This window comes from Cryptotermes secundus, unplaced genomic scaffold, assembly GCF_002891405.2.
Source record: "Cryptotermes secundus unplaced genomic scaffold, Csec_1.0 scaffold407, whole genome shotgun sequence".
NCBI classification, from domain to species: Eukaryota; Metazoa; Arthropoda; class Insecta; order Blattodea; family Kalotermitidae; genus Cryptotermes; species Cryptotermes secundus.
Window position 1 is genome coordinate 2,474,022 of NW_019741981.1, and position 128,677 is coordinate 2,602,698.

The 128,677-nt window shown below is 40.1% G+C and overlaps 5 protein-coding genes across 10 annotated transcripts in view; 4 read left to right on the forward strand and 1 right to left on the reverse strand.

Moving 5' to 3' along the window:
* Positions 1–4,787: 4,787 nt before the first annotated feature.
* Positions 4,788–16,769, reverse strand: LOC111872916 (formylglycine-generating enzyme). The gene is made up of 4 exons (XM_023867198.2): positions 15,934–16,769; positions 15,455–15,626; positions 6,949–7,132; positions 4,788–5,287 (listed from the first exon to the last, which is right to left on the reverse strand). The coding sequence occupies exons 1-4, from the start codon at positions 16,562–16,564 to the stop codon at positions 5,105–5,107; spliced, it is 1,170 nt and encodes a 389-aa protein (XP_023722966.1). The 5' UTR covers positions 16,565–16,769; the 3' UTR covers positions 4,788–5,104.
* A 197-nt stretch (positions 16,770–16,966) lies between these two features.
* On the forward strand, positions 16,967–29,791 carry LOC111872918 (U8 snoRNA-decapping enzyme-like). 2 transcript variants are annotated; one of them, XM_023867200.1, is made up of 4 exons: positions 16,967–17,046; positions 19,693–19,959; positions 27,177–27,421; positions 29,703–29,791. In XM_023867200.1, exons 1-3 carry the CDS (start codon positions 16,975–16,977, stop codon positions 27,393–27,395), a joined length of 558 nt encoding a protein of 185 aa, XP_023722968.1. In that variant the 5' UTR covers positions 16,967–16,974; the 3' UTR covers positions 27,396–27,421; positions 29,703–29,791. The 2 variants fall into 2 exon arrangements, with proteins under 2 accessions (XP_023722968.1, XP_023722967.1); XM_023867199.1 differs by having other exon boundaries at positions 16,975–17,279.
* Positions 29,792–29,915: 124 nt separating this feature from the next.
* On the forward strand, positions 29,916–33,356 carry LOC111872915 (RNA-binding protein 5). Its single transcript, XM_023867196.2, has one exon. It carries the CDS (start codon positions 29,939–29,941, stop codon positions 33,077–33,079), a length of 3,141 nt encoding a protein of 1,046 aa, XP_023722964.1. The 5' UTR covers positions 29,916–29,938; the 3' UTR covers positions 33,080–33,356.
* Positions 33,357–46,990: 13,634 nt separating this feature from the next.
* LOC111872942 (tetraspanin-11) lies at positions 46,991–119,175 on the forward strand. Of its 5 annotated transcripts, none has more exons than XM_023867248.2 (8): positions 46,991–47,112; positions 83,652–83,794; positions 102,958–103,059; positions 107,258–107,449; positions 110,007–110,177; positions 115,552–115,635; positions 116,427–116,555; positions 117,652–119,175. In XM_023867248.2, exons 3-8 carry the CDS (start codon positions 102,982–102,984, stop codon positions 117,697–117,699), a joined length of 702 nt encoding a protein of 233 aa, XP_023723016.1. In that variant the 5' UTR covers positions 46,991–47,112; positions 83,652–83,794; positions 102,958–102,981; the 3' UTR covers positions 117,700–119,175. The 5 variants fall into 5 exon arrangements, with proteins under 5 accessions (XP_023723016.1, XP_023723015.1, XP_023723014.1 ...); XM_023867246.2 differs by lacking the exon at positions 46,991–47,112 and adding an exon at positions 69,776–69,953; XM_023867247.2 differs by lacking the exon at positions 83,652–83,794.
* Positions 119,176–124,318: 5,143 nt separating this feature from the next.
* LOC117282979 (maternal protein exuperantia-like) overlaps positions 124,319–128,677 on the forward strand; it is a 21,021-nt gene continuing 16,662 nt past the window's right edge. Inside the window, exon 1 of the mRNA XM_033754891.1 lies at positions 124,319–124,511. Within this exon, the coding sequence (XP_033610782.1) occupies positions 124,491–124,511 (21 nt within the window). The 5' untranslated portion in view covers positions 124,319–124,490. The remainder of the gene's footprint in view (positions 124,512–128,677) is intronic.

A 128,677-nucleotide genomic window follows, 5' to 3' on the forward strand; every position in this document is an offset into this window, starting at 1 on the left:
AAGCAGATAAGGACTTAGACTACAGGCTTGCCTTGTCCATTGTGTTCGCCAGTTAACTAGAACTACGGTAGTCCTGCCAGTTAACTAGAACTATGGTAGTCCTGAACTTCCTTGAGCATCCCCCACCTCTTTTTGGGCACTCTTGCACGTCCAGAAGAAAATGTTTGTGGTATGAATTTTCTACCTCTGAACTGTAACTTTAATGTTGAAATGCAAGAGTTATTCACAATCTTCACACTCCAGATGTTGAGCAAATGGAACATATAATCTATCATACTTCATAAAACAGTTTCCAGTTGCTTGTACTACAGTATTGTAAATTACTCTTTTTCTTACTTTTCTTCCTCTCCAGTCATAAGGATATGTTGACATTAACATTCATTTCTGTCAAGTCTGAGCTCTATTGCAAGTATCTTCTGAAACATTAGTAGCAGTCTTAAAATCTTTCTTTGGATTATCTTCTGAAAGTGTCCACATTGGGAATTTACATTTTAGTATAGTATTTTAATTTCATGCTATTTTCTTTTGCATGGTTTTGTTATTCATTCATTCATCAGTAATCTGTCAGACGACAGGTCCACAATCTCTTCCAAAACAGTTCCTCCACTTAACGCGATCTTCTGTTTTTGGAACGAGACTATCCAGGAAAAGTGATAATGTGGTAGTTTTTCCATTTGCTTTCCACATCGCAGTACAGCAGCCGTTCAAACCACTCTGGTCACGCCTGTTGCTATACGAACTTGAACCATCTCGAGCATCATTTGTTCTGTGCTTCAAGTCGCTACTGATGACGCTGCTTCCGGCATCAGTTTGGTTTTGTTATAACTTACCAAAATTTTATATTGACCAATTCTGAAAAATTATGCACTAATGAATGAATTCTCACTGAATGCTTTGTGATGGTCATTCCCCCACATGACTACCAATGAAACATCTGGTTTATATCTTCTTGTAACATCAGCAAAGAGGTATAAAGTTTGAGTTGGTACTCCATTTTGAACACAAGTAAACTGAAGTTGACATGTGTTAAGAATACATATGTATGTTAGACATGAAAGTGTCCATTCCTCAGTAACTCCTGTGGACATTTTTAATCATTGAAAGATCAACTCTGAAATCCAAACATTCCCATGTCTACAAAACAACTTCTTGCATCCTCTTAATGAAAATAAAATTTATCTTACATGTTGGAGTATTTGCTTACACAAAAATGTGACATTTTGAACACACTACTACAGAAAGAAGGATTTGAATTGTCGTACACTGTTTCATATTGCTATATCCCTGTAGGGCACATTTTTTTTCCCCCTTGGCACTACAGCCCCAGTGGGCCTAGGCCTACCTCCATGAACTTCTCCGTTCACTTCGGTTTTCTAGATCTTACACATTCGGTAGGACTCCTTGGGCAGGTGATCAGCTCATCACAAGGCCTCTACCTGTACACAAACAGAAAAATGCACACACACAAACTAAACACCCATGCCCTGAGTGGGATTCGAACCTACAATCCCGGTTTCCAAGCGAGCGAAGACAGTACATGCCTTAGACCGCTCAGCTACCGTAACCAGCGCTGTAGGGCACATAGACTTAAGGAAATCTTGTGGGATGCTCTTTCATATACTGGATTTAGGAAGGATGTTACCTTATGATGAAAACTTAGATTGGATCACAGTTACAAAATTTATTTCACATCATACAGTACAAGACCTACACCATTTAATATAATACAATTGGAAGACTTACTTTTGATCTTAACTAGGAACTTCCAAGTTGTGTGCTCTCGATATGAATAAGTACCTAAATATTTCATTTAAGTACAAAATTATGTGTACTGGAAAATGAATTAAGTTCTAAATTAATGTTTAATAGTGCTTTGCAATATGAAATGTAATTATCCAAAATACAGATTTATTATTTGTAAAAATAATAAACTTCAGAAAACATTTTATCTGCTATAAAAATAATTAATTAATAATTATTCTAAAAGTACAAGAAAGTCACTAAGTACGACACCTTATGACTAAGGGAAGTCAGTCTGTTATATCTTGTCTGTGACTGCGAAGTGAGTTATTGCAGAGAAGAAAAAATACTTGCTTAAAACATTCTTATTGTTAGTTGGAAGAGTTGGTTCCTTTGCCACTACCAAAGGACGTGAAATCAAATGCTATATTTTGCTGGTTCATTTACCAGCAACAAAGTGCATTATGTCCTTATAAAAGAACCACTTACAGTATCATCACTCCAAAGCTTTATGATCATAAGGGAAGATCAATGACTGCTTCAAATGTGAACTTTAATTTTACTTTGTTAATACATTATCAACTAACATCACCTTCACATATGGTGAGCTGTTTTATTCAAACAGCCATACTATATACCTGTGACCTTTTGAAGTTTGTGGTTAGATTGTGCCAGTATTGTTTTGTCATCATTAGATGACAATCTTATGCTTTTCTGTGGTCTTTCTTTGACTAAAGAACACATTTTATTAATGTACACCAGCGGGGACCAGCTCCATGCTTCTAGATCAAACAATTGATGAAAGAGAAAGTGATCTAGAATTCAAAAGGAAACAAGACCCCATTTCAGTAATATCTCTAAATGGCTTTTGTCTTTGCATGAAATGGATGCAAGTTATAATACTTTACAAGCATACAGTATAACCAGCATCAGAAAAATGATTAAAAATAAAAACATGAATTTAGAAATTACATAACTAAGAATTTGTTCCTAAAATTTGAATAATTTTCATTAAAAGTTAATGGTGGAATAATAAGTAAGTTGTTAGTACTGTGACTTAGAAGTGTCATAGAGGTTTTACTTCCATGCTTGAACATTTTGGAGTTTTATAGCATTGTTTTTATAAAGAGTTACATTCTAACACATTGCCTAGCATGTCATTTACCATAACATTTTGACCTCCATAAGAATGACACTAGAACCAGATTCCTGGCAAGGCTAGAGGACAGTTTCATCTTTCAGCAGTCACTGACTTCAGTAAAAAAAGTTCCATTAGTTTAAAATGAACTAATTTGGAAGAAACTTGAGTAATGGCATGTGATGTGGTGCCAATGACTAATTTTGTTACTAACATCCATGCATTATGCAATCAGTCCACAAAAAGAGTCCAAAAATTAATTTACATATTTCATTTTCTGCAATCACAATTATCAGTCCAACAACACTTCTATGCCATGTGATGTTGTGCCAATGACTAATTTGGTTCAGGTTCATTCATCATCCATACTCTTCTAGATAACATCCATGCATTATGCCATCAGTCCACAAAAGAGTCCAAAAATTAATTTACATATTTCATTTTCTGCAATCACAATTATCAGTTCAACAACACTTTGATCTTTTGTAATAATATTTAAATGTAAAATTTAAGTTTCTCTGAAAACCATGGTTTCATCAGTATGAAATTCTGGCATTTGTATGACAATAAATGTTCATAGTATTAATACCAACAGGGACAAAACAATAATTGAAACCTGTCTGATATTCCAGAAGTATGTTATATGAGTCACATAGGTTAACACTAGAAACTGCAGCTCATGAGATTCAGCTTGTTTTGATGATTTTACATGTTCATTTTTCTAACTTATCTTTGACAAATATAATTATGATTAATTCTAATTTCAACAGAAGGAGAAGTTGAGTAAAGTACATTTTTTGCCAGATTTCTCTTTAAGATTGTTTCATGGTAGCAGTCTAAAGCTGCTGTCTGACAGAAACTAGGTAACAAGATATTTCTTTAATGTAAATGGCAGTTAACATTTGTGGAGCAAACTCTCCTTATCCATTGCTTTGGATTTACTGTGCCAAATTTAAAAGGTGTATAAATTTGTACATCATCAGGGCACTGATAACTTTGATATTAAAACTAATTTATGATGGTTTATCACATCTCCAATTGGAATGTTACAACTCAAGCCACTGACGTTTAGAGTGTCCCCTTGATGATGATGATGGTGACAGAGATGGTCACTGAAATGTCAGTAATTTTATAACCAACTGACATGACTGATAGCCCAAGAAGATTTTATCAACTTCAGCTTCAGATCTTCCATCAATATAGAAACTTCTTTAAAGATGTAACCTTTCTTTGCCCTAGCCTTCTGGCAGCAAATCCTAAGAATTGCTATGCTGAGAAATAAAGAAATAGGAAATTTTGTCCATTAATCTGAAAAGTACATTCTTTGGAAGCTAATTATTATGAAATAATATGTGGTTAGAATAGGAATTTAGAAAAAAACATCTTTAAGATGTTTTCAAAAATTAAGTTCAGTGTAACAGGTGTTTACCATATAAAAGTTTCATGCAATATTAGCATCTGCACCTCCATTACCACAAAGGCAGCACAATATTTTGACATGTATACCCATTGCTAGCCAACAACTTGGTGAACACATTCCCGCAGAAGCAAACGTGCGGTACAATAGGACATCCATTTTTAGGTAACGGACCAGTAAACATGACTCCTCAACATCAGAGGCTATGTTGTCCATGTGGGTCTCTGCCACTGACAAAGTCAGAAGGCGTGACCGAGTAGAAAGAGTAATCAAGAGTGGAGAGTTGAGTTCTGAGATGCCAGCCTGTGGGGATATGAGCTTGGGAGCAGAGGAATTGAATTGAGTCAAGTCTTTTGAATTGGCAGCTCCAGAATAATGGCAAGACAGGAATTAGGCTGTGAGAAGAAGAGTTCATGTGTGATTTGAAGTTACAGTGAGACTGTGATAAATCTGTTGCCAGGGTACAAGTGAAGGCTGAGAACCCTAGTGGATAACAGTGAACTGTAAAGTGTAGAATAGTGATAATGCTGTATTACCTGTAGTCTTGAGTTGTGAATGTATAAGGTGTAAATAAATGCAGTCATTCAAACTAAAACCCGTCTTATAAGTCATGCACCCCTACATGCGACAATATAAAATGAACTAAGACCAGAATGGGATAAGCTTATCTTTCTTCTAAGACTAATCTCACCTTGCCAACAATGGGTAGCTTCCAAGTAATAGCCATAGTGTACTTACAAAATCAGAGCCCTTAAATTTGTAAGGTATGCTCTGCAGTAGACTAGTTGAATCTCACATGTAATGTTAATTTATTGATGCTCCTTTAGGTATTCAGGGATGTTTGTACTAGCACAGCGAAAGCCAAGATTTCCAGCAGAACTATCTGGTGTGTTCTGACTACGAGCAGCACAACGGTATCGATAGCAGTAACTTTTGTGACACAAGTAGGAGCCACCCTTCTTCACACGGTCTTTTCCAGTTTCTGGTCCCAACTAAACAAAGAATGTATTTTTGTAGTTTATTTAACAATGCTGTCAGTAACTCGAGGAGGTCATGGCGTGTGCTTGGAGGGACTGGGGGGAGGGAAGAGTGGTTGGTATCCTGGATGAAATTTGAACTAGGCATCTCCCAAATACAAGTCTCAAGTGTTACCACTTATGCTAACTTGCTCGGTTTAATGAGGAATGTAATTACATAGATGTACTTCGTGTGGCATTCTAAATCTTCATTTAAAATGCAGGACACATGAAAGAAAGTACACTACACATTGTAAGAAAATTTCATTTTCATGAAATTGTGTGAGTATAACCTCTGCTTTACATGGTTTAGCATATAAACATTTATACATAATGCAAAATACAGATCTTATTATTAAGATCTATGATTCATATTCTGAACATTTTTTATTGCTGTTAATTCTTAACAATATGCAAGGAAAAATCATTTCTGTGTGAATACCTTTGCAGCAATAGATTTTTATTTGCAATCCAATATTAATGTTAATGTCTTTACCTTTCTGCTGTTGGAGAAAATACATATTTATAATATGGAAGGGGCACATGGCAGAATCATTAATAAGTTAGCATATGAAAATAAATAGTAACTGATGTTGCTACCTGAAGCAGGTTTTGTTGGAAATACACTGAAGAGTAATGAGAATCAATACATATATCCAAATTTTCATTTAGACACTATGTAGGTTTGTACTATCAAATCCCAGAAGTCTGTAATTTTCACCTGTGAAAATTACCAGTGTGAAACAGTTTTGGCTTTTGTTTACATCAAATCAACACTATATCTGAAACTACTTTTGAAAATGACATTAATTGTACATTTATGCTAGTTGTAAAAGATGGGCGTAGAGGGTAAAAATTTATGTGAAAGTACTGTGATTTCATTTTTTGCAGTGAGATATCAGATTTTGTTATAAAATATTTAATTCAACTCTACATTTTAAACAGATTTCTTTTCTGAAAAATGCTGTACTTTGTAAGTTGAAATTTGGTCATAACAGACTGTAAGATGCTTAACACTCAGAATTACTGGGTTTTTAGACTTCATCCATTGTCCAGTATTCTAAAAAACTAGAGAACACGTTTTGGAGACTGGATCTGTTTCTGTCCTCAGCTGAGTGGGGAGACACCTACTCTGTTGGGTATCTTAGAAAGAGCTAATCTCAATCACTGGACAACCTCCCACCTCACCAGAGGACAGAAACAGATCCTGTTTCTGAAACGTTGTGTTCTCTAGTTTTTTAGAATATTGTATGATGGGCAAAGTCCAAAAAACCTGGTACTTCTGAGTGTTATGCACCATTGTCAGAATCCTTTAGAATCTACTTGTGAGATATGTGCTGAAAATTATTTATGTATGGTATCTGATGGGGAAAAAACTATATGTAGCACTTAGTGACTGCTACACTTCACAAAAGTTCACACTGCCCTGCTTTTGGCATTACTTCAAATTTCCAGTGTCAAGGAATAGGCCAGTTCCAATTAAAACAATTTGGCACTAGTATTTGTAGTAAAAACTTCCATCTGATGGTTAGATTATGGGCGTGACATGCATGGCTAAGGAGTTACCAATGCAACAAAGGATCAGTGAAGGTACATGTAAATTTCACACAGCTAGAGATTAATATAATGTAACCTACAGGATCAACAGTTGGTGTGCGTGTGTGATTTATGTTCCACCAGTCTGCTGTCCATTCCCAGACATTGCCGACAATGTTGTGAAGATGAAACGCATTGGCAGGGAATTCTGTGACAGGGCACGTGCCTACGTAACCATCTTCCCCGGTGTTGGTACCAGGAAACTCCCCTTGCCAGATATTTGCCCTAAAAATTAAAGGAAGTACTGAAACAAGACTACTAATTTCTCGACAGGGTATGCTGACTGTCCTAACCACACACGACACAAAAATATTGAAATGGAAAACCAGTCCATTTCAATGCTGTGAAAACCTTCCAGTCATCCATTCATATTGACATTTATAGTGGTTCTAGGTATTCTTTCTGCTCATGCCACAGATGTCTTGTGGATGTGTCTGACTTCATGAAAGAGTTTTAATTAAAAAAAAACTTTCTCAGGTGTCAAACATCCAGACTTTATGGGTACAGATACTGTAAGTGCTAAGCACTGGAACTTAAATTTCATCTTTCGGCCAATGAAGTGTCAAGTATCTCAGCTCTGATGATCTGACATTTGTAACTAGAAAATGATGCATTGATCTCACTGGTTTCCATGTATTTAGGAAAAATTAATATCTTCTATCTTTATTGTTATTATATTTTTTTGTTTATTTGTCCTTTTGTTCAACAGACAACTGATATATCTACGGTATTCAAAATAAAATTTATGAAACGACTTATGGAAGGGTGGTCCATGAGATAGAATAAAACAATCATAAAGCTTTTTACTCCATTATACAGTTTACAATTAAAGAGGAGGAAAGAATATTTAAATGTACAAAAATACTGTAATAACAGTGTCTAATCAGCATATATCTGATGGCATAATTTATATTACATGCATCAGAAGCCAATATTTATCATTACCGTACACTTATTCTTTTATTGAATGATTAATCCTTTCAGTCTCCTGAAGACTGAAGAAAGCACACACATGATGTCATAACATTTAGAAGAAGATCTCTGCAATATGCAATAACTGCTTACAGCCACATTATTTTTCTTTAATATTTATGTCAAAGTCCTCTATTGTATAATACTGTAACGGGTTTGATCAACATGTTGCTAGGCAACAGCTCCATAAACACAGTCCACACCAAGAGGAGGCTGTGTTTTCTGTGTCTGCTGTAATGTCATGCAGTGGTGGGTGGTGGTCACGTGACATGTGTTTCCTGTGATGCATGTCAGTTCCTTTTCTTTCTTTTTTTATTGATAGTGGGGTGAGACTAAGTCCCTGTACTGCGGCCACTTCTGGCCTATTGTACCAGACCCAGATGATAGGTGAGGGTGATTGCGAAGCAATTGGTGGAATGAAGATTGGCAGGGGAAACCGAAGTACTCGGAGCAAACCTGCCCCAGCGCCACTCTGTCCACCACAAATCTCACTTAACCAGACCCTGAAGCGGCCTCTGTAGTCTAGTGGTAACGTTCCCACCTCATGACTCAAGGTACGCGGGTTCAAACCCAGCGGATGTCGTGGAATTTTAAGGGCGGAAAAATTCAGGGAACAAGTCCTCCAGGAGGGACTTTAAGCCATGGGTCCCATGTCGTAGCTTTACGGCACGTAAAAGAACCCCATGTCTCAAGGAGACCTCTGAGCCAAATTGAAGGACATTTCCCACCCAACAATAGTCTCTAACGCCTCTGGTAGATGGGGGAAGCATCTAGATACCGCTGAGCCAGAAGAGGCCGAACTCGCTGGCTGAGTCGGGACTGATGGCACGCACCANCGGCCATGTCGGTTCCTTGGCTATATAAGTGAAGGAATTTGTTCGGTTCAGGGACGAGTCTGTTCTCAGTAGTAGATAGCCACGGGAAGTTCATAGTTGAAGAACAGTACAAGGAGTCAGCCTATGAAGATTTTATTTATGTGTAATATTTGGGGGTGTGTAATTCAGTGAGACTGTTATAGTTCCTGTCTGCTAAATCCACGAAGACTAGTGCAGATAGACTGAAGAGATTAGTCTGGAGTGATTGTAAATTGTGTGAAGCAGCAACAGTGTAATAATAAATTATATTTATGGCCTGTAGGTTATTAATAAACCCAATTACCAATCCGAATCCCATCTTTAGTTACTGTGTGACATGTGACAATACATATGCTTCTATTCAGTATTTGGTCTCTTGTACTATACAAATATCTGCAGACTTCAATTTGACTCATATATAAAAAAAAGAGGTAAAGTTGTCTCTAAACTTAACTGTGCCATGAAGGCATATGGAGAAGTGGACATATAGATCCTAGTATTCTCGAACTCGGCACTAGTTGGAGGTGAGTGGTCAGCTTCACACCCTGGCTGCTTTACCCCCCGGAGAAAGAGCCCCTGGTACCCATTGGACAGGAGGCTTGGTGGGTTCTAGAATCGGTCTGTACAACAAGGAGAAGAGGAAAATTTTCCCCTACTCAACCATCCAGCCTATAGCCAGTCACCATACCGACTGTTCTATTGTGGCTCTTCAAGTTTATTCAGGAGATACCTATGTTCTTCTATATCTTGCCCAGCAACTGAGGCTCTAACCTGTGCTATTTCCTGTTGTGTATAAAGCACTGCATCACTTACTCCTTGATATTTTATCTCTATTTTGCAGTGTATTATTTCAGTCAACTTTAGATTTGTTCAAAAATGGCTAAGATATCTAGGGTGGTTTCTTAAAGAAGTACTGTCACTCAGTGTTTTATTTTTTTCCACTACCCCATATGCCTTCATGGTGTAGTACTTAATTGGTTAAGCACATGGACAACTTTACCTTTTACACGCTGACATATTATATTCAGGTAATGCTTGAATTTCATTTTAGTGGTTGCATAGACTGCAGATGGGGGCACGCGGTATGGCCCTGGGGTCGACTCAGCCTCCAACAGAAATGAATAGCAGGAATATTCTTGGGGGTAAATGGTGGCCAGTGTGTAGGGCTGACAACCTTGCCACCAACTATGAGCTGATTGTCTAGATAATGTCTGAACCTCAACATCTCAGAACCCTATGGGCCTCCACGATTTCTTACAGGGATACCTTTACTTTTTTTTACTATAGACTGCAGATGTTCGGCTGGTCTGATCTTTTACTCCAGTCCATGCAATACAGTGTCTCTTTTTACTCACTTGATAAGTTCAAGGTGAGCAGGGAGCTGCTTGCTGCGAGGTTCATACAAATTTTGCCGAAGAATCAGAATGCCTGACAGCCGATAACATTTGAAATGAAGTAGTTAAATTCACAGATCACAGGAGGTGTTGAAAATGCAATTAATTGTTTCATTTAAAAACAGGTACAACAATGATGGACAGTAGTTTGGTGGCTCGGGTTGGTTCTGATGTGGTGTGGTTGTATATAGATGGTATAAGTGTATGCATTGCTTTATATTGGATTGCTGGGGGGTGTCATCCTCAGTTGCTAGCTTCAGCAGGACAATGATCCTAAGATGACTGTTCTGTTCGTAGTCTTGTGTATCATTTTGTACATTTTAAGGGTTGTTGACTTGCAGTGTTTTAGATGGCTTAAACTGACTTGTCCAATTGTACTTGTGTAACAGTTTATGAATGTAACAGTAATTAATGTAATGTAATGTAATTAACAGTAAATGAATTATGAATTATCCTTCTTGCACTCATAGCACACTAAACGCCAACTTTCACTGGATGGCTTCAGCTACTGTGTTGCTGTTCTTGCACTAGAATTTGACACTCCAGTCTCTTGAGCTAGACGTTTCAGAATTTTCTAGGTGTGTCTTCAAGTCTGGCCCTTATGTCATCTAAGTTCTCCTCAGTACGCACCCAACGCTTATGCGTTTGTTTCTTGTCTATTAAGGGTCCCATTGTTCAAAGTTTATTCAACAAATTGTGAATTATTTGTCTGCTAGGAACTCATTCATCACGAAATTTACATCAAAATTTTCTCCGACACTTTCTAGCAGATCTGTATTTCATGTAGGTGTCATAAAAAAAAGTTACTCTACATTATTCCGTACCATGACGGAACACATCTACTTTTGTATTCGGGAGGTGCTTGGTTTGAATCCTACCCAGGACGCCGATTATCGTGACTAGAGGTTTTCGTGGTTTTCTCAGTCTCTCCGGGCAAAAGCCAAGATAGTACCTCCAAACAGGCCATGACTGCTTCCTTCCAAAGCCCTTCCAATTTGCTATCTACCATCTGACGCTATATAGTCTCGATGCTGACAGTGCCGTTAAATAACCCAGAAAATGTAGTACTAAGTGCTTGATAACTGCAGCTGGTGTGTTCATGCCAATTAAATGTTGCCCATATTTTCTGCGGTAATGCTTGTCTACATCACGCATGTCTCCTACGTTTACATTTCTAAATATTTTACATAGCTTGCTGATTCCGGTAAATATGCCATACAAATGCATGATAATTGCGAAGTTTGTATTTCCCACGGCTGTTGAACAGCAAGATCATTAGGATCTGAAGCCTTATAGTTTCATCGGTTGGCTTTCTACACAACCAATTTTGTAATAAATGGACAGCTGTGTACAGCATTACTTCCGTCAATTCATTCCGATTCAACAGTAGGCTTCGGAAGTACGTTCAAAATTTCACACGGTCAATTTCATGTTTACAATTGCGGTATTGCGAACATTCATGCCCCCCCTTTTTTTTTTGTACGTGTATGTGTAGTCACACTCTTTTGTACGGGTTGGAAAGCACTGCCCTACTTGCGACCACTTAGGATAGTCACGATTTTAACGATTCTGCGTATTTGTATCGATCACTATAATTGTGGACACGGTTTGTTTAGCGCCTAGCGCCTAGTGGTCTACGTAGCAAAGAAACATAACAGTTATGATGAGCTTGCATATACAGATTGTGTGAAAAAATTGCGTACTAAACCAGCCTCAACACACCTCAACTTTATTTCCTAACTAAGGGTACCGGAATGTTTTTGCACTTGTGTAAACATTATAAGAAAGTTAAGACCGGTTAAGACATACCACCTAACCTATATCTGCATCTTCGTGATTAAATAGCACCTTCCGTGACCACACTACGAATACTGTACACGAAAGTCTACCATGCAAGAAAGAAAAATGGAATGGAACATATTATATGCGAAGCAGGTAAACGTGTTATAACTGTAAGAAACATTCCCATCGTTTTTCGCCCAAGTAGCAAGCAGTTACATGATACATTGCCAACTCTTATTTGTGGGCATTATTGTATTGTAACTGTTAACACCTTTACACTTTGCCACTTGTGGGAAATAACCAGCAGGCCTAAAAGTATAATAACAGTATCTACTGATGGAAGTGAATACTATGTGTTGTCATTAATTTTTTCTTTGTTTTAATTAGATCATATGTCAATGAAAAAGTTCATGAGAGCTTATCTCTCATGGTGTTTTATTGCAGACTGCCTTTAAAATATTTTGTGTTAAACATGTCTGTCATTAGATGTACCTCTGCTGAAAGTAATCCTGTTAGCCTTTTCTTGTGATCATACATACAACCATAATATTATATTCCAGCATCTTGCTGCATTGGGGCATAATTTTTTGTAGTCTGTAATACAATATCAATTGAAACTTTAAATTACATTAAATAACATTTAAATCACTAAAATATTCATTAAATGTTTAAAATGTCATTAAAATGTATGTACATTTAGTGTTTATGCTATATGTTTCAGCCGCACAGGGGCTATCTTCAGGCAGCACATTCTTTTAAAGAGTCTACTGCACTGTGCACTTGATCAAATAGTACTCTTTAAGGCAGTGTTTCTCACTGCTGGGCCCTGGCGTCAATTATACTGGGCCATCGTATTATAGAAAAAAGAATTTAGAGGGCCATGGTCTGACAAAGATTGAGGACCACTGCTTTAAGGCACGTCATTGTTGTTACCATTAATTTTGATGTCACATGCTGCCTAGAAAGATGTTTACACGAGGACTACACCAAAACCAGTAAAAGGAACACAAAGCAGCACTAGATGCACACAACCAAGTGAACGGCACACCCAATGGGGCACAGAAACAGCCACAATACATAAGATATGAAGAAAAAACATCCTACAACATAAAAATTAATGTTAAGAACAATGTGCCTTAAGAGTACTATTTGACCAAGTGCACAGTGCAGTAGACTCCTTCAAAATGTGTTGCCAGTTGTCAGCTGAGTCATATAGCATAAACATTGAATGTACGTATTTTAATGACATTTTAAACATTTAATGAACATTTTAGTTAATTAAATGCGATTTAGTGTAATTAAAAATTGAAATTGATATTGTATTATAGATGGAAAACAAGACTACAAAAAATGATTACATATGTCCATATATTACATACTCGTACAATGGATCCAGAGTTTATCAGAAATGGCAACAGAATGTGGAATAAGTCATAAAAACACAAAACATATATGTACACAACAAATTATGCTTTCATGTAAGAAGTACAACTAAATGGTGCTGTCACAATGAGAGTAATTTACAGTACAAGGCTTGATGTTAAGATTTTTGACTCAAACGATAGAACTGTGTTTCATCGTCTGTTCAGAATGCCTCAGTCTGCATGCAGCATGCCACATTCCATGTGACACATTGATGATTTCAGCAACTTTGTAAATCATAGACATATGGCCCTCCCGGATGATCTATCATACATGGGCAATATATCATCATGAGTTACCATTTTCCCTCTGTTCCAGTTAATGCCCCGACTCAAAACATCTGTACACTGCAGCCCAACTTTGTCTTTGTCCCCCAAAGGATTCCATGCTCATGTTGTACGTTTGTGAGAATGTCTTGCCCAGTGACCTATAGAAATGTTGGTTTGCTCTTGAGACTGATATCTAGTGCACTGAATTCTGAAAATAAAATTCACTGAACCCAAACAGACTTTTACATTTCATATTGACTGAATGTGAATGTCAGAATCTCTCACTGCCTTCCTTACATATTGGCAAAAGCGGCCTCCGTAGTCTAGAGGTAACGTTCCCACCTCATGACTCGTAGTACGTGGGTTCAAATACCTGGCGGAGGTCATCGAATTTTTAAGGGCGGAAAAATTCAGGGAACAAGTCCTCCGGGAGGGACTTTAAGCCGTGGGTCCCGTGCCGTAGCTTTACGGCACGTAAAAGAACCTCATATCTCCAAAGGAGGTCACTGAGCCAAATTACGGACGTTTCCCGCCCAACAGCAGTCTCTAATACCTCCGGTAGATGGGGGAAGCATTATAGATACCTCTCAGCTAGTAGAGCCGGTCTCGCTGGCTGGGCAGGACTGATAGTAAGCACCAGTACCGGTAGGATATAGAGACTGGTAGAAATCATAGAGGGAAGCACAATGGACCAATACAGGTCTAAGTGCATGGGGAAACCCACCCTCTCCAATAACTAACTAACTAACTACATATTGGCACGTGCTCAGTCATAAAGACACACAAGTAATGCATTGCTTAGTGGCCATTTAAAAAGTTCATGAACTTCCTGACCATGATTTATATTCATCCTTTTCATAACTTTTTCTTAATTCTCAAATAAGGTACGGTAAAGTTGTCCCTGTTTTTAACTAATTAAACACTATGCCATGAAGGCACATGTGGTAGTGGATGTATAGACCCATGTTTTCTTGACCTCGGCACTAGCTGGAAGTGAGTGGTCAGCTTCATGACCCGGCCGCTTTACCCTCGGGGAAAGTGCCCCCAGTGCCCACTGGATAGGAGGTTGGGTGGACCCCAGAGCCACTCTGGACAACGTGGAGAGAAGAAAATTTTTGACCCTACCAGGACTCAAAACTCTGACCCCTCGGTTGTCCAGCCCATAGCCTGTCGCTATACCAACTCCTTAAATAAGTATTTTATATGCCTAAATATCTGTTAATAATTCAATATAAGAAAGATGCAAGATATAAGACAGAATAATAAAATGTTCTACATCTGGTTTCTGAGTGATGCACTATGTAGAGGTATTTCTGATATTTTTGAGATCCTTGTTTCCATTATCAAGACAGTGACTACCCAGTAGCTGCTCTCAGTACTTATGTTACAGATCAACAAGTTGATAGGAGCTGCCACATTTTGATTCAAGTGATAGCTAACAGAAAGTATGACAAAAATTGACCTTAAAGAGTCAGTCATATCCAGGGAGAAGGACTGAATGAGTTGAATATCCAGAATGGATGGAAGCATGCATAGAAGATGTAGCCCAGGGGGAAGGAGTATTAGTTAAAATAGAAGGAAAGAAGAAAAGGGATGACAGGGTTGGGTTTATATTTTTCTTTCTCTTGAATGATTCTGGAAGGGGGCCAGTTAGATTAAAAGAGCTCATTTTAGGACCATGCAAAAAGAAGGGAAGAAAATCACTTTATGGATTTCTGAAACATTTGGCAATACAACCTACTTCTACACCATGTCATCACCCACAATTAAACTACGCATTAACCTTGAAGTGACAATGGAATTCTTGTTTAATAAAGACATGTAACATTAAATTTCTAGCTCTTGGTAACACACCAGTGTTTATCCTTTGGATTTAATTTGTTTCCCCAAGGGAACAGGCGTCCTTTGAGACCTCCTCGGCAAGCATACTCCCATTCAGCTTCAGTAGGTAACCGTTTACCTGCCCAGTGACAATATGCAACGGCATCATTCCATGAGACATGAACTACAGGATGATCCATGCGATCTGCAATCAGAGGAAACTGGTGTTAAAGCAGCTTAGAAAGTGTAAGTGAAGTTGGAATATGAAGGAAAGAAAAGGCTGTTACTTTTGTTTTACAATGTTACTGGCAAGTTCATCATGCATATAATTGAGTTTAGAAGCATTCTTATTTCATTTTTTGGATATTAAAATAGCTACATTGTCTAATTATACCAGGGGCTGAAACAACAGATCAACAATAGGTTGAGAGAGCATAAATCATACAGATCTTAATTAAAGAGGACACGAAGTTGGAGCCATATAACATGCATTGCTCATTGTCACTTCATACCTTTTATGTTCGAATCTGGTCCTTCAGGATGTTTCCAGTTACAACCTTTAACAGGTAACCACCAAGGTGCAGCAGCTACAGCCTGTGTTATTCCAGTCTTTGTCTCTTCACTGAGTAATAATTCAAAGACAAACGAATCTCCGAATGATTCTGCTTCTGTTCTATACCCGGTTGCATTTACAAATAATTCGAATTCTGCATTACTAACTTCATGAACATCCAGGTAGAAGTCAGAAAGTGACACTTTTCTGGATGGTCCTTCTCCATCTGCCACAAATACTGGTTCATCCGTGCCCATCATGAACGTACCACCTTTTATTAATACCATTTGATTTGTTCTTGGGTAAATAGTTTGTGCATTTGCAGCAGATGAATATTTTTCGCTATTAATTTTTAAAAATGTGTGTTCTTGAACATTTGCTGAATCCTGTGGTAATTGTTCATCTGTGTTTCTTTTAACAGCACCACAGCCGCAACCGCCTTGGTTGTTTGTAATTTGGTCATCCCAAGATACAGTCTCCCCCATTTCTTCAGCAGCATTATTATTTAACAACGCCAATATTAATATTACAACGAAGTACATTTTGCTTGTTTGCAAATGACCAAGCAAGAACTCAAGGACAAAAATCATGCGATATAAAACTAACTTGAGCGCTTCAGGACCTGTAAATATATACACACCGACAGATGCAACAGTAATTGTAACTGGACTGCGTGTCACTTGGTTCAAAATCCCCGGGCATTATTTGACTAAAACCACCTTAATTTCATTACGAAAAAATGCACCACCAGCAAAACACGTTGCGCATTCAGATCGTAAATTGTTCATGATCGTGCAGTGATGACAATAGTATGGTAGAACGGTAAGAAATAATTATATGCAAATATATGTGTGTGTTTATAAGGACGGCACATTTTCACACATGAATCTTCGTGCAACTGAAATAAGATTACTTTTTGTAACCCTCCTGGGTAATTATGTTAGTCTGCTACGAGGTATTTTCATGAGTTGATTGTCAGGCCTGTTGTGAAACATGGCGAATGAAAGATCGTCCTGTGTTGGCTGTTAATGATGTGACATGTTCAGATCGTTCAGATAATGACGCTTACACGGTAAGAAGGTATCACATTGTATGACTGACATGGCAGAAACCGGTGATGGATCGTGGGGACATTTGGCAGAAACAGAACATTTCGGTAGAGCTTGCACGAAATACGTATTAGTACCCAAGGCAGATTTGGGTCTTCCGAAGTATTGCGGAAGTACGCATGCTGGACACTGTTTGATATTTTCCAGGACGGAAGAAAAAATATTTGGGATATACCAGGCGAGAGCTCTGATTTTGGTAAGGACAGTCTTATCGCAGACATTTTTTCAGAATTCCCCGACGACCCCGACAACCGGTATGTGATCGCCTACCCACGCATATCTCGCAGGTCATGCATAACAGCATAGTCAATCCGGTCAATCCAGTAGTGCGTATATGATTGATGGTCCATTGACGATTTCCCATATGGACAAAAACACGTAGAGGCAGTAAAATAAACTACACCATATGTTACACTGGGTGATACACTTCATTAAGTCCCTTTGTTATTAATACATGTGTAATTGTTAAGATGCCATGTATCAAAATAATGCATAAATGGATAATTTTAGCTTCCTTGGATAAAGATAAACATTCTCTGCAACATTAGTTCTAGGACCAGCTAGAACACAGATACATGTTCAGTGAATTTGTTGATGTAATCTTATCAAAGTAACTCATTCTGAATGAAAATAGATGCTTCAGTTGCTTTAGCAAAAGGCCATTGTTAATAAAACACAAATGAAAGTCTTGATTGAATTTAGGCTGCATTGTAGTCAGATTTGTTTAATTTTTTTAATGTACTTGTCTGTTACTTTACTTTGAAACAAGGTGGGGGGATTTGGGGGGGTGGGGGTGCGTATATGCATTCTTCTTGCGCTGCTGTACAAGCATGCATGTGCCTATCCTACTTCATTGTACCATAGTCCCCATCTTCTTTTACTACTGTAGGAGCGCATGTCCGTTTTGTGCTCCATTTCTCAATATTTTCCCTTATTTGCAATTTGAAGTACATGGATATTATTAGCATGTCATTTATAATTTGTTCTGCCAAACACACCTGTTAAGTATACCAAGTATTTCTGCTTGATATAAAGCATCAATCGAATTTTATTCTTGTTTTATACTAGTATAACTTTTGTTTTATATAATTAATTTATTCCATTTTTATGCCAAGTATTTTAATATAATTAATAGTATTGTATCAAATTTTATTAATACTGCAGCTCAGTAGTTGTATGTCATATGTTGACCATGTATTTGCCTGATGATGGCTTCTAATAGCCGAAACATGTAGCAAAGCCAAAACTAGGCACTGACCTTGATGTAGTTGTGTTGTGACGGTTTTAATAAAGAAGTTTTATATTATAACACAACAGGATGCATGAAATGAAAATTATTTCTGCTTACTTTCATTTGGAAATGTATCAGTAATCTATTCCCCCTATATTATATGTTTAATAGTATACTTGCGCTCTCTGTTAATAAATATTGATATTTGACTTTAAATCACTGTAAGACTAGTTTGTTTATTATACGTATGTTGCCTACACACAATTCAGTTCAGTCTCATATTCAGACATGTCATTTGGGATATTAGGTGTCCTGATGGGGAATATTTTTATGGTTTTCTCCTGCCTTTCCTGAGGAGTTCTGGGCTAACAGCTTGAAATATACCTTTCCGATCTTCCAAACTTTCTGTTTATCCATACAGTATATCACAGTGCTACATATCATCAGAAGTTTATACAGCATCAATAAATGGCATTAGAAACCATTTTATTGATATTTGGCAGTTGTTTTTTCTTGGTTTATGTAATGATGCTTTATCAGTGGGGTAGGTTATTTAACTTGGAGTGACAAGACGATTGTGAACAATGGATTGGAAAGAATATTTATGAAACTAGTTGCGACCTGTGTTAAGGTTGAATTCAAACATTTGCCTGGGAGAATCCTCAGAGGTGGCTGGTTTCAGGGGTGATGCGAACCGAGGATTCTCAGATGTGGAGAAGTGCTAGTCAGTACATTGTAACATTAGTGTTTTGTAGTGAGTAATGTCACACAGTCTTAACACTATATCATGATATTGTAGAGGAGGAATAAAGCTCCACAGATTTGTAAACTCAGCATGCTCGTGCTACATAACTTGAGGGGAAAGAACCCTCATTGCCTATTGGATAGGGAGATTGTTACACACCAAAGCCAGTCTGGACATAGTGGCAGAAAAAGAAAAGAATCTCTCATCCACTGGAAATTGAATCCCAGTTGGCCATTGATTTTACTGACTGAACAGTCTTGGTCCTCAGGGGTATGCAGACACTTAGCAATCACAGTATCGTTTGTTCACTAATTGATAGTTAATGGGTTTTTAAAATGTACAAATTATAAATCACTCCGTCCAATGTGACCTGTAAGTTTTTTACTACGTAAAAACTTAGCACCCTTACATGTTTCGGTCTCTGTGGACCATCTTCAGAGGGCAAACATCACTACAAATAGGAAACCACTATCACATAATTTGTTTACACGCAAAGTATGTACACTTATATGTTACAACACACAGTACACAGAATAGAACGTTTCACAAACACAGCAGTTTCCTGGGAATGTAAGTTTTAAAAATGTATAAGATTCCTTGAAATGTATTTATTTATTTATTTATTTACTCTAGATGCAGTTGCGGTTTGATGGGTATATGGGTTTTCCTGGTGGAATTATAAATGATGGAGAAGACATTCTTTCTGGACTGAACAGAGAACTTTTTGAGGAGATGAATCTGGATGTCTTGAAACACCCAGTTAAAGAAGACCACTATGTCATAACCCATTGGTGTCCAAGCAAGAAACTGTTTTTGCATTTTTATGCCCTTGAAGTGTCCATTGATGAACTGAAGGTTATTGAAGCAGAAGCAATCAAAGCACATGACTTTGGAACTGAGGTAATTATCCAGTTTCATTTATGCTTTATAGTCCTTGTTCTGAAGCAGAATTTTTCCATCGTCACATTCTGTAACATTTTGAGGTTGATTTTCCACAGTTTTAACCGTTTAAGGATATGTGTCTAATTTGTCAGCACCTAAGTTATTTGTTTATTTCGTCTCTATAGATCATTGTTACATGATATAGGACAAGTCAGTTACTGTACATTGGCTGATTACAATAAGAGTAAAGTTACAATACTTACAATTGTTTACAATAGATTACAGTAGATCACAATAGTTAAAGAGTTCGTATAGTGTGAAGTGGAATCCATATTAGGTCCCCTCAGCATGTCGGCTTCCATATGTCCTATTGTGCCTGTACCAGTGTAATGCTTATGGAGAATTTGATGGAATGAGGATTGGCAGGGGAAACTGAAGTACTCAGGGAAAACCTGCCCCAGCGCCAATTTGTCCGTCACAAATCCCACTTGACTAGACTGCAGCGGTGGGAAGCCAGTGACTAACCGCTTAAGCTATGGCACGGCCTTTGAGATAATATTTGGTGAATTTGGTGATAGCACTGGTATAACGTTTCACTGTTGACTCTACACTGCAACATCTCATTACATCTATTCTCCCTTCCTGGTGTAGCTTCTTGGTATCTGCAATCTCTCAAAGAGTAGCCCATTCAGGTACATCTCTGACTGTGCTATATTGGTTGCTGGGAAAAAGAAAGGAAAACTGCGCAGTAGGGATTCCCAAAACCGATTATTCTTGAATTATGTGATTATAATTGATTAGTGTTTGTCTCACACGAGAGAAACTAATCCACTTTATAAAGACAATGATCAAGTAGGTAAGTTTTCAAAGCGTTTTTGATCTTATATAATACCAGTATTTCTTAAATATATCATGGCAGATGATTTAGCAGTCGGAGTCCTACATTGTTAGAGATGTTCTTTGCATAGACTTGTATTACATGGGATGATGTGCAAGTCGTCGTTTCTCCTTGTGTTGTATGAATATAATCCTGAGTTGGTTGTGAAATCATTCAAATTGGATTTTATATATATTAAGAGTTTCATATATGTACAAAGATGGTAGAGGTAATGTATGTAATGATTTGAAAATTTGTTTACAACTAGTCGTTTTTGGGACCTGGGTCATAGCTCTTATAGCTCTCTTCTGTAATTTAAAGAGAAATTTTGCATTTACCGAGTTGCCCCAGAATATCAGTCCATATGACAGCAAAGATTGGAAATGAGCATAATATAACGTGCGGACAGTCTCTAGTCCAGTCACTCTTCTAACTACCCTTAGGCCAAAACATACTTTACATAAGTTGTTCGCTAGCTTTTGCATATGCATAGTCCATCTTAGATGCTTATGAAGCCAGACTCCCAGAAATTTTGAGTAATCTATGTATTTGATAACAGTGTCATAAATCTTTATTGGAGGGCATTCAAGTTGTAGTTTTTGAGGATGATGAAAGGCTATTGGTATTGTTTTCTCTTTATTAATAGTTAATCGATTCCTCTCAGACCACTCTGTGAGTTTGTTTATTGTTTCATTCATATTCCTTTGAATTTCGTTAGCTCTATTTCCTGCCATAAAAATGCTAGTATCATCGGCAAAGAACGTAGGTTTCCCATGTTCTAGGCTGGCCTCCAGGTTGTTTATCAGGTCGTTTATGTATAACAGAAACAACACTGGTCCCAGAACGGAACCTTGTGGGACACCATAGCTGATGGGTCTCTTTCGATATAGGTAATTAATGTTTCGATTGGTTTTTTTGCATCTGTGTGTAATTTCTACATCATGTTCACTGTTTTTTAAGTATGTTTGGAACCACTTTAGTATAACCCCTCATATTCCCATTCTTTCCATCTTCCTTAGCAATATATCATGATCTACTAGGTCAAACGCTTTTGATAAATCCAAAAATATCCCTATACTTGTTTCTTTTTCATCTAGTGTTTGTAAAGCCTTTTTGTAAATTCTGTGATTGCTGTATGTATTTAATTTCGTTTGCAGAAGCCATGTTGTTTGTTGTTGATTATGCTGTACTTAATTATGAATGATAAAAGTCTATTGTGCATAATTTTTTCGATTATTTTAGAAAAAGCCGAAATTAATGACACTGGCCTGTAGTTCCCAACATCTGCAGTACAACCTTCTTATACAAGGGTTTCACTTTGCTATTTTTAGTTGGTCGGGGAAATAACCAGATGAAAATGACAGATTTATGCTGTATGTTAGAGCATTTACTAGTTGAGGATGACATTTTTTAATAATGAACTCTGGAATATCATCAATGCCCATTGATTTTTTGTTACCCAGTGTTTTAATTATGTCTGCCATCTCCCTTTCAGCGGTTGGAGTTAACATGCTGTTGCTGTTGTATTTTATTGTATTGTTACCTGTTAAGCAGCTGAATAACATTGTCACTTTGGGGGGGGGGTTCATGACAAATATAACAGATTCTAAATCAGATGATTGGATTTATTGGCACTTCTGTTACAAGTTCTCTTACTCAAACTCAATTATAACGCTATCACTATTCTACACACCATTGTACATGCACTAGGATTCTCTGCCTTCACCAGTTGTCTCCTGGCAGCGGATTTCAACACAAACTAGCATTTCAAATCACTGTGAAGTCTTCTTGCCATTTCTTGTTCAATCACCCTGGAACCTCAGAACTGAACCAAAACCCCTCAGCTGCAAGCAGACTCACGTTATATAGCTGCAGCATTTGCAACACAGAAAACACAGTTCTGCTGTTGTGTGGCACAGACAACAGAAAAAACAAATCACATGATAGCTACCCAGCTATTTCATTGGCATACTGACTGCTGCCTAGCAACGAGCTATAACACCCATCCACTGAGACACAGCTTCTATTGTTCGCTTTAAAACATCGATCACATCCATTAAAGTATATGGGCAGTCCATTTGCTTTCACCTGGGAGCCCTTTTGGCATGTTGCAAAACATGACATTTTACTCTGCAAGGTTTCATTGTTATCTATACTATATGTAAACAGTCTACAACATGTCAAAATACCCTTGTAAACAGTTGTTCTCATCACTGATAACAGTATTTGATACTGTCATGTGAAAATGGCTGTGCTGTGGGCTCTACTAGGAAATGGATGTATTTAGCACTAGTCCATCTTATTTGAAAATGTCTGTACAAGTACTTTTAGGGGTTTAGAGTCAGTTCTTGACTCCCTTGCTTTCTTTCTTGTGCTGTCTGCTATTATCTTTTTCTGAAATCTTCAGGTTTACTTGTCTAAGTCCCTTGTTGCACCAAGGTAGCAAGGTAACCAGGAGCAGGCACAGCCTATATCCAGAGCAGTGACTTGTGTAGTGTGCTTCTTTATGTAACTTCACAGTGGACTGCATAGGCAACACTGTTCTCAACAGTATGTCCATTGTTTTAGCATGGTTTATATTTCACTTTTCTAGAGAATGGATAATTCTGCAGTATTTCTTATTTCTGTGGCTCTAAGACTCCCAAAGTTTAGACAGTCTGTCACAGTACTCTGAACTGACCCAGCAGGAATGTTCTTTGTTTCTTATAGAGCCTTCTTAATAGTACGAGTGTTCTTCCAACCTGGCAATGCTTGTGAGCAAGTAAGGTATTTAAGGGGAAGTGAATTACTCTTCTGGATGGAATTATGTTTTAGTATTCAGTGGCAGAATGTTTCCAATGTGTAAGTCTCTTGTTCATGTTTGTGTGATGCAGTCTTTGAAAGGTGTGATATGTGTTTCTGATGAATATGAGATTATAATGTTTATTTGCAGATTACTTTCCACTTTATGCTTCTGTAGAGCCATGAACTGCAGTTGCTATTGTAGGGCCTTCAGTGCTTTTGTGCTTGATGGAGTGAAATCTGTTTGACCAGCAAAGCTGGTTTCAAGTACATTTACATATCACATTTTAGCCTCTAGTGCATGTAACAGTATTTTCCTGAAGATAACGCTTGTGCAGTTTTGTTTAGTGATATGGTCTCCACAGGTCAATGAGATTCAATCATCATTCAAAACGTTTTTGAGAATATTGCCATTTTGTGGTTTGGGGCCCATCTGATGCACACTAGATTTTGGAGATGAAATGTTAAGATTCAGCATGCACCAACCTAGGATGGATGAACTCTAGGATACGGAATAAAAATGAAATCTGTCTGTCTGTTCTGGCCCTGGCAGGGCATATATCCATGTACATACAAACAAATGGCATACAAAAGCCAGTTTTTTGTAGGAAGTGTGAACTGACACAGCACCTGATTTTGGAGTATGAAACAGCTGCAGGCTTATGAACCTTTTGTTGTTGCTGTATAGGGCCCTACACACGCTCAAGCAGCCTGTCTGGTTGGCCTGAGCAATCCAAGCCTGTGCAGGTAAACTGTAATGTCTGTATATGCTACAGTTAAACTATTCAGGCCACAAGAGATTGCTTAGATTGCTTGCTTGACCGGATTGTCTTCTGTTGTTGACAGAAATCGGCCTGCGCAAGCGTCCCTACACTGAGCATGTGTAGGCTCATTCACTTCATTCTTTCAGTCCAAGCATGTTCCATTTGGTGTCAACATGGAGAGCATCAAGAAAAGTGATTAGTTTTTAGAAGATTTTATCAAAATGTACAATGAAAATCCATGTTTATGGAAAGTAAAATTGAAGGAGTATAGTGATAAGAATAAAAAATATTGGCTTATGAGAAATTAGCGGAGAAGTTAAGAGAAAAGGAAAAGGAGCCTGTAGTTAACAAGGAAAGCACAGTAAAAATATCAACTTAACTAAGTTCATTTAGAAAAGAAGAGAAAATTTTAAAGCTTCTCTACACTCAGGAACAGAAAATGAAGTATATAAGCTCCATTTATGGTACTGCGATTTGTATCTTTTTTTTTTTAACACCAATAAAAGGTTTGATTGTTTGTAGCAGCATGAAATACATTTCCTCAGGCATACAAAAATAATTAAGTCAATCTTGTTTCTAAAATTTTAATTCAGTAGGTAGATTAATTTGAGAAAACTTTCATCTTTCTAATAGCCCATTTTTACACCACTTCTGTCTCTTATTACGTTTTAAAGAGTTATTTTCCTTGCTGACCCCAATAATAATTCATCGAAATTCATTTTCCCAGACATAATCTGAACGGCAACTAAATCTAAACTGAGAAAATTGTATCTTTTAGCCTATACATATAGATGTTTCAGTTTACCTGCACAGGCTTCGAATGTTCAGGCCAAACGGACAGGCCGCCTGAGCATGTGTAAGGCCCTTTAGGATGACCACTGGAAGTTCATGTTGAAACATACTGCAAAATTAATAGATGCTGTGATTGTCAGATGATTACTCTCAACATGATTTCTGCTTTTAGTAGCTTGGACCACCATCACATTGGCATTTAAACTTTTGTGATTACCCTGATGAAGCCGTATCTGTGTAGGTGGGTTGGATAGTATGGACTAGTACTTTGGCAACCCAAACCCTCAAGCCTGAGACCTTTAGATTATTACATGTGGGGTTTCAATTTACAGCCCTTTCTCTCCACAGACACTTGAATTAAAAAGACACACCCAGAGTGGTTTTATTTCTATGATGTCTGAAAGTTTGGAGAAAGTTTTGTACAAATTTGATTTTTGTATGATACACATGGAAAACCTGTAGACACAAACTTCAATCGTACCCCATCCATGTTTCTTTTTTTTTTGGTGGTTCTATGAATTATGGTTTTTGTGAAATAACTATCTGAAATGGTGTGACATTCTGAATAACCCTATAGATTAAGCTGATAAAGGAAGTAAAGGTTGTCCCTGTGTCTAACTAAGCAAGAGAGGATAAGAGGATATATAGATCCACATTTTCTTGACCTCGGCACAAGTTGGAGGTGAGTGGTCAGCGGTCAGCTTTACTCCAGGGCCACTTTACCCCTCTGGGGGAAGAGCACCCAGTACCCATTGAATAGGACACTGGATGGGTCCCAGAGCCAGACTGGATGACGTTGAGAGGAAAGAATTCTTGGCCCTACCAGACTTAAACTCCAACCCCTTTGTCAGCCAGTTCATAGGCAGTCGCTATACCAACTACAATATTCTGGCTCCCTGATTAACCTGATACATCACATAAAAAATATATGTCTTTAAGTTAAAAAAATTGAAACTTTCCTTATGTAGTGGATTTTTAACAAAGTACAAAAGAAAATAATTTTTTACTGCATGTTATGGTATGGGTTTTGCAACAGTATGCCTGTTTCTGCAGTAAATTTGTGGCCGGGTAATACACAAACTAGCATAAAATGTATTTGGAAAATGTGTGTACACTTTCACTTTCCTGTTATCCCCTAACTTCATGAAGCTGAAACTTTCTTGAGAAGCTTTCAGTTGTGCATCTACCCAGGAACTTGCCAGCATTTTATGGAACCCATAGGTTCATTACTATGGTTACAAGAGCACTCCACTGGTCCCTATCCTGCGCCGTATCAATTCAGTCCATAGCACCCCATCCTGTCTCTCTAAGATTCATTTTAATATTATCCACCCACCTACGTCTCGGTCTTCCTTGTGGTCTCTTTCCTTATTGCTTTCTCAGCAATATCCTATGTGCATTCTTCTTCTCCCTCATTCATTCGACATGCCTGTACATCTCATCCTCCTTGACTTCATAATTCTAATTATACTTGGAGAAGAGTACAAGTTATGAAGCTCCTCTGTATGCAGTTTTCTCCAACCTCCTATCACTTCATCCCAATTTTGTTCAAATATTCTCCTCAGCTCCCTGTTCTCAAACACCCTCAGTCTGTATTCCTCAATTAATGTCACGGACAAAGTTTTACATCCGTACAGAACCATAGGCAAAATTAATCTCTTTGGCTGAAATTTCGATATTCTCTTTAATGGTTTCTCAAGATCTGTTAATATCAACCTCAGCATCTAAGTTCTCCAAAGCTGTGAACCTATTTGAAATTCCAACATGATACTGCTCTTTACCCTCTACCTCTTTTAATATCTTTTTATCCTCATTTGCCTTAATATCTCTAGTTGATATTGTGTTGCTTGTATTCACAGAAAGAGATCTTCCTTTATTTGTGGAAAGGTGGTATGGGCAGTCCTTTGGGAATCATTCAGCATAATAGAATTTATACTTATTAAATACCAAATTTCATTGAAGGTCTAGTAAATAGTAATTCAACCAGTGTCATCTTAGGTAACTGAAGTTGTTTATTACAGACATTGGGTACATTTCGACTACCTCTGTACACGATGGGAGATGGCTACAGAGGTTTTCCTGCATTCCTGTCACATTCATATGTGGGAAACGCTCGTGAGCAGTTGCTTTACACACTGCAACATTTATCTATCATGACTAGTGAAGAAATTGATAAAGTAGTAGGGGCAAGGCCTGTACAAATGTCAATAGAAGAGAACGAAGAAGAGACACATATGTAGAGAGTACCAGCTACATCAGTGAAGCAGTAAGGAAATACCAATTATACATTTTTAATAATGTAAATAAGAAATGTGGGAAGTGTAACTTAACCCTTCATTTTAAATTTCTTCCATTTGATTGCTCTTATCCTCAGTCTTTGTCTTTCCTTCCCTGTATCACTGACTATTTTCCCCCTGTGGCATACTCTTTCCCTGAAGATGGAAGCAGCAAGTTACTCTGAAACACTGGTACCTATCTACCACACTATATGGAAATACATCCCAGAAAACAGCCCCCTTAAGCTTGACCAAATAGTTTCTTTCTTCTGACTGTTGTATGCTTTTCAAGGTATTACATACATAATTCATAAAATCACTTATCCATTGTCTGAATTGGACCGGATATTGAACTCATCAAAATAAGACTTGATTGCAGAAGTACAATCGTGTCAACAGCAAACAACCACACACAACCAGAAGCACCAAATAACCGTAATTTACATTGTCATTCATGAACAAAATTACAAGGAATATACGTGTAGTTATTAAATGCTATACATACTTAGCAGAAATATATTCATCTATTGAATAAAAAGCATTTGTTGTGAGGAAACTTTTCAGTGTGTGTTTAAAAATCTTCACATTATCACTCATCCTTTGTATATTTTGAGGAAGATTATTATAAACCATAATGGATGAATATAACACGCCTCTCTGGATTGAAGATAATCTCACTGATGACACATGTAGCTTTCCAAACTGTCTAGTGTTTATATGATGAATATTATTGTTGGTTTGAAAAAAAATGTGATTTCTAACAATAAACATCAATATAGAATAGATATATAGGCTAGGAACAATCAAAATACCCAACCTCTTAAAACTTTCTCTACACGCGTTTCCAGGACTCAAGCTAAGACTGATAATAAGAAAAACAGACCATTCGAAGAGCTTGCTCACTGACAAGGGATTGTAACTTCCTGAGCATTAAACACGATGTATTCAGTTTCTTTAATAATTTTTCAGATTGTTTTTTCCAATTAAGTTGACAATCTAAATACATACCTAAAAAATTAACATTATCAACATCTTTTAAGTGTAAAATTATTATATGTTACCGATAATGTATACTCTGGAGACTTATGAGTCACAAATTTAATCAGGTGAGTTTTACTCAAGTTAAGTACCAGATTGTTATTTTGAAATCAGCTTGAAACCCTAGTCATAACTCTATTTAATTTAATGTTCGAAGAGTTCGTGTCATTTGAGGTAATTAAGATTGTTGTGTCATCCGCGTACAAAATAGTACGTGCTATATCCTTAAAGAGTACCTGGGAAATCATTAATATGAACATTAAACAACATTGGTCCCAGGACAGATCCCTGTGGAACACCAAACCTTACAGATTTCCATTCAGAGATTGTAGTAGTCGAAATACAAGTATGCAGCGCAACTCTTTGCATTCCGTTTTTTAAATAAGTCTCCAACCATTTCAAAATAGGCTCTTTGACTCTATACATCTTCAACTTTTGAATCAGCAGATCATGACTGACACAATCAAAGGCCTTTGTCAAATCACAAAAAATACCTACCACAAACTCCTTATTATATAAATATAAATACAGATACCCTATCTATGCAAAATTCTCAGCATTTCCTTGTTAGCTGTCTCATTGTGAGGATTAGATGTATTGTGAATCTTTTCAGGTGAATTGCATGTTGCTCCTCACTAAGTGTTTTTTTTTTTTTTTAAAATTAATAGATTTTGTAACTTTGACTGAGAAGCGTTATTCCTCTATAATTATAACATAGTATCTTATCTCCTTCCTTAAATTAGAAATTGGCACTCCCTTCTTCCACTCATTTGATGTCTTGTTTGGCTATCAGATCTTCCTCCCAGTTCTGTGCTGATACATCCATAGCATCCTTATTGGTCGTACTGCCTTTATCATGTGTACTATCATTTCCTTATCTCATGTTCATTTATTGTTATTCATTTTGCATTGGTAATTTCAGTATCCAGCAGACATATATTTCTCATGCAGTTTATTTGGTCAAATGTGTAGAATCCAGTAGCTCCACACTATAAAGATGCCTTGTTTTTAGATATTTAATTTTTTGCCATATGAAGAGTTTACTCATATCAGTAATTATATCTTTTATTGGTCTGTATTTACTTTTCATCTTTGGATTTTTTTTTTTTAATTTCTTTGCAGTTGCCCTCTAAATCTTAAGCAAATATACTTTGAGACATTTGTGGTTGATTTGTAATCTTTCTCTTTGTTCTCCAATTTCCAGCTGTTCTTATATTTTGTTATTTATTTCAGGTGTAAAGAGTTAATTCAAAAATTCTGAAGCATGGAGACACCTTGGAAGACTGCACAGAAGTGAAAGAAAGCTTAACTGCCTGTCTGATTGTACTTCTAAGGAACTGTGAAGTGTTTATGACTAGTAAATGGAAGACTTTGAGCGCTGATTAAGTGATTGGTTGTTAGACTGAAGAAAATAAACGTGTAGTTTAGCAGTGAAATATATTTCAGTTTGAAAGGTTGAACTGAAGTGTATGATTGATCATGGTTCAACAATGTACCCAGCAAGATCTAAACAAATGCCCCCAGATGGGAGAAGTAGACAGTACATGAATTCTGGTGTTGAGGATTTACATAATGACAGTTGCCTCATGGCAGATTCGTATAATGAGCACCAAGTTGATAGAGACTGGGTTAGAAGGTTAAATAGAGATAGGGATTCAAAGTCAAATCGCTATCGAGATCATCGGTATAAGGATGATGACAGTTTTCCTGAGGATAGTTCTTACAAGGATGAAGACTTTTCCAGAGAAAGGTATAGTTATGACAATCCTAAAGGGAAATATCAAAGAAATGATTATAAGAGATATTCAGGTGTTGACAAGCGGTCATACAGAGATGACTCCTCAGATAGGAAGGGTCATGTGTCACAGGGCAGTTATCCGAAAGCTTCCCATGATGGTACAGATTTGAACAAGTCAAAGCATCAGTCAGGAGACCCAAAAGATATGAAGAATTCAAGAGAGAGTCTACGAGAGGACAAAGAACCTCGTTCAAGATCAAGTGGTGGTGTTAGAGAGAGGGGCTATTCAGAGTCTTCAGTGGAATCAAGAAGTAGTGGAAGGAGCTCAAAGTGTTCAAAAGAATTGCAGGAAGGCAGAGATTCAAAGCATGGCCAGGGTGGTAAAGATAGGAATAAAAGAGAAAGCAATTGGAGTGGATGTGAGGATGATGGTACAGAAAACATGAACTGCCTAGAACACGCTAGTCGTACTCCCATAGGAGGAAGCCGAGATGGCGACAATTACAGAGACCAAGTACCTAATAACACCATTATGATTAGAGGCTTAGCACAGCATATTACAGAAAACGATATTCGACAAGATATACTGAGATGTGGACTAATGCCAAAAGACATACGACTTATAAGAAAGAAAGATACAGGTACATCTCGAGGCTTTGCATTTGTGGAATTTAATACACTTCAGGAATCTTCTCAGTGGATGGAAATGAAGCATGGTGTGTTGATGCTGCAGGATCATTATCGAGCTGTGATGCATTTCAGTATTCCAAAGGATTCACAGATGGATAGAACATCTCTGAAGTCAAACCAAGATTGGCATTGTATCAGATGTGGTGCACACAACTTTAAAAGAAGGGATGCTTGCTTTAAATGTTATACTTCCCGACAGGAATCAGAAGGTGGGGAGGGTAGCGCAGAAGTCAGTTTTCACCCAACCCCCACAGTTTTATTACGAGGATTGGATGTTCTGTCCACTGAAGATTCAGTATTGCAAGCCATTAAATCAATCTCGTCTGTTCCCATTCGCAGTATCCGTATCGGTCAAGATGCCCTCACCAACACTTCAAGAGGAGTCTGTTATCTGGAAATGAACAATGTTATGGATTCCATTTATATGCATAACGCATTAATAGCGACACCACCATTAGTGGATGGCAGAAAAGTCCTTGTTTCATATTGTAAAGCACAACATGACCTCCCTGGTATTGGTAGTTCAGTGAGTAGCATTGCAACAGCAGCAGCTGCAGCTGGAATGGACATGGATGCAGTGGCCCAGTATAGTCACCTTCGCAAATCGACAAGTGGAGATCTGACGGAGTACAACTTGGAGGATGTTCCTCGCCTGGCCGACTACTGTGCTTCACTGTATGCAACATCACCTGCTGAATATACTGCATATCAACAATACTATCGACAGTACTACCACACTCGGATATCACAAGGCAGGTCTGTCACATTACCGACACAGTCGCAGGCAGATTGTGTCAATGCTGCAGCAGCTGTAGCTCAGTCTGCCATTCAGCAGGTACAAGCTGCCAAGGAAATCAAGAAACAAATTGAAGACCCCCAGCTGCTCAGAGCAGGTGATAAATTAGCATATGAAGTGGTGAAAATAGCACAGATGAAGACCCAGAATTCATCAGTGCAACCAAAGAGTACAGACCAGGACGTTGCACCTGGTTCAGTTGCACAGTCAAGTATCAGTAATCAGAAGTGTAGTGCGCCAGATGTTAGCTCATATCAGTATGACAAAACTTCTGGTTATTACTATGACTCACATACAGGGCTGTATTATGATGCAAGTACGCAGTACTTTTATAACTCTCAGACACAACAATTCCTGTACTGGGATACAGAAAAACAATTATATCTTCCAGCTACAGTGTCGTCAGAAGATTCAAGTGCCAGTAAAGAGGAAGGAAAGAAAGTTAAAGAGAAAGATAGACAAGATAAGGTCAAAGTAGCTAAGAAAATAGCGAAGGACATGGAACGGTGGGCTAAAACTTTGAATCAGAAGAAGGATAATGCTCGTCAAAATTTGGCCGTCGATGCTGTTATACTGCCATCTTCTAAATCAGTAGGTGCAGCTGATGCTGGATATGCAGTCCTGGAGAGGAAGGAACGGCAACCTGTTGACATCCAAGTGGTGCCCTCCAGTGAGCTGGAAGAGAGGCAGCTGGAGTCCTCATCACAGCAGGGTGGTAGTAGTGGCATTTGGGGTGCCAGTAATAACGGTAGTGCATGTGCTTTGGTTGCAGCATATGGTGGTGGTAGTGAGAGTGATGAAGAGATAGAAGATGTAGTTCAAGAAGATAGACAACACACTAACTGGGTGAAGCTTGCGTGCTTGTTGTGTAAGCGCCAGTTTCCTACCAAGGAATCTTTAGTGAGGCATCAGCAGTTTTCAGATTTGCACAAACAAAACTTGGAAGGGTGGTATCGTGTTCGAGGATTGGATCCTCATGATCCTCAACAGAGGAATAAGAAGTACCGGGACCGAGCTAAGGAACGACGCCAGAAGTTTGGGGAACCAAATCAGCCTCATCCAAACCATTTAAAAGAAAAATATCTCAAGACAAGAGAAGAAGTTGCTTCCATATCATATGAAGAGCCAACAAGGTCTGGTATTGGGTCAGATAATGTTGGTAATAAGTTGTTACAAAAAATGGGTTGGCAAGAAGGGATGGGTTTAGGCAAATCTAATCAGGGACGAACTTCAATCATTCAGGCAGAACATCGTGTAAGCACAGCAGGCCTTGGTGTTAAAGGAGGAACTTACGGGGCACTTCCAGGAGAAACTTACAAGGACTGTGTAAAGAAGATGATGTTTGCTCGCTATCAGGAGCTCACTGAACAGGAAGAAGGCAGCTGAGATTGGCGAGTGGAACATCACAATAAACTGAAAAAAAAACTTTTTCCATAAAGTGTAGGATTGGTAATTATGCACATTTCATTAGGACAGTTGGATGTATGAAAACCTGAATGTAGGAGTATGTGGGTTTTTAATTTCACAATTAATCAGTTATAACACAGTAACTCAACAGATTCTTATGCAAATAAATTAGACCCTTAGTTAGTTGTAAATAATTTGGTATTATTATATGGCCATCAACACAATATCCAAATATATATATACTAATATTACTGTATTAACATTTGTTTTTTATTCTGTATTTGCTACATGTTTCAATCCAGTTGGATCATCATCAGAAAGTTTCCGTGATATGTCTCTCATTGTTGGATTGTGTCCTAACTATGGATCCATATTAGTAATTGTATTAATATTAATATTGATAACAATTTATGCACCTCGTTGTGTTACTGAATTGGTGTTGTAATGTTAGTCTTAAGGTTTTATTGCCAATGGCTGAAATCACCATCTACATGACGGAACTACGAGCGATAAATTTCGAACGATGTAAAGAAAGAAAATTTAGGAATCCAAGGCGGAAAATATTGGCCGCCACAATGAACGGTTTAGTTGCCTGGGTGACCTGGCACCCAGGATGTGTAGATCCCTGATGGCATCCTGTAATACATGTATAATTGCAAGCAACACAAATTTTAAGTGTACCAGAATTTGAGCTTAGGTAAACTGCATGCAAGTTCATTGTGTTAGTGCATGTGCTGAGTTCAATTTTAGCATTAGCTTATGAATTTACATTATCAAAATGCATTTTAGCAGCACAAGATATGTAGGACTGGAAGCCAGCAGTAGGAAAGTAGGCTTTATTGAGTTCTACCTGGAACTTCTTGTTTTGCTTTCTTTATCAGAAGTTTTAGGTGTAGAATTATAGATCTTGTATGTTAGGTCAATATAAGTTACTACCTTGCCTTTGATAGACTTGAAAGGATTCTGACGATGGTGAATACTGTACTTCTTTCGGCTTATTTTGGACTTCACCCATCGTCTGGTATGTAAAAGACAAAAAACCCACGACATTTCGGAGACTGGATCTGTCTCCGTCTTCAGGTGGATAGGGAAGTTGGGCCCCTTAGAAAGAGCTAGTCTCTTTGGTCCAGTGATTGAGACTAGCTCTTTCTAAGGGGTCCAACTGAGTAGGTTTATCCTTCCCTATCCACCTGAAGACAGAGACAGATCCAGTCTCTGAAACGTCATGGGTTCTTTTGTCTTTTACATACCAGACGATGGGTGAAGTCCAAAATAAGCCGAAAGAAGTACCTTGCCTTTGTTTACACATCCAATATTTTCTGTGCTTTTGCAGTAGATGATACTCAAATTTAACTATATGGGAACAGCACTATGAAGGCTGAATTTTTTGTTAATCTAGAAATGTTTTGCTAGCAATAAGAAGATACAGTATGTGATTCTACTTAAGGATTGCTTAGCAGGTTACAAATAAGCCTTCCTGTCAATTCCAGACACTTCTTATGGGACTTCTTTTGCAAAAGTAAACTAATTATTCTGACTAGGAACTGAAATGTGAAGAAATATTTAGTACAATTTACATCTATGCTATTTGAGAGTGATCAGTGTGTTTTCATAGAGGTAACTCAATAATTATCCGCAGTGTAGCTGTAAACTTTATTTCAATGCAAATAGAACGCTTACATTAACATCACTCTTCAAGTTAGTCCTCTTGCTTTTCAATGCACTTGGTACATAGTTGCACAAGATTCCTTATGCTCTTACAAAAGAACGTCTTCAGCTCAGCACTGAGCCATGCGTACATCGCTTCCTTCAATTTTGAGTCCAAGGTGAATTGATGGTCCCCTAATGCCTCTTTGAGTGGACCAAACAAGTGATAGTCAGAAGAGGTGAGATCGGGACTATATGGAGGATGAGCCATTACATCAAATTTGAGTTTCTAGAGGGTTCCAGCAGTGTGGGCAGCAGTATGTGGATGGGTATTGCCATGCAACAGCGCAACACCTTTCGACAGTAGTCTTCGGAGTTTAGCCAGTCAGTAAGCATCTCACTGTAATGAGCACTGTTTATTGTTGTGCCCTTCTCCTCTTAATGTGCCAGTACTGAGCCTTGTGAGTCCCAAGAAACTAAGCATCAGTTTTCCTGTGGATAGTTGGCTTTTGAACTTTTCTTGCTGGGTGAAAGTGGATGTTTCTATTCCATACCCTGCCGTTTACTCTCCGGCTCGCAATTATGGATCCATGTTTCATCACCAGTGATGATTCTGTCTAAGAAGGCATCACATTCAACACCATAGTGTTTGTTTATGCAGCATTGTGGATTGTTTTGGGACCCATCTTGCACAGACTTTATGAAGCCCAAGTCTGTTGTGGATGATTTCATAGGCAGAACTATGTCACATGCACACTGAATGTTGTCCTGATTTGTGGCCGTGGAAGGCATCTGGCTCATTCCTCATGCATAACACTTGTGTGGTAATTTTTAAATTTTTCAATCCATTCGTAGACCCTCCTTTGCGGCAAAACACTCTTTATGTATTGTGCTGAAAGTTTTGATGGATTGTGGCCCCTAATACACCTTTCAACCACAAAACAGGTTCGCTGAATGTTGCTTTTCTTTGATGCAAACAGAAAGTGAAACAGCCATGATTAATGGCAAGGCAGTGACAATGACACTGAGCTAGCAACATTCAAACCTGCACAGAAATAATAAGGCAAACCACGCATATGATGCTGTGCAAAACAACAGTGTTGCCAACAGAAACACAAATACAAATGCATTGCGGATAATTATTGACTTCCCCTTCTGTGTTTTCTAAGCATCATGTAATTTAAAAGTAATACACAACTCTGATAACAAATACATCATTCTCACTAATACTGTCATCACTGCTAACTCTAGTTCGTCAGTGTCATCACAGTTATTTACAGTTGAAATTCTTTGTCTGCAAATAATTGATATTTTGCTTTAATGTAACACAGAACATGCCATGGTTTGCCATCTAGATGGTGGATGTTTTAATTGCTGTCTGTAATATCTGTAAAGGACTCTCCACATGCTCCTGTTTCTCAGGTTTGCCTGGTTTGCACAGTTTAGTTGACACTGTCTGTGTTAACAGAAGGAATGACTTGAAAGGTTTCTTGGTTTGGTCTAAGAAACTGTGGCTGATATTCATTTAAAAGAATGTGGATATTCACTACTGTTAACTTAATTTTTCCATTGTGATTATGAGTAGCTGTATGTAGTAATAGTTTCTTTTCAGAATTTCTTATTTTTTGCAGTACCCTTATTTAAAATATCTTCTGGTTGAAGTTACAGAGGTGTAAAAAAGTTGTCCCTGTCACTGGAAAATAAACTCAATGAGAATATAGGAGCAGAAATTTAAAATCCAGAGAATATGGATCATTTATTTCTATGTATAACAACCATGCCAGTCTGTTGGCTCAGATGGGGCACCAGCCCTCACTCTTACCATGTTATTCCTGCAAATCCTTAAGTAATTAGTTGCCCTGACACTTCAGATTATTAGCTGTCTTCTCTATGTAATGCTCTGTAGTCAGTCGAGAGACACCAACTTTTTGAAGGAACATGTTGCCTCCATCTTCATGGTCAAAGAATAAGACAAGCAAGAAGCCGGTGTGAAGCAGGTAGCAGGCAGAGCATAGCAAGTACATTGTCACTGTTGATACAAATGTGGGAAATGTTACTGTTTTTTTTTTTCTTAAAGTTGGCCACCTCCTTAAATTGACGTGGTTTGAGTGAAACCACTCCTGGCCAACATAATCAGGGTTCGCAGAAATAAGATCTGAGTAACTGGATTATCTGCTGTTTAATTAATTTAAGCTATTCTTTAGTACTTTAATCCTGGAAATTTGGCCATCCCTGACCTGAGTTAAAGATATTTTTATGTGGTGAATCAGTTGTGATGAGTGCAAATTGGCATGACATGTCTTTTTGTCGACCTTAGAGTGTGTAGTATAACTTGCTGTAATGGCACATATGAGTATCAGTTACACCTTCTGAACAATTATATCTGATAAAAAATCATCAGCTGTCATTCTTTGGCTGCTGACATACTAACAGAATCAAGTGCGGTCATGATGAATCAAACCCGACTCAGTAAGATGCTGCAAGGGCAGACAACATTTGTTTTGCATAAAATTTCTGTAACCCACTACCACATTGCATGTGTTGAGTGAAGATGAGGCTCTGCCTTTCCAGCATATTCAATTCAACTTGACTGGACTTGGTTGAGATGGTATCCCAGTAGGCTTTGGTGCAGTGTGAATAATTTCTTGAAGTATGTTTTTCCACAAACTAGATATTCTCATGCATGTAGGTTGTAAGTGAAGAAATGTACATGTTCTTCGAACTTAATTTTAGCTTGTTTGCAAGGAACAAACCACCTTCCTTCCTTTGAGGTGTATAAAAGCACGCTCCACAAGTATAGTATTGTGACTTAACGCCTGAACCCCGGAATAGAGAAGCCAGAATCAAACGTCCGTTGATAACCAACGACTAAGTAAACACGAAGTTTCTCTTACAATGGTGAATTGAAACATTGTTTCCGCAGCCATGAAAATCGCGCTTTCATGGTAACAGGAATCAACTGTTCTACTGGGTGCCCAGAAGTCGGTTGCATAAAGCTAGCTCAGGTTGAGATACAGAATCCAGAATTACAGTTCAGAGAGAAGACTAGAGGTTAGAATGCCCCTAATCCTTGCAGATTTGATATATTTTGGTGTCATGTTGCGGTATTCATACAGATTTACTATATCTTAGCACGAAAACAAATCCGGAATTTATACACGAACTTGAAGTTACATAAAATATGCGTGAAAGTTCGACTGCATGTTTCACCTTCGTTGCTACCATCAGGTCTCTTCTAAAAACCCATTGCATAAATTACTGTCATCTTGGGTATTACAGATATTGATATATATATATTGTTGAAAGTGCATATATAATTTAATCTTTGATTGTCATTCTGTTTTAAGTAAATCTTAAAAGTTAAGTATAGATAATATTGTTGAGACTTACACTTTACATTCAAATTCGCAATAATATTTATACTGCAATAAACTTAAACCAGTTACGCTTGATTTAACATATTTTTATACTACTGTCACGTGATTGAGTGATTATAGATGGAGTGGGATTGGTAATCTGATTTGTTGGACTCTTACAGATCGTAACTACTATTAAATCCAGCGTTACGCTAATTCATTACAGCACGCACTAAGTCTTCTCAGTTTTCTGGTAACTGCTTCCAACGCTGTACATCCCTCAGCTTCTGGCGCCTATCTCAAAACTAACTCGGCGATGCTACGCAAATGCTTACCATAGTGGGGGCGGATTGCATAGAAAACACCCTAGCTGTGCTCCCATTGGTTACGTTGCATGACCTATTCCTTTATTGCGTCACTGTTTATTGTGCCATAATCCAGTAACGGACGTCTCTCCTGATTAAACTATTCCGTCTATCAGTGACACACCACAATATTGATGCGTGTTAGTCATTGTTTAGGCATTGCTTTGTTAGCTTGCTTGCACTTCAGTGGCGAATATTGAGTGCATCTTAGGTGCGGCATAGGAACCTGATAATTTTTAAAATGCGTTATGTTGGCAACCCATGAGGATGGGGTCGTGGGAACGGCAGGAACCATTAGCTTAACTGATGCCATTACAGTAATCATGAAGCAGCGGAGCGCGAAAAATTTTACGTTTGTTTAAACGTTTTTAGAAATGGCGACTGTGTTGTTAAAATGCAGCGAATATTTTGCAAGCATTTCAGTATTGCTCGTCACGGAGAAGTTCCTTGCTGCAATTAAAAAAAAAAACACTAAACTGTGTACGTACAACACTATCGCCACAGAGCATTGGGGCCGCGAGGCAGTCATTCATAAGAAGTGTTCAGCCAGGAGACATTCTCTTGCTCTAGGAATATCCGATAGCAGTGTGAGGAGGATTTTACTAAAGTTAAATCCATACAAGATGGGGGTGGTGCAAGAGTTAAGCGATCGTGACGTGGCGAACCGTAGCACCGTAGCTGAGAGTTTAATTGGAATTTTGTCCGACGAAGTCATTATCCTTGTGACAGATGAAGCGCACAACCACTAATATGGCTGTGTCAACAAATAGAATTTTCGTTACCGGACAAAATAAAATCCACAGCGGTTCCATCGGCCTCTTCATAGTTCACGTGTGACTGTTTGGTGTGGAGTGGCAAAATTCGGAATCTTAGGCCCTCATTTTTTAAGACGAAGAGGGGTGTGCAGTTAAAGTCATATCTACTCGTTATGTTGAAATGTTACGGAACTTCCTCACACCGGAACTGAGTCGTCGTGGAACTGAGCTCTCGACCATATGGTTCCAGCGAGATGGTGCAACTGCCCATACGAGAGAGTATCGTTCGGGAAGTGTTTCCGGAACACGTCAGTTCACTGCGCGGCGAGCTTCCATGGCCTATACTTTCGCCTTGTCTCTCCATTTGCTGTTATTTCCTTTGGGTGTACCTCCAAGCGAAAGTGTACACCACTGGACCACGGACCATCATTGATCTCAAGATCGCAGTTCTGAAGCAGATTTCAGCGATACCAGAAAACATGGCGAGGCGAACGAGGTTGGAAGAGAGTGTACGCAAAAATGGGCAACACCTCAGTAATGTGCTTTTCAAAATTAAATAAGCAGAGTCGTAATGACATTCAATCTTCATTCATTTTGTAACACTAAATTAAAAATGAAAACAAAACCTCAGTGCTTTATATTGTACTTCTGAAAATCGTCAGGTTCTTTTGCCGCATCCTAAATAATTTTCTTACGACATTTCCGTAGACAAAGATATTGAATGTAATTTCTCATATACAGTTGACCGCAACTATGGTGCCTTGGTAATGAAACTGGTTGTTCTACAGTTGACTGTTGTTGATTGGTGAATGCTAAACCACAATGAAACGTCTGATTGGTAAGGACAGTTTTAAGGAAACTTACATTTCACATTTGGACCTATAGCGTTCATGGCGTTGCTTTCCTTAAGGTACCACCTACGCAGTTTATTTCGGGATGTTGTCCCCATAAATGAGTGGAATTCGGTTAGCATTGTTTAAGCCGTTATTCACCAATTTGTGGTTTGAGACCAATATGAGGGTCCCCTGTTTTTGGAGATGGAAAACTCAGCTTCACCGTTCACTGGCGCAGTATGGATAAACTACTGAATATGGAATATGAATGAAACCCACCCTACCACTCATGTGCTAACTAATCTCTACAGTGTAAGATTTGAGGCTTTCACGGCGGTGACTATGAAGAAAGCAGTCTTCTGGGATTTTGCACCGTGTATATGTGGTGTTAACCGACGTTTCGGAGGAACGTNATCTCTACAATGTATACACATTTCAAGAGACATAATATCTCGTTAAATAATTTATTGATATATCTTTGGTTAAACTTTAAAAATGTCCGTATATAACCTATATTAAGAGTGTGTTACAGAGGTTATCTACGGACATTTTCAAAGTTGAACCGAAGTTTCCCCCCTCCCCTTGGCACTACAGCCCCAGTGGGCCTAAGCCTACCTCCATGAACTTCTCCGTTCACTTCGGTTTTTCTAGATCTTACACATTCGGTAGGACTCCTTGGGCGGGTGATCAGCTCGTCGCAAGGCCTCTACCTGTAGACAAACGCGAAAAAACGCGCGCACACAAATTAAACATCAATGCCCTGAGTGGGATTCGAACCCACGATCCCGGTTTCCAAGCGAGCGAAGACAGTACATGCCTTAGACCGCTCGGCTACCGTGACCGGCGAACCGAAGGTATACCAGTAAATTATTTAAGCAGATACGAGTATTATGTATGTTGAATCCTGTATACATTTTTGGGGCCCATCTGTATATGCATTTGAGCCTATAAAGTAAAACACCATATAGCGTGGTCAGAGGGATAACATTAGCGTTCTTGCTTCGTATGCGGAAGATACCGAGTCTAATCTCGACCAGGAGACTGGAAAATGCTGTATAGTACCTAAAGTTGGACCACCGCTGCTTCCACCTTCATGCTGTCCAATTCGCTAAACATTTCATTTTATGTTACTGTCTGAGATCTTGATGGCGTTGTTAAATAAACAAGTAAATAAAACAAAGCAGTTGGTAATAAACACGAAAAGAGTTACGTATGTGAAGTTCCGGCAAAATCTTTCTATATAGGTCGTCCAATTGACATAGCGTCGTTAAATAAATCGAGAAGTCTAAGGAGTCAGTCTTTTTCCTAGCGTTAATTTTTTTAATTCCGAAAAAGAGGAAGTTTTGTGTTCTTTCTCTACACAAGTTAGGTGCAATATATTATAATTCAGGGGACTAACTAGACGATTAAGGGACGTAGAGGTTTCGCCGAGATCTGTCTTCGGCACTCAGAGAGCCCCCTTCGGCTTTCGAGCACCTAAAGACGACTTCAGGGTTATCCAAAACTTTATGTTGATTCGAAGTTTTGGTCACTTAACCTGTTCTCAGTTTTGAAAACTGTCGCTCTCAATTTTGCATGTAGCAGCGTTACGCTTAGCTGGCAAGAAAGCAACGGTTAGAGTTGAGAGGACTGAGGTGTGTGAGGCGTAATGCCCAGAGTTGTCAATGGCGCCTGGGTCTCCGGAAACGTCGCTACTCTAGTGCTATAAATCATTACGCTTCGTTGTAATTTAATGTCGTAGCAAGCGAAGATATCTCTCTCTATCTCTGTGATCTCTATGGCTCTACAACCCTTTGGTCCTTGGGGATCAGTCCGTCGCAAGGCCGCTATATACAAACAGAACAACACAAACGCAGAATATACGCATACAGAGATCCATGCCTCGATTGGAATTCGAACCCACGATCCCAGTGTTCGAGAGGGCGAAGACGGTTCATGCCTCAGACCTCGCGGCCACTGTGGCAAGGCTAAGATATATGCGTACAATATTTTACGTCTGTAATCATACAGGACCGGATCAGAGTCACAAATATTGATCCATATTGATCATACATTAAGAATATAAGAGCTGGACACTATAGGGGTCATTCAACCCCATCAGACTCCTTTAGTGTTTACAGACCTACTGAAGGTCGGACGACAAGCCACCTCCCCCTACGATACTCGTGTGCATGCATCGTAGTTGTAGACTGGAATATCAGAAATTCACTAGGGTTCACTGACTTGGCTGAGGTACAATCGAGCGAAAGTTGTATTGAGTATGGCAAACAATGCTAAGTGAGAAAGATTGGATATGAAATTAAAAATAAAGAATGGAGAAAGATAAATGAAAGGCAAATATAATCGGAGGCGGACCTGTTTTGACATAGTTTCTAATGTAGGAACTTTGTGTCCTATTAATTGAACTGCTTATACGTAATATCTCGTAGCCGTGAAAATTCTTGGCCGTAAATTAGGGGTTGGCAATATTTTCTTACGTAACGAGAAAGTAGGAGAAGCGTAAAATCCATAGCGGACACCATATGAATATGGCGAAAGAAACGCGAATTGAAATTGGATTACTAACATTTCGTGTATACTTACAGCAAGATATTTTCCAAAATACTGTTTTAGAACACTACCCCACAAGAAACGACTAACGAATATTAGTCATTATCTTGAACATGTCACCATAATGTGTACACGAACCATCAATTAATGTAACACGTGGACATAAGATAATCATTTGGAACTCCTTGGCGCTGGTCAGTCGATTCAGAGCATAAATCACTGCGTGCATTTCAGTCATCAGCGAACAATTGAGACATCATTATGAATGTTTTAAAATTCTTGCCGGCACCCGAAAATCCTTGCGACAGCAGCAAGGTGCCCACGGGCATTCGAGTTGTGATCTCTGTTGTAAAGGACAGACCGCTTCTGTGGTCTAGTGGTTCCTGGCTACAGATCCAGATGTCCGGGTTCGATTCCCGGCGCTACCAGATTTTTTCGAAGAAGTAGTGGGTTTGGAACGGGGTCCACTCAGCCTCCTGATGATAATTGAGGAACTGTTTCAAGGAAATAGCGGCTCCCGTCTAGAAACCCGAAATTAACGGCCGTGGGGATTCGTTGCGCTGACCAAGCGACACCCTCTATCCGCAAAAGTTAGCACTAAACTTCGCCGAGAAGCGGCGGTCGCTCGGTCGGTATAGTTCGCTTGCGGACTGAAATCACGGAGGGTTTTTTTTTTTTTTGGTGTAAAGGACACTGCCTCTTCTATCGAAATTCCAACTTCACTTTCCTGTGTCGATCACTGCAGACAAAAATGAGTTTCTGCCTAGTGAATCATGGCGGTATAAGAATTGTATCCGGTGTTGAGAAAATGTTAAGTTCTACCAAGATATATTTAACTTACTTCAGGTTTGCGTTTAGTTTAAATTTGTATATAGCAGTCGGTATATCGACGGGCCACGGGCTAGACGGCCGGAGTTGGAATCCAGGCAGGGGCAAGCTTTTTCTTTTCCCCACAGCGTCCAGACCGGCTCTGGAGCCCACCTAGCCTTCTACCCAATGGGTACGGGGGCTCCTTCCTCGGAGCTAAAGCGTCCGGGGCGTGAAGCTGTCCACTCACGACCTCCATGTAATTCCGAGGTCAAAAATGGTGGAACTATACCTCCACTCTTCCTGGCATAGTGCTTAATTAAACAAGCACAAGGAAAATTTTACCTTTACCTTAAATTTATACTTTAAATGTCTGATGTATTCAAACAGTTGTGAATAAGCAGTGGTGTTGAGCCGACCATAAACTCTTTGGGTAAATTCACTGGGCTAATCATTGCGTCAGATTAGGCTGAGCAGCTTAGTTTTATACGAGTGGCGTTGTATGTCCATGTCAGAGAAAATTAATAAAATCCGTTATGTTTATTATCATCATCGGAGAGACATGGGGTATCTGGGACGCTTAGCATGACAATTTCTTTAAGGTTTATTAAAAAATTCTAGTAGTAGTAGTAGTAGTATGTAGGCCGTAAGTTAAATGATGTTGAGAGAAATTTAGGGCATTCTAGAATAATATGTTGAGCACGTATATCGCATTTTGGCCTTGTACAAGTAAAGTAACAAGAGTGTAGAGAAAATTCGTAATTAGGGTGATTACATACTAAAAGAAATATGTAAAGCATCCGAGTAAGAAGATGACAAATAAGTTTCTGCGTTAACTTGTATGAAGAAATCATTTCTGAGACTCAGACGGAGAGGATGTAAAAAGTAAAAGTAAAGCTATCCCTGTAACAGGCCGTGAAGGCCCATTGGGTTGTGAGACGTTGAGGGTCCCACATTTTCTATACAATCGGCTCACAGATGGCGGTAAGGTTGTCAGCCTTACGCGCCGGCCGCGCTTTACTCCCCAGGAAAATTATTTAATTAATTCCTGGTACTCATTTCTGTTAGAGGCTGAGTCAACCCCAGGGCCATAGTGCGGCTGGTAGGATTAGGTCAATTGAAAAAAAAAATACAATGGCCTCATCAGGACTTGACCCGCGACCTTCCGCCTTGTAACATAGTGCCTCAACTACTCTACCGCGTGCCCCCATAAGACGGAGGGGAACTTTTATTAAAATTGGTCATAATAAAACTGGTTAGAAAAATATGAGCTGTATTGTTCTGGCTCAATATACACTCCAGTGACGAACTTCTGTGACGACTGTGACAAACAATTTCTTGTAAGGTGAACATTCGTCAGCCGCTGAAGAATATTGTATAGCATGGAGTTAAATGAATAATTAATTATGATAAACCAATATTTCTATATAAAGTTTAACGAAGATATAATTTACAAACCATTACAAAACTACAGGTATAACGGGGGCACTCGGTAGCGTAGTTGGTTGAGGCACTCTGCTTCAAGCCGGAAGGTTGCAGATTCGTATCCCGATGAAGTCATTGGATTTTTCAATTGACCTAATGTTTCCAGCCGCATTGTGATCCTGCAGTCGACTTAACCTCTAATAGAAATGAGTACCAGGAATCTTCCTTGGGGGTAAAGGGCGGCCGGCGCGTAAGGCTGACAAACTTACCGCCATCTGTGATCCGAATGTCAAGAAAATGTGGGAGCCTCGACGTCTCACACCCCTATGGGCCTCCATGGCCTGTTACAGGGCTAGCTTCACCTAACAAAACTGTAACAATGTAAACAGCATTTCCCTCCTTAATCTGAAGTACACTATACCAGCACTTGCCGGGAGTAACTGTAAGAAGCAACTGAAATCCCGCAGTCTGGAGAGTCATCCGAGGGTGAACTCAGTACCCCTTGATACAAGAGTTCTAGCTCGAGTATGCATTGAAATAAATGTCAGAAAAATTGAATATAGTACGGAATTTCTTGTACGAAATGGAAAATAATATAAGCATGAATTTTTGCTAAGTTCGTTTGTTGCGTATGCAGGCCAAACGCTGCAAATTTCCATTTACTGGAAGCTGCAAGCGTTTACTATTAGGCGGAGCGTTTGTTATTTACATTCCAGAAGTCTCGAAAGTGTTCAGTTATGAGGATTTTTCACCCTGCTTCAAAAGAATTTATGAGAAATTTTCATGCAAGACTCTTTGAATTGCTTACAAATTTAGTTGTTAACATAATGTGTGTACGAATCATGAAGTTCTTAAATCTGTAGCAGCAGCTTGTTCCTCGGAAATCGATAGGGCTATGGCTAATTCACAGAGGCATGTCAGTGCTTATCTTACTGAAAGCAATGTACGAAGCGCTGGGTGCCCTACAAATTATGCAGACAGGTTATCGACTTTCACGTTTATCTTTGTTCTTGAGTCTCACGTCTCCCTGAGTTAATATTTACATGTCAACCTACTTAACCATAAATTAATAAAGGCGTGTGTTTTTTACGGGCTTTAATATTAACTTCCATTTTGAATTGTTTTTATCTTTAAGATAAAGTTTAAGATTCTGATACACAGAACTGGTAATTTTATGCTCCTTCGTGTGGGCGTGAAGCTTCCGTACGCTTGAAGAGTATTTGAAGACTTAAATCTCTGTGAATGTTTGTATACACGAGAAGTTAAATAACCAATGACTGGATAAATTTACACAATGTATATTTTACTACTCGGTACTATTTACGTAATATTGTTAGATTTGTCTTGAATGAAATATTTTGGGCATGTAGTACCTATGTGGAAAATTAAAACTGAATTCAAAATTCTGACCGAAGAATCTAAAAGAATGAGTTCATTTTGGAGCTCAAGACATAGAAGGATAATATATGACTCAGGGGAATGAGGGTTGAGACTGAATTGAAGTAGCTCTGGGTAAGGTCCATTAAACGTCGTTTGACGCGTGGTATCTGTGACGTTTTTCACGTTTGTGACAGTAGAAATAATAATATGACGATATCTGAAACGAATAAATCTCTAGAGCAGTGAATGACCAAGAATAAAACTGAAGGGGTTACCAGAATATAAACCGTCTTTGTTTATTAGTTCATAACATGTTTCGGCCTAGATAGACCGTCACTAGGCGATTCTTTGAGAGACACACAAATGGTAACGGACTGTATACAAACTACAGCACTAGTATAATATTTTTGCTAGTTACAATTTGGCGGATCCGACATTATCCCACATACACTTCAGATTTTAAATGAAGATTATATATTAAAACAATGTAACGAAAAGATTCCTATGAGACGCGGGTATGAAGCTGGTCAGGTGGTGGTCGGACCTTCACGTTATTGGCCGTGAATTACAAACATTGCAATAGGAAAATACGTCAGAATTTACTTTTTATTACAGAACTCGATGTTAATAAATTTGTAACGTACAATTCCCTTGCCAGAACACGAAGAGGGGGGAATTACAGTCGTTCGGACCGGTTTCTGTTCTTCCTGCAGCACGTTACGTTGGGTTGGTAGACAAGTAGATGCATCTGTTGTAGGCGTGGGCGTGCGCAGAGGCAGTGTACCTGTAGGGAGTACAGGTACATCACCAGGCGATTAGTTGTGTGGGACCACTATTGCAACAGGACACATTGTTGTCACGGCTGATACGTAGGGCAACATTGAATAATACGCAGTAAGTAATACCATTCTATCCTTTCTTCCTTGTGATATCCAAAACAGATGGAAAATAGAGCGACCAGTTTTGTTATGTACCTAGAACACTTTGTGCCAAGGCTAAATAAGAATGAAGAAAAATTTAACAGGTTAAAGTAGGGACTTTTGGTTAGAGTGCCTTATGTGATTCCCAGTTTGTGTTCATAAATACTGAGTTGGTTTGTTGGTTGCTTAGTTAATGGGTTTAAAGGAAATTCAGCTACAGTTGTTAGATCGGGCTGTCGTGAAGGCCAAGACATTGGTCCTCCGGTTGACACCTGATATTACTTAGTCCCTATGTCCTGAACATCACAAACTGTATTTTTATTATTGTTATCGTACATATAAAATTTGAATGCAAATTTTAGCCAGTGGGCCAAAGCGATTGGATACCGGCTGGTCAATAGGGGCTTGACTCCCAGGAGGGGTAAGGATTTTTCTCTTCCACACCAAGTAAATCCTTCCTTCTGGATTCATCATACATCAGTACTTTGTGTTCTTTTCCTGGGATAAAGCGGCCTGTGAACTGCCAATCTGACGCCTGGATTAAGACCGTCTGAAGCCCCACCTGCACTTCTGCTATAGCTTCGTGGCCTGGAATTTTGGCGCAAAGGGTATTTGCCTCTAATGCTACCAGAGGATATTATGATTTTTGCAGATTTTGGTGTCATGGAGTAAACTTATTCATTCTTGTATTGTTTTTCCTGTATTCACATTTAAACAGTCTTATTTTATTAGCCGAGGTATCAATATGTAGTCATCAAGTTGAATATAATCAGCCCGAGTCAATTTCTTAAGGGTTGCACCATTTTGCGAACAAAAGACCCCGCTTCAAAACAGTGTATACCAAACGTATCAAATTCAAATTGTCACCTGGCTTACGTAACATTCCGCAATAAAAAAGCCAAGTTTTTTTTTTTGCCTGTGTGTCATTAGTAAAGTGGGCGTTCTAATGAGAGACTGCGTTTAATGAGCCGACCCCTGCACTTCAAGCAGTACCGCAACCTTTTAATTAAGGGGCCCTAATGAAAATAGTGAATTCAATAACAAATGTCGCATAATGCAGGCTTCGTAGCCTACATTGTCAAGGTGACAATAGTGTCATTACTGTGCTGAGTGGTACGCGACTGGTGTGTTGGTTGGTAATGGAACAAGAAATTTGTATATCACATTTGAAGTCTCATATTTTTATGTGTTCTTTTCATAAGATCCATAAAACGAGAGCATAGCGAGACGGGCCATTCTCATAGTTTTCTTTTATAGCTAGTGGGGTGGGACTAAGTCCCTTGTGCTGCGGCCACTTCTGGCTTATTGTACCAGCCCCACATGATAGGTGAGGGTGATTGTGGAGCAGTAGGTGGAATGAAGTTTGGCAGGGGAAACCGAAGTACTCGGAGAAAACCTGCCCCTGCGCCACTTTGTCCACCACAAATCCCACTTGACCAGACCCGGGATCGAACACGGGCCGCCGCGGTGGGAAGCCAGCGGCTAACCGCTTGAGCTATGGCGCGGCCCATTCTCATAGTTACTCTCCGAAACGTCGAAATTAATATGAATTTTTGTTTTCAAGTGTGTAAACATAATGTTCTCTGGCTAATTTAGTTGTGATTTTCTTTATCGTTTTTGGAAATCTCAACTAGCATGCGGTTCAGAACATAGGTTTCATTTGGGGTAAAGTTGCCCCTGTTCTTAACTAAATAAACATTACACCATGAAGACGTATTGGGGAGTGAATGTAAATATCCACGTTTTCTTGACCTTGGCACTAGATGGAAGTGAGTACTTAACTTCATATCCTGGCCTCTTTACCCCAAGGGAAAGAGCCCCGGTACCCACCGGATATGAGGTTGGGTGGGCCCTAGAGCCGGTCTGGACGCAAGGAGAAGTGAGAATTCTTGACCTTACTGGGACTCAAACTCCGGACCCATGGTCGTTCAGCCCTAGTCAGTCGCTATACCGACTACGCTGTAGGTTTCTCGAAAGACAAATATCGTAGGAAAGGCGTGACACATGCCATTAAACTCCATTTCATTAGGGCCTACAACGTTTACTTGAAACATTTTCTACATGGTGAATATTCAACGAAATACGGAGATAATTGACGATTTTATGCAGAACCGACATAAACATTACGGAGCAAGTCTGCACAAGCGGCAACGCCCCTGACTTCTATTCGCGAAGTGTCCGTCATTTTCTTAATTCCATGCAATAAGATAACGGGATAACGCGGATTGCGTCACGATCACTTGTTTCATAATCACTTTCAACTCACTCTTCACTATCATGATGATCATGATTATGTGACTATACCAGTCGGAGTTACTGGCAACATTGTTAGGTTGTTCCTAAGTTTAATTAGTTAAGCACTATGCCATGAAGACATGGGGGAGTGGAGGTATAGCTCCACCATTTTTTACCTCAGCACTAGATGGAGGTGAGTGGTCACCTTCACGTCCCTGTCGCTTTACCGCAGGGGAAAGAGCCCCCGGTTCCAGTTGGATGGGTGTCTGTGCGAGCCCCAGAATCAGTCTGGAAGCTGTGGAGAAAAGGACAGCGTCCTTCACTCACTCATGGAGCTGAACCCTTCTTGAGAAGCCGCGAATTGTGCAGCTACACAAGAACTTCCCAGCATTTTATGGAACCAGTAGGTTCATTACCGTGTTTACAAGAGCCCTCCACCGGTCCCTATCCCGAGCCAGATCAATCGAATCCATACCATCCCATCCTATCTCTCTAAGACCCATTTTAATATTGCACACCCACTTACCGCTTTGGTCTTCCCAGTGGTCTCTTTCCATCCGCTGTTCCCACCAATATCCTATATGCATTACGCTTCTCCCCCATTCGTGCTACATGCCCGGCTCATCTTATCCTCCTTGACTGGACAGCGTCGTTAAATAATCCAAATTAAACACTTAAAAAACCGTAATACTATTTCTTTGCTACACTACAGTTGTGTACCTGCTGTAATGGATTCATGACTACGATGGATGAACAACAGGGCCAGTGAGGTGTCGGCATGAAGATTCGTAGGGAACACATATAAAAAATATGTAGACTTGAGGTGACCACAGTCTATTCATGTTTAACAGTGTCGCCTTCACATACAGTACTGAAAAACGTAAGAAGTAAAGGTTTTATTATGCTTTTCTAAATAAGTATTTTAATGAAAACTGCATCCGACGACAGAGAGACAACTGTTGGCAGATCCATCTACCAGCAGAATTAGTACTATCTGCAACGAACGCGTGTAGTAGCGCTTTCTTGGTGCATTGTTACCATGTCACACAACGCTGTTACGATCTTATTGTGACAGATATTTTCATGTTTTTCTTTTAATCTCAATATTAACTAAAATATTTTCAATTTGTACCCAGTAACAAAGATAATAATCATGAAAGGATAATTGTTTTACATTCGACAATTGAACATCCTTGTCACGTTTGGTTTGTTTATTTGAGAAGGAAGAGAAGGAGCTTTAAGAATTCGTTCTGAGGTCAGTACATTGTTGCATTTCTCTTATATTTAATTTTTAAATTCGAATTTTAATTTCGCTGGTCACTGACACCGCGGACCATATGGGAACGCTCAAACATTCGGTGATGGAATACGTTTATCTGGCTATGGGTATGAAGGACGTTTGTATATTTTTGTAGTGATGAGCGTAAATAGGTACCTCGCGATGGGCCGATTTACAATCTCTGCTTTCTTACGAAATATATCATGCATTAAATGGCGTCCGAACATCTAACTAAATATTAAAATAACACGTTAATACAAAAATACATGAACTCGTTTGTGGAAAATATTGTCGCGTATCGGGCTTATATCGCGACAAATAACTTCACGCCGTATTCGATGTAGCGAATTTTATTTCACATCCGCCCTCACAATCACCCAAATTACAATCTGACGATTACTGCTATCTGCAGTATCACAATTAGTACACTCCAAATGCCACAATACAACTGACTGGTTGCTGGCTAACTCGACGATAGGTCCAGGACTCGCTGACTGACTCAGTACAACTCTGCGGTAGCCACACTAGAACTGGCTGTGAATAGCCTTCGCTTCTCCCTATGTAGCCTCGATCGGACAATACGGGAAAACGGCCACGTAATAGGCACCCTTTTGCCTGGCGCTCTGTTGCTATGTAACGCTAGCGGAGGTCACCGCTGTTACTATCGTAACGTCGCCGCTGTTGATTCGCGTTGCCTAGCGACCGCGATATCCCTCGGTGACGTCACCGCGGAGGGGAGTGGCGGGGCGGGAACTCGCCTATTACCGTAAGAACGCGAGCGTTACGCCACCGCCACGCACCGCTGGGGAGGTAGGGGTCAACATGTCACAATATATTGTGTTGCTTAATGAAAACGTATCTGTGATTGATAAGATCTAAAAGTTTGTGATGATGGTAAATTGTTACAATTAATATGTTGCTGGACATTATCCATCATGTTGTCTGTTCTTAAAAAACCGTCTAGTTTCTATTAAAAACACAACGTTTCGGGAACTGGAATCTGTCCCCGTCTTCAGGTAAAACCTACTCAGTTGGGTCCAATAGACAGAGCTAGCCCCCATCTCCGGAGACTAGACGGTTTTTTAGACAAGATGATGGATATTGTCCAGCAACATATTAATTGTATCTGTGATTGGTTTATTGGGCATTTAATATCACGTACATACGTACATAAGCCGTTTGATTCATTTCATGTCCACCCTTATACCTGGAGGGGACTGAGTAAATCCATGAAAATCCTCACCTCTGGTCACTGATCGCGGGCAGGATTTGCATTTGTACTGCCAACATGACAATCAGGAGTCGCGACAGCTCAGTCGGTATAGCGACTAGACTACGGGCTTCACGGCCAGGGTTCGATTCCCGGCGAAGGAAAGAATGTATATCTACCCCAAAGCGATCAGACCGGCTCTGGGACCTACCCAGCCTCCTATTCAATAGGTACCGGGGGCTCTTTATGCCGGGATAAAGTCACCGGAGCGTGAAGCTGACCACTCGCCTTCATCTATTGCCGATGTTAAGAATGGTGGAACTGTACCTCTACTCCCACTTACGTCTTTATGGCCTGGCGCTTAATTAATGAAGGGCAAGGAAAGCCTCGCCTATTTCTTACAGTCAGGGAGAATTACAAGTTTTCGGATATTCGGGATTAGATTTAAGACCCCACAAATTCCACCTTGACGAACAGTAATTGTGTTATCGTACTAAATCATTTTGTTTCTCATGTACATAAGACGGGATAGCTCAGTGCCAGGACGGCTGTGGTGCGAATTCCAGCAAGAACAGCATTATTTTCTTTGTCACTATGTCCAGATCCGCTGTGGGCCCCGCCCCTCCTCCCGTCCAATGGGTAGCAAGGGGCCCTTACCCCAGAGGTAAGCCACAGAAATGTGACACTTTGCGTCCACCTCCGCGTACACCGTCGCTACCTCGTGCTTAGTCTGTGCGGCAACAATAACTTTCATCTTTTACCTTCCATATGTACTTTGAAGTAAATTTTCTCGGTAAATCATAATAGGTTCCTCAATAAAATATGATTCTGGAGAACAGTTTTCTATACATAACTAGCTTTGTGTATGACTGACAGCTAATCGATGACTGTGAATGCTCAATTGGAAATGCCATGTATAATGCATGCATTTCTTTAGACACGCGTTCTCCAAGGAATGGAAATATGAACCCATAAAAGTAGAAAAGAAAATTGCAGGTCGTGGTACTGGAGGGGGAGGGACTGCCCTTCTTCGAGAAAAAAATGAACTGTTCTTTGGCTACACATACAGAGCTGTGTCCTGACGCTGTCCGTCAGGGAATCAAGTAAAATGCTAAGAGAAAAAGGAGAATTATTTCTGCAACTGTGTTGATTCAGAATTGCAGGTTCCAAAACGATGTCACGATACAGTTAATGATCACATAGTCTGATTACCGATTTCACAGTCATCTGTACATACTGGATGTATATAACACGTATAAAGGGCAGAGCTATCCCTGTAACAGGTCGTGAAGGCCCATAGGGTTGTGGGACGTCGAGTCTCCAACATTTTCTCTACACAGTCACTCACAGATGGCGGTGAGCTTGTTAGTCTTACGCCGACCGCCCTTTACTCCCAGGACGGTTCCTGGTACTCATTTCTGTTAGAGGCTGAGTCGACCGAAGGTCCATATTGCAGCTGGAAGGATTAGGTAAATTGAAAAAAAAAAAGTTCCAATGACCTCATCCTGAATCGAACCTGTGACCTTCCGGTTTGTAGTATAGTGTCTCAACTATCTACGCTACCGCGTGCCCCTTATGTAGTAATATAACCCATATAGGCCTATATATCCGTTAGCACACACGGATAATGCCCTCTTTATTCATAAAATTAAATATTATGGTCATTATGAATGGTTACAGTTTGAAAAAGGCGGATAGAAGCGGATCTGGTCTCATTTAACTTTCAAAGACTATGACAGCATTTGCGGTTCTTGGTTGGAGATCCGGCGGTTCCGACTGAGTTCCTTGTTACGAGTGGTGGGATGGTGCTCTGAAATAGGCCGTGAGCACTTCTCTACATTTCGTTCAGAGTTCTCCATTCATAAAATTATTGTAGGTCTGCCATCACTTGTTCGACATTCCTAACCTCAGTAGTTCATGCAAATGCTGTTAATCAAGCTTAGAAGACAATAGGCAAATATTCGTACACGTCACCATTTGTGGATACAATCACTGCGTGTAGCTGTGATAATATGACCTCCAGCCTCCTTCAGCATCACTTTAGGTTTCATTCTGAGGTGTTCAGTCATATGTCAATATGTATTTAATGTTAAGAAAGAATTGTATTCTACTTCGGTCATCTAATTTTTTTAATGCTAGTGGTGGGACTAAGTTCCTTGTATTGCGGCCACTTCTGGCCTATTGTACCAGCCCCACATGATAGGTGAGTGTGATTGTGGAGCAATTGGTGGAATGAAGATTGGCAGGGGAAACCGAAGTACTTGGAGAAAACCTGCCCCTGCCTCACTTTGTCCACCACAAATTCCACTTGACCAGACCCGGGATCGAACCTGGTCCTCCGCGGTGGGAAGCCAGCGACTAACCGCTTGAGCTATGGCGCGGCCTACTTCGGTCATGTAAGTAACGGGCTATATACAGAGCGACCATTCCGTCCTGCTTAGCTGGGATAGTTCCGAATTTTTTATCTTGTCCCGGGCGGTTCATTAAGAACTGCACAAATGTCCCGGATTTCTTTAAACGATCTATGTACTGTTTACTGTACACTTAAAATAAAATTTAGTCCCCTGAGAGACACATTTGTTCTGAAACAGGCTGTTATCGACATAGTGTTTCATTGTGCGTTGTCGGCGGCGAGAGCAGAAGAAAATGAAACGCGTGTGATGAGTTAACATTTAAGCTGCAGTTAGTATTTATAATACGTAACGCCCAATGATGCGATGATTGGTGAATAGGGTGAATAGTGTCTCTGAAGGAGGCCGCTGTAGTGGACTAGCCGAAATATTATCCCGAAATTCTCCTAGAGGGACTGAGGAGAATTCAGAAAACCCAGGTATTCCGGCCGAGATTCGAACCAAACTCATAACAAATGCAAGTCTAACACACTACCACTTCATCAACCAGTGTCGTTTCCTGTACTTAATAGCAGAGAAGAGTTGTGTTCAGTTTTCAGCATGTACATGGACCTGTCTGTACTCCCCCTGTGGCATCCCTTCTCGAAACGTATGATAAGTCAAACCATACCTCATCCCCCATCAGCCTTAAGTCGCTGTAGATGGCAGCTAGGGGCACTCAGGACCTAGATATTATTTCCAGATGGGGGCTGATAAATGTGCCCTAAATTTTAGCCTGACCCAAAGTGACCTCATATACCCTTAGGTGGAGCAGATTCTCCTGTGATACGAAACTGCACACTACTTTACTGACCCAGCATGCTGCTGTACCCCTTGCCCGAGGGTTACCAGGTCGCACGAAGTAGCGTGCTTGCTGCTTATTTTGGCTACGAATTCACGTCAAGCTATCTGGCTTGTGACCGCTGCAGAACAATCAACACGGCAGAAATTCTACTTTCCCATAATTAAATAACAATAAACTTTGCTCTCAGACTTAATTAGACGAACATAGCATTTAAGTGGTTAGCATCGCTGCATCATTTCAGAAGATCGAATCTTGGCTGAAGACTCATTGTCGTTTTTGTGTGGTTTTCTCCAATATTTCATGAAAATGATGAGTTAGGAGACCCGCCTCAAAGCAGGCACTAATTGCTTCGTTCTAGGTCTTTATCCAAACTTAATTCATGATCACCTTACCATTGCAAACTATACGCAATATAATCTATGCATCAGATAAAACATCGTTAAACCATCCAGGCCCTGAAAGCAGAGTTATATGGGCGAGCACAGAAAGAAAAAAAGGGAAAATACGAAAGAGAGAAAGGGAAAATGTGTGAAGATTAGAAGATTAAGAAGGAAGAGAAGATGCAGGAAGGGATGAAAAAGGAGGCGTGGAAATAGAAGCATGTATGAGGAAAGTGAGTAAAGAAACGAAAAGAAGAAGTCGAAGGATAAGGGACGAAAAAGAAGAGATGAGGAACAAGAAGAGATGAATGGAGTGAAGGAAATGAAGAAAAAAGTATCTGAAGAAGTTCGGAGGAGGAAGAGAAAAGAAGATGCAAGGGAAAAGGAGTAAAAGAAGGAAACAAGAAATAGGATAGCAGGAAAATGAAAGAATGAATTATAAGAAGGGAGGAGGAGATGGAGAAGCAGAAGATGAAGATAAAAAAGGTGATAATAAAATAAAATTCCTCTTCCTTTATGTAGGCTTGTCTGATGTCTTGAATCTGAAAGGGTTAAATGAACTAAGAAACATTAAAGAAATAACCTTTGCTTGTTATACATTGGTATACGGGTTAGGCGAAATAAAGGCGTCTGTGATTTAGGCAGCGTCTATACGAGCGCACAAAATGCATCCGTTGTAACGAGACGGACGTTGTTGAGGACACCACACAGTTGCAGAATGCGGTTCGTAGTTTTTTGTCTGCAATGGAGCCAGAATAAAGCGTAGCATTCGCCTCTTTTGTTTATTTCTACAACGGACATCATGACGTTCGTTACAACGGACGCATTTTGTGCGCTCGTGTAGACGCTGCCTAAGAGTATACCTACCAGTTTCGAGACCCGGCCGAGTTGCGGGTTGTTTTGAGAGTAAGTTTAGGCTGTGTATATAGCGTGGAAACTTTCTCATTCATAATTAAATGCTTGGATATAACAGAGTTATATAATCACGGCCCACTGTGTTTGTGAATCTCTCATTTCCTGTGGTGGGTTTAAAATTGCTTATCTGTGCTCTTCAGCATCGAAATCTCCCAGCAAGTCTCTCTTGTAGCGTAAATACATTCTAATTCCTCACAAAAGCTGTTCTTCACATCTTCATTCTAGGTTGGGACATGCGTGTGTACGCTATCTGATCACGCATGCAAAGAATCACGTGCTATCACAAAAAATATCCTTCTTACAGCTGTTTCAAGACAGCTTTTCTACAAAATATCAGTTCCCAGATGGTGGCATTTGTTTCTTAGATATTTCAAAATCCTTCCTATTTTAATACAGATTTGGTATCAAATAAGTCTTACGCTCAGTCACAAAAGCATTTTGTTGTATCTGACGTCCTCAAAGCGGCGAGCATGAAGGGTGAAGGTGAACTTCACCTGCTACGAGACTACATATCGTCACAACCATATCATCGTGTTATTTTTATTGCCTTCGGGTGGCAAATAAATTTTTTAGTTTTTCTGCAAGGTGTCACTCTAAATGTTGATTGTAACACAAGAGCAACAATTCGCATTGATAAGTGATGAATCGATATATCCCTACATAACAAAGGAGACTATACGCAAAAATACTGAAGGAAATAAATTAATTTCTTTTTTATTAATTTTTACTGAGATATGATATTTTGGTCTTTTATATGTTCGACGGTTACAGTCGAATGGGCAGCACTTTTGGTTCTTATTCTGGAGGTTCCTCGCTCAAATCTTGGTCCGGAGGCCGGATAACTTGAGTGAGGTTTTCGCGACATTTCTCGGTCTTTCAGGAGGATTCAGAGGTAGTACCTCAAGTTAGAGCATTCTCGCTTCTTTCTATATCCATTCCAATTGTTGTTCAGTAACCTTCATGTTAATGGACGCTATATATGTGTACTTCTAGTCTGAGCTACGGGCAGCGCCTGTAAAGAAAATCGCAAGTGAATCGATACGCATTGTATACAAATGTTGATGGCCTTCTATACTAGTATATGTTTGAAAGCAAAGTACTCAGGGAATATTTGCTCGTAACAGGAATGAAATTATGTAGTAGTTGAGGACGTTACATAACGAAGAGATTCGTGACAGAGGTAAATTGAAGAAAGTAAAACCTTTAGTTCGTACAGACTAGGAAATAAATGCATACAGAATATTGACGGGGTGATTTCTTAGGAAACGACCATTTGGAAGACCAGGAAGGAATGCGGAAGAATAATGCTATTACGATGCAGCTTTAAGTAACAGGTTGTGAAGACATGAGGTGAGTGGAATTGACACAGAACTGTGACCAGTTGGGTGCCTTAATATTGGCGGCGTTTCCCTTTCAATTGTGTTACCAGAAAAAGAAGAAACTCCTTGGTTTTAGTCCGCAAGCGAACTATACCGATAGAGAGACTGCCGCTTGTCGGCGAAGTTAGTGCCAAATTTAGCGGACAGAGAGTGTCGCGTGGTCAGCGCAACGAATCCCCACGGTGAATTGCCTAATTTTAATTTCTTAATTTATCGATTAGCAGGTAAATAAATCAATAAAAGTTGTTTCAATAAAACGGGAGCAGCGTGCTTAATTTTTTGTAGTGAGGATTGCGTGATTATTTTTATACCGTTCGACGTCTGAAAGTTGGTTATATCTGCTTTAATTAGTTGTCCGAAAGCGAGACAAATGGGCGTAGCTGATGATTGGCTAAACTTGAATTTAGGAGTATTTGGTCGGCTATTCTTATGGTTGAGCTGTCCATCACAGACAGACAGAGGAACGTAGATTATGAATGTACCGAAAAAGCGTATCATATCTTTGAAAGTTTTGATTATTATAAATAATGTAGAAAACATAAATTGCAGCATTTTGAGATAAATTATTCACTCAAAGGTTAAACATTAATTTACAATAGCCGTGTATCTTAAGCTTTTAATGTAAGAAATTAATTAATAAGGGGTCGATCACCAAACCAATGAGCCATACTAAAATCTAAACGATTAATTTTTGTTGGACTTAATTCGGAATCCGCATACACCAAGGACCTAACCCATGACAACTGGAAAGGAGGACAAGGAGGAGAAAAAGAAGAATAAGAAGACGTAGGAAATTGATATGTGTTTAAGAAGTAGTGGGTTAATCTCGGTCAGGGAGAAACACCTAGAGATAATTAAGTTGCAGCGCTGTTGGGCCGTAAGGTGCATAATAACAATCCGAATGTTCACAGTCCCGACTTAGTTTACCTGGGAAGTCACTCATATAAATTTTATTTGGCTTATCTTAATAAACGCATCCCGGCAAATCAAACGAAACACGCCTTCACGTTCAATCGATGAAAACGCGGAAGGTTAATGACCTGGCGCCATATGCCCAAGTTTGAATATAACATAACAACAGTCAGGTGAACAAGGAATTCCTCACTTTAGCGTGGGTGTTTTGATCGATATTGCGAGATATCGAATACTGAAAGGGCACGAGATGCGAGTGAACTAACTGTTCTGTTGCTTTGCTTTCTGTAGGGCAATATTGACTGAATAATTTATATGTCGGGCAATGACCGAAGACTGATTATTTGGGTGATGTAAAACAATAGTATACACTGACTGACCTTCGGCTGCGGTCACGAACCTTCAACCAGAAAATATTTTAAAAATGAGCTATTTTTTTTTTTTTTTTNATTTCTTCTGGCTATGGTACTTTGTGTGAAACTTGGTCTCTGACATTAAGGGAGGAACATAGACTGAGGGTGTTTGAGAACAGGGTGTTTGAGAGAATATTTGGACAGAAGAGAGATAAAGTGACAGGAGGTTGGAGAAAACTGCATAATGAGAAGCTTCATACTTGTACTCTTCTCCAAGAATAATTAGAATGATGAAATCGAGGAGGATGAGGTGGGCAGGACATGAGAAAGAAGAAGAGTGCATATAGGATATTGGTGGGAAAGCCAGAAGGAAAGAGACCACTGGAAAGACCAAAGTGTAGATGGGTGAGCAATATTAAAATGAATGTTAAAGAGACAGGATGGGATGGTATGGATTGGTTTGATGTGGCTCAGTATAGGGACCAATGGAGGGCTCTTGTGAACACGGTAATGAACCATAAAATGCTGGGAAATTCTTGAGTAGCTGCACAATTGGCAGCTCTTCAAGAAGGGCTCAGCTCCATGAACAAATAAGTAATGTTACTTCAGCCTTTCTGTTTCCCGAATCATCTCGGAACTCATATTAGTCTGACACTTAAAATCGGACTGATCATGTAATGAAATTACAGCCTGTATGGTGTATAATGTACCCGTAATTAGCTTAAAGTGAACGCGAATGTTCCGTACGAAAGAACTGAGGCAACGTCTTGAGCCTGAAAACGAAAGGAAAACAGACATGTTCTGCACAGTTTTCAGAATTAAAATTAATAATTGATAATTTTAAATTATTTTTACTGTGAAAACATGAGTTATGAAAATTAACGTCGCCGATTCTTTAAAGCAATTCATTGTCACTAACGTTCAGTGACGTAGTTTCTTTCAGAGTACTCACCTTCTCACTGCGTACACACATCCAAACATTTGTTTTCGTGCCTGGGAACATTGCTAGAAAATCATTTTCCGAAAATGTTCTCAGTAGTTGCGTCACATTGCTAGGAATTTATTTGATTCAAACTTATTTCGAAAGAGAGATACAGCATCGGTAATATTGAAGGTCACATGGGGCCACATAAAACAAGTATAAAGAATGTTCCGACATTGGTACTTGTCAACAAACCACTTCACCGGATTTGTATTTTGGGAAGGTGCATTGTCGTGTAGCCAAACACGGCTCCAGACGAATGTGTGGACTGTCTTCGAGGTGGGAAAAATATAATGGACATTCTGCTGCAAAAAAAAAAAAACAGATTAATTTAATTTTGATTTTTTATTTTGTAACATTTTCTTCGAACTCCTCTGCTCCGAATGTTACCATTGAAGACTTAGGCATTAAGTTTCTGGAACGTATTTGAAGATTCGTGTCACATCATTAATCACTATTTTTTCCAAAATTTCGGGTTATTTTGAAGTTAAGAGAAGATTTTCTTTCCATCTTTCTAACTACTGGTATCAAACAATATTTAGCTGCTGAAGTACCAAACAGAATACTTCGTCAATGGAACATTTATTGAAACAAAACTAGGAACAAATTTATCGAAACAAATTCAACGATTGTTGGAACACAGAACTACCATATATGTAATATAGACACTTTATCAATATTATTGCACAAAGATATGAGCCAAATTATTTAATCAGTCAGACGCCGTATGAATTCGAATTTTTCAACTTGAACGCAAACCTGAAAACTGCATAGCCTCGATACTAACCAACTCAAGGATGGAAGGAAAAGCCTTGCTCCCCATGGACTTCCAGTTCCACCCTTGCACCTCGGTGCCCATTCAGACTGGACAATCCTGAACACAGTTCGTGGAACCGTTTATATTTCTACATAAGAACCTACAACTGTAGGTAAAGGTAAAGTTGTCCCTGTGCTTAACTAATTAAGCACTACACCATGAAGACATGTGGAGTGGATGTAGATCCATACTTCCTTGATCTTGGCACTAGCTGGAGGCGCGTGGTCAGCTTCACGCCCCTGCCACTTTATCCCCGGGGGAAAGAGCCACCGGTACCCATTGGAGAGGAGGTTGGGTGGACCTCAAAGCCAGTCTGGACGACTTGGAGAAGTGAAAATTCTTGACCCCACCGGGACTCGAATTCCGACCCTTTGGTCGTCCAGCGTGTAGTCAGTCGCTATACCGACTGCGCTATACCGGCTCTTACAGGTGTAGGACGATTTTTAGAAATATTCGTAAGCGGTTTAAGCACAAGCTTGCAAAGTGAACTTCTTGCCTCCTTCCCTTCCGGAAAGAACGCCGTGTCTGTTTCACTATGTTAGTGTTTCTTCACCGAAGAAAGTTACATAATTAGTGAGTGGGTCATTATTGCCACAACAGTAATTACGTGCAGCAGTCCGTATAGCGACTGGCTACGAGCTGGGCGACCGAGGGTTTCGGAGTTCGAGTCCCGCTACGGTCAAATATTTTCTCTTCTCCACGTCGTTCATACCGGCACCGAGGCCCACCCAACCTCCTATCGAATGGATACCTGGGGCTCTTTCCCTGGGGGTAAAGCGGCCGCAGCGTGTAGCTGATCACTCACTTCTAGCTAGTGCCGAGATCAAGAAACCGTGGATCTATACATCAGCTCCCCTGTATGACTTCATGGCATAAGGTTTAATTAGCTAAGCACAGGGACAAATTTATCGTGTTTTAGTCTGTTCAGCAACCCCTCTATTTGTTATAATATTTCTCACCCCTCTTTCAAAAAGTTGTCAGGGATGCAAGACAGTTTCCAGTCACCTATTGCCATTATATAAGTAAGCAGTTTTGTTGTAAAAGGAAACGATACACAGATCATGTTTTATGTGTTCAATGTCGATTTCTTTAACCTGTACAAAATCGAATTAATGAAACTGATTTGTTGGGCCGATGTTATTTCTCCCTAGAGCGATGGTTTTCCGCCTGTTCTGATTCGCTGGCCAGTAACACACCAATGTCTTTTTTGTTTTCCCTGCCCGAGAAGTGGGATCTAATTCGTTCCACACTCTACAATACCGTCAGCAGCCTACAAATCTAATTATCAGTAAGGTAAAGACTAATTTGTCCCTGTGCTTAAATAAACACCACGACTTGAAGAGACATGGGTGTATGTAGGTGTAGCTGGACGTTGGCTCAAGCGCAGCGCTTCTGCCTTGTTATCGACAAGTGATTTGTTCGAATGTGGACCGGGACATCGGTTGTCCTGACTGAGATGTTTCGTAGTTTTCCTTGAGCTCCCCACTCGAAAATTTTTCTACCCTGAAGATGGAGGCGATACGTTCCTCTGAAACGTCAGTTCACACAAGATATACACGGCACCACATCCCAGAAGACGGCATTCTTCATAGTCACCGCCGTGAAAATCTCAAATCCTATATTCACATGGTTATTACGCTCTGAACTCCGGCAATAGCCTCTTATGTGTGACTTATCCGGCCTAAATTTAACTCTAATTATTATATTTAACTTTCTTTTTCATTTTTTAAATGATGCTTCAAGACATTTAGAGATCACTCGGGCATGAAATGACGCTACTTAAATTTTCAAACATTGCAAAATGTAACTCAAATTTTTGTATGCTCCTTCCATAAACTATGTTTACGGTGATGATGATGACATTTATAATAATAGTAGGTATAATAATATAAAATAATATGTACAATTGTTACTACTAATAATGAGTAAACAATAAATACACGTAACAGTAACAGAGACAGCAGTAACAACAAAACGAAGACGTCCAAATCTCACCCCCCCCCCACTGTTGATTCAACAGGTATGCTCGCACGTGTGGCCAAGTTTGTTGTCAATACTTATCCTAGCAACCACCTCTCACACTAGTGTTTCACCTCCGCTGCAAATATTTATGCAGTACACAAATGCAGCAATTTCGTGCAGTGGAACAGAAACAGACCGCCTCATGTGTCATGGCTGACGGCGTAAGCAAACAGGAGTGAGAAGACAATACTCACTTGGAATTATATAGAATATTGAAGTGTGATTTTGGTTCCCTGATTGTAAACATTTTGTTCAAGTCACTAATTTGAACGAAGAACAACAGAGTAACTAAGCAAGAGGACTGAAACGATACATGTTAAGAAAATCCATCATTTGTTTATTTTTATTTCGTTGGCACTACAGCTCCAGCGGGCCTAGACCTACCTCCATGAACTTCTCCGTTCACTTCGGTTTTTCTAGATCTTACACATTCGGTAGGACTCCTTGGGCGGGTGATCAGCTCGTCGCAAGGCCTCTACCTGTACACAAACACAGAAAACGCACACACACACAAACTAAACATCCATGCCCTGAGTGGGATTCGAACCCACGATCCCGGTTTCCAAGCGAGCGAATACAGTACAGGCCTTAGACCGCTCAGCCACCGTGACCGGCTTGACATTATTTATACTCATCGCTAAATATTATTAGGTTGTTTACATCAAAGAGGATGACAGTCAGGGCATAGAGAAATATGTGAAGTGCATACAAAATTTTGATTGGAATATTTCAGTGGTGCACAATATTTGAGAGGCCAAAGCATAGATGTAAGGAAAAAATTACAGTAAATATTAAAGTGATAGGGTCCTGGGACAGGGTTTCATGGCGGACTTGAGTGAACATAGCAGTGAATTTTTGGGTTGCGTAAAAATGGGACATTCCTTAACCAATTTTCATGATCAAATCTTTAGTCCTTAGGTCATGGCCTTGGTTACATTATGTAAGCTGTTAAATTATTTAATTTGTTTTAGGTTATTTAATGATGACACATTGATCACAGTCTCTGTAGAGCTAGAGGATATAATGGGATGATTATGCAAAGTAGGCTGGTCGAGAGTTTCAGAAAACTTTTGCTCTGAATGTATTGCTGCCGGCTACATCACATAGGTATACTTGATTTTCAACAAGTGCATGACAATAACTGATCCATTACGCCACATTTACGCTGCAAATTGCCTGTTGTCTGAGGTACAATATACACAACGTTTCGTGATCGGTCTGGTCTCCTGTCTTCAGGCGATTAATCACCAATAGGCTTAGCTTTTTTCTATCATTTTGTGTGTTCGATATGAGTGGCAAAGGTTGGGATCGATGGCCGAACCGATTGAGAGCTAAGTATATGTGTTATAATAACAATAACGAGGTGCTATATGAGGGGATAGAAAATCTCGCCTTCAGGTATCATTACGAGCTCGTTCCGTCCGCTTTCCATTCACACCATCTTCAAAGAGTTGCATGAGTCTCTTACATACTTTGCTAATTATACAGGGAAGTTTTCGATGAACTGTTGATAGCCCTGTACTCAGTGTCAAGAGGACGCCACACACGAAGGATCAGGAAGTGTTTATTGTCAGCGGAGTTTCTTCTTTGGGCGGCTATTGTAATCCTATGTAGAGAAAGTGTCGATGGCATTTGTCCGCACACGTTAGCTTATTCAAAGACACTATTTGCCGGTTTGGTAGAGTGTTTGAAGAAAGTTAAAAGGACGTAAATATTGCATGTCTAGTCATACGGAAGAAGTTAGGAGTACAATGGAGATAATGCGAAGAAGTCCAAGCAAAAGCATTTTATATTTATCACAACAGATACGGGTCTCAAACAACGCCGTAAAAACGTTTTTTTTGACGATGATTTATCTTTATTCAGTTAAAATCAGCCTCGTTATGAGATGAAGTAACGCGACGTTACTGTTTTGCGAATGAGTACACAGCGTTGCTTAGGTGAGTTGGGATGATGTTCTCAGTTGAAACTCAGCCTGAAATCGATGGTTCTGTTAATATAATGCTCGCCTTTGGGCGTAAGATGATCCAAGGCTAACCCACTGCACCCCAAAACAACTACATTGTGGTGTGAGATGGTACAGGCGGTTCTGGTTTTCGCTGTCTGCTTCTAGTGGATCAATTTGACCATTTGTTGAAGGGATACTGCATTTTAATGCAGGCTATACCACGTGGTTAGAACAAGACGATGCCAAATCTCGCTAACTATGGCACACTTTAGCTTCGTCATGTTTTTGAAGCGAGAATATTGGTGAACCAGTAGTCTGTATTTGAAGAAGGATTATCGTGGTAGCGTAGTTGGTTGAGGCACTATGCTACAAGCCGGACGGTCGCGGGATCGAATCCCGATGAGCTCATTGGATTTTTTTCAATTTACGTAATCCTTCCAGCCGCACTATGGCCCTGGGGTCGACTCAGCCTCTAACAGAAATGAGTACCAGGAATATTTTTGGGGGTAAAGGGCGGCCGGCGCGTAGGGCTGACAACCTTGCCGCCATCTATGAGCCGATTGTGTAGAAAAATGTGGGAACCTCAACATCTCACAACCCTATGGAGCTCCACGGCCTGTTACAGGGATACCTTTACTTTTATTTATCCGGTTTTAGCATTATATTTTCCGAAGGGAAGTTTCATGTCAAATAATACAGTTAGCATTGTTCTTGGAAAGTAACTCAACTGTGCTGACAATCTGTAATATATATCAGTGTTGCTCTAAAGTGCCTAAGACTTGGAAATTGTCATTAAACACGGCAGTGCATGCGCAGTCAGGAATGTAATTTGTAGTTCCTATAAAAAGTTATAGATTGTTAGGGCTGTACCTTGACTTTCAAGGGTTAATGACCGGTACAACGCGAAGAATTGCCTATACTTCATTCTCAATGTCTGTGGAGTGGGCTTAAGCATGTTCTTGTCCCATTTCAACCCTCTGGAGCTATTTTAATTTTCAAGTTGCTGGATGTTATTATTAATATTATTATTATTTTACTGCAATTGTGTGTTAACCCGGTGGCAGTAGATCTTACACCGATGAGGAACAATACAAAACAAAGTACATTCAATAAACAAGGCGCACACAGTTCAAGTACACATATATTATTGATGAAAATGATTCGAAGACGCTATGACTTCATGAATAAACCCACTCAATTTCGGAATCTTTCATTTCCTGACACTGTCAGTACCCAGAGTGTTCGCTGTCTGTTGCGAACGAATACTTCATGAATACCAAGAACAGGAATGGAATAGTTGGCGGGCGTAGTAATAATGTCTCTGTAGTCACAATCTGAGGAGCAGACACGTCAGAGAATCTTGCGAGTCGTTTCAATGCTTCTCCCATGACTCATAAGTGTGCGCTGTGGAGTAGCATGTCATAGATGGCAAGGCGTTGTGGATGTGTAAGATGAACGGGTCCGGGGGTTTGGGGGGGGGGCTACTGCAGAGTAATTATTCCGCATTCGGAGGTCATGGTTACTGGCTTCGATCTATAATATATTGTGAAACACGTTACAATATTAATACTAATAATAAACCAGTTAAACTCTTCTTTATTTACGTGCAAACTTAAAACAGCTCAGAGGCCAATTACAAAGTTGGCACGAATAAGAAATAACAACACAAACAAAGTAAAAAACAAGGCAGTTTATATGCTACTAATGTTACTGCTACTACTAGTACCTTTTTTTTCCTTGGCCCTACAGCCCCAGTGGGCCTAGGCCTACCTCCATGAACTTCTCCGTTCACTTCAGTTTTTCTAGATCTTACACATTCGGTATGACTCCTTGGGCGGGTGANGCATTAAAAATTTAAATTATCATTAAGAGGCGAGGAAAGTTAATATAATACATTTACAATGGTTATGCCGTTATGCGGGGGAGAAATGGTTTTATACATACTTATACATACATGCATATATACGTATATTTATTGCTTATAATTAGTGTTTCAACATGAGGAAAGGACCGTTATAAAATACGATTAAGGAGAACGTTTTTGGCTCTAAATACGTCAACGTCCCTGGAAACAACATTAGCAGCTGATACACATCTAACAGAGGGACGACGACTTTTACACGAGGAGCAGACAATGAACAAAGCAAAGTCTCCGATGTTCCGAGCAGGAACAAATTTCCAAAACAGAAGGACAAAATTTAGAACCAAGGTAAACTTGAATAAGAAACAGTGCATCATCATATGCAAAGGGTGCAATTTGAACTCCTCCAAAGCAAGAAAATGCTGCAATGAACTTAAGGAAAAAAATGATTAAAAGAGAGGGCCGCAAATCTCTTCCGGATGCGTTGCAGTTTGTTGGCATCAGTCGATGTAATTGAATTCCACACCTCGTACGCATATTCAGGCTTGGATCTCATCATCATCAGTAATCTGTCAGACGACAGGTCCACAGTCTCTTCCAAAACAATTCCTCCACTTAATGCGATCTAGAGCTTTCTCCTTCAAATGACAGTATCCTCTTCTGTCCCCAAGGTCATCCAGCATCTTCTTACGTCTTCTTGTCACTTTTATCCGCCCCTCTATCTTTCCTTCAATAACTTCTTTTAGAAGGCAGTTACCGCGTAAGATATGCCCAATCCAATTAGCCTTCCGTTTTCTTATTTCGTGTAGGATATTCCTCTGCTCACTGACTCTAATTAACACTTCTTCATTTCTCACATAATCGGTCCAACTGATCTTCTCCATCCTTCTCCAACACCACATTTCGAAGCTTTCCAGGTGTTTCTGATCTACTGCCCTAAGTGTCCAAGTTTCAGCCCCATACAAAGCAATGCTCCAAATGTAGCATTTCACTAGTTTCTTCCTCAAATTCTACACAACATAATTTATAATCTGTGCATAACATCCTATTTCTGTTCGTTATTAGCCGTCTCACATGCAACTGTGGTCTAGTGGTCAGGGTTCCTGGCTACAGATCCAGAGGTCCCGGGTTCGATTCCCAGCGCTACCAGATTTTCTGAGAAGTAGTGGGTGTGGAACGGGGTCCACTCAGCCTCGTGAGGATAATTGAGGAGCTATTTCAAGGGAATAGCGGCTCCGGTCTAGAAAAACGAGATTAACGACCGCGGGGATCCCTTGCGCTGACCACGTGACACCTTCTTGCCCAAAAGTTGGCACTAACTTCGCCGATAAGCGGCGGTTTCTCGGTCGGTATAGTTCGCTTGCGGACTGCAGGGCACGGAGTTAAAAGTTTTAAAAGTTAAAATCTCTTCCGCATCATTGGTGTATTCACACTGCATGTTTCGACCAACATTGGTCATCTTCACGTGACTCTAAAGTTGCTAATGAAACTGTTGTCCTTCGGTCCGGAAGTTCAATTTTTAGTGTATGCCGCCGTCCATGCAGCAACGTGTTTTGCGGTGATGGGTAGTTCCTCACATTGCGTAGTGTGTAGCTGTTTTAAAGGTTTCAAAAGGCAAGTTGCATGCGAGACGGATAATAACCAACAGGAGTAAATCTAATCTGTGCATACATTCAAGAGCCGGACAGTGGCGCCAAGAAGTGAATAAGAAATTAGTTTTAACTTCCGTAGTTTGATTCATCTGTCGTAACCATTTACTGGCAAATTTCTTTAAAATCCCTATTCTCCGCCTAGAATGTTACTTCCGTTGACTCAGGAAGGCAGAGGTGGGCGAGATGCATAACATGAATAGGGGGGAAAAATGCACTTAATTCTTTTAAGCGCTTTACGGAAAGAGACACTGTAGAAGACTTACAAGTTGATGGTAGGCTAATATGAAAACGGACCCTATATACATTGGATTAAACTGGATCAGTTTAAGAACCAAAGCCAGCTTTCTTGATCAAAATGGAACATGACAAGTGTCTTTTGAGTGGCTACTAACTGAACCTCTGAAGAAGGGCAGTGTAACACAACTGCTTAGTGAGCTAGTAATGGAATTGGCCTGTGTAGGAGTTAACTTTCGTATTTTATATTCGCGAAGTCTTAGGTTCAAAGCTTGTTCGGAACATTGGTTCTCTTGTTTGAGGGTTTCGTTTTTTCATTAGTCCGTGAAAGAAAAGTGTTGGTATATTGACTTATAATATCTGCGTTATATAAGCCCTGCAGTTGAAACAGTGCCGTTAAACTGGCCAAGAAATGCAACAGGAAGTGTACGACTTGAGCCCTGGTGCCGCCACTGTGTACAAGAGCGATCGATTTAAGGCTTGTTTCGGTTGCAGAAGCGAGCTGTATAAGATAGGAAGATTAAAGAATGGTAAATTGGTAAGGATATTGAAGAAGCTCACCATGGGTTATTTGGAGGTACTGTCGCATGGAGAGACTGAAGGCAACCACGACAATCCCCAGTCAGAATAGTCGGAAACACGGCTGAAATTCGAAACAAGTAGCATTAGCGCTACTGTAACCTGCTCGGTACGACGTAGGTCTGGTTGTCTCTGAGAATGAAACTTCGGAGGCGTCGCTGTTGAGTAGTCAGGTAATCTTGTTTCTTATTCTGGAGGTCCCCGGTTGGATCTCGAGCAGACGGTCGGCGGTTTTCCTCAGATCCTACAAACAACTGATGGAAGCGTCTTCAAAGAGGCGTACAAAATCTTTTCCAGTTCATCATTTACAGTCATCCAACCATTCGATGTTTAATGGCCCTCCAGATGAGAAAGACAGGTGAAATATCTTCATTAAATTTCAACTCGACGTTATTATCAGTTTTAAGTGTCCTGGCATAAAATGACCGATTTACAAGCATCGTCTATTGTACTACACGCACACACACTATGGATGTTTTAACAATGACGTAATCACCGTTTTAGTTGTGTAGCGTTTTCATGTTCGAAATGAGAGTAAAAAGAAAATAACATTTTCCTGCTTCCCCTTTGTTCTATGACTCTGATTTGTGGAATTTCATACTGATGACGTAATGGCCGTTGTCAAAGGAAGGACATGTCTTACTACAGCACGACCCCACGCGTGACGTCAGGTAGAGGATGTAGTGCGCTGGAAGGACTGGAAGCTTGCTTCATGGAGAGGGAAAGGTTGTCTTGCGTTGTACCTGTTGCTGTTGATAGTTAGTTGTGGAACTCGCCGAGGTCTGGGAACAGTTGCGGATGAAGCAGCCTTGTGAAAGGGAAAGTGAATGAGAAGAGTTGCAAGTATTTCAGCGTGCCTAGTGTGAGTGGCGTCATTGCATAACTAACGAAAGCAAGGATTACGGTAGTTGTAGATCTATTCTTGTGTTCTGTGTGTATCTTTAGCGTCTTCTGACGAGTCTGGGTTGTACATGGTGCCCCAGTTTGCGATGAGATTGTATACAGGTATCAGGATTATATATATATGTGGTTGGAAGGTAAGGAAATTCTCATCTGTCAAGAATGCTGCCGTATATGATTGGGGAGAACAAAACCGTCCATGGACATGATAGAGAAATTAGTTTTAACGCTTCTGTACTTCCGCATTAAAATTTTTATAAACGAATTTAAAATTGCAGAAATTGGAAATATGAAAATTCTAAGTAACGTAGTATATTGAAAGAGTGTTTATGTTGATGACTGAACGAAACATAGACTTAACGTTGCAGATAGTAGATTTGAGGCATTTACACTGTAGCTTTGTCAGTGACTGCCAGAAGTGTCACTGCGAATGCCCGCCGATTCTATTTTTCGGAGATACGAAGTACAGTTTGGGCAGGTTGGTTTATTTTCTTCCCAATTTAAGAATATTGTTTTACCTGAGGCAGCTGATTACAGACAACGATAATGTTATCAGCAACAACAAAAAATAGTTTAACTTGCCATTCTAAATGTTGGTATTGTAATTTTTACTAAATATTCGATGCAGTGAGATAAAGGTAAACAATAAGTGTATTCCGATATAGTGTTGTATTATTTCGATATGAGCTCCGGTTGTAACTCAGGATGCATTCACCTCTAACCCAGTTACTGCCATGTGGGCAACACGTAACTTGGGTAAGTATACGTACCAACAGCTTTCAGTAGTCTTCTTATAAACTGTCGGCAGCGACCCAGCTTTTAAGAGGTGCAGTTTAACTTTCCCATCACCTCCGTACTCCAGAGATAGAAATAGTTCTAACGGGACAGGGATCGGGCTGTCGTGAAGGCCAAGACATTGGGCCTCCTCGCAAATTTTGCATAGAAAGTAAGCATTCAGTGGGACACGCGGTAGCATAGTTGGTTGAGGCATTATGCTACAAGCCGGAAGGTCACGGGTTCAAGTCCGATGAGGTCATAGGATTTTTCTCAATTGACCTAATCCTTCCAGCCGCACTATGGCCCTGGGGTCGACTCAGCCTCTAACAGAAATGAGTACAAGGAATATTCTTGAAATATTCTTGGGGGTAAAGGGCGGCCGGCGCGTAAGGCTGACAACCTTGCCTCCATCTATTAGCCGATTGTCTAGAAAATGTGGGAATCTCAACATTTCACAATCCTATAGGCCTCCACGGCCTGTTACGAGGATACATTTTTTTTATTGCTAGTGGGGTGGTACTATGTCCCATGTACTGTGGCCACTTCTGGCCTATTGTATCAGCCCCAGATGGTAGGTGAGTGTGATTGTGGAGCAATTGGTGGAATGAAGATTGGCAGGGGAAACCGAAGTACTCTGAGAAAACCTGCCCCAGCGCCACTTTGTCCACCACAAATCCCACTTTACCTGACCCGGGATCGAACCTGGGCCGCCGCGGTGGGAAGCCAGCGACTAACCGCTTGAGCTATGACGCGGTCTACCTTTACTTTACTTTACTTTACTTTACTTTACTTTACTTTAAGTGAGCATTCAGTGGCCGATTCACTGCATGATCGAAATGTGGGGTTGTGTAGTGTGTACGTTCCATATGTCGAGGCTTCAGAAGCAAGTAGTCAACGGGAAGAGGGTTCTGGTGCACTCTATGAATATTTGGAACATGTCCTTAAGTTTAATGTGTGGTGTACATAAGTAAAGAACAGATCCATTTTTATTAGCGGAAAATCAAGAAATTACAAAATGTACCCAAAGCATAAAATATCCCACGTTTTCGCTCCGCCATTTTCTTTAGATTTTCAGTTCATGAATGTTAGCTTTTGGCTTTCCTTTGTAAATGTAGTAAAGTTTGGAAGGAAGGGTGAACAAGCAAGGACTTCCGGTATCAAAGTTGATCAACATCAGCCCAGCAGGTCGCGGCTTATGAGATAGAAAACAAGTTTTTCGAAATCCATATCACAGAGGAAGCATATTGGCCGTAACAGTTTCATTTTTTTCTGTATAGATTTTTCTTTTACACAAATTGCTCGTACGGATGAAGGATGTTAGGTATGAGAGGCACAGAGAAACGCACGTGGCTCTGCCCGTTACAGCATATGTTTCTTCTGTTAGATTTTAGCCAACATTGGAATTGAAGAAAGCAGTCTTCTGGGATTTGGCACCGAGTATATGTGGTNTTGGAATTGTCCACCAACTTATAGTGAAAGTTTCCGGTATCGAATTTTAAAGAAATGTATACAGCAGTTCGGGCTCTGATACTGTGTCACAGACGAACATAACCTCTACACAAGGCGTTGGTTCTTGTATTGTAAAGAGCGCGGAGAAGTGGTAATTGCTACGGTAAGACACCAGGCAAAAAACTGCGTAAAACACAGTGACAGTAAAAGTGAAAGAGTGGTAAAGATGTACCTGTGCTTAATTCTTAAAGCTGTATGCCGTGTAGATATATGGGAGAGGGGAGGTATAGCTTCACAATTCTTGACCGCGGCACTAAATTTGAGTGGTCAGTTTCACAATCCGGCTGCTTTACCACTGGGAAATCGCCTATTACACCTATGAAACCCAGAGCCGGTCTGGACGCCTTGCAGAAGACAAAAATCTTGCTCTGTCGGAAATCGGTATGTTAATGGGTGTTCATAATTTAAAAATATTCTTCAACAATAATCAGTTATAGGCGTACGCCAAGCGAGGAGGTTGGTATAGAATTGAAAGGGATAACGATTACTGTGAATAATTAAACGTCATACCATACATGGGTTGGAGGTGAAGCTCCAGGTATTCTTAACCTCGGCACTGCCCGGAAAAGAGTACGTGGTATTTGTTGGACAGACCGCTACGCTGTCAGTGAGATGCTCTGTTCCGAGTGGTACGACTGTAAAGGTCTTCCTTCCTTTCGGCACTTCTGACCATTGTCGAAAAGCAAACGCCTATCGGTATGGCGGCTCAGGGACCAGAGGCATTGCTTGGCCGTTAATAAGAATAATCATAATAATAATCATAATCCCCCCCTCAGGCCTATAGAATAAAGGCGAAATTATGGCGTAAAAGGTAAAGTTGTCCCTGTGCTTAACTAATTAAGAACTAAGCCATGAAGGCGTCTGGGGGAGTGGATGTATAGGTCCACATTTTCTTGACCTCTGCACTAATTGGACATGAGTGGTCAGCTTCACGCCCCGGCCGATTTACCGCCCGCGAAAGAGACCCACCCCCGGTGGTGGAGCCCCAGACCCGGTCTGGATGACGTGGAGAAGAGAAAATCCTTGACCCTACCGGGACTCGAACTCCGACCCTTCGGTCGTCCAGCCCGTAGCCAGTACGTATATCGACTACGCCAGCCGTGTCAAACATGCGGCTTCCATAGCCACAAAGTGCGGCCCCCCTCAACTTTTAGAGCTAATTGATATTAAAATCAATATTAAAATTTTAGTAGAAATATTTTTTTCTAAAGATAATTTTCCAACAGACCAGAAGACAGGAAGTCTCACGCAGGCATAAATTAGCAGGCTGCGGGAAATTAAGTGTTTTGCTATTCCTAACATAATTTCTTGTGTAATCTCTCTTTTTACATATTGAAAAGTTGTTTGATACTTTTAAAAAATGGCATTCTCTTGCTTTTTAAAACTGTAAGATATGTGACTTTAGGTAATTATTTTGAAATTATTCCTAAATAATAAATAGAATTAAATTTAAAATCTAATGTATATTTCTATTTTGAAGTGCGGCCCTGGACTATTATTTATAGGGCTGAGGTGGCCCTCGGTACAAGTTGAGTTTGACATGCCTGGACTACGCTAACCTGGCTCATAATCAACGTAAAGACAGCTAGAATTGTTATCAGCCCGAGTTGAACACACCTTACTGAATGGAGCAGCGCAAATTGAGGAAACTGCGTTTCCGGCAACCCAGGCTGATAACAATTCTCGGTTGCGGTTTCCAGTTTCCTTGGTGTGCCCTCATCCTTAACATCTACGAATAAATTAAGGACAGTTTAAATTCGTTTGTGGGCTATATTCAGTTGTACCGGGATAGGGGCCCAGTGATGGTCTGTTAATACACGACAGTGGACGCTGCCACGAAGGGAAGTCAATTGTTTACAGTTAAGTACTGCAAGAAGTTGTGGTAAGAACTAGCCGCCTACTTTCCGTGATACGACACGGACCTCCTAGAAAAAGACGCGGCATACAATTCTTCTGTTATTTGTGTATTCGTCGCCGCGGTAACGTTTTTATCGAGCCGTTTCCTAGGGACGATAGGGCTTATACGTATACATATAGACACTGCTGGCATGGATTCAGTGAGTTAGACCCCGCGTGGAGGGATAGCCCTGCGAGTCCTAAGAGGCGACGAGAAGGGAACACAGTGCATTGGGGTATAACTGGGCCACCATGTTCCTGGGGGATATAAATACGGGGGCCTTTCCCTCCAGGTTGGGGGAGTCTCGAATCTGAGACAGTAAAATATGGATATGAGTAGGGACCGGATTTTTATGCCATAATTATCCCTCAAATATGTATGCATTTATGCATGAAAACTTCCAAAATATTTACGTAAAAAGTTCGTACGAAACATTAAAATTGATTTTACATTATTTCATGACCAACAAATCAACACTTAAATTAATTTTATGTAATCACTGAATGATTCACTTGCAATGAAAAACTATACTTAGATACAAATCATGAAAAAGCCAAAATTTTTTCATTACAAGTTAAGATAACCAATGGTACTCACATTTAGCTCTCCAAGCTTTCAACTTGTCTTCTGTTGCAGTTCACAATTACGAAATATTTTAGACTTTCCATAGTTAGTCGCCTCCTGTTGTCTCCTTATAGCGGAAAAAACTTCTTTCCACCTCACAGGAACTAAACGGGCGCATGTAAAAAGCCGCAATTTGCTCCACCGTTAGTAATCTTTTACTTGGCAGTTCAGTACTTTTACCGGATAAAATTTCTTCAGTTTCACAAATTTGTTCGTATCCTGAGTTTTTGAAAGAATGCTGTGTACTTTTTCCTTTACTACTTCACCATCTCTTCCAGGAACCGACCTCAATTTGGAAACACTGATTTTAAATACACTTAACAACTGATACAAAGTAGTATTGCTGTTGCTTGCCTCAAGTGAAGAAATGACAGATTGAAGATGAGAGACGTGAGCAGATATATAAGAAAGATTAGTTTCTAATTCTGCGTTTTTAGTACATCTTGGACAGTTTGAACCGATGATGCACTTTTGGGATCAAATGTATTCACCACACTCCTAACTGTTTCGAAATGTTCGGTATAATAACTCGCTGCACACAGCCACGTTTCCCAGCGCGTTAAAATTGGTTTTGGCGGAAGTGGAACATTCAGTGCTACTGTTTAAAGGCGTCGTTTTTGTATGGTGCTGTAACAGATACCTTCTTCACAAAAGACACAAACTTGTCAACAAGCGGAAAATGTGCACGAATTGTTTCTGCAGCACGGTGAAACCCACGGGCAAGGCAAGTCAAATGTGTCATTTTTTGGAAATAACTTTAAGAGCAGTACCTGCTTTGATAATATAACTTGCGGCATAAGTCTTGACGAGCAATACGCCCTCATACTGGGTGCCATTCGGCCATAGTAAATTAATGGAATTGATAAAAAAATTCGGAAAGTGCGGATCCATTTGTGGTTTTAAATTGCCCAACCTCAAGAAGATACGGGGTAGATTGGTCATTCTTACACGTATTAAGGAATCCAACTATAATATTTGCAATAAACCGTACCGCACAGTCTTGTGTTTCGTCGACTGATACCCACACAAAATTATCTTGAATCTTATCTCTAATGTTTTCAGTTGTAAGATTGTAACACTGTTTCACGTAATTTTTGCGCACAGTAGATTCATCCGGCACTTTGCACTGTGTATACTTCTCTATGAAGTTTCTCAGAATAGGACTGGTTAGTTTCCACAGCGGAATATCTGCCGCTAAAAAGGCTTCCCACAAGCGAAAGGGGAAAAAGTAAAAAAAGTAAGTAAAAGTAAAGTTATCCCTGTAACAGGCCGTGAAGGCCCACAGGGTTGTGAGACGTTGAGGGTCCCACATTTTCTCTTGACAATCGGCTCAAGGATGGCGGTAAGGTTGTCAGCCTTAGGCGCCGGCCGCGCTTTACTCTCCAGGAAAATTATTTAATTAATTCCTGGTATTCATTTCTGTTAGAGGCTGAGTCGACCCTAGGGACATAGTGCGGCCGGAAGGATTAGGTCAATTGAAAAAAAATCCAGTGACCTCATCGGGAATTGAACCCGCGACCTTCCGGCTAGTAGCATAGTGCCTCAAGAAAAACTATTATTAGAAAATTCACTAAGCAAATTTTGAACAGGAGCACTTTACGTGGGTTTAATTCTAATATTCTCTTTGTGTATATCAGTGTTCAAATGGATAAGCACTTGAAAGCGTTTTTACACACGTTCGACAATAAAGAATTTTGTTATCCGTAGTTATTTCTCCTTTGAACTCCCGCTGATACAGCTGTAATTTAGTTTTCTGACCTTTTTTTTTGCATAGTAGGGGGTGTTGTCCATTTGGGTCCACTCGGCACGGCGGCCACTGATTGGCTTGTTGCACCTGCCCCAGGTGATTATGACGATGGAGAATTTGGTGGAATGAAGATTGGCAGGGGAAACCGAAGTGCTCGGAGAAAACCTACCCCATCGCCATTTGTCCACCACAGATCCGACTTGACCAGACCCGGGCCGCCGCGGTGGGAAGCCAGCGACTAACCGCTTGAGCTGTGGCGCGGCCCTTTCTGTTCTTTCACTTTCGGCATGACTAAAAAAAGCTAAACAAAATTAACCACTGACTACTAACATGAATGACCCCCAGCTCCAAATGAAGAAGCGTAGCGAACCTGATGGAGACTTCGGAAATAAATAAGTGAAGTCCCTTATCGGTTGAATAGTATTACTTTGCTAGCTGCTACATCTAAAAGCTTCCGACTAATCTCTTCGCGGCCACTTTGATGGTACGCGGATGAGGCAAGTTACGAGTAGAGGGATCAGGGACTCGGACCGGTGAATGGCGAGAGCCCCATCCTCTCGTCAGAGAGGGCGCCCCACATCAAACCCGCAACTGTCCGACAAAATTAAAAATCTGGTCTTAAGCCCCAGATGTGTGCTTGACACCAAGACAGACTGGCTGACTGACCGTCGGTCCTAACTTAACTTTGACTTTGGGATGGATTTATGAAGTTCGCCATTGAGATAGGCCCAAATGGCGTGATATACATACCAAGTTTCATAAACATTTCTTCAGGCATTCGAAAGTTAACAGAGGACATTCACAGACACACAGCATAGAGATTGCATAAGCCTACTTTAGAAGTAAAAAAGTTACTATACGGTAATGACCCTACATTTTTTTTTGGATAATGAAATTTCGGTTTCTGTTAGTTTCAGGCGGGTTTCTCGTTAGAAGGAATCTGTCGCTGCTCAACCCGTGCCACTGAAATCCAATCATGTTTCCAGAATCGCCGGAGGGAACATTTTCCACTTGCAAATATAGACATAACTTGCCTCACCCGCTTGTATTAGTCATTGTGTAAGGGAGAACCATCAGCATTCTGTTTACTTACGCACTTGTTAGTTAAACAGTGGGCAGAAGGATGGGCCACTTTCCTCGACTATAAATGTGACCGGAGCTTGAAGCTAGCAACTCATCCTCAACTAATGTGGTCGAGGTTAAGCGTATACTCTTTGCAGGCAGACACTCGAAGAACGCGTTTGGGAGAAGTTTACTGAGGCTAAAGAAACAAAACTTGACTGTAGGAACAAGATTCAGCTGACTTGGTTCTCTAGCAGTGAAACGTCTAGGCACCAGCAAATCATGGAATTGCTTGGAGAGCAGCTATGAACTTCTCAAGACATAGGTTGCTGCATGTAGTTAGTTCGTTGTTTGGTATTCCACGAAGTACATTTACCAGTATTATTTCGTGTTTGTGACTGCAGTAAAGTAATACGAGAGGAAAACTCCCATAGGAACAGACCAGTGTCACGTTATGCCGAAGTGGCCAGTAATGCGGGCATAGTGTGGAAGGTGGTAAAGGGAAACAGTAGCAGGGCTTCCGTGCTGCAATGCCATTTCGTCAACATGGAAGCGCATAGAATAAACACAAAAACCACAACGACCCCGCCCCGTATGCCCTAATTTTACAAATATGAATTTTTAGTATTGTCTCTTTAATTAGTGTGCTCTGTAGCTTGCCATGAATTATTTGCATAACATGAACGCATCATTTGAAAGTCGAGTCATTTTTTATTGCTGGTGGGGTGGGACTAAGTCCCTTGTACTGCGGCCACTTCTGGCCTATTGTACCAGCCACAGATGATAGGTGAGGGTGACTGTGGAGCAGTTAGTGGAATGAGGATTGGCAGGGGAAACCGAAGTACTCGGAGAAAACCTGCCCCAGCGCCACTTTGTCCACCACGAATCCCATTTGACCAGAACCCGGGCCGCCGCGGTGGGAAGCCAGCGACTAACCACTTGAGCTATGACGCGGCCTCAAGTCGAGTCATAATTTGTACTCTGTGACAATGCAATATGTATCGTGCATGGAAGAAACGGCCGGTCACGGTAGCCGAGCGGTCTAAGCTCGCCCGGAAGCCGGTATCGTGGTTTCGAATCCAACACAAGGCATGGATGTATGGTGTCTGTATGCGTTTATTGTGTGTTTGTGTTGTCCTATGTTTAGTTAGAGGCCTTGCGACGAGCTGAGAAATAAGCTCTATGCTCCAAAGTGCGAGCGAGAGGGGAAAAATGGAAGAAACGAGAAATACATACATGATTTTGGCCAGAAAATCTGAGGAAGAAACTACATGAAAGACTAGTCAAAGATATTATTAATCGTATCTCTAAGAAGTAGGAAATGAGTTGTCTATTGGATTCAGGGGACCCAGCAAGTTTCAGTAACGTGCATTAGTGAATACGCCAATGAAGCTTCCGGTTCTATTAAACATGTAGAACAATATTTTGACCAGCTGAAGATCCGTCAGCTTTTCGAGGACGTTAATGAGTCACATCTGTCGGTCACACGCCAATTTAGATGCTCAATGGTGCTTGGAATGTGCGCTAAAGCTGTTGGTAGAATGCAACACAGAACCATATGAGCCCATTATAACCCTTACTTCAGTTCAAATCAACCTTCACATTTTTTCCGGAAATGCTGCTTATTCAATAAAACTGACAGAATTGATAACATTTACATTTCGGCCGGGATGTCAACATCTTTTGTGATTTTCCTCAGTTTCACGAGGATAATGCCAGGCTAGTACCTTTAAGTAGCCAACGATAGTTTCCTTCGACATCGTCTTCAGTCTATTGTTCATTATAGTACGATCTACATTCTTGAGTTTCATTAAATGAACTGCAAATGCATGCATAACAGATATTCTACAACTTTAATTTGAAACATGTTTCCATGTGTATTTGACAATAGCACGAGGAGATGTAATGATTTACCTTATTTGTACAGCTTGGTTAGTCTAGTAACAACAGGCTTGTTTGTGTCTAAAGGGAACGATCAAGACCAGCGATGAAAGAAAAATTCCAAAGAACTTGTATAAAAATATGTGAGCTCTAATGGAGATCGTAATTCTCTTGAACGTGTTCTTTTACCGTCATCTCTGTTAGGTACCAAGATATTCGACATCTGTTTGCAGACGTGAGTGAGATATTCCACAAGAAAACATCTTCAGTTTTCACCGTTCCGACTTACCTATCTCGCGGGTTCTCTGTTGTAATTGCAGGCTTAACGCTTCGGTTATTATTTTGGTTCAAGGCACGATATCCCTACTGCTTTTCCTTGATTTTCCGCATTCCTTCCATGCAGATGTCCGGAATGAGGTATCTTATGATCACTTATTTCCACATTCCCATTCCATCAATTGCAGTCAACCTGCTATTCAATCTATGTAGACAACGCGTCATTAAATAAGGAAATGGAAGCAGAATATTTTCAGCGGAAGAGAAGTGAAGGATCTGCCACATTTGATACCTGTTCACTTCAGTCGTCCATGGTACTTCGTGATTAGGAGGCCAGTCGTTCGTACGCCGGCTGATACACGTAATTTGTAAGCAGGGCCGCAGTGTGTTAGTACAGTGTCAGAGACTTTGGTTTTGTCTTGAAGCTTGAATGACTCTGTGGCCGCATTTAATACTGTCACGTGTCCGGTGTTCCGTGACAAATAATTGTGGGTTGCGGATTAGGTGAAGCTGTTTTATTGAATTCGCAACTACAATCACTTTGAAATAACGCCTTCCAGACGATGCGACCGCCGGTCACGGTAGCCGAGCGGTCTAAGGCATGTACTGTCTTCGTACTGCCGGGATCGTGGGTTCGAATCCCACTCAGAGCATGGATGTTTAGTTTGTGTGTGTGCGTTTTTCTGTGTTTGTGTACAGGTAGAGGCCTTGCGACGAGCTGATCACCCGCCCAAGGAGCCCTACCGAATGTGTAAGATCTAGAAAAACCGAAGTGAACGGAGAAGTTCATGGAGGTAGGCCTAGGCCCACTGGGGCTGTAGTGCCAAAAAAAAAAAAAAGACAATGCGACCTGACTAGTCCGTCATCTCTGATCTGACCTGTGATCTGGTCTTCTCCCGCTCTGGTCTTCTCTTATCTCTGCTCCCACTTCTTTGTCTTCATAACCGCTTGGCCTACCCACTAGAGGACACCCAGTCGAGTCATTTTTTTTATTGCTAGTGGGGTGGGACTAAGTCCCTTGTACTGCGGCCACTTCTGGCCTATTGTACCAGCCCCAGGTGATAGGTGAGGGTAATTGTGGAGCAGTTGGTGGAATGAAGATTGGCAGGGGAAACCGAAGTACTCGGAGAAAACTTGCCCCAGCGCCTCTTTTTCCACTACAAATCCCACTTGACCTTACCCCAGGATCGAACCCGGGCCGCCGCAGTGGGAAGCCAGCGACTAACCGCTTGAGCTATGGCGCGGCCTCAGTCGAACAATTAGTCCCTCCGTAGTCATGAAAACCACACCTCTGTTGTACAGGAAACATCTGCTTACGTTGCTTAGGAAATGTCTGTTTAGGAGTTGCAACCTATGCAATGGATGTCTCCGTATGCGCTGTATCGGGAACGTGTTTTAACAGCCGTTGTCTAGCAGTAGACGCCAGCTCAGATATTCTGGCTTTTAGGCGGCACGCCACAATACGAATGCCTGTCAGCGCATTTCTTAATATTATTAAATTGATACGGGATATTGTAGTCTACTAATGAGTGTACACCCGACTTCGCCACTTTTGTTATTCTCGACTGTCGTTATGTTAGACCGCAACTTAGAAACGAAATATAATATAATGTCAATTTCGATACTGGCATTTCCTCCACAGTGAACATTACGGTTATGCTGTCGTAACTCAGTCCGCGGGAATTGGATTGTGACATTTCATCCATTACAAGTGCAGTGGTTATACCAGAAATAGTCCGAATTCAAAGAGAAGGTGAGATTGAAATTCATACCTTTAAGAGATGCAGTACGAAACAATTGTGGCTGTCTTTGAACGTTATAGCTAGAGGCTGTTTCTGTTTGCGTTGCGAAAGGTATATACAACATCTGGATTTTGCTGGTGAATGAATCGAGCCAATACTCGGCTGTTGCATGATCGAATGAACCGGACTAGCACAATCAGTGAAGTGACAGGACGGCTGAGGTTTATTTAATGACATTTTAGTAACTTAGAAATGACGTGGAAGGAAGCGATCATGTTCTAATTTTGTTGTACTTTCCTTTAATTTGCCAGGAGGAATTGAGGAACCACGAAGAACTTCGGTAGGATAGTCCGTGTTCCAGCCACAATTCGAACCCAACACTTCCCGAACACAAGTCTGAAGCGTTACCACTTGAGCCAGATTCGTACGGTCGAGGTTAGGTTATCGACAGGAGCAGGGATTCTTCTGACAGCTGTCACGCCAAGTTATGCCTTGCCGTGAGCTCAGACTGTCTGTTAGTCGCCGGCTTCCCACTGCGGGTGCCGGGTTAGAGGCTAAGGTATTGTAGGATTTGTGGAGGACAAAGTGACACCGGGGCAGATTTTCTCCGAGTACTTCTGTTTCTCCTGCCAATTCATATTTCACCGACTACTCCACACTCATCATCATCCGGGGCTGGTACAGTAGGCCAGTTAGTGGCCGACGTCCACCTCATGACTCGTAGTACGCGGGTTCAAATACCCGGCGGAGGTCGTCGAATTTTTAAGGGCGGAAAATTTCAGGGAACAAGTCCTCCGGGAGGGACTTTAAGCCGTGGGTGCCGTGTCGTAGCTTTACGGCACGTAAAAGAACCTCATATCTCCAAAGGAGGTCACTGAGCCAAATTAGCGGACGTTTCCCGCCCAACAACAGTCTCTAATACCTCCGGTAGATGGGGGAAGAATTATAGATACCTCTCAGCTAGTAGAGCCGGTCTCGCTGGCTGGGCGGGACTGATGGTAAGCACCAGTACCGGTAGGATATAGAGACTGGTAGAAATCATAGAGGGAAGCTCAATGGACCAATAAGGTCTAAGTGCATGGGAAAACCCACCCTCTCCAATAACTAACTAACTAACTAACTAACTAGTGGCCGACGTACCAAGTGGACTCAGTCTCACTCCACCCCAAGAAACTAAGCTGTGCCTTGACGTTGTCTGCATCCATTCTGTGCAGAAGATGTTTCACAAGGGAACTGCAGTAGCCGTTTGTTTTGGACTCCTGTTCGGATCGCATATCAGCCCCTCTACCAACAATCCCTATTATTTGCGTGGTTTTTCTCAGAGACTCCTGGATAATACTTGAATTGTGCTTTGCAGTGGGGCACGATCGACCCTTTTCAAATCGTGGCCTTCATTGTCGTGTTCCCACCGTATTTGACTCAATAATCTTCTTTTCCTATTAGGCCCTCTTGCCTATTTCCCATGCAAATTGATTCGGAACTATGAGTGTTGGAGACATTCGGTATGACTCCTTGAACAGGTGATTGGCCCTTGGCAAGGTAGCTACCTACACAGGGCAATACAAACAGGAGAAAAGCGGACAGACATCCATGCCTCGAGTGGGTTTCGAACCCACGATCGCAGTCTTTAAGCGGGCTAAGACATAGCTCTATAATCTCTACAGCCGAAACAGCTTCGTTATATAATATAAGAATCAATGATGTCCGATGACGAACGTGTATTGGACACACAAAGTGGTGCCAAGTTTAGCGTATGTATTGCCTCTAGATCTGGTCAAATGCTTACATGTGGGTGGTTCTTCATGGCTAATTGCCAGTGCTGTGAGTGTTGGTTGACGTGGGGTCTACATTGTCACGACCTTCCGGTCTTCTGCTTCCGGCCGATGTACCCGCAGACTTTTTATACATCGCCGGTGTCAACTGAATGCGCAATTGGCTTGTCGAATTTGGCAAGAGCGAAGATTAAAAGGATGGGTGCATTAGTTAAGCAACAGTTACATAGCTGTAAAATCCTGTAGTTTTCTCCGAAACGGCAATTCCTACAGGCTGCTGCTGCTGCTGCTGCTGCTCACCTATGTACATTGTCAATTTAGAAATTAACTTTTTAAACAACTTCAAACTTTTACGTTTTCATTTGTAATTCAGTTCTGCAGCTGTGCAACACCTAGCAGTCCCAATTGAGTCGAATTGCCTAATGAGGTTGATTCGTAGACGTCCAGATGTTGTGATATCTGCAGCTGGAGGGGAACTGGACATCTTCGAGATCCACTGTCAGTTGTGATTCAATTGTAAGCACGTAGAATTAGTGAGTTATGCAAAATAATGTGAAAAAGTTTCGTTCCATAGATTTGTAAATTATGTTAGAAATGGTCACCGTTGTTCTGGGAACCAAATGAATCCCGTGTATAATTTCTGTGGGTTCAATTCCGAAATATTTAACACTGTGAATGTAGTATATACAAATGGGTAGGCCTACCAGGCGGTATCACTCACTCACTCATGGAGCTGAGCCCTTCTTGAGAAGCTGCCAATTGTGCAGCTACTCAAGAACTTACCAGCATTTTATGGAACCAGAAGGTTCATTACCCTGTTCACAATAGCCCTCCAGCGGTTCCTATCCTGAGTCAGATCAATCCAATCCATACCATCCCATCCCATCCTATCTCTCAGATCCATTTTAATATTGTCCCCCACCTACGTTTTTGTCTTCCCAGTGGTCTCTTTCCTTCCGGCTTTGCCACCAATATTCTATATGCATTTCTCCTCTCCTCTATTCGTGCTAAATGCCATGCCCACCTCATCCTCCTTCACTTCCTTATTCTACTTATACTTGGAGAAGAGTATAAGTTATGAAGCTCCTCATTATGCAGTTTTCTCCAACCTCCTGTCACTTCATCTCTCTTCGGTCCAGATATTCTCCTCAGCACCCTGTTCTCAAACACCCTCAGTCTGTGTTCCTCCCTTTATGTCAGGGACCAAGTTTAACACCCATACAGAAAGAGAATGGACATGAGATTTGGTACATGGATAAACGACCAGGCGGTATAAAGAGATAAAATAAAGGCCTCCACTTCGTACACGTTCATTCTCCCACAACTTGCTGGCCTATCGAGCTTCTCTTGACGGTGTCCAAAAGCAAGTAAATGCAGTGAGGTGAGCAAATAGCCCAAATATCCCATATACTCCGGACACGATTTCACGTGCCCTGCAGTTTAGAACCGGCTGTGTAAAAAGTATTGTTTCCGTCTGCCTTTCATTTAACGCTGCACGTTGAAAATTGTGAGGTTTGCGGCAGGTAACTTTAGCACTTGGAAGTAATAAAGAAGATAGAAGAGAGAAAATTAAGAACACAATAGATCGTGTTAGTGGGTTATATAACGACTGTAGTGCTTCGGCCGTAGAACTGAAAATGTCCTATATTATATGATATACGCGGTACCTATTTTTTATATAGCGAGCCATTTCTGGAAAAAGCAATCGATTTGACGAGTTTCATACGAAGCAGGCCTAATGGATAAGTTATTATTAATGAATTTTACCTGTCAGAGTCCGTTAAAATCTAATAGCCTTTCAGTTAAGAAATGCCTCACATTTTCTGCAGCTCAAGGTTATGCTACTGTGTTCATAAGAGCCAGTCGCCACCCAGCCCCATCCTGAACCAGATCAATTCAGTCCACTCACATCACCCTATTTCTCTACACTTGCTTGTAACATTATTATCCCATCTCTGCCTAGTTTTTTCAAGAGATTATTGTTATTGTTATTACCGAAATAGGTAACCAAAACTCTTTCTGTCAATCACACTATATAGTGGCTCTTTGTTAATAATAAAATCATTAACTATATTCAGTACAAATGTATGCACATTCTTTTGTCACTGGATAATGTACCTATTTAATTTTCGTTATTTTATAAATACAGTGTGCGCCAAAAAAAATACAGTACTGAAATGAAAAGACGTCCTGTTGATACCGCTGTCTATTCATGTGAAGGCGCCTTGCACGACAGAACCTTCTCAAATCCTGAAGAAACGGTCCGATCACCATGTCCCTGTAACGTTCTTGGGTGACGGTAAGAGAATTGCCTTCCTCATCCTCAGTGAAATAGGGGCCTAATATACCGTGTGCTGAGACGGCACACCATATGGTCACACGTGTACTGTGTAGCGGTTTCTGGACGGTAACTTCTGACCACTTCCGTATGAGCGGAAATAATACTCAACCATGAATACTTTTTCCTCCGTCGAGAGACCCATTTCCAACAACTGCACAACATAACTTCCTTTTTACTACTGGGAACACGTGCGGCTGGAGCTATGCCCCGTCGAGAAACGCACATGCACGTTCGAGATGCGCGAGTTTCAGTCCTGCATGTTTTGGCGCATACTGTAGTACTAGTTGCCTTGTTTTGTCTTTGTTTGCTTGTATATGATTTTTTGTTTCCTTCTTTTACTCGTGCTAGCTTTATAATTGGACTTTGGGTTGTGAAGCAAGCACGTAACTCGATAAAGAATTGAACTGAATAATTACGATTACTTAGTAACAAGTATAACGAATATCTGTCTGGTAGGCTGCCAGCAATGTCCTAATGTCAAGTCCATTTGTCGCAACTGCAGGCGTTTGGGGCTTTGATTTGTGTAACGACCAGGGCCCGGAGTTTAATGACCGAAAAAATCCAGAAAAGTGACATAAAATGACCGAAAAATCCAGAAAAATTATCTAAAAGTTAAAAAACTACCTAAAATGCATCATGTCATGGAAAATCCACTAATTGTTTTAAAATGTATTTTAATCTGTATTAACACTGAACTTAACGTTACCCTTTAAATTCGTCCTCGTTTTTTTGTTGAAAATTAAGCAATATATGATTGAATTTGAAGCAAAATGTTTTAATACGATTTTTTCTACCGCGTTGGAACGCTTATCAAATGTACATATACGGTATATATTCCAACATTTAAGTCTTCATTCAGAGTTGCAATAGATGACAGTCAACATGCGGAGATTCTCGAAGGTGAGTGAACGCCTGTTGTCTGACGCCTCATTCTTGTACTTGGAGAAACTCCTTTCCACATCTGCAGACACAGTGGGAGCGTACTTGAAGTGTACCAAATCACTAGCAGTTAGTTCCTCTTCAATCATGAAAGTGCTGAAGGACTCTCCTGTCAGAATTCCTGTCTCCTCTCAGAAATTTCATAATCTGAATTTTTATCTAGAACATGTTTCATTTTTCTTGACACCATTTTACCAATGTCTCCTGACATTTTCTCCAAATCACTGGCTATTTTTTTTCACAAGAGCGAGCGAATCTTCCAGCGTTGCTTCTTTCTCCTCTAAGCATTTGATTCCTTCTGTCAAGGAACTGAAATTTGCCTTTATGAAGGCCAGCTGTCCTTCCATTTCGCTGCACGAGAACTGTTCCTGAGCAGCTTCAATTGCCCTCGCATCCTCCGTCTTCATTGAACCTACAGTGTTATACACTACCTGAAAATGATCGCAATAGTAAATTGTAGCATCAATCCACGTTCCCCACCTTGTGATTACGGGTTCCGGGGGCCGTGGAACACCAGGAGCCGTAGACTTAAACTGCATTTTACGAGCCTTGACGAAAATCTTCTTCGTCCACGACACGAGAGCATCCACTTGAGAAAATCTTGACCTCACTTCCTCCGTCACTCTATGCAGTGCATGTGCTTGGCAAGTAACGTGCACCAATTTCGTATGAAACGACTTTATTGACCTGCCTGCTTTTAAAAATGTGGGGCCGCATCGGTCACAAAAAGCAAGACGACATCGTGTCGTATACCCTCTGGCCACAGTACAAACATCGACCTGTCAAAGAGTTTACAAATTGTGGACCGGTTAACGGATACTAGCACCTCACTCGTAAGCAGAAACACTTCACCTGGTCCATCAATTTCCAAGGTTCCAAAGCTGACGTTTGCCACGTAGCGAGCCTCCGTATCGCAGGTCTCGTCAATAGAAACGAATATCTTCTTCCCATGCACTTTATTCCCAGTCATTTCCAGGATATTGTTGTAGCACTGGGAAAGGTAGTTCTTCCTGAGGGTGGACTCATCCGGGATAGAACGACCACAATTCACTTCCAGAAAATTTTTCAGTTTTTCATAGCCCAAAACGGAATATTTGCGGACACCAGAGAATCACACAGATCTGTGACTTATTTCCACCTTCAGATGAACACTGTTGCAGTAACATCTGCACAGATTTCTTTTTGTTCGAAATTTGCACTGCTCGTATATGCTTGTTGCGGTCGGTATTTTGTACCGTGAAACATTTTTCTATCGCTAATTTTGTGTCGCACATCTTACAGTATAAAATGTTACCGTCAGTTGAAAATATATCATCCTCAAATTCAGCTGCAGTCTGCTTTAACCGACACGATTTAGATGGCCTTGCTCTAGGCATCGCGATAGAATGGATCACTCCAGTGCAACACAGAACTGAACTTTTCACACTGAGAACCCTTCGTCAACTGTATCTTTGTCTGTACGGTCAAGGGCGAGAAACTGAAGACAGACGGAGTTTTATTGAGCAACAATATGTCATAAATAGCGAGGGATTCCGACTAGAAATATTTGTGACTAAGCAAATTTCTTTGCACAGAACTTGGAAAGGGCCACAGTGTGAGTGACCGCTGTCGTACCCTCCTGCCAGCTTAAAATGTTTTATGATATGTAATGTGAGCACTTTCAGCAAAACGAACGGAAAGGACGGGGCAGGATTACAACTTATTATTGCATACTGTGTTAGCAGGTATTTGGGGGTGCAGCTGTAGGCTGCTTTTGTAGAGGCAAGAGAAAGAGAAAGATAAAGAACACTTTACTTGCACATTATTCACATTTCTGAAAACATGTGAAGAAAAATTCCCTAAAATGGTTAAAATGACAAAAAATACCTTTTAAGAGTCCAACAATTTACCGGAAAATTACTCCAAAACCGAAAAAAAAGGCCTGAAAACTTAAAAATGACAAGAAATGACCTATAAAAGTTACATTTTTGTAACCATCAGCTCATCTCCGGAATTTATATATTTACGGGCATCAAATAGGATACAAGGAAATAAAAGATGGCATGTCATCAAAATCCGGGCCCAGGTATAACGACGCTTACTTATTCTGCTCTGTTGTTTAGCCGTGTAACGTGTAGCATCGAATGAAAAATATGAATGAAAGTACTGCCGTGGTATACATTAAAAGCTCTGTTTGGCCGTAGGTACCTAATCTGAAACCCGATAGAACCCAAGACAGGAAATCCTACTTAGCCGTTTCCATGCATGAACTGAATGATGAAACACCATCTGACGCTATAGTTACTGTGCAGTTGAAACAGCATCGCATGAATAGCCACTCCTCGGATGTACGATATGTCAATACAGAAAGTCTCTGTGTACGTGAGTTGGTTCTAGAAGTTTATTTGTAATTGTCAGCTTGGCGGGAATGGAACCCGGTTTAGACCTATCCATTGTGTGTACCTTGTGTGTACTGCATGGGTCGCAATTCAACGCACGTGAAAGTTACGTATGCTATCATATGTTTCCTGTTGCACACTTCGTGTAATGTGTCCTACATTCCAACAGAGTCAGTGATGCACTGGCCATATATTTCCCTCAATATATTTTTTAATGCAAACCAGGGAGGCCGTGTAGAAAAATCTGAAAGGCAGTTTCAGAAACCATTTTCGTGGTTCATGGTGGTTACTTCCTTTTGATTTCTAGTAAGACAGGTAATTTTTGCGGCTTTCGGAACGCACTTCTTGTGGTGAAGCCCGTATGAAATAAAAATAATCCGTGGACTAAAATGCCCTAAATGTCTTTGAACACTAAAATTACACGAACACGCAATAAAAATATTTTAAAATTGACCTAGACTTTTCCACAATATAGTGTAAACATTGTTTTCACTAGACTCTTCGTCAAGAATTGCAGGTATGTCCCGTGTTCGTTACAGACTGGAACCTTTGTAAATGGTACAAATGTAAAATTATTCATACCATGAGAGAGATTTGATACGTTCTTGATGTGTATTTGTACCAACCGTCTTACAGTGCACACAATTTCACTTTTCTCTTCACTACATATTTCGGCACTGATGTGCCATCTTCAGGTGTGGTTTTATTTACGTCAAACCATTGCAATGTATGTCATCATGTCTCCCTTATAAAATGATTAAAATTTAAATTTGTCATGTATACTAGTGAAATTTATATATTAAAACTTTTCTAGATTTATCATCTATACGTCGCACTTCAAATTCGCGAGTTACGTCAATCCTTTCCTATGGGAGTGCTCTTCCTATATTCTTGTGTATATTGTGTCCTGTGTTGTGTATTTCCCTTGTGACTGCGTGCGTTGTATTGCAATATTGAAAAGTTTTAATATATAAATTTTATTATTATACATGACAAATTTACATTATAATCATTTTATAAAGGAGACATGATGGCATAGAGTGCAATGGTTTGACGTAAATGAAACCACACCTGAAGATGGCACATTAGTGCCGAAACATGTAGTGAAGAGAAAGGTGAAATTGTGTGCACTGTAAGACGGTTGTTACAAATACACATCATGAACGTGAATCAGTGCAACAGGACGCTAAAATATAACATTATNCTCAGCCCTAACAGAAATGAGCACCAGGAATTTTCCTGGTGGGGGGGTAAAGGGCAGCCGGTGCGTAAGTCTGACAACCTCGCCAATGTCTGCGAGCCGACGGTCAAGAAAGAGTCTCGACATCTTAAAACCCTATGGGCCTCAAGGATAGCCCGTGTGTGTGCAGAAAATTATGCGTTGCAATTTGAGGAACAATTTTCGTTAATTTTGGTGGTTATTTATAGTCGAAAAATATGAGAAAATAAACTGACCTGGATTTGAACCTTGTGCGTGTATCAACACAGTTAAGAATTTTTCAAAGGATGAGGATGACCTTTTATTTTCCACGACGCACCGTTTGGGGGAATTGCTATTGGATGGGCGTAAGGCTGACTGATTGAAGGATTTTGTTGCATGATGTTAGCCATACTTGATTGGTTAGCGATACAATGCTTGTTAGTGCTGCCTCATGTCCCGGAAGATCCCTGAGCCTAGTGCAGACCGGGACTAGCTACTTTATATTTTGTTTTTCTTTCTTTTTTTTTTTTTTTAATCCCGCAGAGATGCTTGAAATTAGCCCAACGATAGCTCTGTCACACATAGTTATCTTTCATACAATAGCAATAACAGCGACAGTTATTGTAATTCTACTTATTGTTAGACATATTGATTGGACGCTGTGTAGTTCTGTTACTGACAGCGTGCACTTTGATATAGGCAAGCATACAAATGACAGGCAAGAAGTGAACAGGATGATACGGAATAAAATCTGAGGCTTTGAACAACATGCAAATAACACAACGTAATACAGCAGCAACCACAGTTACAATAGAGTTTTACAGTTCAGTTGATTTATTTAAGCAGTTTACAACATCAACAAAGGGAATTACAGACCAACAGTAAAATAAGAGTAGTGTAAAATAAATAAAATTAATATAATTACAGTTCATAATACAAAAAAAAAATACAGTTCAGATATTTGGGAACGACGATGACAAGTCAAAACCTGATTCAGTAGGAAATTAAGAGGAAACTGAACTCGGGTAATGCCTGCTACCATTCAGTCCAGAACCTTTTGTCTTCTCGTCTGCTGTCTAAAAACAAAAATTAGAATATACAAAACAATACTTTTGCCTGGGGTTCCATATGGGTGTGAAACTTGGTCTCTGACATTAAGGGAGGAACGCAGACTGAGGGTGTCTGAGAACAGGGTATTGAGAATAATGTTTGGACCGAAGAGAGATGAAGTGACAGGAGGTTGGAGAAAACTGCATAATGAGGAGCTTCATAACTTATACTCTTCTCCAAGTATAAGTAGAATAATGAAGTGAAGGAGGATGAGGTGGGCAGGGCATGTAGCATGAATGGGGGAGAAGATTACTGCATATAGGGTATTGGTGGGAAAGTCAGAAGGAAAGAGACCACTGGGAAGGCCAAGGCGTAGGTGGATGGGAAATATTAAAATGGATCTTAGAGATATAGGATGGGATGGTATGGATTGGATAGATGTGGCTGGATAGGGACCAGTGGAGGGCTCTTATGAACACGGTAATGAACCTTCGGGTTCCATAAAATGCTGGCAAATTCTTGAGTAGCTGCACAATTGGCGGTTCCTCAAGAAGGGCTCAGCTCCATAAGTAAGTGAGTAGGTAATGCAAAAAATATCTACATATCAGATATTGTATAATACTCGTAAGTAGTGGGGTGTTGAAGGTCATAATGGCACAAGTTAGCGACATGCAGTGCAATTGGTGTTAAGACATCACTGTTCCTACATACGGTATTACGCGCAGAAACTCTTATGACTGAGGAATCTGTCCTTACTCGACGGTAAACTAACAGATTAGACAAGAATGGATGAGAAATTCGGTTTATTTTTAAAAATATTTTTCAGAAATGGGCATCAAGCTGCTGCTGCCTGGTCTTGAAGTGTTGGTGTTACGATAATGGCAACAGAAACATTTTCTAGGGCTCACTCAACCTGCTGTCAAACTGGTATCCCGCTCTTTGACCCTAAGAGCTCCCAGTAAGTGGAGCTGTATCTCCAATGGCTTCAAATTTACATTTCTTAATAATGATAGTTATAACAGAATATAATATTGCAACTGTCTGAAGTTGGTTGGCGTTGTCGATCATATCTAGATGTCAGTAGCGAACATATTGGACTGCCAGTAAGAAGGGCCTTTGCTTTGAAGTTGCCGTGATTAAAGGATGAACACGGAAAAAATTCCTAGAAAAGTTATTCTAGGGCACCTGAATTGGTGTGTGCAAGCGTGTAATATTAACTAGTTACTATAGGATTCTGACGATGGTGTATAACACACTGATATATTGGGTTTATGGACTTTATCCATCGTCCTGGTTTTTAAGATAACTAATAAAAACACGACGTTTCGGAAACTGGATCTGTTTCCCTCCTCAGGTGAAGGAAAACACCTATTCTGTTGGGTCCGTTAGAAAGAGCTAGCCTCAATCCAGTGATTGATGGATGGACGATGGATAAAGTCCAAAAACCCAATATATCAGTGTGTAATATTAACGTTGATTTTTTTCCCCAGATGCTGATAAGTTGGTAGGGATATTTTCTTCGCCATTCCAATATTGTGTTAGTGATGTTCCTTAATCCACAATTAAAAATAACCTACCCCTCGGCGCTACAGCTCAGGGTGAGCTTTGGCCTCCTGAACAATCTGCCTCTATTCTTCTCTGTTCTTCACCTTTCCTCCCCATCCTTTCACTTTCATTTTACGGAGATCATCATGTACACCCTCCAACCACCTTTGCTCCTTCGTGATGTCGATTTCTGTTCATCCATCCGAGGCTGACTGTTTGGTTTACGAACAAATAAGTTTTTACGGTGTGAGGATGGTAGCCTCACGCCCAACCCCCAGCTTGGAGGCCCAGGGTACCCCTCTTCTTCTGGCTCCTACCCCTTGACCTGTTCGGCATGGGTGACCCTACCAGTAGCTACGCTACCGCCGGCATAGCTCTCAGCGTCTCAGGAGCACTCAAACCCAACCACCACGATAAGGTGGAGACACCGTCAGTGGGGAATTAAAAATATAATTTACAATATTCATTATTAAGTTTATTCCCTGTACTCTAATAAATTTAGTTTGTTATTTAAAATAATTAACGGCCGGAGGGATTCGTTGTGCCGACCACGCGACACCCACTATCCGCAAAAGTTGGCACTAACTTCGCCGACAAACGGCGGTCGCTCGGTCGGTATAATTCGCTTGCCGACTAAAGCCACGGAATTTGGTTTTGTTTTGGTATTTAAAAATAATGCTAGTTCACTAAGACGTTAATGTAATTACTGTTAGTTTTCCAAATTGACCCTTGTATAAACGGAATACGTTCAGTGTTGATTGTGGACAAGTTATATAGTCCCATTCAGGCAGATATTTCTCTGGTTGTAACAAATTATTAATTATTCTGTGCAGGTGAACTCGCGTGATTCAAAGGGCCATTGAGAATTCCGTTGCTAAGAAACTGTTGACATTGGTACCCTATTGTTCAAGGTGTTGAAGTGCCTGGTACTGCCTCGTGTACTGAATATTGACTGTGCGAATAACCTTGAGAATACATTTGAAGCAATCTGGAGAAACAGATGTGTGCGTAATAGAAGAAGCGGTGCAGCGTAACAGCTGTCGGGCCTCACGGCGACTAATCACAATAGGAGCCATTCTGGTCCGTCTTCTAGGCCGTAACATACCAATTTCTCGCCACGGTTTCGTGGTATTCCATTATCTAGGACCTTCCTTAATAAGTTAGTTGATAGCTGAATGCACATCAAATTTTCCACTTTCGTGGAATCAGAAGGTTCATTAGCGTCTTCACAAAAGCCCGTCGTATGTCACATCGAGGGCCGGCAGCGACAGCTCAAGCCAACCAAACCAAACAGCGTCCTTGGATGGCAGACTTTACTGCAGTGTGGCATTTTGTTACGTGACAATTCATTTCTGCTACTGTATGTTATTGTGACCAGTTGGAAGTAATGTGAACATGTTATGTAAATATGTAAATAAAGCTGCCTTAAAATTATATTGGTTTTCGTTACAATGTCCGGTATTTTCATGTTATCAATTGTGACAAAGGTTGGCAGAAAGTTGAGTATTTTTAACAGAGGCAAACGACACAATTTCTACTCGCTTGGGAAGGCTTTTCGGCTTGTGGCACCCTGATCCTCTCCTGACAAGGCTGTAAATTGAAAAAGACACCGGTAGAGGACAGCTGCTTCGTCCATGAGCTTCTCTTTTTAATGGCGCTATTTCCGGTGATGTAACTAACTTCCAACAATGATACGTGTAGGAACGGGTTCCCGAATGTGCATTGTAATTACTTTATACATGTTCTATATGGACTCTCTTTTCTTGGAGCTTGTACCTAGGTCTGAACTGGAGTGATTACATAGTTGTAAGAAGTTGTTTACCCTACCAGGTTGGGTAAACAACTTGGGTCAGGTTCAGGTACGGCCTACCTGAACATGACCCAAGTGAATAGAGACAAAACTATCACTCCAATATTTATTTAAGGTACAATTTAATATCTGTAATATTAACCTCCTTACTGATGGTGGCTTGGAGTTTCATTGAGGCTATCGCTGGATCTTCAGGTGTGGCTAAGATGTTTGTGTCATCGGCGAAGTTAGCAGCTGTTCTTTAATGTGGGGCTTCTCTGACCCGGCAGTTGGCTGGTCACAGACTATGAAAGTAAGAACAAAATATGAAGCTCCTAATTTTTTTTATGTTGTCTAAGCTGATGTTATTGCTGCCTTTAGTAGGTCCAAATATCGGCCTCAGCGCTTTGTTCTGAAGCACCCACAGCCAATGTTCTTCTATTTTCACGCTCATACAGAACAACACTTGACGCAGTTTTATACTGATATTGTTATATGCCACATTATACGGGGTGGCTTCTGGACGTCAAAATAAATAAAAACAAGTGCGTGTGAATATATACGCTAGGTAAAAAGGTAAAAGAGTAAAACTATCCCTGTTACAGGCCGTTAATGCCCATACGACAGAGACGTCGAGGCTCGCACATTTTCTTGACATTCGGATCACAGATGGTGGTAAGGTTGTCAGCTTTAAACGCCGGCCGCCGTTTACCCCCAAGGAAGATTCCTGGTAATCATTTCTATTAGAGGTTAAGTCGACCCCAGGACCATAGTGCGGCTGGAAGGATTAGGTAAATTGAAAAGTCCAGTGACCTCATCGGGATACGAACCAACGACCTTCCGGCTTGTAGCATAGTGCCTCAACCAACTACGCTACCGCGTGCCCCCAACCTTTCTTAAAAGATTACAACTATTTTAATTTCAACCTCAATGGTAACAAATAGACCTTTTCCTGAGTTTAACGGGTTGTGTATACGAAGAAAGCAAACAAAAAGAGGTATTAATAACCCCCTAATTTTTACTTTTTTTTTTTTATATAAGAAATGCTCTAAACGACCTCCATCTTCACGGACTCAACTCTTCGTGAAAGGACGCACGCAAACGGGCCTGGATGTATTCTTTATTTTACTTGCAAATTGTTTAATTTGACGGAACATTTCTCTTTGTTGTCGATTGTAGTGGCATATACGTACCTTGATTTTAAAAATATTTCCACATAAAAAACCAAGTTGATTTAAGTCAGATGAGCGTACAGGCCAAGATAATGGAGCTTCACTCCGCGACAGCTTCAACGCGCAGGGTAATTTTCGGACAGCCACTGACACCCCTCGCGGCTGTTATGTGGTGGAGCACCGCCGAGCGGAAACCGCGTGCAGAGACTCGTACTGAAAGAAAGGAAAATTAAGGTAGTGACCGCCACCAACTCTAACCGGTGAATTGTGAGGGTCCACAGCTAGATGGAAAACTGTCATTTCTGCTGATAAGATCCAATCGCACGAGGATTATTATGTGATCACCAGGGCCCGGATTTTGATGACCTGAAAATATTTAAAAAATGACCGAAAAAATCCAGAAAAATGACCTAAAATATGACCCATAAATGTAATATGCAGGGCCCGGATTTTGATGACCTGAAAATATTAAAAAAATGACCTATAAAATGACCGAAAATGTCCAGAAAAATGACCTAAAGGAAAAAATAAAGAACACTTCGCTTCCGTGTTATTCACATTTCAGAAAACATATGAAGATAAATTCCCTAAAATGGCCAAAAATGACAAGAAATACCCTTAAAAGTCCAAAAATTTACCAAAAATTACCCCCAAAATGAAAAAAAGACCTTAAACCTAAAAATGTCAAAATGACAAAAAATTACCTATAAAATTTACATATCTGTAACCAGCAGCTCATATCCGAAATTTATATATTTAAGAGCATCGCATAGGATACATATCAAAATCCGGGCCCTGGTGATCACTCATGTTCTTTAGGAATGCTTTCGAATGTCTGCACGTAATAATGAGAAGCTGCATAATTAACAGACTTCCGTCTTTTAAGTAAGAGACGAGGTAACGTAGTTGGTGTAGCGACTGGCTACGGGCTGGACGACCGAGAGGTCGGAGTTCCGAGTCCCGGTAGGGTAGAAATATTACGCAATCTTCATGATAGTGCTGATAAAGCTCGGAACCGATTTGTCCCGCTTCGTGAGTATGAGCGATAGTGACGTACCGCAGCGGTGGGTCACGTTACTTTCGAAACCTTTCAGCATTCTTGGCCGTGTGTTCAGAAAACTTACAGCATGATTCCGACACTGTAAGGTTGAGTGAAAGTCTCATGTGCTAGTACAAAGGATGATTACTCCATCCCAGACGTGTACAGAACACAGCCGGTGCCTCGTTCACGTGTATGAGAATGTGTTTGGACCTTAGAGACAAGAAATAACAAGGGAATAAGAAAATTATTTCAGTATCCTAACAATATTAGCAGGGGGCACTATACTACAAGCCGGAAGGTCGCGGGTTGAAGTCCCAATGAGGTTATTGAATTTTTTCAGTTTACCTAATCCTGTCAGCCGCAGTGTGGCCCTGGGGTCGACACAGCCTCCCAACAGAAATGAGTGCCAGGAATCTTCCCGGGAGGTAAAGGGTGGCGGGCTCGAAAGTCTGGCAACCTTACCGCCATCTGTGAGCCGATTGCCTACAAGATGTGGGAGCCTCAACCTCTCACATCCATATGGATCTTATGGCTTGTTACAGGGACAGATTTACGTTTTTATCTCAGTTTCGTATATTTTCAAGTAGGGTATACGTCCCAAATAACTTTTTAGTAATCCTTTCCAGCTCATTGTTCCACAACTAATCAGATTTGCCGATGACACAGCATCGGGAAACAAACTTAACAAATCCAGGTGCATACTTGGCCGTTACGATGAAACGTGGAAGTTAGTGTACGAGTATATAGAACAAGCTAGTGTTTCTCAGTGTTCTCGGAGAACGAACCTCAAAATCGGGCAAGGAGGGCGGAATGGTTCAAACTTTCACTTTCATTCTCGTTTCATTTTACTGGGTCATGGTGACCTAGATGCGCGGCTCCGCGGTAGGTGCTTCTGAGACATTACGTGGATCATATTAACCTTGCGGGAGGAAAAGAGACATCACAGGATAACTTGTGGCGCTGTTTGTTTGCGCATTCGAAACCGAAGGTTGCAAGAATGCCCTTATAAGCTTCATTAAGTCTGTCTATATGTATGTAGTAGTTCTAGCACCTTTGGACTGATTGTAATATTTGATACCACTTATTAAAGTGCGGTAATACATTATATTCTTTTTTCAAATGAGTGATGATAAACTCTTTACAGAAGACCTAGCTTTGCACCTGCACATCTCTAGCGTAACTTGAGCATAACTGGCCACATGTTTATCACAGTGAAAAATATATCGGACAAAAATTATATTAAAAATTAAACGGTTTATCCTCAATGTACATATTCCCTTAAGTGACCTTAACTTAAATGGGAGCGACGCGCTAGAACTGTTACGCCCTGCATATATTCCCGAAATTGTAAATTGTTACAATTGTGGTAGAAGGGCAACCCCCTTTCTCAATTTCTCACCACAGTTTAATTCCTTTTATCGTGTTCCAATAGTGTCAGGGGCGTAGTCATACAGATTTTTGGATGCCAAACAGCGCGCTGGAGACCAACCAATCGTCTAGCACCTGTGAAAATAAGAATGTCCAAAGATTCAGCACCTCAAATATGGCCGTTGGAGACGATGTATTATTATTATTATTATTATTATTATTATTATTATTATTATTATTATTATCATCATCTCTTGTCACAGGTTTATTTCCTGGTATTCCTTTTCTTGAACCAGTGATGCACCTCACCACTCAGGCTTCAAGCTTCGCACTGTAGCACTTTCCGTAGTATGTGTGATGTTCCCAGGATAGCTGTTTTTTGCATTGGATCTATGGAGTGCTTACCAGGATTATTATCATCATCATCATCATCATCATCATCATCATGTCAGTAATATAGTCTGCGCCACAACAAACGCCTCTGGGGCTCTCCTATCCTGCTGTCCAACAGGTACCGAATTTTTCCCCTACGGCAAACCTCACACGTCTTCATGGCCGACGCGCACAACGTCGTTGCAGATAGAAGATTGGCTGTTGTAGAGACGGACATTTTGTGGTCTGTAAATATTTCTTCATGCGAAACTTCAGTCTTTCCAGGTGAATGACGGCATAGTACCGTTCGTATACCACTACCGCTTGCTTTTTTAAATTCGTAACTTTTCACCACCCACGATCATTATCCTATTTTATTCGACACTTTGTAACACGTGGGTTCAGAAAACGTCGTTAAATCTAGGAGTCGGTGACATATTAATTTTTATCTGGCTGCACAAGAACGTCTCATGAACATCGCGTTATGAGGACCACAGCTCATAGATGCTAATTTAGATGAAAACATAAACTAAAGGCGAATCGCTTAAAGAGGCAGGTCTTTAAGAAATATGTCTTCAAGATGTGATGGGCTTGATTGTAAAGGGTTCTGATGATGGTGTATAACATAGAATTACTGGGGTTTCGGACTTTGTCCATCGTCCATCTAGAATTGCGGACGGTGGACAGAGTCTGAAACTCCAGTAATTCTGATCGACTCGTCCGGCTTAGGATAGTCTGATAGCAGAATTTTGTAGACACGGTTATAAATCTTCGGGTTATAAATACAGGCCATTTCCTGACCGGCTCGATGACTACTCTATGCTAGAATTTTCTTGATTTTACTCAGTTTCTTTAGGCATAGTGGACGATCTAGCGTGAATATACCCAGACGGCCATCTCCTAAATCCTTACCTATTCACCTATTTTTTCTGTTGATTCCATTTTGTGCTACATAATTTGTGAAGCTGATACCGCGTCATTAAATACTCAAAGAATAAGTTCATTACAGCAAGAGGAACAGCCTACAGCCATTGGAACCGGACTGAGGAATAGCCGATCTGTCCTGAAGAGTTCCATGTTCCATTATCGAAGAGAGCTAGAGCTACAGTATCCACGTGTCTTGGTATGCGACATGGAAAACCACAGTAATTGCCGCTTTAGACTGATCGCAGTGGCCGCAATCAATCTAAATTAATTGTGAGCAACGTGTAGCCCGCCAGAGTTCACATTATGGTCCGCTCACTAATTTCAGTAATAAATATTATGGAATGCAGACCCGTTGCTAGGCAACGACCTTGAAATAAGCAGCTATACAACAGCCGTTGCAGTCTTAGGTGACTTCTGTATATTTCCAATTCACCTCTTACATTCATCCTCCCATTTCGCTCTTTCAATATTTGTGCTTGAGGAGTCGTTGCTGAAGAAAGAAATGAAGAGATAGGAAGCTAAAATGTATATTTCTTTCTAATATTAGTTTATATTTTCGTCTGCTTTACAATACATCTGAAGATCAAGGTACATTAAACTATCATTTTTAATAATTATCTTGTGTTTGTTCTTTCGGACCGCCTCAGTGGTCTAGTGGTCAGAGTTCCTGGCTACAGATCCAGAGGTTCTTTGTTCGATTTCCGGCGCCACCAGATATTCTGAGAAGTTGTGAGCCTCGAACGGGGTCCACTCAGCCTCGTGAGGATATTTGAGGAGCTATTTCAAGGAAATAGCGGCTCCGATCTAGAAAACCGAAATTAACGGCTGTGGGGAACCGTTGCGCTGACCATGTGACACCCTCTATCCGCAAAAGTTGGCACTAACTTCGCTGACAAGCGGCGGTCGCTCGGTCGATATAGTTCGCTTGCGGACTACAGGCCACGGAGTTAGTTTTTTGTTTTGTTCTTTCGAGGGATTAATAGGATGAAACTGATTGAAGACGCAGTGAGGTGAACAATAGTAGTTCCGTAGCATGTTGTGATAGCCTTCTGAAGATGGTCACAACTGACCGAAACATGTAAAGACACTATACTCGTATAAAGAAGTATGCATTAAGTCGCACTGGACGATGTTGCCAAATCATTTTATAATAATTGCGTGACCCTTGTCTTAATGTAACACTTTAACGTAAACATTTATAATTCTTCAGTGGTACAGTTCGCTTGCGGACTACAGGCCACGTGGTTAGTTACTGGACCGACACTCGGTTCACAGAGCGGAAATAACGATGCGTTTTGCATTCACGGGCGAATAATTAATAAATTATTGTGAATATTTTAGAATTCCCATGGGTACCCAAAGTGCTTCCAAGAGCACCAAGGTGCCTGGCCCAGAGCCAGTTTGGATGACGCGCAGAAGAAAGGAATATTTAATTTTGTATGGAAATAGACCATGGACATACCTACAGATTCTGAATGAAATATTATGCAGAACGTTGAAGTTATGTCCGATAAAAAGTACAAAAAAATCTGTACCTAAATATAACTAATAAGTTCGCCTAAATAATAATAATAATAAATTCGACACCCTCTATCCTTAAAAGTTGGCACTAACTTCACCGACAAGAGGCAGTCGCTCGGTCGGTATAGTTCGCCTGCGGACTAAAGCCACGGAGTTTTTAAAATTATAAATTTGAAATTGTAAAGAATAATATTGCGGCTCTACCAGTACTCTATCCTACGCGCTGTCGAGGCCAATGTACACATCCATTAATTAAATTTCAGATTGTTATTGGATTTGTCCTCACTTCTTGACAAGAACAATAGAAGATTTGTAGGATTAGAAGTCTGTGCTGTAGAACAGTATATTTTATGTTTCACTCATAACCAGGGCCCGGATTTTGATGACCTGAAAATATTCGAAAAATGACCTATAAAATGACCGAAAGAATCCAGAAAAATGACCTAAAATATGACTCAAAAATGTAATATGCAGGACCCGGATTTTGATGACCTGAAAATATTCGAAAAATGACCTATAAGATGACCGAAAAAATCCAGAAAAATGACCTAAAGGAGAAAAGAAAGAACACTTCGCTTCCATGTTATTCACATTTCAGAAAACATATGAAGAAAAATTCCCTAAAATGGCCAAAAATGACAAGAAATGCCCTTAAAAGTCCAAAAATTTACCAAAAAATTACACCCAAAATGAAAAAAATCACCTTAAACCTAAAAATGTCAAAATTACGTATAAAATTTACATTTCTATAACCAGCAGCTCATATCCGAGATTTATATATTTAAGAGCATCGCATAGGATACAAGGAAAAAAAGATGACATGTCATCAAAATCCGGGCCCTGCTCATAACGCATTCTAATGTACTTTATTTGTCGTTCGATTGCGTTGGTAAAAACTGAGAACAGCTTGCTTATCTAGATTATGGTATTCTATATTGTGGTGCCGTATAATCTTATAGGTGGTTACCGACGTTTTGAAGAAAAACGATGTATCCATTTTTAGGGTAATTTCAATCCTGAAAATGGAAGCAGCATGTTCCTCCCTATGCTTTCGTATCCATCTACAAAACTTCACCGTGTCACATCCAAGAAGTCCACGGTCTGAACAGTGACCTCCGTGAAAATCCCACAGATTTTACAGGTTAATTATCATTTTCATGCACATGCCATGCACAAGAAAACAGGTGTTACTTCCCGGTATAATACGAGTATATAATCTGTTTTGCTTTCAAACAGTTTAAGTAAGTAAAAAGTAAAGCTATCCCTGTAACAGGCCGTGAAGGCCCATAGGGCTGTGAGACGTTGAGGGTCCCACATTATCTAGACAGTCGGGTCAGAGATGGCGGTAAGGTTGTCAGCCGTACGCGCCGGCCGCGCTTTACTCCCCGGGAAAATTATTTAATTACACGTAATTCCTGGTACTCATTTCTGTTAGAGGCTGAGTCGACCCCAGGGCCATAGTGGGGCCGGAAGGATTAGGTCAATTGAAAAAAATCCAATGACCTCATCAGGACTGGGTTTTGTGTAAAGGTTGGGTGTAGCATAGGCTTTGAAGCAGTGTGCGTAGTATAAGTCGGGCTAGCGCAGTCAGTAGGCTGGCTGAGGTCTAATGTTATTCCCTGCAGGGGCGAGATATGTCCCTTCGCCACTGTTGTGTTGTGCTGGGTCAACCCGGCCTACTATCCAGTGGCTGCTGTCTTTACTAAAGCAGCTGGAACATGAAGATAATCATTCATCAATATTTGGTTCCTAAATGCGCGACTGTCTGCGAGGACTTGACGAGGAATGAAGAAGAGTAGAAGAATAAGACGATAAAGGAAAGGAAAATGAATAAGAAAGAAATTGCCTCCATACCCTGCTTTTTGAAAAAGTAACCGATGGAAGAATGATTAATAAGATCTGAAAGGGTTAATGCCAAGTTTAAGATTGAGTAGTGCTTTACCTTCACTCCCTCTGCGCCTTCACAGCGTCAGAAGGACAAGTTTACCTTTACCACTTAGAAATGGCGTAACCATTGTCGCTATCTTGTTCCAGATCTCGACTCTATAAGGTATCAACATGGGCTACGGACAGGAGATGGATGGCTGTGGACAGTGCATGAAGTACAGCATGTTCATAGCCAACTTCATCATATTTGTGAGTATGGCATGGTTACATGACGCTTTGTACAGCTAAATAATGGGTGTCGTTTCTGTCTCCTGTAACGTTGCACGGTAGCTTTACGCTTATAAGAAGTGCACAGCAGTGGCCCCTATGCAAGTCTTTTCTTTATTTATTTATATTGCTTTCATGCTGTGTTCTCTGTCTGTCTGCCACATTTTCTTTATTTCTTGATTAATTACGTTCTTTCCAACTTTCTTTCTCCTTGTATAATGTGAAATCAGTATTCTTTAAAACATTTTTTTAGCTTTAAAAATTAATCATGTTAACTAAAATTCTTAAAGAAATTTTAACCCTCTAATATGGCTTAACACCGGATGATGTGATTAAACATAAATGCTTGTTAACAAACTAAGTATGAAATGCGTAAACTTCATCAAAGTAGGTAGCCCTTTACATTACAAATAAACTGAAACTTCATGTATGGAATTTGTCATTTTTCAGTGGGTGAGGTTTCCTTGGTCACGAGCCTACTTTGGAGCGGTGTATCCACAAGCATGGCTGCGGTAGTGGTACAGTTGTGTTGAGACGAGTGGCATGTTGTGTGTCTGTTTTTTTTGGGTTTTGTGTAAAGGTTGGGCTGTTTTGGCCCTTAATTTGTTTGGGATTTTTCAGGTCCTGTAGGTGAATGCTGGTTTATTTCCTTAAACCCAAAAGGAAAAACTAACCGCAAATTGTATTCGAACACAGTGCTGTTAGGTGTTTTAACGTAACTACCACAGAAAATATCGTTTCTTATTAAAACTGGTCTGTTTTTTCCTTGTTCCTACGATGACATATATAATTGAACATTTAAATGAAAGGTTCTTTCTGACCACTTTGGATACAGTTCAAATGCACTCCGCTGTAATAGCCATGTTTTGAATGGATTCTTTAAGTCTCTATCCTTGTGAGTCAACTGGGTTGACCACTCTCATTGTAGTCATATCCGCCTTACATTTATGAATGAATATGAGTATTTAGTTCCTTCCTCATGTCTTGGGTTTTCTCTGATCTTAAACACTTTATTTCTGCTGTTAGAATTTGGTGTCCCCCCCTCCCCTAACCCAAGTTTCACTTCTGTAAGGAAGTATGAAGTACTGTCGCTTTATACAACCTTGTCTTTTTCCATCTTGTCATTGTATCGTTCCATTTATTGTTCCAAAAATTTCAAAGACATCTTCAATACATAGATGCTGTATTACATGTTCGGTAGACCCAAATGTTATGCGGCTGGTATGCAAAAATTATATCTCATTGGTTCACAACTGATATACAGGCAAAATAAGGCGAAGTCCCAGTGTTTAACTAATTAAGCACAACACCATGATGGTGTACGGGGTAGTGGATATATAGAACCACATTTTCCTGACCTCGGCACTAAGTGGAGGTGAGTGGTCAGCTTCACGCCTCGGCCGTTTTACCCCAAGGGAAAGAGCCCCCAAATACCAGTTTGGTAGGAGGTTGGGTGGACACCAGAGGTCTGGACGACATAGAGAAGTGAAAATTCTTGCCCCCCTGGGACCCGAACTCCAATCCCTCGGTTGTCCAGCCCGTAGCCAGTCGGTATACCGACTGCGCAATCCCGGCTCCTTGATATACGGGTACATATTAAAATGGGGGTGAATATGACATGAACATTTAGTCATATTTCTCACTCTTTGCGAGCAGCAGGATTATGGTCATATGATCATTTCATTGCATTTGTAACCATGAAAATAACTAAATGATCAAAGTATACCAGCCCGTTTCGTACATAAACATAATTGTCGTCTATTTTGTAAAGAGATAGGGTACCGGACGAATTTTTAGTCTTCAAGTAAGCTGTCCTCGTATAAAATGTCTTTTTCAGTACATCATTGACCGCACATCCTGGAAAATGATGACTGTAAATTTCCACGCAGAATCTGACAATTATGAACGGATATCCGAAATGTCATGTTGCAAGCTGAATTGCAGAAATGTGCACAGATTTTTTTATTTTTATTTCTCTTTTGCTATTTCACCAATCTTGAACTTCATGCCATTACTTTTTCGTTCATGTGAGGTCTGCTGAGTGAAGACGATTTCCAGCAGCACGTTTTATCTCAGAAGCTACTAATCGGATTTTGGCGAAATTTGGTACGAGGGGGGAGGGACTATACTAAAATTTGTCATAAGAATTTAACTTTTGTTCATATCGGTTTAATATAACCTTGACTTTATATAAAATTCGAATCAAACTCATGAATTCCTTACAGAGAAACTGCTTATCCTACAAAAGAACTGACTTAAGCCTTCGATCTACAAATCCAGTTGGTATATTTTTTAATATGGCGGACATTTAACGAAATAGAAGGAAAAGTTCTGAGTATGTAGCATGATTAACTTTACAATAGATTTGTACCTGCAATACGTGAATATTAAGGTCATGTGGTATGCAGAATAACATTTGGAAGACGTTCCCTTGGAATATATCTTTCTGCTTTAAATGCCCGACTGGCCAAATCGGGGTACTTTGGCCACGACGACCATACTCATCAGTGACCCGATTAGGGCACTTCGGACATTAAAGGTTAATGCATGCATATAGATAAGTACTTAAATAGGCATGATAATTCTTACACATTATTTAGAAAGTTTATGTAGATTGTTCCATTAATTTGGAATGTCTGAACTGAATCAGACCATAAAATAGATACTGATTCTGTCATTTAAATAGCATGCAACATTTTATGAGTTGTTTGCATGTTTTCTTAGAAGTTACATATTTAGCATGGCTAGTCTCTATCTCTGGGCTATTGTGCTTATCTCACAATCCTTCACTCACCACTGACAAAACTAAAAACTTTGTGAATGTGAACTGTGCCAAGACTGTATCTCAGTAAGAAAACAAAACCTACAATTGACATCAGACATGGGCAACACGTGACCTAGGTCAGTTGTGTGTAGCACATGCAGCATGATGTAACTCAGTCAATGCTGTTTCGAGGTGACCAGAGCTGAATGCACATTAAATCGTGGCTGGACTATAGCCATTCTTCAGTATCCTTTGTTTCTTCCTATGATGATAATGATTTATGATATGTGATTGCCCCCCTCTGAATCCATATCTGCACAACATCAGTAATCATTTTGCTGTCTTATATGATACTGTACAAAACATAGCAGATGAAATAGTGGCATGAAATAACCCAGGTCTCAATCACTGGTAGTTACGGTATAGAGGATAGGGAGTAGGTTGGATCAGGGTTTCTGAATCTAAATTTTCTTTCTTTGTACAATTACTGCCACCAGATGTAGGTCACTTCTCGATAATTCTGGCATTCAGGTAGCTTGTCATGGGTCCTGGAATAAGGTACATTGAATGACAAAGGTATGCCTTTTGGTTCTGCATTAATTTAACATAAATTACACTCATAAAATATATTATTCCACCCTGTCCTGTGGCCTAACTAGATTGTTCTGTCTTGTCAGTTGATATATTCACAACCTTCCCAATTAGCTGTATGTAAACTGGCTCAATTACCGTATTTACGCATGTATAAGCCGCGTGCGTGTATAGGCCGCAGCACAATTTTCAGACAAATTATAGAAAAAATAATTTTCTTGGAATATTATTTCAGGAGTAGAACACCCTGTATTACTAATTATGAGTATATTTTTTTTTAAATGAAGTATGATTTCGAATATTTCGAATATAAGCCGCACCCCAGTTTTCCTCTTGAATTTTTGGCAAAAAATGTGCGGCCTATACATGCGTAAATACGGTACTTGGATAGCAGCAATAAGCTGCTAAGATAAGACAAATGATTAGTAAATTAGGATGAGTTACAGGGAATGGGGATCCACAGCTGCAGGTTTGGATAGATGTTTCACCATTGTCATTGGGGATTCATCCCTTCACCTCGTGGTTTCGCTTCAGTCAGATCCCCCCTAAGGGGTGTATTTCCTTGTGCAGCACTGCACAACTAAAAATCTCTTCAAGTTGCAGATTCTCACAGCTCAGTATTTTACTGCTGTGATGATGATGAAGGTAATAACAATAATAACACAATTAACTAAATCAAGTAACTAATTCCATGGAGCAGAATCAGTCTTCAGAAAGTAAGAGTTGCTCTGCTAATCAAATTCTTCACCAGCGATTTTTATCATTGTTTATATTATTTTCTGTGGATCTAACGGTTCCTTTGATCCCCATGCCTCTCTCTTACAGGTTGGCGGTATTACAGTGCTGGGGATTGGCATTTGGACTCTGGTGGACAAATCCTTCATGAATGAGCTGTTGGGTACCAACCTGTTCCTGGGTGCTGTGTACATCCTCATTGCCACAGGTGCCATCATCTCCCTGATCGCCTTCTTTGGCTGCCTGGGAGCCCTAAAGGAGATCAAGTGTATGCTCCTCACGGTAAGCTAAATTGCTCTATATTGAATGGACAGCGACATAAATGCCACATCATATAGCCTGAAAAATGTAGACTTTGTATAAGTTTTCTACATAGAGGACCATAGATCTTTGGGTATCTTAACTCTGATCAGAATTTTGAGAATTCGTTTACTTGAAAGTCTTGTGTGTGTCAATGTGTGTTGTCAAATTTGAACATGAGAGTAGAATTAAGGAGGTCAGTACCCTTTCTAGTTTTCAGACAAATAAGGCTGAATAAACTGTTATGTTTTCAGTTATGAAAAATGATAGGTATTACCATAACACAAGGAAGGATATTCACTGAATATTCACTGAAGTGATAAAAAATTATGAAACTGATTACACACATGTTATTGAAATTAATAAATTATATTCAAACTATTTGCGATAAATTTAAAATAAGTCAAAATTTTCTGAGAATATACACATTTTAAGGCTTATGAAATCCAAATTGTTATGCCAGTTCAGAATGTCATCACTGAAGGACTGTTGGTAGAAATGGACAGGAAGTTCTGTGTTTGATTCAGACATTCATTGTGCTTATGAGTGAGTGATATTATCAGCTGCTGTTAACAATATAAGCCAAATACATAATAATGTGACATGGAGGTATGAAATTTGTTGGATCATTTATGGTCTTTCAAAAGCCTGTAATCAAACAGAAGATAATCAGTTATTCCTTGTTTATCATATGAAACTACGTACATTAATTACATAGCTTACAGTAAGATGTAAAATTGTCCACATGTTTAATTAATTAAGCTCTGTGCCATAAAAACATGGGTCCACCATTCTTGACCTTGACACTAGATGGAGATGAGTGGTCAGCTACATGCCCCAGGAACTTTACCCAAGGTGAAAAGAAATTAAAAATTGGTTGTGAAAAGTAGTAGTTACTATCTTAGAATTCTCTTGGAGGAATGAAGAAAATCATGCAAAACCTCAATCATATGTAGCCAGTCTCATCAAAACTTGAATGTCAGCTAACAAATATGAGGTAGGAATAAGAACATTGCATTACAACTTTATTATTGACTTTCAGTTTTATTTGTGGTGTTTGTTTGTGATGACATAAACAGGTGTTTTCGTGTAAGATTTGAGGCTTTGAGGTGTTTTCATATTTGTAAATTTAAGCAAAGTCTATATTAGAGTCAATTTTACCGACCACACAACATATTTTTATTATTATTACACTACATGTTTCGACCTCAAGAGGTCATCATCAGGCGTACGAACACGGTTGTATAATTACACGCAGTCACATTCGTCTTCTCACTTATTCGATCCTGTATCTTATTCAGGCCCACGCTCAATAATATATCAAGCTCCTCTCACAAAACACAAGTTAAAATATTATTCTAAATTTCAAAAGTTAAAATTTAAAAATTAAAAATTTAAAAATTTAAAATTTGTGAATCAAATTTCAGTTCAGATCACTAGATATGCTTTCACTTTCACTTGTTAGTCAGTCACTTCTACCTACGCTCATCACTGCGTCAAGTTCACTTTAACTTGTTTAATTATATTATTGGTTAAAAGTTCATGAATTAAAGTTCAATTTTATTATATTGATTGCACTTTTCACTTTTTGGAGCTCTCGCTGTTCTTCCACGTCCTCTGATGTTGCTGGATCTGTTACGGTCCTTGTCGTGAAGATACAGGATCGAATAAGTGAGAAGACGAATGTGATTGCGTGTAATTATACAACTGTGTTCGTACACCTGAGGATGACCTCTTGAGGTCGAAACATGTAGTGTAATAATAATAAAAATATGTTGTGTGGTCGGTAAAATTGACTCTAATATTGATTAAATACACAACAGGATGCAAGAAACAATTAAAGTTAAGCAAAGTCTATTCCTCTGAAGGATTTGCTTCCAAACATAGAACGCTGTTTACAGCTAAATTAAGCGTGTTAACAATAAGATTTAAAAGTTTGTGATTATGGTATTTTAATACAAATATAATAATTGTGGACATTATCCATTATCCTGATTTTATTTAAAAGCACAACATTTTGGAGACTGGATTCTGCCTCCATCTTCAAGTAAAAACCTGCTTAGTTGTGCACAATCAGTAGAGCTAGTCCTTTTCTCTGGACACCTGTATCAACACCAGACAAGGTATACAAGCCGAGCACAGCATAAACCATCTGCGAGAGCTAAGACAAAACGTTTAAATATTAAAACTCCACACATATGAGTCCTTGCACCAAAGACCTATCTTCATATGTGTGGAGTTTGAATATATTAATGTTTTGCTTTAGTTCTTGTGGATGGTTTGTGCTGTGCTTGGCTTGTGAACCATATCTGGTGTTGTATGTATGGAGATAGCATCTAGCGCTATCATTTGAGCCCAACTGAGTAGGTTTTACCTGAAGACAGGGACAGCATCCTGTCTCTAAAACATTGTCTTTAAGTAAAAACGGGACAGTGGGTAGGTTACGGCATGAACTCTGGACCTTCAAATGTGTAACAGTTACATACATATTTACATCAGATCCCTGATCTCATTCTCTTGGCTTCTTACCCTGTTACAGTACTTCATGATTGTATTCCTTATCTTCGTCACTATGCTGGTGGGTGGTATTCTTGGCTATGTATTTCGTGAAAAGGTGCACACAACAATGGAGCAAGAAATGCAGAGCACTCTAAGGACATATGCAACAAACAGGGCTGTGAAGCGGGCTTGGGATGACACCCAGGAGAGGGTAGGTGATATGTATATTGATTGATTCTCTAAGGGTTTGTGAAAATGGTGGATGCATTACAGTTCTCTTGACTCGTAACATTTACAGATGTGTCATGTGTATTTAGTACAAACAACATTTTAGGAGTTAGCTTTACTTCTTTCCTCTGGTGATTGGTTATCATTGCAAGATTCCTATCATTACCTTTATTTTAAATATTAACCTTTTGCCATGGCATTTAAATTATGATTGTATATATATTAACTATTTATCACGAATTTATCAACAACCAAGGATTCCAGGTAGAGCTCATAATTCCTATGCTCCGTTACACAGACATCCTACAAATCCTCTGCTATATTTTTGCAATTTGTAATTTAGCAAAGAACAATTTAACTTGCTTAACATGTATGTAAATGTTCATACCTTCAAATAATGTTGTATTTTTTGAAGTTGTAAATACAGCTGTTATTTTTAGCAGTAGCAGTAGCTTTAAGAGTGGTAGTTGTGGTGATAGGCAGCTGCATCTTCTAGAGAAGAACTCGGTACTTAAATATGGTAAATATGGTTTTGTATACGCTAAAATTAGGGACATGCGATAACGTAGTTTGTTGAAGCACTATGCTACAAGCTGGAAAGTCACGGTTTTGAGTCCCAATGAGGTGGATTTTTTCAACTGACCTAATCCTTCAGCTGCACTATGGCCCTGGGGTTGACTCAGCCTCTAACAGAAATGAGTACCAGGAATCTTCCTCAGGTAAATGGCAGATGGTGTGTAAGGCTGACAACCTTGCTGCCATCTGTGAGCCGATTGTCTCGCAACCATATGAGCCTTCATGGCTTGTTGTTGTTGTTGTTGCTGCTGCTGCTGCTGCCGCCGCCGCCGCCGCCGCTGCCGCTGCCGCTGCTGCTGCCGCCGCTGCTGGCGGTGGGTTTCTCCACGCACCGCGACTAATAGTCTATTGTACGTCCCCCTTTGATATTCTACCAGTCGCCATGCCCTGTCGATACTGGTGCTTGCTATCAGCCCCGTTCAGCCAGTGAGGCTGGCAGTGGTACCCGATAACTTCCCCATCTACCGGAGGCATTGGAAACTACTTGGGTGGGAAACTTTGACTAATTTTGCTCAGAGGTCTCCTAGAGACATGAGGATCTTTTACGTGCCTTAAATCTATGACATGGGACCCACGGCTTAAAGTCCCTCCCGGAGGACTTGTTCCCTGAATTTTTCTGAACTTAAAAATTCCACGACCTCCACCAGGTTTGAACCCGCGTACCTTGAGTCATGAGGTGGGAATGTTACCCCTAGACTGTGGAGGCCGCTTTTCATGGCCTGTTACAGGGATAGCTTTGTGGGAACATCCCACATATTTACATGCTGTTTCGCTGGTCTAACAGACAACACTCATTCTTAGGTCAATATCACATTGCCGCACATTCAAAGTCAAAGTCATACATTGCTGGCGGCACTCGTATTTATACAACACTCGCTGTCCAACCCACATTTAGATCATCATGTGTGCTAGCCAATCAGCGCTCACAATCGCAACTGCCAGTTTCGCTCCGCCCATCAAGCATGGTATAAAAGGCGGAGCCCAAAGCTCGCATCGTCAGTGATCGCATTCACTTCAGAGCAATCAGTCATCAGAGTCATCAGCTCTTCACTGCACCAAGCAACCATGTTCTGCGACCAAGCAACTGACGTAGTTGCCGCAAGTCTTCAGCGACCATGGTCTGTGACCAGGACACTGACGTAGTTGTCTCAAGTCTCCAGCGACCACGCTCTGCGACCAGGCAGCTAACGTAGTTGCCGCAACTCTCCAGCACATGCACAGTGGAACAAATGGCCCTTTTTAGGGCCCGCAAACTTTTCTTCGAGTGGTTGTTTATTGGAACATCGAGAATCCCACATTGGTGACCCTGCTAAAATTGACACTGCATTCACTCACACGTTCTCATGCACACACACACTACTTGATGATCTCATAGGCCTACATTATTTTTCTTAGAGTAGGAAGGTGTACTAAAAATGGCAGTAAACTTAAGGAAACCTGTTTTCTTTTTGATATGTTGATGTTTCACATTCATAATATATGACTCTGCTAGTATCTTGTCTTCTACTCATAAACCAGTTATTGGCAGGACTAGATAATGTCTGTCTTAATTGTCAGTACTTGGCCCTGGTGTTGACTCAGCCACTAACAGAAATGAGTACCAGGAGTAGGGTTGGAGGGGGTGGTAAAGGGCAGCCTGTGCGTGAGGCTGACAACCTCACCGCCATCTGTTAGTCAACTGTCTAGAAAAATGTGGGAACCTCGACTTCTCGATCCTATGTGCCTACACAGCCTGTTACAGGGATAGCTTTAAATTTTGCTTTTACATAATAAAATAATATAATTATAATATAACTAGCTTTGGTTTATTGTTTACATTTTAAGTCTCTGTTTACTGTTTAATATCCAGTCACTGTTTATATTTTGTGTGCTTGTACCTGACTGCTGTGAGACAGTCACTGTTTTCAGTGTGTTCTGCAGTACTTGTTTACTATATAAATTTATGTGCTAGTTACTGGCTACAAATTTATACCCAGCCACAGCATGCATTTTCTGTGCTAATACTTTTATTCTGCCCATGATTTATTTAATCCGTCTTGCAGTGCATACATTCATTTATCTCCTTCTTTCCCTCGCACTACATGTTTCGGCATAATAATGCCATCTTCAGGTGCTTACTTGTCCACGTCAAACCAGTTCATTGCATGCCATGTTCACACATTAAAATAACTAAAATATGTATCTATCATATACATTGTCAAACGTTAAAAATATTAAAATTGTTCAGGATACCACATCGCTACGTCACCCCTCACTACGTCAGTCACGCCCATTCTCCTTTGTTGGAGCACTCCTTCACTATCTTGTGTGTTGTGCTTTTGTTGTGTCGTGCTCCTGCGACTGCGTGTGTTATACTGTTGTACTTCCTGGGTATGTGTGACATGGATAAGTAAGCACCTGAAGATGGCATTATTATGCCGAAACATGTAGTGCGAGGGAGAGAAGGAAATAAATGAGTGTATGCACTGCAAGACGGATTAAATAAATCATGGACTTAAATCAGTGCAACAGGACGCTAAAATATAACTTTTATTCTGCTTCGGACCCAGCCACCATTTACATCATTTTTTTGGCAGTACCTGTTTCGAGTTGGAGGCTCGGTCATTGTGTGCAGTTCTCTGTTGAATACCCTCAGCAATGTGATATGTAGCCAATATTTGCGAATTGTTTTCTAGTATCTTATCAATATTGAGATATAACTATTATTTACAATTTCTGTGCTATTACTGATGAGGTTTGAACCTAGACTACTGTTTTAATTTCAGTGCATAATCAAACATTTACAGCAGTCATCTTCCCAAACATATTACTAACTTTCAGTATCCTGTTGCCTTGACTAATTATTTTATGACTATATTTGTATTATTTTTACAACTTTCATTTAATGTTCAAATGGCTGTATGTTTTTCCACACTGTCATATTTTGTTCATTTATTGATACAGCAGTGTTCACAGTTGGTGAACAAACAGTAACAATCTTCAACCACCAGCCATTAACACTACATCCAGTGAACACAAGACAGCAGCACAACTGAACCTGAGACCTACATACAACAAGATGCACCAATTTCTTCAGTGTCCAAGGGTTAAAACCTTGGATTTTAACTGTCAACTTCAATGTATAATTATTTATTTTAAGTTCAATTTTAATTGACACCTCACTCAATGAAAGAAACATAAGTGCACCAGCTTACAACATATTGATGTACATGATGGATGGCCGTCTGTGGCCAAAATATGTTGTACTAACAGTGTAAGCAAGTAGATGTAATGTGGCAGTATGGGAAAACCACATAAACATCTTAATATTAAATGAAAGATACAGAAATAAGACTGGAATATACGAAGGATGGAACTTTAATAGAAGCAACTATTTATTTACAACTGTTACAAAATAGATGCATGTTTCGAAGTTTTACTGTCCCTCAGTGTAGTCATCAGCATTATGTTCAACCCGTTGCCAGTGATGTGGAAGTTGTAGGATACCTTTAGCAGTGCCTGTTGTGTTGATAGTTCGAATGGAGCGGTCAACTGCCTGAAGAATCTCTGGAACAGTTCTGAAACGAATGCCACGAAGTGGTTCCTTCATCTTAGGAATCAAGTCAAAGTCACAAGGCCTTAAGTCCGGGGAGTATGGTGGATGGTACAGCACTTCCCAGCCCCATTGATCGAACAAATGAGCCACAGCTTGTGCTGCATGAGGCCGAACATTGTCCTGCAAAATGATGGGTGGGTCCTGCAGAAAGTGTCACTGCTTCTTTCTCAAAGCTGGTTGCAGGTTATGTTCCAAAAATGAACAGTAATATTGCGCATTGACCGTCTGCTGTCGGGGAACGGTATGCGTTAGGATAACACCATCACAGTCGTACACGAGAATCACCATAACTTTCACATTGCTGGGGTTCTGACGAACTTTTGATTGTCGTGGTGACCAGTGATGATGCCATTCGTTCGATTGGCGTTTCATTTGTGGCTCGTACGATTTGGCCCCTGTCTCATCGAGCGTAATGATATGGCATAAGATAGCCTCTCCTTTGCGCTCATAGTGTTCCAAGTGGTTACGAGCTGCATCATATCATAGCCATTTCTGCATTTCCATCGAATCATGTGGAACCCATTGTGATGCAGTTTTTCTCATGCCCAGGTGTTCTTTCAGAATGTGAAGCACAGTCGTATGCGCTAATCCTGTCTCTCGGGCCAGTTCATGAATCCTATGGCGTTGATCACTCCAGTAATGCGGAAAGAGCATACACTTCTTCACTGACACTAGGATGACCTGGCCGATGCATGTCTGCCACATTTTGGCGTCCCTCATTGAAGGCTTTTACCCACCTTGCCACTGTTCTGTAAGGCAATGCAGATTCCCCGCAAGCCTCTTGAAGACCTTGATGACACTGTCGTTCTGTACAGCCTCTGGCACATTCAATCTTTATCCAACTCCGTTGTTCCTGTTTCGAAAACTTCATGACAACACTACATTAGACCGCCAGCTAACGCGAGGCTCTGTTCTTCTCGTCGCTGCACATGCGCATGATTTGGGAAGGGAGAGTCCATTTGCTCTGAGGTAAGGTAGGTATGTAACTAACATGTGGTATAAGAGACATTATTTGGTTCCGTTGCATGGCGTCTCTACAGCAGTGTTGCCACTATTAAAGTTCCAACCATCGTAATTATGAATTAACATTTTCAAACACATTTACAGCACTATAATTATATTTCCGGAGAGGAAGCTCATGAATTGTGTACAGTACCTCTGATGGTATCTTGTCGTTTCATTACAGCTGAAATGTTGTGGGGTCACCTCCTCTTTAGACTGGAAAAATAGGATTCCAGGGAGTTGCTGTAAGCTTCACTATGAAAATTCTGTAAGTTGAATACTAAAAATTTGAACCACTCTTCAAACCATATGTAAAGACACTTTTCACATGCAGGTAGGTTTTGAATATATTTAATAGTTTTAAAATTGTTCATTAATTTACAAGAAAATATGAAGTTGTAGGTAGAAAAATCATTCAGGTGATGGAAGGATCTCACAACCTTTAACCTTCAGTCATACTGGGCAACATTATGCATCCTAATGTAGCTGTTGACCCTGCACGATGATTATCATTGTATCTGAACAGACTTCTCATCACATTTAGCAGCTGAGCCTTGCTAAGGACTTGTAGATTAGATGAGAGAATTACATTTACCCAAATGATCTTACTCTCCATGCCATTTATTCCAATGTAGATTAGGATTTAAAGACAGCGCTTGTCTTACTGTTCATCTGTTACATCTGTTAATATTTATCAGGACTTCATCCGATACTTGCATGCATAATGTACATGTCGAAAACTACACGTGTGATGAGTTGTAAGATCATTTTGGTTTCATTATGCTAATCAAAATACAAGGGGAAAAAACAAAAACAATGATTATATGTGTTTCAGATTGACAGGAGATAAAATAAAATATTTTATGTATATCATATTTTCTTTTCTTGAGTATTGTACAGATGATACATTTATATTTTGGTATCACCATAAAAGAGAATTAGAACTCCAATTTTGTTTTTGAAGAACTGAGATAGGAGCGTGAGTATTTGCAGTGTATTCCCATTGGAATGCGTATTATTCTAGTATTTTCACATTTAAGATTTCTATTTCTTTTACAGTCTTTTGATAAGTGCTCTCAATTGCCTGGGAATATTTTCGCCACAGGCTGCTTGAACGTCACTGAAACATTTGTTAAAGATCATGCAGCTATCATTGGAGGTGCTGGCATCGGAGTTGCTTGTTTAATGGTAAGTAATAAGTCAAACATACGGGATACAGTATTCCACTAAATACAGCCTCTGTGAAACCAGGCCTTTCGCACGGGAAGGGCACACAAAAATGGGGTAACTTGAGATTGTTCTGACTGTAGGAAGATGGTGCTATGAAAGTAGGGCCCAGTGGGCATGCAGTTGATAAATAAGAATGATACAGCAGTAATGAGATATGACACACATTGGGTCCTTATGTTTAAATAACGTAAGTAGTGGCCTTGGTGCGAAATTCACACTGCAGCAGGTTACAGGGTGTAAGGCCAATGAATAAAACAAGTAACACGGTACAAAAAAATTGAGAACATGGCAGTCAACACGAGATGTATGGTTAGATGAATAATACATATAGAATCTTCAAGTAGTGCATCCTGTTGTGTTATCACAACATGTATATATTGGTTAGACAATGAAAGCTGACATGGGGAGTATGGGTAACAGAAATAGAAATCTGCGACAATAATCAGAGACATTGTAGAAATATGGAGAACAAGGATGAAATAAAACATAGGAAGACCAAAATCTAGGCATAATATAATCAGTAATACAAAGGAACATCAATTCTACAGATCCCCAGACCAGATAAACACATGTAGTCAGCTCCCAGTTGTAAATGTAAACATGATGAAGTACCAGGTAGCAATAGGAAAACAGCAAAGCAGGACCAATCCATCTAATGATGACGCACAGGGCCATGTGCACAACCCTTCCTATATCCTCTGAATTACATATAACTTTTTTTTTTCTTTTGGGTGGGTTAAAGTTGCTTTTCAAAGAAATTTAATGATGTATTGCTGGCAATTTTACCTCAATAAGTGAAATTGTGAGGAGAAAATTTACGAGTCTGGAAAGAAAACTCTACATTGTCCTTTCTTTTTACTCTGCAAGAAATAATTTTATCCATTTTTCTCAAATAGAAGTTCTTTGATCTAACAGTAACTCCATGTGTGAAGGAAGATACACTTGTTAAATTCAGTGGAATAAAATTCAAGAACTTTTTATAGCAAAGTGTTCATTTTTCTGTGAAGTTTAGTGCTTGCTTGCTACATGACATCGTGTTCCTTTTACTTTCCAGCTCCTGGGAATGATATTTTCTTGCGCCCTCTTCAAGATGATAGAGTGAAGTTCTCAGAAGTACTCATTCATCAATCCTGTAATTATCTCTGTAAAGGAGAAATTGGAGTTACAAACGAAGAAAAAGTTTGTTTCAGTGATGTTAAAGTGTGGAATTTCAGGGCCTAAAATGTTATTATTTCCAGCCTGGGTATGATATACTCATTTCTTACATTATCCATCGCTTTCTATGCAAGATAATGAAATATGTGTGTGTGTATGTTTTTTTTTATGCTTTGAAAGAACATTTTAGGCTCCAAACTGAGAAATAATTTTACTACAGAGTTATGTTTTAAAAGTAAGTTTCACTATCAAGACTTGTTAATTTGAATAGAGTTGTTTATATGGACAGGTGATCATCATTTGGTTCTTTTGTAGATTTTATATATTTAATATTATAGCAGTGTATTACAGTTTCATGTTGTTTAAATATGTGTCAAGTTCTAGTTAATAAGTAAAGGACAGTGCCTAAACAAATTTTCACTTTCTCAAAAATGTACAAATTTAGCCTTCTTGGAAATATGGTATGCTGACTACAAAACTGACAGAAAATTGTAAACCGAGTCCTCTGTTTTTCTATGTAATACTTAGCCATCTGCCATGTATTATGTAATGTTATTTTAATAATAATATATCCTAATTCAGTGTCATGAAACACTATATTGTTACATGGTTGGCATAAGTTAATGAGAGGGGAAAAGTGTTTTTATTTTGCTTGAAATTTAATATACAAAACTGATGTGTTGCAACATGTCTGTGTTCAGATTTGGAATCAGCATATCACTATTAGAAAGTTTCTTTTCTTTTGTGTTATCATGGTCTTGTTAGTTTTCTTTTATGGTATAAGAACCTTGTTGGCTATTAGCTTAATTCCTTTTCTCTTGTTGATCACATGTAGTTCAGCAATTCCGAAAGTTAACATTTTATTAAACAGCAAGAGCAGAGCTGGGACAAGGTATTTGTGTGTCTGTAGCAGGTTTGAAAAGAGTGAATATTGTTTGGTTTCATAATTTAAGAGATAATCTTGAACTACGTTACCATTCTAGCAAATAAACTCATTTTGCATGTTCTCACACAAGTAGTTTAGAGGACCAATGCTTTGCTTTCAAATAATCTCCATCAATGCTGTGTTATGATTATTAATTAGTTCCATAATATCAAGAAAGACTCCGTTTAATTTTCTAGATCTATCACTGGAAGCCCTAAGTGCCAGGTTGTCAACATTGTCATCGTCGCCCCCACAGTGACATGCAAAATACATTTTAGAACTTCTGCCATTTTTGCCTTTCTTATTCAGTTACTTGTTGAATCCCATCAGTAATAAAAATGTCCTCCCTTCATTGTTCCCCCCCATTTGGAAAAGCTGGTGTGGTGAACCACTGAATTTTAATGATCCCCTGTTTTTGGAATTGGATAGCACTTTATTGTGTTTGTCAAACATAATGCAAGGAAAGCAAAATAAAGTATTTTGTTTGCAATTAATTAACCAGTTTCAGTTTATTAGATTCCCACTGGAAATTTTCTTGGAAATCCAGCAAGTCCCTAAATTGGCAAGAGTTGGTAGGAGAGTTTATTTTATTTTATAGTACGAATTTCAGATGCATTAAGTGGAGGAATTGTTTTGGAAGAGACTGTGGACCTGTCGTCTTGACAGATTACTGATGACGATGATGATGAATTTCAGAAGGCTTCAGAGAAGGAATGGATAAAAGGTAAAAGGTAAAGTTGTCCCTGTGCTTAATTAATTAAGCACTACGCCATGAAGGCATGTGCGGATGGAGGCGATGCGTTCCTCCAAAACGTTGGTTCGTATCACTCTACACTGCGCCACATCCCAGAAGACAGTATTCTTCAACAAAATTCTGAAATTGATCATCTCTTTTCACAAACCTTTTATAGAACCACGAAGAGTTCTGATTTTAAGTTAAAATAGCGTAGACAATTTATACAGAGTATATGTTATTTGGTGGTGCAGTGCCTAGGCAGATAATTTGTGCTTAAAAATAGGAGCTGAAATTGGAAACAAATGTAATTATATTAGTCGGTGCAGTTGTGCTTCACAGTGGATGGGACAACATTGCATTGTTGCCAGTTATATGGCTTCTTAGATCTTGTGATATTGTCGCATGCTTATGGCTCCATGACCAATAATAACAAGTTTTAGATTGGAGGATTGGATTTATTAACTCCGTCTAGTACAATCACACTTTTAATCACAATGACTCAATCAATCTTCCGCTGAACCCTTCTTCCTTGACTGCCGAGGACTCGCTCCATTCTCGTTCTCGTTCTATGACAGACTTCTGATTTATGACTGGACTACTTTTATAGTCTCGAGGCAGGCACATAGACAACACATCCTTTATTTTTGACAAAGCCTGTTTACCATGCTGTTGCCTAGCAGTAGGTGTCCTGTTCTGTGTGGGGTTGCTTCTGTGGGAATGTGTTTAGCGTCCCATTGCCTAGCAATGGACATGGTACAGACCACATAGAAAACACTTCTTGCAATACCTTTTCTGTTGTTGCATGTATGTATTTCGGGCTTTGCGTAGAAGTGGGTTTACATGTGACATGTTCAGTAGCTGCCAATGTATGCACTTTACAAATTCTTAAGGAATGTGCCACTGTCTTGGGGACAATTATCCTGGAACAGGGAGAAGAATAGAAAGGGGGGGGGGTGTTATAGCTGTAGCAATGAGTGAAAGAACGTCAGTGTTCTAGTGTATGCTCCTCCACTCTCTGAGATCCTGTGTCAAGCTGCTTAATGTTATTTCCGGAAAACGTAACATGTGACAGATCGCAAAATACAGGATCTAGTAAACTTCAAGTACTTCCATGTACAAGTTGCATGAATTCATTAAGTACAAGTCACTTGCACAATTTTAAATTGGAATCCGACTTCAGATATATATATATTCATATCTGGTTCCATCATCAATGTTTGTCCAGCCTCGTGGCCATATTTAAATCGCAGGGATCAGTAGGCCGGCCAGTAGCACATTTGCCAGCTGCAGCTGTTCATTGCAGCGTCTTTATTTATCTTTCACTAAACGTAGCAGAAGGGTGATTAGCCCTGCCTCGTAATCGGGAGCTCCTGGATTCAAATCAGGGACTACGAATTCGTCGTCGCCCCCTTCCAAGAAAATTCCGGAATAGTATTCTAAACTAGGCCACTGCCGCTACTTTAATCTTTAGTCGTAATTCATTATTCCTGAATCATACTCGACGCTATATAATACTGCCAATTGAGAGCATCGTTAAATAAGCCAATGAAGAAAAAGAAAACGTTCTGTAGGTTCACCTTTCATATTTTACTTCACCCAATTAGGAAAAATATAAACTTCTGTATTTAAGCATCCTGTTGGAAGCAATATTAAAACGTCTATACAGGATGTGTCACGACTTTAGGGCATAACTGCAGGAGGTGATTTCCTAGGTCTTTGTGATGAAAAAAGTTCATATAAACATGTATCCGATTTTGGACGATTACGGAGTTATGACCGTTTTTTCATTCCCGTACATGCCCTCGTGTGAACCGCGTCTCTCAGCTGGCGGGTCGCTATTTTTAGCCAGTTACAGACAGAGCGTTCTCGTTGTCTCGACACTTGAGAGGTACCTAAGGCGTGGTGGGTTGGTATGTCTGGCGTGGTTCACAACCGAGCGGCAGCCTGTGTTGTGGCCGGCGGTGGCATTTTCTAAAATCAGCTTTAATCGCCAATAAATTCAAATTAAAGGTAATTTCACGAAGTTAACTTTACATTCATACAATAAATGCATCATGTATTATACTGGTTTATTATTTTGTTCTGTTTATTGTCGGTAATCGTTACCTTCTATTCTGAGTTTAAAACGGTCATAACTCCGTAACCGTCCAAAATCGGATACATGTTTATATGAACTCTTTTGATCACAAAGACCTTGGAAATCACCTCCTGCAGTTATGCCCTAAAGTCGTGAAACACTCTGTATATGAGACAGTTCGTCAATAATGCAACAAATTGTACCTTTTTGTTCCACTTATTCTTTTTTAACACATGTTTCGGCCCCAGATGGCAATCTTAAGGTGTATTATTATATTAAAACTGATGCACTGCGCTAATATGCGCAGTAGTCTACTTAATAAAATAATATTCATTAAAGTTTTCTCTTAAAATATATTAATTACTTATTGTAAAATTCTATTCCACCACACAAGGGGTGATAAACAAGTTCTAAACATGTGGACGACATCCCTTGTGAGGTGGAATAGAATTTTACAATAAGTAATGGAAATGTTTTAATAGACAATTTTAATGGATTTTATTTTATTAATTGGACTACAGCGTGTGATTTTAGTGCGTATTAATGCTGTGTATCAGTTTTAATATATTAAGACACCTGAAAATGGCCATATAAGGCCGAAACATACTGTGTTAAAAGTGAAAGTGGAAGAAAGAGGAACAATTTCTTGCATTATTGATGGACTGTGTTGTACATAGACGTTTTAATAATAAACTTCACTTGTGTCGGTTTTTAGAAGTTCATATCTCATATTTTAGAATAAGTTATCCATTTTAGCTACCACATTGGCTGCTAAGTTGAATGGCTGATCATTATCCGTTCAAATATCCAGAACGAATAAGAAACGTTTTTGTAACATCTTACGAAAAAAGCAGGAAGAAAAAATTACGTTATTGTGTTTAAATACACGAGAGTTGTTAATAATTTAATAAAGTTTCTGTACTGCATATCTTCGTGGTAGTTCTCTGTCTTTGTCCCAGATTTCAATATCAAAAGAATATTATTAACTAAGCCTACTTCTCACCTTCACATGCCTGGATGTCGAAACCATTTAGAATGTTTTCAAAATAGGAATGAAACAGGCCTATTGTAAACTTTTATTATAAACTGCAAAATCTGACGCTGAGTCTTAAGTAATACTTCTTCACGCTTCTAGGAAAGTAGTATAAACCAACAAGATTGCATTATACAAATTAATCTTAACAGTATTATGAAAGATTAATCGCTTGAACGAAAGTTAAATGCTTCCTTTTAGACACAGAAGCTTCGACGACCTATGCTTCCCTATGTCCATTCACAGGAAGTCAGTCTTGTGCAAACCGTGAAGGCGCTCTTTGTCTCTGTGTTTCCCCATCCTGGAGGTACAATATTACATCTCTTTAACTTCATGTCTTTTCAGAATAACTTTTGTGTTCAGAATTATTGGGTTTTTGGACTTTTTCCATAATCCAGTGTTTCAAAAACTAGAATAACCAGTAATTGCGAGTGTTATGCAGCATCGTCAGAATTCTTTAGAATCAACTAATGTTGTTTAAATGGAGATATATGTATTCCAATATAGGTATCCACTACAGCTGAAGTATTTGAAAGAAAAAGAATTTCAATGGGACAAATTATAACCAGGTAATATGCATCGTAATATACATGTAGGCTGATTTATCTGAAACCAAATTTTGTCAAGGCATTCAGTATCAATCACGTATTTGTGTGTGTGTGTGTGTGGTGTGTGGGGTGGGGTGTGTGGGTGGGTGTGGGTGTGTGCAGGAGATGTGGTGTAATCATCTTATTATTTCTCCGTCGAATTAGTCTACAGCTGATGTCATTTTCTTGTTTATGTGTTTTCCCTGTTGTTGAAAAACATTCAGGTTTTCCTTTATCAGTTGTCATAATGTGCATACCAGTTTCATGTGGTAGCAGATATAGTCCTGTTCACCGCTCTTAACGTCTTTCCATTTACATAACGAATGGAACATCTAAGCAATTATTTCGACATCAGTTTAAACAAAAATTAATCTAAATAATGAGGCACGCTTAGGCAGGGACATATCATACGATAACGAAATGCAGAGTGAAATACTAACCACCTGTAAGCATATAAATATGAAAAATAATTGTATAACTTATAAACAGATATTTAAACTATGTAGTTTGTAGCTGACATACTATCCAACATAAGTAATTTAAGAACCTCATCTCTGAATTCCCCCCCCCCCGGCACTACAGCCCCAGTGGGCCTAGGCCTACCTCCATGAACGTCTCCGTTCACTTCGGTTTTTCTAGATCTTACACATTCGGTAGGACTCCTTGGGCGGGTGATCAGCTCGTCGCAAGGCCTCTACCTGTACACAAACACAGAAAAACGCGCACAAACATCCATGCCCTGAGTGGGATTTGAACCCACGATCTCGGCTTCCGAGCGAGCAAAGACAGTGCATGCCTTAGACCGCTCGGCTACCGTGACCGGCCATCCATGAATTTAGCTTATCTATAACTGAAAGGAATAAAATAAAGATAAATATATATGAATTGCACTGCTGTGGATGACTGGGCCGAATTTCACGATACCTAGGCTGGCTCGCAACCGCTGATTAGTACATAATTGCTCCGACACCGTCAGGTAACACCCTTCCGTAATCTGTTTTTGCACGTAGTAATGAGCTGCTGGCTTCACTCTGCAGCTCTGTGTTTGGAAACTTATTGGCGACATGGCGTCTGTGGTAATAATGGTCGAGCATAGCTCCGTGACGTAACGTTTACTTCGATTTGTCAAACATTTGAACGTTATCAGAGCCTGTATACGTTTACTTTTGATGCTGACTATATCTCGTAGCTAAGCGATAATCTATGCTGATATCGTTTTCTGGAATTTGCAACGCATTCAAAGAATCGTAGATTTTAAATGCATAGTTTAGCTTGGAAATTGCTCAGTGTGGCTCTCACAGCCGTTGCAGAAGAAGATGTCTGCGGAAAGAGAATATGTAATGTAATTATGTTTTTGATGAAAACCTGAGTAATACCAAAATGGCTACGTCAATGGCTGAGGTGAGTGTTAAATGGCAGTGCTGTCATCTGGCATACACAAACCGAGCCCGTGACATGGGCTGTTTCATTACATGTCAGTTATAGTGGACAATGTTCTTTGTCTGCTTTGTATGCAAATCACACAACTGACGCATATATTTAGTACTTGTGTCAGCGGTCTGAGTTCAACCCCGAACCCCCGATGCCACCAAGAAGGCATCCAATTTCAGTGCTCGATCCCGGAAACTTCGAATAATAATAATAATAATTAAAAATAATCTGTCAGTATAATGACAACCAGTCAGCTGAAGACAGGTCATGGAAATCAACTACTGAAACACCGAATGTATGCAACATACCTGAGGCAATACATAATTTGGCGCACAATTATACAGCAGTTCCAGCTTTGATTATATATATATATTGTTTATTTCTGTTGTTCGTGATATATAGACCTGCAAGAACAGAGAACAGGTACATGTACTTCAGGTTACAGTGTATGTATTTTCAAAATATTTTCTTTGATATCCTAAATGGATGTTGAACTTCGTGTCCTGCAGATACAAATATGTTGCTCAGAAACCGCAATGTGTAGGCTTATAAGTATGTTCAGTACATTAAGCATAAGATTTAAGTGAAAAAAAAGTCTTTCTTGCATTTCTTTAAATAGTAACCACGTTTAAATATATTAGACACATAAATTGTAGATGTGAACAAGATTTGAATCTTTGTTATATGATATTCATAAGCAGGCAAATGCCTATTTTTTTCCTTAATATGCATGCTAAAAACTCGGTGAGATTTATAACCTAAATTTTACCCATGATTAAACCGCCGTAAATAAATAATGATTAAAATATATGATGAAACATAAGTGCCTATTATCGCTTATTTCACAATAAATTATCTATTCGACAGTGGCTAAGTAATTTCCTTGTGTGATAGGACATGCTAGATAATTCCATATCAGTTCTGTTATAAAGAGATTTGTACACGTAGCAGGTCTTAACACTTGTAACGATGAAATTTGTATTTCTCTCAATCTTCTGTGTAGGCAGATGATAATGAAAGTACGGAGTCCAGCAGTTCACTCGACATGATAGATGGTGCTGGATGATTTATGCGTGTTCTAAATTTGGAAGGACATTCCACATGATGAACGAGATAACATCCCATATGTTCAGAAAAACCAGCTTTGTCCAAAATGCAGTTCATATTATGCTCAACATATAACTCAAAGGACCATACTCGTATGTCCTTATCGTATAAACTGCACATTCTCTGATATACTGGGTTTTTGGACTTCATCCATCGTCCTGGTTTTTAAGATAACTAATAAAAACACGACGTTTCGGAAACTGGATCTGTTTCCGTCCTCAGGTGAAGGAAAACACCTATTCTGTTGGGTCCGTTAGAAAGAGCTAGCCAGTTTCCGAAACGTCGTGTTTTTGTTAGTTATCTTAAAAACCAGGACGATGGATGAAGTCCAAAAACCCAATATATCAGTGTGTTATACACCATCGTCAGAAGCCTATAGTAACTACTTGCACATCCTCTCTATACTGTGGAGATGTCCATCTTCTCCTCTTTCTCTGCACAAGATTCTGAATTGAATATGCCCCATAAACTTCAATGTCACTGCCTTTTCGAAGTTTTATAGGCTTTGGCGATACCAATACTCGTCTTACTTTTTTTCTTCGTGGATTTGTACACAAACCAAGCACTAAAGTAGCTTTACTGGGATCTCACAGCAAACTTCTTTTTCTCTAAAACTTTATGTTCCTCTTTTCTGTATTGTGGCTTGAGAACTTGCCATTTCCTCTGTTTCACAAAGTGAGTCAGCTTCACTTCCAGCGCCACGTCATTTAATGTATCCAGTTTATATGTTATTTAGATCGCCGGCTAACATGGCGGAAACATATCTTCAGTAAAAGAAAACAATTGGGCCTGAAAATTCGGCAACTGTACTGGATAATCGGACGAAGATCACAACTATCTCTTAATAGCAAACTCTTACTCTACAAGACAATACTCAAACCTATATGGACGTATGGTATATCACTGTGGGGAACAGCAAGTAATTCAAACCTGGAAATACTACAACGATTTCAGAACAAGGTTCTCAGGGAAACAGTTGATGCGCCCTGGTATGTGCCCAATACAGTGTTACATAAGGACTTAAGTGTATCTACAGTGCGAGAAGCAATTAAAAAGTGTAGTGCTAAGTACAGTCGGAGACTACAAGTACATCCAAACGAACTCGCAGCCTCACTACTAACCCATGAAGATGAAGTTAGGAGATTAAAAAGATTCAAACCGTCAGACTTATCTGATAGATTTAGCTAGTTTTAAGTGTATACGTGACACAAATCTTAAGGCATCTACTGGGATAGCCTTGTTAACACTGTTAATGACATAGTCACCGTGCTCATTGTCCTTAATTGGACAGATTGTATGAATCTATCTCAAATAAAAAAAAGTTTATATGTTGTTTTTCAATTGGATGTATAGATCCATATATTTTTGACCTCGGCGCTAGTTGGAGGTAAATGGTCGGTTTAAGACGCGGCCGCGTTAGCACCCCGGAAAACAACCCTCGGTACCGACTGGTTATGTCTTCATGGCATAGTGCTTAGCTAAGCACAGGGAAAATATTTTTTTAATTAATTTTTTAATTCGCTTAGTGGGGAGTGGAGTCCAACTTGGTTCATTCGGCACGGCGGCCACTGATTGGCCTATTGTACCTGCCCCGGATTATTATGATGATGGAGAATTTGGTGGAATGAAGGTTGGCAGGGGAACCGAAGTGCTCGGAGAAAACCCGCCCCAGCGTCACTTTGTCCACCAAAAATCCCACTTGACCCGACTCGGGATCGAACCCGGGCCGCCGTGGTAGTAGGCCAGCGACTAACCGCTTGAGTTATGGCGCGGCCTTGGGAGCTANTATTACCATTACTTTTTATGTCTGATTTTTTATTACTCATGCTTAAGGTTCCTTGTAAGTGTGTTATCCCAAAAATTTCTATCGATTTTATGACATTTTCCTCCTACGTCCAGTTTGGGGTTTGAATAGCCTACAGAATGACCATTCAAGTACACACTTCACGATGTAAATAATCGTCCCTGTTAGAGGCCTACTTTTGCTGCCTCACTGCTAATACAAGCAGGAATGTTGGACAAAGGCGTCTGCACTAAACTGAGAATGCGTCAGCTTTTGGAAGTACAAATATAATCCCTTTGCTGTATCGCTCCTAGAACGATAAAAAGAAATCGAATGGTTGCCAAGCTGTTGCCCGGTTGGTTGCGAACACGGTCGTGCTGAATGAAGAAGCCATGTCGGCGCACTCTTTACTCTGTTTGCACCCGTTTTTACGGGTACACGCTGTCCGGTCTGCAATGTTCCGGGCACACACTGTCCGGTCTGCAATGTTCCGGGCACACGCTGTCCGGTCTGCAATGTTCCGGGCACACGCTGTCCGGTCTGCAATGTTCCGGGCACACGCTGTCCGGTCTGCAATGTTCCGGGCACACACTGTCCGGTCTGCAATGTTACGGATGCATGCTGCTCGGACTGCCCTGTTAAGGAGCGTCCACATTACTCGTGCTTGTCGGGATACTCGTCTGGCTTTTACTTGTGCTCGTAAATCTTCGTCCACACTACTTCAGTTGCTCGCCAGGCATCGGCGCGTGAGGATCCGTATATTTACTCGTAGTGTGTATAGGCTGTAGTCGTATTTTAATTTATTGGCTATAGTTTTTAAAATTAAAATTTAAAATTTGCTTGTCTCGTGACTTGTCATATCGTTCACATTCCTCGCGAGCATAGCGAGTCACACGAGCACGAGTAATGTGGACCCGCCTTTACAGATACCCCTCTATGTTGTATGTTGATACACAATGTCCGTTATGTACCTCTATGTGTCACTTGTGCCCGTTGATAGCTAACCTTTGTACGACTGAGATATCTGCTGGCATTTGTGGTTGCATAACTTGTCTCTACTTACATCTAGAGCCTTTCAGTAATTCTGTAGTACACCAGTTATTTTTCGAAAGATATATTTTGTGTTGTTACTTCATGCACCCACCACGAACATGGAGCAGTACATAGCTCTAGTACTTAGAGCTGACAGTCCAGGAAAAGCTGCGCAGTGGATGGGCAGGTCCATTCGTGAAAGTTGAGGGGTGAT

What these genes read in the sequence shown, in the direction of transcription:
- LOC111872916 (XM_023867198.2), bottom strand. Translation starts at nt 16,564, where the DNA reads ATGATTTTTGTCCTTGAGTTCTTGCTTGGTCATTTGCAAACAAGCAAA. An exon ending in ACCAGATTCGAACATAAAAG is followed by an intron (nt 15,627 to 15,933) that starts GTATGAAGTGAC and finishes CTCTGATTGCAG; the next exon opens with ATCGCATGGATCATCCTGTA. An exon ending in GCACACCAACTGTTGATCCT is followed by an intron (nt 5,288 to 6,948) that starts GTAGGTTACATT and finishes TTCTTTGTTTAG; the next exon opens with TTGGGACCAGAAACTGGAAA.
- LOC111872918 (XM_023867199.1), top strand. Translation starts at nt 17,067, where the DNA reads ATGACTGACATGGCAGAAACCGGTGATGGATCGTGGGGACATTTGGCA. An exon ending in AGGCGAGAGCTCTGATTTTG is followed by an intron (nt 17,280 to 19,692) that starts GTAAGGACAGTC and finishes TATTTACTCTAG; the next exon opens with ATGCAGTTGCGGTTTGATGG. An exon ending in CACATGACTTTGGAACTGAG is followed by an intron (nt 19,960 to 27,176) that starts GTAATTATCCAG and finishes TGTTTATTACAG; the next exon opens with ACATTGGGTACATTTCGACT.
- LOC111872915 (XM_023867196.2), top strand. Translation starts at nt 29,939, where the DNA reads ATGATTGATCATGGTTCAACAATGTACCCAGCAAGATCTAAACAAATG.
- LOC111872942 (XM_023867248.2), top strand. Translation starts at nt 102,982, where the DNA reads ATGGGCTACGGACAGGAGATGGATGGCTGTGGACAGTGCATGAAGTAC. An exon ending in GGGATGACACCCAGGAGAGG is followed by an intron (nt 110,178 to 115,551) that starts GTAGGTGATATG and finishes GTTTCATTACAG; the next exon opens with CTGAAATGTTGTGGGGTCAC. An exon ending in AGCTTCACTATGAAAATTCT is followed by an intron (nt 115,636 to 116,426) that starts GTAAGTTGAATA and finishes TTTCTTTTACAG; the next exon opens with TCTTTTGATAAGTGCTCTCA.